General features: G+C 41.5%; 5 protein-coding genes across 12 annotated transcripts in view; 2 read left to right on the top strand and 3 right to left on the bottom strand.

Annotated features, from left to right (window-relative positions):
- The window catches only part of LOC133423800 (ankyrin repeat and BTB/POZ domain-containing protein 3-A), a 265,489-nt gene extending 237,739 nt beyond the window's left edge, over positions 1–27,750 (bottom strand). For all 3 annotated transcript variants that reach the window (XM_061714081.1, XM_061714082.1, XM_061714083.1), the window contains exon 1: positions 26,805–27,750. In XM_061714081.1, the coding sequence (XP_061570065.1) occupies positions 26,805–27,702 (898 nt within the window). In that variant the 5' untranslated portion in view covers positions 27,703–27,750. The remainder of the gene's footprint in view (positions 1–26,804) is intronic.
- A 7,357-nt stretch (positions 27,751–35,107) lies between these two features.
- LOC133424493 (cryptochrome-1-like) lies at positions 35,108–50,901 on the top strand. 2 transcript variants are annotated; one of them, XM_061715150.1, is made up of 14 exons: positions 35,108–35,555; positions 44,429–44,537; positions 44,635–44,777; positions 45,723–45,907; positions 45,993–46,081; positions 46,220–46,360; positions 46,883–47,194; positions 47,779–47,930; positions 48,088–48,290; positions 48,519–48,617; positions 49,714–49,812; positions 49,903–49,977; positions 50,074–50,177; positions 50,310–50,901. In XM_061715150.1, the coding sequence occupies exons 1-13, from the start codon at positions 35,398–35,400 to the stop codon at positions 50,172–50,174; spliced, it is 1,866 nt and encodes a 621-aa protein (XP_061571134.1). In that variant the 5' UTR covers positions 35,108–35,397; the 3' UTR covers positions 50,175–50,177; positions 50,310–50,901. The 2 variants fall into 2 exon arrangements, with proteins under 2 accessions (XP_061571134.1, XP_061571133.1); XM_061715149.1 differs by having other exon boundaries at positions 50,275–50,901.
- Positions 50,902–52,765: 1,864 nt separating this feature from the next.
- LOC133424495 (transcription termination factor 2, mitochondrial-like) lies at positions 52,766–56,039 on the bottom strand. Its single transcript, XM_061715152.1, has 2 exons — positions 55,993–56,039; positions 52,766–54,531 (listed from the first exon to the last, which is right to left on the bottom strand). The coding sequence occupies exon 2, from the start codon at positions 54,519–54,521 to the stop codon at positions 53,382–53,384; it is 1,140 nt and encodes a 379-aa protein (XP_061571136.1). The 5' UTR covers positions 54,522–54,531; positions 55,993–56,039; the 3' UTR covers positions 52,766–53,381.
- Positions 56,040–59,381: 3,342 nt separating this feature from the next.
- tnnt2c (troponin T2c, cardiac) lies at positions 59,382–61,151 on the top strand. The gene has a single exon (XM_061714702.1). It carries the CDS (start codon positions 59,445–59,447, stop codon positions 60,207–60,209), a length of 765 nt encoding a protein of 254 aa, XP_061570686.1. The 5' UTR covers positions 59,382–59,444; the 3' UTR covers positions 60,210–61,151.
- Positions 61,152–77,333: 16,182 nt separating this feature from the next.
- On the bottom strand, positions 77,334–110,496 carry syt10 (synaptotagmin X). Of its 5 annotated transcripts, XM_061714809.1 has the most exons (8): positions 110,213–110,496; positions 109,023–109,419; positions 103,518–104,079; positions 85,586–85,706; positions 85,139–85,310; positions 84,492–84,621; positions 83,558–83,638; positions 77,334–78,393 (listed from the first exon to the last, which is right to left on the bottom strand). In XM_061714809.1, exons 1-7 carry the CDS (start codon positions 110,412–110,414, stop codon positions 83,567–83,569), a joined length of 1,656 nt encoding a protein of 551 aa, XP_061570793.1. In that variant the 5' UTR covers positions 110,415–110,496; the 3' UTR covers positions 77,334–78,393; positions 83,558–83,566. The 5 variants fall into 5 exon arrangements, with proteins under 5 accessions (XP_061570793.1, XP_061570791.1, XP_061570794.1 ...); XM_061714807.1 differs by lacking the exon at positions 77,334–78,393 and having other exon boundaries at positions 83,472–83,638; XM_061714810.1 differs by lacking the exon at positions 77,334–78,393 and having other exon boundaries at positions 83,472–83,638; positions 110,228–110,496.
- Positions 110,497–134,665: the final 24,169 nt, after the last annotated feature.

Below are 134,665 nucleotides of genomic sequence, written 5' to 3'. Positions count from 1 at the left end.
ACAGGTCTAATTTAGCTTCAATTTGTCTCAAAGACAAGTCACATTGAAAAATAATCTCAGAATGGATGAAAATGAAGGAAACTTGCAGAACATCTTATTCATATTTGGTTTTAACAAAAAAGGTGATCAAAGCTTTTTTTAAGCAACTTCCTGACAGTCATTGCCATTTTCTTTGGGAAGGAGCTCCTGTTTATTTCCCTGCAGCCGACTTTCTGAATGCACGTTGAAGTGTTTGCGTGTCTGTTTTGTGTTCGGCAGCAATGAATAGTGTCGGCGACAAAATGCCTGACAGAGCAGCATCTTTACAGAAAATGGCTCATGCACAGAACACGGACAATGACAGCAAGCAGGAGGAGCAGACGCTCGGGACGGCGGGACAATGAAGGCAGGACATGTCTTCAGGTACTTCTGCTGCCTCAGTGACTGACTGTCAGGCTCCAAATCCTCCACACAGAAACAAACTGGTGGCAAACATAAGCTGCTCAAGTTGGTCAGCGAAGTGAAGCGACGACGAGAAAACTGAAACACATTTATTCTAAGCAGCAGTTATCTTCTTTTGTCCTGAAAGTAAACTCTTAAACTCTTCTGAAAAAGTAAAAGTAAACTCTTCTGAAAGAGTTGACTTTGTTGGATTGCATCACTTCTGTGTCAGCTCTCTGCAAACACGGGAATTATTTAGGATTGTTGGTTCGCCATCTCATGTTTGCCCTAATTAAAATGTAAGAACCAGCAGGTTCATGTCTGTTTGCTCTTCAAAATGAGGAAAATCAGTATTCTTTCTTCATTTTTTAAATATTTCTTTAAATACTGAATATAAGTCTTTATATTTATACAATTTTACACCACGGGAAATCAGTTTAATTATAATTATTTAGTTGTATAGCTATATATATTATATAGCTACAGTTAGCTTCTACCTAAACCTTTAGTTTCAAGATTTTTTGGAGAAAAAAATGTTTTTTTCCTTTTTTCTTCTTTTAATTTAGGTTTATTTATTCATCTATATCCATTTAAATTTGTTTTTTTTTTGTTTTTTTTTTTACAATTTTTAGATTCTACTGTATAATAAATCCAAATATTTGTAATTGTAGTTTTTTCCCTTTTTTCTACGTTTTCTGTATTTTTCATACATTTTGATGTTTGAGTAGATAATTCTCTCTCAATGTTGTAGTTTATTAATTTATTAAGTTTATTAAGCTCCAACCATCAACAATTGGACTATTTTACAAAACTTTAATAAAACTACTTGAAGGTCAACTTAAAGGAGCTGTATGTAAGAGCAATAATAAAACGAATCATAAAATGACCCCGATATGTCAACAGACATTTAAAAATCATGTTCATTTCAAATACTTATGTCACTGACAACAGCACTCAAGCCAGGATATTCCAGTTTAAAAAGAGGAGTTGCAGCCCTCAACTGAGGTTTATGTTGTCATTTTTTGTTTTGGCCTGAAGCTCCACCCTCCACCTATCTCCCAATCACCAAGTCAGTATTGTTTCTGAAGCTCCACCCTCCACCTATCTCCCAATCACCAAGTCAGTATTGTTTCTGAAGCTCCACCCTCCACCTATCTCCCAATCACCAAGTCAGTATTGTTTCTGAAGCTCCACCCTCCACCTATCTCCCAATCACCAAGTCAGTATTGTTTCTGAAGCTCCACCCTCCACCTATCTCCCAATCACCAAGTCAGTATTGTTTCAGCATCCGGGTTGCCAGCTCGGCTCTAATTATCGCAGCCATGGCAGCCTACGTTCCTGCTGCATTCTGCAGCCTACCTGGCAACCTCTGGTCGGGGGAGGAGGGGGAGGGTACACGCCGCTCAACAATATTTTGAAAGTGACTGCAGTACCAGTTTTGGCCATTTCTTACAGACGGCTCCTTTAAGTCTCATATGATGCCTCGTGTTCAGGGTAGCTCTATACCCTTTTCCACCAAACCGGTTCCAGGGCTTGTTCTGGGCCAGTGCTGAATTTGGAACTGGGCTTTCTGTTTCCACTGGCAAAGAACTGGCTTCGGGCCAGTAAAACCGGTTCCAAGGTAGCACCAACCCTTTGCTGGGCTCAAGGAAAGAACCGCTTAGGTAAGCAGAGGGGGGTGGAGTTGTTAAGACCAACAGCAATAGCAAGACTGGGAGACGGCGGCATTTTCAAATAAGCGACCTGTCTTTTAGTGATGTGGTCCACGGAGGGACAAGTCCGTTGTTGTTGCTTCAACTTTTGCGCCAACTCAGTGAAGTGATGCAATGACGTGGCTCCCCTTCGCACCCGAGCTACGAAAAAGCAAACCGGTTCTCAGCTGGTTCACAAGTTGAAAGAGTTGTGAACCAGCACCGGCACTGGCCCAGAACCAGCCCTGGAACCGGTTTGGTGGAAAAGGGTTATCAGTGAGTTGAGCGGGCACACCGCATACAAAGGATGGACGGATGACTTGCTGTGGTGAACCCTGAAGGGAGCAGCCAAAATCAAAAGAAGAAGAAGTATGGGCTTTAAGTAAAATAAAAGAAGAAATAAAATTCCGGCAGGCAATTCATCTCCCTGCAGGCTAAATCTCCGTTATCCCACACCTATCGCTCCTCTAACCTCCAAAATGAGGTTTCTAAACACATAAATATATCACTGCTGTGTCACACTAAACCACGGTCCTTCGTGAGGAGAACTGGTGGCAGACCACTCTGTCAGCTTCACTCGCTTCCTCCCCCGAGGAAACACGGATCCGTACGTTGAGAGCGATGGCAGCATTAGAGCAGCCCAGGTTAAAGCCCCTGGAAGAGACCTGACCAGGGGCGGGGGTACGAGTGCTGGTGGGGCTCTGAGAAATGAAGGCATGATTGATGTTTCTGTGCAATTTCACAGCCCTCGACTTCCAGCAGAGACAGGAAGAGAAAATAAATCAACTTCATTGAAAATAAAAAAAAAAAACTCAGAAGAGGAAGTTATCTGAAGTCGGTCAGAGAGATGTTGAGGATGTACTGACAGCGACGATCGTGAAAACCTAACAGTTTTACAACTGTGTTGGGCAGAAAAATATCACAGCAAGAAATTCCACTCCATGTGGCTCTCATGAGACGTTACCACATGTCCTTAAAGGGGACCTATTATCAAAAACACGGTTTTTCTTGCTTTAACATGTATAAAGTGGTCTAACCTCACCCAACACAGAGAAGGAGGAAAGCAGCCAAATTCCGCCCGGAGGATCCTTCCAGTGTCATGTGACTTCTACGAGCCTGTCGTTACGTAACGACAGGCGCAGATTTCCATAGGTTGGCCTCCGCTGCTGAAACCACGCCCACAACTAACTCCGCCGGCCGGAGCTTCCGCCATTGTTCCGAAGCGGTGGCTGTTTGAACCTTTTTATATATATATATATATATATATATATATATATATATATATATATATATATATATATATATTAGGGCTGTCCAAGTTAGTGCGTTAACGACGCGTTAACTTAACGTTCTCTTAACGCCGACAATTTTTTAACGCACACGATTAAAGAAAAAAAAAAGGTGCATATCATTTCAGGCGCTTGACGGCACCCGTAGTTCGAGGAAAAGTCTGGTGAACTGAAAATGGAAAATGAAAAGCGACTTTTGAACAGCAAGTTCACTTTCAAAAAGATGCCAGATGGTTCGCTGGACAAGACTGAAGTTATTTACATGTACCATCGATTTGAAATGAATTACCACCGAAGTACGTTGAGTCTCAAATACCAGAGAGCGCAGCGCTGCTCTCCCCCCCCCCCCCCCCCCTCATCAAAATCAGACAACGCTGGATAGCAGCTTGCAAAAAAGGACGAGTCAAATCAAATCAAACTGCATTTGTTAAGCGCTTTTCTTACAAAATAAGAAATGCAACGCAAAGCGCTTTACATAAAACATAAAACTCAACAATGCCCCCCCCCCCCCCGCCGCCGCACACACACACACACGCGCGCGCACAGACGGGCGCACTGCGATTCGCACTGAGGATTCAGGTGAGGAAATGGCTGAGTTACTCCCGTTCCGTTACATGTGCACTTTATTTGTTTGTAATTCAGTTTTTGTATCCCCCTGTTTTTAACCCACTTAGGAGAAGGGGATATTTTTTGAGCCTTTTATTTTCCTCCATATGAGAGACATAATTACAGGGAAAATTTAACTGACCAATGCACTTCTTGTACAATGTTTGTGATGCATATGGTTCCTTGTTTTACACTGAGCTGCTTAAAACAGGAATCTTAAGTTAGTCTTTCCAAGTGTAAAGTTGGGGACTACATTGTGTTTGTATTTATGAAGGAATGTTACATTCAGGTCAAAAGATTTTTTTGTGGAAATTGAATAAACATTGCCATAAAGCAGCATATTTGCCCTTTCTCAGGTTGTTAACAGTATTAAAAACATTAAAAAAAATACCTTGAGGTAATTTAGAACAGCACAAAATGTGTGAATAAATATGAAATAAATATGCGATTAATCGCAGTTAATTACAGAAATCATGGATTAATTAAGATTAAAAATTTTAATCGTTGGCCAGCACTAATATATATATATATATATATATATATATAATATATATATATATATATATATATATATATATATATATATATATAAGGTTTGAACAACGAGGGACAGTAAAAATTAGGTTTTGCATCGACACTTACCCTCATAAAAGGATCAGTACCAACAGTACAGACCCGGCAACTGCACACGAGTCAGCGGAAAGTGACGTTAATTTTTTATGTTATTTATATTTGTCTACAAGTATGATCTTTGCATGGGCTAAGTATTTAGCTTAGCTCCAGTGTTACTCCGTGTTACGGAGCTCTATTAGTAATACATTTTTCTTCTGTTTATGGTTTCAGATCTTCCAAGCACCTGAAGCTGTTCAGCGACACCTTCAGAAGACACGGTCCTTCCTTGAGCCAGCAATAGTGCATAAATGTTATTTATATACAACTTATGTTGTTTTTTTTTTTAACAATAAAGTTGCCATTTGTGAAAATTCAGTGATGAGGAATTGGAGTAAATAACTGTGGTGTACCTGCTTAGAATTCAATTAAATCTTCCTGTGTGAATTAGTGTGAAGACGAGGTGAATAAAGGCTGATTTATGGTTCCGCGTTACAACAACGCAGAGCCTACGGTGTAGGGTACGCGTCGATTTAACGCAGAACCGTAATTCAGGCTTAAGATCCCAGTGAGTCGTTTACACCGTGTAACTGCATGAGAGCGTCCGTCTATCGCGTTGAGCTGCGTGACATCGGACGCTCTCTGTCCACACTGAAACCGTTAAACTCGCGGCCAGTTAGGACAGTCCAATAGAAAAAAAATAAAGCAATGGAATTGATTTTGTCAATGAAGTTCGATCGCATCGCATGGGACACACTTTGTGTATGACGCAGCCGCTGCTCTTCTGGCCGGAGCAAGGCTTTGTTCCCTCCCCTCCTACACGTCATTCAATCAGCCAATCAGCGCAGGGCTTCATTATCATAGCCTCCCCTCAGAATCCATCATAGAGGAGGAGGTTAGAAGCGGTAAAACTAGTGACATGGCCCACAGGCTGAATTTCTGATTTATGTAGAAAAAACAAGCTTTTGATTGTTTTTAAAACATTCAAGGCCTGTTTAAAATATACATTAAATGTCATAATAGGTCCCCTTTAATGTGACCTTGTGGTCACATGTTTAGTGTAAAGTCCTCCTCTGGCAACAAACTGCTGACGAAAGGCCTCAGATGTGCAGAAGCCTCATTCAAATTAATTGCGCTAAAAATATTTTAGCTGATAAGACCAAAACAGATGACTCAACGTGGACTGCGAGGGTATAAATGAAGCACAGAAACATCAACCACAGGTTCGGTTTCCGTTGCCTTTAGCTGCAGTATTAAATACATTTACATCCACATGTGAAATGACTGAAAAAGAGCTCTCATGAGGCAGTTGTCACCTGACATTTACGCCTGTCACACATACTTTTGTTGTTTGGTCTCAGTTTCACCGTTAACAGCAACACAATGATATCTTACTCTGACTTCTACGCTAGACGTGTTTTCTTCACATAGATGAGATCAAACAGTGATAAAGACCAAAGAAAATCACAAAAACACCTTCCTGAAGAACATGTATGAGCAAAGTTCATCTACTGTGTCAAAGCATAGTCTGATGAATTTTATATTAATTCCCAGAGGAAATGTATATCGTTGCAGGATTAACTATTAGGGAAAAAAACCTACCACTATGGAAAAAGAAAAGAATAAAGGAAAATCTACAAATTAATTAAAAAATATGATTTAAAAAAAAGAAAAAGAATGAATAGTCATTATCAGAATGTTTGAGGCTGTTGTGACTTGTTCTGGTTCATTTTATTTCATGCGCGGATGCCTCGTCTTTGCAGATACGGACAGAAGGAAACCCGCTCTTATATCACCACCTGCTGCACATCAACTTCTCCCGTTTCCTGCACACCCAGCCCAGCGACTCATTTACCCTCCACTCTCTCCCCACACTGAGCCCAATCGTCTTAGCCATGTCGGCTCAGTTGGCCCGTCCTTCTGATCCCTGCCCCTATCGGCTTGGTGCAAGCTGATTTAGGTCTTTTAAACTGTTGAAATGTCTCCAGTTGGTAGAAAGTTGATGAGACGTCTCCATATTAGGAGTCCAACCATGAAAAACCTGCTAATGACATCTTCCAGCGTTGTTCGGTCCTTCATCGTTCTTGATCTTAAAGAATTCCCCTGCCTTTCTTCAAGGGGAGCATAACTATTTGGTTGCTTTCGACTTTAATTTAGTGTTTGAGCTTGATTACAGTTCACTAAAAGAGACATTTTATGCATTTTTTTTCAAAACTTGACACAATATGTTGATGTCTTGATGAGATCTCAGTTAATTTTGGTCGTGATGCTACCGAGGTCGATACAACAGCTCTATCTCCAGTCATGACTTGACCTCTCTGTTCATAGCGGCTGGCTTTAGCGGGTGGAGTCTTTTTCTAAATCTCAGTTTTGGCTGTGACGTAAAGCAAACACAGCTTGATGAGAAACTGGGTGGAGAAAAAGAAGAAGCAGCTGGATAATTCACCTCTGAATGACATAGTTTCACATTTAGTCAGCTCCAGACATAGTGACAAGTAGGGATGGGTGGTATGGACTAAAAAATGTATCACGGTAATTTCTGGCATTTATCCCGATAAAAATGACGATAAAAAAAAACAATTCAACTCCACCTTTGTAACTATAAATCTATCACCACATTCAGTCTTTGGAGCCAAAACACTGCTCTAAAAGATACTTAATGCTACTAAACTACACCAATTAAATTGAATTGATAAAAACCAATTAAATGAGTTACACCTGTACTGCAAAACTGTAATGACTCTGATCCGCCATGTTTGTTACACAAACACGTATCAACGGGAATTTATCTTTCTTTCTTTCTTTCTTTCTTTCTTTCTTTCTTTCTTTCTTTCTTTCTTTCTTTCTTTCTTTCTTTCTTTCTTTCTTTCTTTCTTTCTTTCTTTCTTTCTTTCTTTCTTTCTTTCTTTCTTTCTTTACGTACGTTGTGCATGGATTTAACGCAGAACCATAAATCAGCTTTACACAAAAACGTCATCAACGGGAATTTATCGTTTTTACCACAAGATGACAAATTCTTACCGTGGGGAATTTTTTTGACGGTATATAGTGAACGGTAAAATATCGCCCATTCCTAGTGACAAGGTAGTTTCCTGGCCGAGAATCAATTTGGTCGACACCCAAATATATACTCTTTAGCACAAAAATTAACTCTAAGTCCCCTTTAAAGGTTGAGAAAAGGGTTCCAACATTCTTGCACCAACGCTCACTTCCCACAGGTGCAGAAATACAAACATGAACACAGGTATGGGTTTCGGTTATTGGCAGGAACACGACAGCCGTCAAAGTTCGCTTTGTCTCTACTTGTCTTTTCCATCGCTGGAAGGAGCCGGAGGATGACAGAACAGGTTCAACCAGACAGGTGAAACAGTAGAGCGTAAAAAAATCAAATCGGATCATCAAAATTTGCTCTTCAGCTGTGCAAAAGCTTCAGAAACTATTAGAGGATTTGCATAAAGAAGGAAACCAAACCTGTCAATGAACATAAGTTATGGGTAAGTTGTGGTACTGTAGACACACAAATACACGTTCCTCCTGTTAATTGCTTGGTTTGGCTTTTAACTTTAAAACATCCCTGCCATGCTTTCACCACCTCCCACCTCTCATTCATACACTTAAACTGTACGCTGTGATTATCGGCGTACGCCTAAAAGGTCATCCAGCAACATTATCTCATGACACAACATGTAGAAAAAAAAAGAAATGTAATTCCTCAATGGCACCGAGGTATAATTTTGAAGCTTGTGAGTAACCTTATGTTTTATCAACTGTCATCATTAGTTTTTACTATGAAAAAAGAAAGACCTTATTATTTAAAAAGGCCAAATTTAGAAACATTTCTCCAATTCTGCTAGTTTTATTATTTAAACTGAAAAAAATTACTTTTGTGCTTAAAAATACAACACATCCATCATTATGAAAACTGAAAATTAGAGAGATTGGGCTGAGAAGGCGTCAAATGTTTAATTACATATCTCCAGCGCAAGCAATAGGTGTAAAGTTTGGTAAGAAACTGGAGCGTGCAGCGACTGAGAGCAGAAACTCCCCTTATAGCTTCTCTGGTGATCATTATGAAAAGCCTCTTGTCAGTGGGGGGAAGCGTCCCCGCCAACACAACAGCCAAATTTCTACATCTTCCCACGAGCCGAGTTGTGAGCAACCTCTAGTTTGAACGCTGGTGTAGTAGGATGGCGTGTCACTGTCACAGTTTCACAATGAGCAGTGGCTGAGAAACGGCTTACGTAACCGTGGGCTTGAAAAACAACAAAAGTGGTGTTCCTTTGTTACTGCTGGCTGTGTGAGTTGGCGGTAAAAGTCCCGGTGGAGTGGTAGAGTAGTAGCGGAGGAGGGCAGGATGCGTGCAAGAGTGGGTCGTTATCGCCAAAGGCATTCCCCTGAACTCCATTACCCACAATGCCACTTTCACCGATACCCCAGGCTTTTTTTTTTTGTCATTGTGGCACCAGATGTTTCCCCCCCAGAGGAAGAAGCCAAGGTTCCCATCAGCACCTGGGAACAGCCGCGAGAGTGACTCCACAGTCACGGCTGATTAATTAAATGTCATAATGACATGTCGGATCTGTCGGGATGAAACACACGGACATCCTGTGGCTCAGAGGGTGGACGTCCAACATGTCCAGGAGCCTCTGCAGCGACCACAGCGCAAATTCTTAACTAAACTCTCCTGACGTTTATCTTTCCGAGACAAAGTGTAGCATTAAAGAAGACTTTTAAAGACCCTTTTTTAGCAAGCTGATGCAATTTCTTCAGGTCTAAATGAAATGCACCATTCTTTTCTCAAATTACAATAACAAACATGGAGTACAAAAGCTCCCTTTTCAGTCATGTCTTCAAAGCCATCGTCATAGCAGCTGGTGTACTGGTTGGGGCTTCTTGCTTGGCTTCACTAGAGGGTAGGGCTGTTCGATTAATCGATTTTAAATCGTAATCGCGATTATGTAATCAGAACGATGTTAAAACGGGAAAATCGAAAAATCGATTTTTCACTTTTTTTTTAATTTTTTTTTTTTTTTTTTTTTTTTTTTTACCTTGTCTGCACACATATTAATGATTGATACCATATTAATGATTGATGGAAATACCTCTCAATACCTGCGACAAGTGCCCCATAGTTTTTTCAACTTATTTTACAGAGTTTTGCACTTTATTCATTCATTTTTGGTTTAATAAGAGCAAAGTTTGCACTTAAAGCCCAATGGGGCAAATGTTCAATAAAAAAAAAAACATATTTTAAATCATTTCTTTGCCTTTTGTCAATTCACAAAATAATCGTAATCGAAAATCGGATTTTGAGAGAAAATAATCGAGATTTTATTTTTGGGCAAAATCGAACAGCCCTACTAGAGAGGTGTGGCTCTTTTGAAACCACTCTCGAGTGGAGCCTGAAAACTTAGGTGGACCCAAATATATGCCCCAAAACAAACAAAAAAAGCTTTCATTATATGTCTCCATTTACGTAAATCATCGTCCTGTTGTCAATGTAAAAGGCAGAATAAGTCAGAAACGGGTTTAAAATGAGGAGGCTGTGAATTAGCAGTCTTTCTATTTAATTATGTTAATAGTTTTTGGACACAGGAGGCATATACGGTTATATTGGGCTCTACTCAGCTGTAATGGCATTTCTCAGTATTGTCAGCGCTTTTATAAACTAAATAAATCATTGATTTGAAGGTGCAGAAAAAAAATAATTACTTGCAGTCAAACACAAAACAAAAATTGGCTTGATTTCTAACATCTACATGAGTAGAATCCTGCTTTTAAAAGGACACGAGCAATAACAATTGAATAAATAAGATGTCATAGGAACCATACATTCAATTTTACCAAGTGAAGCAGTATTTCCTGATTTATTTATTCATTTATTTTTATGCCCGAATTCTTCCAGCAATGTCAATTATTCAGATTAAACCGGAAAACAATTATTGACAATAAATCTCCAGAATGGAACCGGACATGAGCTGCAGACAGAAAGCTTTTAAAGTTAAACATCCTGCATGACATTAAATGAGGGCAGCAGGAGATGGAGATGAGGAAAACCTAATTGTGACGCACCTTACTTGTAAAGCACTTAGAATCAGTCCCTTGGAAAAATAACATAATTCTCAAGCAATTTCTCTTCATTGATTTATAATCTCATCAATAACGAGGGTATTCAAGACTGACTTTCATCCCTGAAGGAGATTATATCGTACAATCATCAGTTTCAGCAACATTTCACATCAGTTTAATCAATTTCTTCTCTCAATTTATAAACGACAATGTAAGCTCATTGGGACTTAAAATGTAAACTTCCATCCAAAAGTCTGAGTTTACCTGCGCTACATGGCATAAATCAATCAATCAATCAATCAATCAATCAATCAATCAATAGTTCTGCAGCACTTTTAAAAACATCCAGGGGTTGACCGAAGTTCTTCACAATTAAAGACAAATAAAAACATGGACTACAAAAAGAATCATAAACTGCATAAAAACTGAGAAAAAAAAAGATATTCCACTAAAAAAGCCAATTAAAAAGAAAAAAAAAAGAGTAAAAAGAAATGCCTTATGTGCCAAATGCTAATCTGAGCAGGCGGGTGTTTAGTTTGGATTTGAGTTGAGGCAGGTCAGTGAGGGAGCGTAACTCAGGGGGCAGCGTGTCCCCGAGTTTGGGAACTGAACCAAACCGAACAGATTCTGGTTGAATAAGAATCAGAAATACTTTGTGAATCTGCTGGAATCTATCCCAGCTCATTACAGGCGAGAGGCAGGGGTCCACCCTGGACAGGTCGCCAGGCCATCGCAGGGCCACATCTATAGAGAGACAACATGCACGCTCACACTCACACCTACGGGCAATTTAGAATAATCAATTAACCTAACATCCATGTTGTTGGACTGGAGTACCCGGAGGGAACATGCAAACTCCACACAGAAAGAGTCCTGCTCTGGGAGTGGAACCAAATATACATCATCATACATATATATATCAAAATAAAAGAAAAATAGTAGAGTTGTATGATAGTTTGCATGTGTGTCTATCAGAGGTGGAAAAAGTACTGAAAAATTGTAATTGAGTAAAAGTATCTTTACTTTGCTTAAATTCTACTCAAAGTAAAAGTAAAAGTACTCATCTAAAAATGTACTCGAGTAAAAGTACAAAAGTACTTAATTTAATATGTAATTTGAGTAAAAGTTACTTTTAGTTATTTAATGCAAAAAAAGGACGAGTAACGAATCAAATCCAGCACAAGTTGTTTTAATCAATGATGCTCTGGGGCCTCCCATCATGCCCCGGGGCAATGACGCGAGTATTAATATAATATGTATTAATATAATATATTAATTAATGTATATTATTACATGTATAGTATTACATATATTATTAATGTATTAATATAATATAATTACATAATATATATATAAACATCCATGGAGTGCACGGACACGGCTGTGACGTCAGCCGTGACGTCACGTCCAGAAAGAGACTTTTCTTTGACTTTTCTGGCCGTTAGAAAACATTTTTGACGGATATAAAGTCCACGACTTAAAAATATAGAATACAAAGATTAGTAATTGCCGGTGATTACAGCTGGAGGTGTCCTGTGAACAGTTTTAGAGGCTTCTCTTATTGCAGTCTGGGAAAAAAGCTTTCTGGGCCCCATGGGATTTTTTGTTGCAGTACCGCGGCTGGCCACTGGGATAAATCGGCATGCCTGCACCGTAAATTTTGTACTCAGTAACGTGAGGGGGTTTAAATGTAGCAAAGTAAAATACTTGGGTCAAAATGTACTCGAGTAAAAGTAAAAATTACATATTTCAAAAACTACTTAGAAAATTACAAATTACTCATAAAAAGTACTCAATTACAGTAACGTGAGTAAATGTAATTCGTTACTTTCCACCCCTGGTGTCTATGTTCATATATTGTACACTATGATATATACTAACTGTTATGTCATGTTACCGTATAGACAAGTGGGTGTTGGGTAAACTGCATTTGTGCAGTATTACACAACAAATGTTATATTATAGGTAATCAGTGGTGGAGGGGTGGCGGTCGTTCCGAGGGAGGGGCTGTAAAGTCTGATGGCCACAGGCAGGGATGACTTCCTGTGGCACTATGTGGTGCATCTTGGGGGAATCAGTCTATTGCTGAAAGGGCTCCTATGTTCAACTAGCGCAGTGTTTCTCAATCCTGGTCCTCGTGGGCCCCTGTCCTGCATGTTTTAGATGCTACCCTGCTTCAGCACACCGTGATAAAAGTACCTGTGTCATCAACAGAGCTGTGCAGACCTTGGTGACAAGCTAATGAGGACCTTTAATTAGAAACAGGTGTGTTGGTGCAGGGAAACATCTAAAACATGCAGGACAGGGGCCCATGAGGATCAGGATTGAGAAACACTGAACTAGCGTGTCGCGGACAGTGTTGGGAATACCGGTGTTAAAAATAGCTGCGTCACTAACGGCGTTATTTTTTTCCCAGTAATTTATAATCTAACTAATTACTATTTCAAACGTTACAACGCTGTTACCGTTACTGACAGTGAAACGTGGCGCGTTGCTATACACTGACATGACATCTAATTGCTGTTATCCGACCTGACTCACTCTGAGTGAGTCAGGTCACGTGAGTCTGTCAGGGTTTGACACTTCCCCCCAGTTTTTGAGTTTCAGTTCTGTCCCTCCTGTTTCCAATCTGCCCTGATTGTCTGCACCTGTGTCTCGTTATCCCCTGTGTATATCTGGTCTTGTCTGCACCTGTGTCTCGTTATCCCCTGTGTATATCTGGTCTTGTCATTCTCCTTCTCCCTGTCCGTCCGTACTGTTTCCTCCCTCCGTGTTCCCATGTGTCTCCAGTTTTTGAAGCCTAGTTTTGAGTTTTGATCCTGCTCTGCAGCGTTTTTGTTTCGTTAAATAAATCCTGCTTTTTGCCAACTCCTGCCTCCTGCCTCCTGCTCTCCTGCGTTTGGGTCCTCATCTAACCACCCGTGACAGAGTCAGGTTGAGGTGAGTCTGGTGAGTCACGTTTGAAATCGTAATTAGTTAGATTACCCATTACTGGGAAAGAAAAACGATGTTAGTAACGCCGCTATTTTTAACGCTGTTATTCCGAACACTGGTCCTGAAGTGGGTTGGAGATACCGACCAAGATGTGCTGTATCTCGGCCGACATCCTCCTCTCTGACACCACCGTGAGAACATTTCTAAAGCACCTCTGGTCGTATTCTAAAGCACTTTAAAGTTGATTCTCAAGAATCATACATTTCAAATGCAGGTCACTTTTTAAAGAAGAAATAAAAGTTACGTCGTGTCTTCAACCGGCTGTAATCCTGTCCGTCTGTAAGCTTGAGGAAACGTCTTTGACTCATTTAAGTCCACTTGACTTACAAGCACCAGAAGAGTATTACACAAGCCACTGCAGCCGCAGACATATGGTGATATGGTTCTTGTTAGGCCTGCAGAGCTCCACCACCGTCATCTATGAGGTGTTTTTGTATGAACTCATCCAAAACTGGTAGATTTCAGCTCTTAATCTCTGTTTGATCCTTTAAAACCAACTCATAGCAGCTCATTGACGCATAAATTCCACCCGCAAATAAAGGTAAACAAAGAGGTTACTGGCCTGGGATTTGTTTGAATATCTGTGAAGTCAAAGTTGAAAATGTGTTAAAAGATACAGCTGTGACCTGCGATTTCAGGCCTTTTTTAAAAAAATGCAGACAAGAAACATTTTTTTCTTGCAAAGCTTTTAATCATTCTCGCAAGAACATGAGGGACAGACAAGTAGAAGCCAAGTAATCATGTTAAACTTGCTGTAATCTTTGCTTATCAAGTCTGTTGCAGGCTGAAATATCAGGATTCACATTGAACATGTGACCAATCAAATACGAGGCCTGAAGCAAGGCAAAGGGAATCAGCCGCCAACGTACCATGACTATATTTGAGAATAAAGAAGGGCGATACAGATGCAGTATTTTCATTAATTTTGAAGCAGTCAGCAGAGAGGCTGGTGTCAATAACTGTTGTACTGTTGCAAAGTAGAAACGCTCATTTTTTTTCTCTCGCTGTAATTTATTTCTACTCAAGCATAAACAACTCCATGAGTGTGTAGTTAGTGTGTGAAATAATAACGAAGGGAGGATGATAAGCTCAGGGGGAGGCGGGGATTGACGCCTGCTGCTTTGAAAAACAACTTGGATGCTGCAGAAACAATGTAAATCATCTGCCAAAATGCATAATTCAATAGCGCCGGGGTCCATGAATCACAAGAGCGATGTGATTACATCCTTCATCACATAATTGTTTTCAAACAGCTTATTTGATCAAACATAAAATCCAAAAGGGCAGATGATCTTCTTCTTTTTTTTTCACTGAGATGACTTACTGCTTTGATGAGCCCCCACAGGAAGTTTGTGTGATGTTATATGTATTGACACTGCCAGGAAGAAAGCTTTCTCGTAGCATCGGAAAAAATGCACACAGATCAAAGTAATTCTACTTATGCAACAGCAGAAAGTCCCAGTAATGCAGAAATTGACACAATGAAAAAAATGTAACAGGCTGGGACATTTTTTTAGACCAAAATCCTCATCCCTTGTGCAAGAATGACATCACTGTTACAGTAATACCAGATATTTCCCAATCGGTCAGTTAGCTTGACTCATGGAAAAAGATTTAACACCTGCTCACCTCGGAAGACTTCATATTGGCTGCTGATTTTTTAATTCTCAAAGTCCTCCACAAAATGATTGTGTAAAATCTGTGACACTAAGATGGTTTTATGAAGCAGATTGTCGTGCAAAGCATCAAAAGTCTTCCGAGCAAAAGGTGTGATCAAAGGCATCATCGCAGAACTCAGACATCCACCACACGCCAACCGTGACACGACGACATCATGTCATGACGGAAACCTACCAGAGCGGAAAACAAAGTGCAACTGACGAGATGCAATGTGGTTTTGGTTTAATCTCACTTCCAAACTGTCTGATTTAAACTTCACAGCTCTGCAGACTATGTGATAGACAGCAGCTCAATAACTTCCCTCTTTTGATTGAATCATCCAGTTTATCTGCACTTGATCTTTAGTTGTAGTGCCTTACACTAACCAATAAAAAAGTGTAATGAGCATCACAGTATGTTTAACATGTAAGTATGTATTCCAGTCATTGTATTTTAATTTTTTTTCGTATTATTATCAAATTTTCTAATTTTGGACCAGCATACCAGTCACAGCAGTCTCTTAGTACAGATATAACCCCACAACAAGTGCTAAAAAACTCAAATGACAGCGAGACTTGCACTGTCAAGCAAACGACCGCACATCTAACTAAATTACATAGACATTTGTGGGCTTATATCATTTTACCTGAGATACGTGAAAATTCACTCCCTGTACAGTTGTCATGGATGCAAATGTTGGCAATTTAACTTAGGAGTCAACGGAGAGCCAACTCCTCGTGGTCAGTCGAAAAAAATTGCGATTTTCTTCACTTCCTGGTTTGTTTGAGACCAGCAAGCTGGATGTAGGCCCTTGATTTAACTGTAATTCACATCAATTTAACATCTTCCAAGTGCAGAAGAAGTGAAAATCAGACCATTCTGTCAAATCAAAAGTGAAAGTCAGCGTTTTTCACTAACCAACCCCCGTCTGAGTAAGAAAGAGAAACCATGTTTCTTCTGTAATTTGGCTGAATTTAACAGTAGACAGTTAACCCCAGAAACCCCTCAGATGTATTAACAGAAGTAACTGTGTTGAAAAGTAAACTTCCAAAGCTCCTAATTAAAGTTGATGGTTTTTGTTCTGTTCATCGCTTCAGATGATCCCTGAAGGATAAAAGAGCTAGATTTAACTTTTTGTAGTGTTGACAGAAAACATCAGATAAAGCAGCATCTTCTGACGACTTTTGTCATAAGGTGTCTCAACATCAAAGAACCGTTATGCATCTCCGGATTTCAAAGATTCATTTCACAATAGGACACTTTGCATTGCACTATTGTTTTACAGCAGACCGAGGTGCGACTGCCATCACACACAGATGACTAATTCCAACAGACTGAATGTTGTGCAGATCTCACCCTCATATCAAGGGCCAAAGGCCAACAGATGGGGCTGATTACACACACCAGTAAATCTTTCAACCTTAAAAGTGAGAAAATGTTTCACATACAGGTATGTGTGACCTGATGTTTATGGATTTTTTCCTCATGACTACAAACACAGTAAGACAAAATCCATGTAGTCTGTAAGTGGTCAACACTTGCCTTATTACAGCTGTGATTCAAGCTTTACTCAAAAATATATTGCATAAAAAACCCACAACACAAGTAGACTGTAAATCTATAGAACTTAAGTTTCTTATCATTTGGCAATTTAGCTTTCTTTATAAATACTACAAAATCAGCAAGAAAGATTACGATAAGCTTTTTCCATGAAAAGAAAAAATTGACTGATCTATCTTATCACTGTCCTGCAGATTGGTGTTTCTTATCTAAATGGAGAAGAAAGAGCCTGTGCTTTCTAACTAAATATCCATTAAACAGCAGTTATGACTATGAAACTTTATGCTGACTCACTGCCTGTGCATGAAAAACTGTACAATAGAAAACAAGATAACGCACATATACACACACAATAGGCCTATAGCCTACTGGCCAACAGAAAGATCGAAGCAGCTAACACAGGTGTTAGATGACATCTACCAGAGGAAAAAAGTAGCACTGCTTACTAAAAACAGCTAATAACTATCACATCTAGAACAACTACAGTAACTAACATGGCTAACTAACATGGCTGATAGCTAACAGTTAGGAAGAAAGCAAATTAACGCAACTAACACACTAACACACTAACTAGCTGATTGCTAACAGGGGAGCAAAGTAACAAAGTTATCTAAAACAGCTGGTAGCTAATACAGCTAACAGGGTCGTTAACTAGCACAGCTAGCGAATGCCCCTTTTCCATAGTATAGTTTTCAACTCGACTCGCCTTGATCTCAGTGGTTTTCTATTACAGTTCAGTAGCCTACCACCTCATTGTGGGTTGCATTGCGTAGCTAAGTAGCACAGCTGATAGCTAACAGAGCAAGGAAGAGAGCAAAGTAGCATAGCTAACTAAAACAGCTGCAAGCTAATGCATATATGGGGCAGCTAACACCGCTGTTAGCTAGCATGGCTAGCAAGGCCGCTGTAGAATGATGAGTTGCATCACATTCTGCTTGCATTTTGGGAAGGCATCACAAATCTGGAAGGACTCACTTTGCATCGCTATGTTTATTTGTACAGCGAGACAATGACAGAGCACACATCTTGTTATTTAAACATTTACTTGCTTGCTATCCAGCACGCTTTAACACATGCATGATTAGTTGCTGCATTAGTGCTGCAATTCAAAATCAGCTTCATAAAATGATTGTCATAAACATGTGCAATTAGATGTCATTCTGATTATTATTAAAATTGGGAATTAAATCAGTCACTGTCAGCCGGTCTTACATAACTGCTAAATTGCCACAACTCTTTATGTGGCTCAGACCCAATTACCAATATTAATGGATTTCTTTTAACCTTTGAGTTCCTACAAATAGGTAGAATTAATTTCCAACTGGTTGCTTGTTAGTATGCAGCTCATTCTAGTCAAGGATCTTTGGATCCTCGTTTGACTCATTCCTGTTCTCTCAAATAGTTTTTACAATGGCATTCTATTATTTGTCCTTTCAAGTGGTACATATTTGACTTTCATTGCCCTTTTCTCCTGAAATTAATTCTGAACTCTTGACTGTATGCCACGTTGTGTGTTTAATGAAGTCTTCTCGACAAGTGCCAACAAGTAAATAAATGAATATAAGGAAAAGTCATGGAATAAAATCAATAACAAAAAATCATGGCAAAGACATAGTAGTACCACAAAGTATCGAGTAGACATTTTATCTCGCCTACACAGACAGATTAAATCAACCATGCCAATGTGGACTTTCAAGCAATAGGTATTAAGCGTGAATGAGAGGAATTATCATCTTTGTTCTCCCCAGCTTCCTTGTGTTTCCCGTTGCTAATTCTTAATCTTAATGACCACCAGATAAATGTTAATTAAACAGGGCTGCGTGGTAATTTTATCTCTGAAGGCCCTGCGCCAAAGCCGTCTCAGCACCACGTCTTCCAGCTGACACACCAGTCTGGCTCGTCCTCCTGCACTTGACTCCCTCTCCACATTATACATTCATCCCTCACGCGATTCTCATATTTTCTCCTGCTGGTCTAGTGCATTCCCCTACTTTCTGAAAGTGGAAGTGGAGCCACGCTCCAATGACACGGAAGTAATGAAACCACAACATTCAGGGCTAGTCTCGGTTGAGTTATACATGTGTTTGGGGTCCCTTCCAGTGAAATCATCCAGTAGCATATGAAATTAAAATCAATATTTTTATGGTGGGGGGGGGGCGAGAAACGGATGCAGCTCATAAAACCCCATCTTGGCCTCAAAATAACTTCACAATCACTGATCATTGTTGAAACTAGTGGCAGGGGTGTCAGTAGAGCCTTTGGCTTGATGAAATTACCATGACATCGAAATTCATCTGAACCAGCTTGCTGGGCCGAGTGTGCTCGCAACTCCAGCAGAAAGACAACAATCTGTCAGCTCATCTGCGAGTCCCCGGGAAAATAATAACAGAATGGACAACAAGAGGCGTTTGCCAGACTCGTGCAGTTATGAGCCGGGCTTATTAAAAATCACAGTGGAAAACAAATATGCAAACAGAGAGCCCACCCTCAGCAGAAAGCACAATAAAATATGGTGTGAAAGACAGAGAGAGCAGGAAGCGGGAGGCCAGACGCCACGCTGCTAATTTAATGGGCTGACTATGCCCATCTACGTGGCTCCATTATGTTGTGTCATCTGACCCGCGGAGGTTAAAAAAGCTCCTTGATGAAGGTCATGACAAATGACAAACATAATCAGATACATCAGGTCACTCACAACGCCACATTTAGACACCACCACGGTAGGTTTGGAAGCTGACGATCAAGCTGTTCGCTTCATATGTCTCCCATGAAGCTTTTACAATGGGCCACTTTCTATGTAATATTTCAAAAGCTCATAAATAAAATCACAGTTTAATGCTTTGCTGTAAATTTACCACTGCAAAAAGTGGATCCTCTTTACAACCAAATGGTAGTTGCCAGGCCCTTCTTGTAAAATATTGTATCTCAGATAAACAGCAACAACAAACTAAGGACACCATGTGAATCAAAAGAACCGCCTTTAGCGACAATAAGTTGAAGGAATCGTCTCGTGCATGATGCTATCAGTCTCTCACTTCACTGTGGAGGAGTTTGGGGCCATTTTTCATCACATTGTTTACTCACCGTACTGAGGTTCTCACAACCACATTTCGATCATGCTTTGAGCTTTGGACAAATGGCCTAATTTTTGACTCTGGTATAGTTTTGGTTGTAGAAGACTTATGGAAGTCCATGCCCTGGTCCTGAGGCAGCAAAATAGCCCAGGTATCAGACTTCCATCACTGTGCTTGCTATGTTTGGGTATCACCAGTCATGGCATTTTTCACTATGGCCAAAAAACATTGTTCCAAAAGTCTTTGCAACTTTGCAAACCAAAACTGTGCCACTGTCTTCTTTTTAGACAGACCAGGATTTCTCCAGGCAACCCTTCCAAACACACCAAACATTTTTAGGCTTTTTCTAATTATAGACTCATAAGCTTCAACTTACATGTAGATTGTTTTTTGTTTTTTTCAAAATTTCTGAGCATTGCACGGTCTACTTTGGAGAATGCTTGCTAGGACATCCTCTCCATGGAAGATTGGCATCTTGTATTTAATGTTTTACACTGGTGAATGATCTGTCCGTCTGCAGAACGATGGTCTTGGGGATGGTTCATAACCCTATCCATTTGATTGGCAGCCACATAAATGTAAGAGCACTGCTGATGTCTTTCTTCCTTGTCATTATGTGATTGCCTAATTGCACATACTTAAAACCTGTGTACGTCTGTGTGCATGTATAATGACCTTCAATTGAAATCATCTTTCGTTTTAAGTACCAGAACACCTTAACAATGTGTAACTGCGACAGGCAGGAAAGAAAACATGAACGTTTTGAGCCAAATGTGTAAAAATCTCAGACCTGTCTGTCGTAGGTTATGCTGCAGTAACTTTTACAGCATCAGCAGTTCCAACAGTTGTCAGCAACGGACGGCAGGTGTTGAAGAGCAGCTGGACGGACGTGGAGGAGCAGGTGCACATTGATGAGGGTCAGAGTGACAGGCAGGAGGAGGAGGGCAGACGAGTGGCTAAGGAGAAGCTTCATGATGATAAAGATGCCTGACCATATAACAAGCGGTGAGGTAATAGCCTTAGATCCCATACTTATAAAACGCTTCCGTCATCATTACTATTAAACAATTTCAAAATCCATTTCTATATGTTTACATGTTCATCTTTAAAATTTGGAGTTGAAAAACTTACAGCATTACGAAGGGACTTTTGTGATTTTTAGCTCAGAGGTTCCCTCTTCAGGCACGGAGGTTAAGTCACTTTAAAACACTTTCAAAGCTTTCCTTTCGTTTTCTTGTCGCTCTCCCGTTTACGCTTCCATCTTCACTTTATTGAGTCTCTTATGAGTGATTTATGTGTCTGAGTCAAACTGGCGATGTCGTAACTTCCAACATACCGGTAGCCTGGCGTGCAAATCCTTAGAAATGTAACTGCACCTCAGATTGAAGCATACAACCACGAATGTGACTGGCCTGTTTGGTAGCACTGCATGTCTTTCTTCGTAGTCCCTGCTTCTTGTTCGTCGTTTTCAATCCCGACAGAAAGATAGCTTGCTGTAATGTCAGTAAAAACTACTGTTTCTCAACTATCATTAACTCCAACTCACGTAGAACATGCTTTTACAGTGCCACCTAGAGGTTGATGGCATAGTTACAGAGTGACAACGGTATCGTGTCTGCAGGTTACGCCTCTGCCACGATGTCCACTGTAGCTCTGTGAGCCGGCTCCCTTGTGGCTGATGTGTGACATGACGCCGTGAAGCGATACGCAGCTGACACGCATGACAATCGGGACAGGAGTCCAAAGTTACTTTGGAGAGCTGGTTGACACTTCCTGAAGTAAAACCATACGCCTTCAAATGAATCCAAACTGTTCATTTAAAGTCACAAATTATATCCATGCTCCATGTGTTAGACACTAAAATGAAACACCTACATTTTGCTCAGGTGCAGCTTCACTTTGAGAACTTCTCTTTCATTTCTTGGCTGCAACGACCGTGCACAGACATCTGAGAGCTTCCCAACAAGCGTGTGGGAGCAGTGGTTATAATTTCTATTTTGCAAAACTGATGTAGAAGCTACTGTTTGTTGTGAAAAATACAGAGACTTAAAAGATGCATTTGCTCTCAGGCTTTACTTTTTCAGCAAGTCTCAGCTCAGTCCTTCGGCTCCCCGGTTTGTTTTGGTTCTATATGCCACTTTTCCGGCGGTATTCATAAGAAGGACAAAAACAGTATTTTACATACTGTAATCTGCTGAGCAACAAACAGCAGACAAACACAGCTGACAACAAGCAGCTAAGAATAGCTGAGTTCATAGCTTCTGAAAAAGTCAGATATTTCCCTCAGAGGACCAATTCAGAGAGCATAAATGTGTTTCTTTAACAAGTACCCAGACATACAACTCAGGAGGTTTAATAATATCATTCCATAGCTGGAGGACTCTTCCCGTGTTCATATAGTGGACATTTGGGAGGTTTGGAGTTACACTGATTAAAAACTCCTCAAGCAACTTTAAAAGGTTGTGACAAACAAACATCTATGGTCGTTTGAGCCCACCAGCAGACACATGCACTATTTATGAATTGGTGCAGGCAGCAGTGGCGAGAAGATCACGATGCTGAGGCCAAATGGAGGTTGCCATAGTGAAGTAAAAGCCAATGGCTCATTGCTTGTAGGCAAATGCAGACACTAGTGGAAGACGATGTCTCAGTTACAAAAACAATTTAAAAAAGCTTTCCATTGCAATTTGCTTAGTACGTTCTGTACCGGTGGAAATGCCTGTGTATAGGAAGAGTATCAAACCCAGGAAAGATGCAGCGATGTCACTGATTGTGTTCTAAAGCCTGTAGATTAACATATGGCTGTTGCGATCAGGACTTTTGCAGGAATATGCAATGCTTTAGGACACTGAGTGAGATCCCGTAGCGCACATCTTAATCCACTAAAAGGGAAAGCCACGCATAACCATGCACATCTTCACGTTTCAATCCTTATTCAAACAGGTTTGTTAAAAAAAAAATATCCCCAGTTCAGTTCCTCATAAAGACCCAAAGGACTACAGAAAACAAAATATATAAATAATAAAAAATAAACTGTATATTGGTGGATGTTGAGATATGAGATGTTAAAGATGAAGCCAGTGTGGAAGCAGCTTACGGCCGTATCAAGTTATGGCGGCATAAACAGCTCCGTCCACTTCTTAGACTGCCCTCACACAAGTTTGAGACAGATTTTTTGGCCAGAAAAACTTTTGATCAGATGTGAATCGGTGAGCAATCTGCCCCATGACATGTGCCAGTTACTCAGAGATACATCAGAAAGGGCTGATGAACCCTTCGAAGCAAGAGAAGCTGCAAATATTCAGTGAGGAGACAACAATGAAGACAAAGCAGCACCATTGGTACAAAATGATCACACATAGAGCCCGCACCTCCTCGCCTGTTCCACCTGTAGGCTTATTTTTATCACCCCAAATGTATGAGTGAGGACAGTGAGGAAACCCCTCCTGCAAGCTCACTGTGCAGTACGGAGGAGTGCACAGATGTGAAAACAGGAGACACCACCACACTCCCGGCTGTTTATGGACGTGCATCTGCCCTGCTGCTCGTCTCCATCTCTCTTTCATCAATTCCTCCGCCCACTTCAGTTAACTGCATCGTAGGTGTGACAGTCTCAGCAACAGCCTCGGGACAGATATGAGTAAGAATGCAAAGAAAAGGCAGTACAAAAGGAGAGTTGTCATTATCTGCAGCCGTTTGAGGCGTATCTCAATGCTCAGGATATTCAGGACAGTGGAGAGCTGCGCGTGTCACTCGACACAAAGGCTGCCAAGTAAAAAGGTTTCACTTTCATGCTGCTCATTAGTCAAAGCAAAGAGGTAGTCAGGTGTGGTCAGTGGGAGCGCAGAATAATGTGGATTGGATCATTATATGCCGCACGACATTTGTTCCTCAGGTGGAATTGCAGGCATGACACCACGTTTCTGAAACAAAGAACATCCACCCGGCTCCCTGCACCACCTTCAGCTAATTGGTCTCATTCCTTTCACTAAAACTACAAAAAAAAAAAAAGGGAATTACAGACATCTGGGTACATGCTGGGCTCATCCGTCATGGTTATTATTCAGCTGCAGGTTTGAGAACAGAATTATAATGGATCTTCTGTTCGGGAGGCCAGACGTGTAGCACGGCCAAGTAAAGAATGTGTCCTCCTGAAATGTTTAGTTTAAATGATCGCTTTGGGAAAGAGGAGAGAAGTACTTTGTAAACCATTGTGTCTTTCTCTTTTTTTTTAAATTCCATCCTTGCTGTCACGGAGTGGTGCTGTTTTGTGTGCGAATGCAAATCGCAGCCTCCTCTGCACCATCAGGAAAGGGATGCGTCCACGCGGAAGAGGGAGCGGAGGGGGATGCTCGCTGGCTCTGCATCCCGCCACTTCTCACATTTATTTTCAATACAAAGACAATGGTGTCACTGTAACATGAGGAGACGGAGGAATGAGAGTCAACTCTGGATCAGTCAACTGAGAGTCAACTCTGGATCAGTCAACTGATGGGAAAGTAGGCCTGATAAGTCGAGATGTGGTCTTTTTACTCTCTACCTCTCTTTCCAGAGTGAATCCAAGGTGGTCGTTATGCGTTGTTTCCCCATGTGAGGTCCAACTGGTTTATTTTCTAAAGTCAGGCATATTCTACTGAAACTATATGGAACCGTCTCAACTGGCCCAAGTCTTAGCCCAAACCTGTTTCTACTGTGTTTGGCCCCTTCTGAGATCTATGACCACCAGAGGGGACCCAAGCCAAGCCGTTTCAAGCCCACTGTGCACCCAAATCACACACTTTCAATCCAGATTGGGTCCACACAAGCATGCTGGAGTCATTTCATTCCTTAAGTCTACAAAAATGATCAATCAATAGTGCAAAATCCAAAAATACACTGGTTTCGCCGCTCAGTCATCCAGATCATTCCCAAAGGCCTCAATCAAAGCAACTGGACCTCTCAAAGACGGCTCTCTCTCTCTCTCTCTTTCTCTCCAAGCAGAGGGAATCCACAAAACCTTTCATCTTCAAGAAACATCTTCAACAACCAAGAAAAGGAAAACCTGAAAATGTTTGATATCTGTTGTAGGAAAAATCCAGAATCGTCGATGCTCTGACTGACCGGCTGTTTTACATTTCTACGCTTTGCAAGATGCATACTTAAGATTCATGAGTCAAGATATCGCCATTCCTTCGTAATATTCCCAGAAACACTTGATGTGTTTGCCTGAAGAATGTGAAAATAAAGCAACTAAGCAACTATAGCTTGGTTTCCTGGAAACTAGAACCCCTTGTAAGAGTTGTGAGAAGGAATGGAAGCATCACAAACTGCTAAAAGCTTTGTTGTTTCTACTTCAATGTGTTGTGGATATAAAATGGGGGGAGAAGTCTGCGTACGTACAGAGTGAATGGAAAAACAAAGAAAACATGAACTATCTTGGGTTCATGGTGTCTTCAATCACAGTTTCCTTATATTTATTTCATTTTCATGCTACACGGCTGCAACTTTGCCTGATTTAAGGTTGTTTATCATGCAGGCGCCATGTAACCAAGGCTTAGAGTTTATATCAAGTATCTTGGAAAATCCTGCGTCCATGAGCCTGGGCTTCAGATCCCATCATGATCACTACGAGAGCAATTTCCAATCCATTTTTCCTCAGATTGCCCTGAGAACAAGCCTTTCCTCGCTGCTGTTGCGAGGGAATCATCGGCAAGACAGATCTGCAGGAGAAGCTTCCTGGAGAAAACCATCAAGCAGCAGAAAGAGTTACAACGTGATTGCTTTTTCTTTCGCTTTTTGTTCAATATCGCGTTTCCTTTTTTGGCCCTCTGTGACAGAACAGCATTTTAAGTCCCCTTCTGCTTTATGCTTTCAGCCAACTCATTCAGGGCTTTGGATGAGAGGGCCAGCCCACACTGACAGCTTACACCTTCTGGAGTGACACCGCAGCATTATCCAGGAGGCCGGAACACAATACAAACACAAAAATCCTGCTTTTTTTAACACAAAAATAAAAAAAATCATCGCCTCACACACCAACTCAAGCTGTCAAAAACACTCATTTACATTCGCGCCTGTAACAACAGTGTGAGAACACAATAGCTCACGGCAGCAGAAGACGGAGTGTGTTTGATCTTTCTCAGCCATAACTACCTTATATGACTGTTGTGGCTCCAGGGCTCTGGAGATACCTTGAGGTTTAAGATGAAGGTAATAGATACTCAAGAAACTGTAGATTGAGATAATTATCTAGTTCACAGTCATCACTTTTCCAGTCTGTAAGGCTGCACTGCAGGTATGGGGCATGTTCACTCAAATACGGCTCCACAATGGAAGTACATTGAAGGACACATATTATAACCTTTGATGTCATTTTCAAAAGTTGAAAAATGTTCCTGAGGAGTTATAAGCATATTTGTTCATAATATTACAAATACATTCCACAAAACCTCCCTTTTTAATATAAAAATGATTGATGCATTTACTCCATTCCACCCCCGTGACTGAGCTTGTGCCTCTTTAAAGATGACATTACAGCTTTGTCCAAGCAGAGGTTTAAGGAATGCAGAAGGGGAATGAAGATGTGAAGATGAATGAAGAAAACGGGATGGAGAAGTGACAACATCCTTCAAAGAGCTAAATAAATGTTCTCAGGAACAAAAAAGTGTTAGTTTTTATGACACTGATTTGCCATGTTTAAAGCATCCACTGGAGATGAGAGCTCATTCATTTATTTTAACTACCCATCATTTTCACTCACTGAAACTGGGAGCTGACAAAAATCTCTCATCATCACCAAGGAGACGAAAAGTGTCCCATCCTTTACATGTATTTTCTTGAGCTTGTCGTCTTACCGCTTGAATTCTTGCCACAGATGAGGTGCTGGTGCGGCTGCAGGAGCCCCCAGATCTCCGAGTCGTTGTTGATCGCCTGCTCCACGGTCTCCAGCGTGAACTTGGGCACGCCGTCGTCCCGCTCCAGCAGCGCGCTGCGCAGCACGCGGCCGAACACCTCCCGCGCCAGGCTCTCCATGCAGGCGGTCAGGTAGATGGCGGCGTGCTCGTGCACCCGGACGGCCACCCGGCTGTCCGCCATCCACCTGAAGAACTTGCCCACGGAGAACACGAGCCCGCAGCGCGCCGACTTGCCGCGGCTGCTGAACTTGTCGCCGGTGCTCATGTTGTAGAGGGAGAGCGCGCCGAGCGCCGCCGCGATGCAGTTGACGGACACGGTCCAGGACAGCACCAGGCGCACGGCGCTCTGCACCTCGTGCTTGGAGCAGCGGCCGTAGCGCAGGCTGAGCCGCTGCGCCTCCCGGGCCACCCGCACCAGCGCGCGGCTGAGCAGCGCGGACAGCCTCGCCAGCACCTCCGGAGGAGGCGGAGGAGGAGGGTTGCTGCCAGTGCCCCCCACATTCAGCTCCCCGTCCTTCCTCAGGGCGCCCTCCACCTCGCCGAGGCTCCACGGCGCGTCCTCCAGCTCGGGCAGCTTGGCGCACTGGCCCGCGCACTGATCCAGGCTCTCCGCGTCCTCCGCCAGGACGGTGTTGACCGTATCCAAACTGTTGTGTCTGCTGTGCATGGACTCCGTCAGATGCCAGCAGTTGCCCCCATGCGCGAAGGAGGACTGGTGCGCGTCGGAGCAGCACAGCGACACGCTAGACGAGCGGACCGAGTCCGCGGCTCCACCATAACCGGAGTCGAGCGTTAGATCCTCCAGCGTCCTCGCGGCGGTGTTACCCTTGCCTGCCATAACTGCACCGCATACTGTTGGGTATGCTTTTGGTCCCCCTCAGTTTAAATGGCACAAACTCCGTCCCCGACGCCTCGCGCTACAGGTGAGCGTGTGGAAGTGTGTGGGTGTCCTCGCTGTTTCTCCTGCCTGCAACTTCAGCAGCGCATCCAAAGAGCGCACGGATCCTCCGGATCACTGCAGCCAGCCAGCGCGGCGCAGCGGCGCAACGCGGCGCGGGCAGGGCTCCGGCGGGGGGGAGGGGCCCCGGGAGCCGCGGGGGCCCCGGACAGCCAATCACAGCACCCCGTGGGCCGTGACTGACAGGAACTACCTGGCGTGGGGGGAAACATGACTGCACGTTAGGAGGTATGCAGAGATGCAGAGATGCAGAGGCAGATGCTGGGCCGCTCAGTCATGTGTTGGTGTGATGCCAGTTTCTGCTGCTTTTGCCAAAAAAATGCTACCTAATGGTTTTCTACCTTTGTAGAGCTACAATTTTACTGTGTTTTACTCCCTAGCCCAGTGGTTCTCAAATGGGGGTACGCGTACCCCAGGGGGTACGTGAGATTTTAAAATATACATATATTTAAAAAGTAGCATCCATGCAAAAATCCTTTAAAAATAATTATTTCATAAATAATTGAGGAAAATATAAGTCTAAATTCATAAAATGAATGTTATCTTCAGGAGTAGGCTATTCAACTTATTATCCTAAAACCGCAGAGTATCCCCCACACCAGGATGGTTCCACCTAACCTGTCAAATGCCACCTGGCTTCACCTGTCAATCACTTGGACCAACGATGGAGTCGTGGTTGAAGCATAGCAGCAATATTTTTATGTTTAATAAATCAGTTACTGATGGCACATACTCTGTTTTAGGTCTTTTTTTTACAACCAAAAGTGCTTTGCGCTGGTTAGGGGGTACTTGGCTGAAAACATATTTCACAGGGGGTACATCACTGAAAAAAGGTTGAGGACCACTGCCCTAGCCAACTTCCTTTCCCCCAAGTGGTCCTTGTCGCTTGCCAGGCCGTTATTGTAAATAAGAATGTTCTTAATGACCTGCCTGGTTAAATAAAGCAATAGAATTGTTTTTTTTTTCTCTCTTTATCGTATAATGTTCACAAAGTGTAATGCAATTCATGTCATGGGTAGTGTATTTTGAAGGATCAAATACTCAACATCCCATATTATCAATTTTACATCATGCAAGAAATCATGGACGTGCCAATCAAACTTTGAAAATCGACTGCGCGTGAACCACAAAATAGCATGCAGGTAGCATGGATTAGCAGAACATTGGCACTGAGAGGGGAAGCAGGACTCAGAACATATGATGGGAAACAACAGAAAATATATTTTTTTTAATCAATTTGAAACTGAGGGTACCACTTTATAAAAGTAACCACTGCGGGGGGCAAGCTCGGCCAAAACATGGACTGTAAAATTACTGGACATTTGCAGGGTTTCAGATGTGGTTTCAGGGTCAAAATTAGAAATGGCCGCTGTGTTTGGATTACAACATGAAAATGTTCCATGATGAGGAAGTGATGATGGCTAACCATTGGCTAAGCCAACTGCCAATCAAACATACATACTCCATATTATAAATAAATGTTTCACTTTATATAAATTCACCTGTTCACATGTTACAGAAAAAAAAGCCTTACTCCTCTTCCCCCACAGTGGTCTTGGATGTGATGGGGAGACCAATCAGTTTTTTTTAACCAGCCTGAAAATATGTGCAAAGCTGGTCATTTAAACATGGAGGTCAGTGGAGATTGACTCGCGGTTGGAGCAGCCCCCTAGTGGTCAGTTAATGAACTGCAGTTGGTGTTGCTTCCAGGTTGGCAGAGACCGTTTCTACCCACATGCTTTCTCATCGGCTGATGTCAGGCTCCCACTCTCATCCCTTCTCTCTTCTCTCAGCCCCACCTCTTCCACACCGCAGATTTGCATCTGTCTCATTTTAATCAAATTTTTTATCATGTTTTATCTTATCTTTTTTAATCATATTAAACTGTATATTGTACCTCTTCATTTGTTTTTACATGCTTAACTGTGAAAAGGTGAGTTGACACATAATGTATGACAATAACGACTCTTGATCCTTGGCTTGGAGCCAGCAGAGTGTTGGCGTCTGGGTCGTCCTCATGATCACCATTTACCTCAGAAGTTGAAAGTCAGAATCAGTCACATGGAGTTGAGCTCGTTCCAGCTACGAAACGTGGAAATTAACCTTTGCAAAGGTTAATCGCCATGGCTACCCATCGTTAGCAGTAATTTACTCATTCATTGATAACAAACTACCTTCAGATACCAAAACAACAGACTTGCTGATAAAAAGAAATGTATATATTTGTATATATTGGTGTATATTTGTGCATGCCTGGCTTCATGTGAAAAATTAATCAGTGTACGAGAGGGATTATGGTGACTAGAAATGATTTTCTTCTATTATCCATGTTTATACATGTTTTTTTTCTGAAAATTAGGAACCTACAGTATATTGTAATTAATTGTTTTTTTTTTCTTTCACGTTTCTGAGTTATAAAGTCACAAAATTATTTTCTGAGCAAAGCCAAGATGTATGAGTGTTTCTTTCCTGGGTTAATGATGGGTGGCTGGATCTCCCCCACTCCCCCACCACTTGTTAGTTATTTTCTACTGAAATAGCCCCCCCCCCCCCCCAAAAAAAAAAAAAAAAAACACAATGCATCTGCACAGGTCCCTCAAAAAGCTAGAAACAGCCCTTTATACCTGAGAAGCAGTGGAGAAAAACAACTTTTCTTTTAGTTAACCAAAGAAACTGCAGATCCAACCTTGTAAGTGAAAACATGCAGCGTTTATTCAACACTAAATCTGTATAAATCTGTAAACAAAAAATGAAAATCTCTGAGTAAGAGCATAATCATCTTTTTGGATAAAAGTTTTCTCTCCATCTGTACAGTGTGTACTGCTGCTACTCAAAGCAAATTCCCCTACTGGGGGATGAATAAAGCACAAAACTAATCTAATCTAATCTAATTGTAAAACCCTGTCTGTTTCTAGACCGTCTTTTTCAGTTGCGCTGTCAATCTAAAACGGGGGGCGGGCCTTAGCTGAGATCTAGTAGCTCATTGGCTACTGAATGATTCGGGCCTTGACAGAGATAAGTTGATATCATTGATAAATTTATATATGATGAATAAAGAAGGGCCAGGCATAAACAACGTAGCTGGGCTTGCTGGTTCTCCATGACAAGTGATGTTGACGCAAGTAAAAGGCACATCTGAGAAATACGGTTCAAAAACGGCGATGGTCTTCGGGCTGATGGACAGAAAAGAAAAGTAGAACCCTGAAAGAAGATTTGTTTTATTGATTCACAGATTTTGGATTTTGATTTTCATATTTTGAGTTTTGATTATATATACATTTGGTGTTGATTCAACGCCATAGATGCAGCCTAGTCTTAATCCGACCGTACAGATGTAAAGTCCTCTGTAACCACAAGGCGCCTCTCAAGCTTCAAGGTCAACCTCAACATATGGTATTTTTATTCATTTTTGACCTCAACTTCCACTAATACACCATCATGTTATCTCAGCTTGCCTCAGCAGATGGGAAGGAGCTGAAAAAGAAGTCGTTTTTTCTTACTAATTTCTTAACATAACTTTGGGCCATGCAGCTGTTTCCTCTCAGTTTATGATGTAAATGATTTACAGTTCGAGTGTATTATTACCCCCTGAGCTTTGTTTGACATTAGAGACCCCTCCAGCGTCTGCAGACCTGCAGTCCCGTCTCGTGGTTTAACATCACAGCTATGCTGCTGAGAGTGATTCTTCCTCGTGATGCAACGTTTTGGTCCAAACAAAGAGCGAGTGAGCTGAATCCTGAGGACGTGCGGAGAGGAACAGTTGGTGGAATGATGATTCATCCGTTCTGCTGGGGCTTCTCCTTGTGCGTCTGAGCTGGACCAACCATCTGTCCGCACTGCCATGCCAGAGGCCCTCTCCTGCTTTCTTTACATGACACTGCATTACGCCAGAACCAAAAGTGGATCTTTCAGAAGGGGTGGGGAGGGTGGGGATTTATGTAACACTAGTGATTGACAGGGAAAAATATACAACTGTTACACTTGTGTCTTAAAGTAACTATGATAAACAATAACGCTGGCACAAGGTGCTCAAAGAGTTTCATTTCATTTGCATCGACATTTTCTATGAAATATAATTCTGCAGACTAAATATTGAATCATTAATCTGTCAGGACTAAAGCATGCTTCGTACATGATGAGTTATGTAGTTTTTGTGGGTTCTTTTTTAAGAAAAAAATGTCAGAAGTGGCTCATCCTCCGGTCTGGAACATGAACCAGCATCTTCTCCAGTAGTCGGCCACGCACGCGCTCTTGATGCAATGCAGCACGCATCTTGCTGACTCGCTCAGGTGAGAGCGGTGGAGGTGGGCAGCTGTCAGCTGCATCTCTGCATGCGCCGCGGCGCTCCACAGCCTGCCCTCGCTTATTAAACCTTGGTTGCCTGGTAACAGTGAAATTATCATGAATTTCCCAGCAAGATGATAGATTGTTAGCATTTTACCAGCTTGATGAATGTATCCTGTAAACCTCAGTTATGTAAACATTTGTCATTTTTATTACTTTTATTATTATTATTATTATTATTATTATTATTATTATTATTATTATTATTATTATTATTATATACTTTTTTGCCATTTTTTTAGGTGTATGGTTTTAGCTTTTTCCATGCTCAAACTACATACACAGACTCTCTCTCTCCTTCTATCTCTCTCGCCCGCCCACACACTCACACACACACACGCACACACACACACACACACGCACACGTACATATATACTGATGGGTCTATTCATTATGAAACCCATTATTTGGACTTAATAATGGAATTCATTGTACTTTGTACACCATTTATCAGACTCAATGAATCAGTGTCTGAATTCTCTATTATAAATTATTATTATTATTAATATTGTTATTATTGTTGTTATTACTATTATTATACTGTATCTGTACATGTATAGTATCAATATGATGGCAAAGTGCTCGAGGCCTCAGAGACGTGGTGTTTTGCTGACCTTCAGTGGAGAAAACTAGTACTGCGTATATTTAAAAAAAGAAAAAGAAAGGCTGCATGTCATATCTTGCATAATTACAATCTTTTTTTATATAAGACTGTTATGACGCAGTTCTCCGCTTGGAAAATTAAAAAAATCAAAAACATACATAAAACAAGTAATATCCACACGTACCCATACAAATCGGTTATGAAAACGCTATCTGGAGCCCAATTATTCAGAAAGGAGAAAACATATGTGTATTTGACTGAACTTTAAAAGAACGATGAAAAAACTGGTGAAAATAAAAGCGCTATAAAGGTACTAGATAATATAAAGTTTAATAGAGTAGAAACAGCAGAGATGCAAATCACAAGCAAGGCATTTCATACCGTGTGTGATGGAACTGGAGTAAGCCTGGGAACACAACAACACGCCTACGCACGTCCACGCCGCAAACATGTGCTCGCTCATGCTGGACTTCATGTGCTGATCCGGGTCCTTCACTTACACACCAGCGCAGAGACGTCACGTACTATACGTACGGATGTGTACACACACACACACACACACACACACACACACACACACACACACACACACACACACACACACACACACACAAACATTATATATATATGTATATATATATATATATATATATATATATATATATATATATATATATATATATATATATATATATATATATATATATATATATATATATATATATATATATATATATATATATATATATATGTGTGTGTATGTACAGACTAAAAGTTCCCCATGTTTTGAATGAGAAGGCGCATGAGACTTCATGTGCTGATCCGGGTCCTTTACTTACAAACCACCGCAGAGACGTCACGTATTATTCGTACGGATATACAAACACACACACACACACACACACACACACACACACACACACACACACACACACACACACACACACACACACACACACACATACATATGTATGTGTGTATATGTGTACATATATATATAATATATATAAATATATATATATATATGTATATGTGTATGTATATATATATATATAAACATATATATGTATGTATATGTGTATATATGTATATATATAAACATATATATGTATTTATATATACCATATACTTATATATATGTACACATATACATATGTATGTGTGTATATGTGTACATATATGTATATATATATATATATATATATATATATATATATATATATATATATACACATACATATATGTACACATATACACACATACATATGTATATGTGTACATATATATAAGTATATGGTATATGTATATGGTATATATATACATATATGTTTATATATATATATATATATATATATATATATATATATATATATATATATATATATATATATATATATATATATATATATATATATATATATATGTATATATATATGTATATATACACATATGTGTGTAGGGTACATATGTATATATATTCCCTCTTTCTTGGTTTTACCTCAAAACTTTCCTCAAAACTATACCAACAGTAAGCCATAACAATTACTTCAAATAACAATAAAGTAACTTGTAGTTATCCTATACAAAGCCAAGCTCTGTTAGGTTACATATCTGCCAAAACTTTGCAAACTAACCTACTAACTGTCACCTGTTCCCCTCCCTGCGAGTGTTTCTGCACAACAAACCCACCACGGGTGAATCTACGGCGCACACGAGACCGGGCTGGCTGACCTCGTAAGTGCAGCGAGAGAGAGCACGCTGCAAAAACGTGACCCCGCCAAGCTGCGTGCGCACCCGCCTACGGACCAATCACAGCGAGGCGCACCCGCCCCCGGACCAATCACAGCGAGGCTCGTCCGCCCCCTGACCAATCACAGCGAGGCTCCCGCCGCTGCCGTCCCCAGTTGGTGTAGTGACGGCAGTAGGTGCGGCTCAGAGGTGGGACACTTCATCCAGTCTTCACGACGAGGAACACCTTCTGTTACAGCTCATCTCCGAGGAGGCGATATTGAAGCAAAACCAGCAGCTTTCAACACCCAAATATCCGTTCAGCGGACTTTAGGACGACGATTTCGACTCATTTCGTTTTTACATAACTGGGTTTCGCAGCAGGGAGCAGCACGGTGTCTGGTGGTCGTGAGAAAAACCAATTGCCTCAATTTACAGGCTTGTTAATTAATGATAATTGTATTGCTAAATATTACATACGCCCTGTGTTGTTGGTACGTTTAAATTTATACATTTATATATGAATTTTACTTTGCTCAGAAAAACAAGTTATACAACGAGACGAGCGCTCCTCAGCCAGCAGGGTCCTAAAGCCCGTCGGATTCCTCGTGCCCAAATGGTTCAGCAACCAACTATTTTTACATTTTTCGACACAATGGAAAAGGTTTTATTAGAGCAAGGTTAATTTTAAAATTGGAATTAAACGCTGAATACAAAGACTTCCTTTTTTGGATTCACCGTGGTCTTGTTTTCGTCTTTTGCTTGGACATCATTTTATGTAACAGAACTTTCACTGTCTGGAGTCTGGACTGACATTCTTTTGAGCACTGAAAGGACGTTTTGTGCCACGCCCCCCCGCCCAAAACAAAAAGGAATAACGAGCTCGTCCAGTTGAGTAATGGTCATTAATACCATCCACTGGTTCAGGAAGGGCTTGCGGCTCCACGACAACCCGTCGCTGAAGGAGGCGCTGCAGGGAGCGGACAGCGTCCGCTGCGTGTACATCCTTGACCCCTGGTTCGCCGGCTCCTCCAACGTGGGCATCAACAGGTGGAGGTGAGGATGACAGCAAATAACTCGGCAATAGGGGTGGGGATCGATTCAAATGTCAAGATTCGATTCAGAATCGATTATCAAGATTTGATTTGATTCGATTCGATTCCGATATTGATTTGGGTTAGTGTTATTAAAACTGTTTTTTGAGCTGTTGCATGAATTATATGACTGTAGTTATGCAAACTATTACTACTAGTATTATATTGAGATTAAACAGCAAGTATTGGCAGCTAATGATGCTGTAAGGACCAATCAGCTCCCAGAATGCTGATAGAACTGCTTTCAGAAACATCATGTGGGTCAGAATTACCAAACAGATCCAGGGAGGAAACAGAGACGGATGAAATCGGTTTTATTTTTTAGCATATTCCGTTTTTATTTGTTCCATTTTCGGTCTATTTTGGTTTTTAATTTTTGAGAGTTTGGTTTTTAGCATTTTTTGCAAATGTAACCCCAAAACAGTATATAAAGTAAAGAAATATAGACAATGTATGCAATTATAACCTAACACTTTAATGTTTTCATACCTTTAAACATATTTAAAGGTAAAAACATGGCACCAATTATTCTCGTGTCCAAGAAAACATTCCTTTTTTGGGGATAAACAAAAAAATAACCAAAAGTTGTAATGTAATGATGAAAAAAAAAAACATAAATAAATTTAAAAAAAAAAATCGATCTTTAGACATATGAATCAATTTTTAGGAATTAATATGAGAATCGATTTAGAATTGGGAAATCGATTTTTTTCAACACAGGCCTACTCAGCAATAGGGGTGGGACGATACGGGTAACTCACCATCAATACTGTGGCAATATGTGGCCCACAATAACGATAATATCACGATACACAATATCTACGATATTCGATATATTGTAAGAAATTTCATTAATGATATATCACGATATATGTGATATATGTAATACCCATAAAAAGGAAAACGTCTGTAGTTATGCATTTATTCAATGCCAAAACTTCATACAATGTACAAAGAAAGTGCATTTGTATAGTGCCTCACTGGCTCCTAGCCTTGTAAACGTAAACACTGTACAGCTGGACAAATTAAAGTGCATGAACATTAATAACATGTTTTATATAAACCAGGACAGGTCACTGCTTTGTTTCTAATACTGAAAAGTCAGTAAGCAACTTAATTTTGCATAGAGCCTCACTGCCTCCTAGTCTTTGTAAATGTAAACACTGTACAGCTGGACAAATTGAAGTGCATGAACAATAATGCGGTGACAACCGCGTAAATCCATTATGTGTGTTGTAATAAAATATTGATATTTGCCGTCAGTTTATCGAGTATTTATTGCGACAGAGAGCGCAACAATATATTGCAATATCGATTTTTTTTTTTTCCCCCCACCACTACTCTTCAATCTTGTCAAGTTTGTATTTGTCCTTCATGCTGGCAATGTGAGTGGTAGACTTTTACAAAAACAACAACAGCATAATCGCTGGTATAGATGCTCAAGAAATAAAAAAAAAACTTTATTTTGAAGCTTAATATTGCACTGGTAATAAAATTATTTCAATTATGTGACAAAAATCTGTGATATCTAATGATATAGGAGACACAAATTAGGTGCTATAAATATGCAAATACACAGAAGAGATTTAAAATGAACATTGAGAGATTAAAAACTAAAACAAAGGGGGTAAGACTAAGAACAAATACAACCATTGAGAAAAACGGCTTAGGATATAGTTAGTTAGGAGACTAAATGGCAACGATTTAGGAGACACAAATTAGTTGCTATAAATATCCAAATACACAGAAGAGATTTAAACTGAATATTGAGAGATTAAAGAGATTAGGACTAAACACAACCATTGAGAAAAACAGCTTTTCCGTTATGAGACTAAATGGCTGGATTTAGATTCAGAAAGAGACTCAAAAGACCACAAAATACACAATGATTCATCAAACAAATGAGGATATTTCCAAATTACAGAGTTGAAGTTGTACAATAACCACAGCATGATCTGCATTTGTATTTGTCATGTGAGGTTGGGCTGTAACTAGGGACTATCCTGATGGCTGATTATGATGTACCAATGATAGACTATTGAAACATTAGTCGACTAATCGGATTATGAATCTCATAATTATGAAATGGCTTATTTGTCCTCAGCTCTGTTGTTTAAATCATGTACTTATTCAAAATAATGTGTGGCTATCTCTGTATGTACTTCAGTTCTTTTGATTTGTAAGACTCAGTTTCATATTTGATTTTATGTAGACTTTGTTTTATTGTAATTGCAAGGCTAAAATTTAACAGACTTGCCCCAAAGACAAAACAAAACAGTTTTAAAGGGTCTGCAGTCACACAAAGATGGAAGTTTCAAAATATGATTTCCTGTCATATTTTAAAGGAGTGTAATAGTCTATCACACAGCTGACAGGTTTTTACTTAATTTTATTTTTAAAGCAGGTAGACTGTTGAACTCGCTCCTTCTTTACCGTAAGATTAGTTTGGACAAGCAAAGAACATCTTAGAGTAATATACCTACAAAGAAAGAGTTGCTGTATTCATATATATTGATAAAGTTAAAGAACATGGTATACATTCAGTATGAGTGTTAAATCCATAACCAATTATCAACTGTCAATGTAAGATCATTGACTCATAATGTAAATTGGTTTGCACTCCCCGTTCACACCCATATATGTACATTAACCTATAATTTTCATGATGTAATCAATATTTAACAAGTTATTGGTAATATAGTAAACATCAATTGAAGTTAAACTACACTATGACTGCCGACTGCACTTACAGGTCATAGTTGTCGTCCTAACTTCCCCACATGACTGTTATTAGAGTTAAGAGTAGGTTTCACTAATTGCTTTTCTTTACATTTTCTTCCTGCTTGTCGTAAAGACGGAAGTATTTGTAAAGATTGTGTAAGCATTTGTTATGATTGTGAAACAAACGCGTCTCTGGGCTGTTGTAATCTTGTTTTTAAAAGTTTTGTTCGGAACTTTGTGTCACAGACATGATTCAAGGTCTGTAGCCATTGTCTAGCTCTTTTCTTTTAAACAAATCTTTCCAATGTCTCTGTCGTTGTTGGGGAGAAAAAAAGGTTGCGGTGGAAAACATGATGTCATGATCAGCATGTCCCAGAGTCTGTTTCCGCAGCACGTTTTCTCAGTCCCACTTGGTTCTGTTCCCACAATAAGTTACATTCACAGTTAACGAGTCTTTCAGACTCGTCAGTGATGCTTGGCAACATGTTGGCAAGCCTTTTCTGATGGGCAATAGCTATTAAAAAAGATAAATATCTGGAGTATTGGGGGGGATCCATATAATCAGCTGTGTTTTGCACATGTTTAGCTGGTTAAAATGTGGATTTGAGACACAAATATGGCCAAATCCTCCCAAAAGAAGCCAGTTCCCAACAGAAAAGCTTGCGTGACCTTATGATGAACATATCCAGTGCGATTGGACGAAACTAAATTCAGATGTCGGGGTGTCATTTCATAATTAGTGCAGGTCAAGGGTCAATAGGACATTAGTCTGCAGGGATTGTCTGGCATGCAGCTGAGCCATAGTAAATACTGAATTAACAAGATTGTTTTAATCGCTCTGCGTTGTTTCAGGTCGTCAATCTGACTTGTTTGGATGATGAATATGCTGGTAGCATGTGAGAGGATTTCACATAGGTTCCTTTATTCAACCCGTATGTCCACATTCCTTTCTTGAGCCCAAGCATGACCAGGAGTTAATGTTCACGCATGATAGCCTGCCCAGGAACAGGTCCGTAGACGTGCATGAAGGTTTCCTGCCTCATGTGATCAAGACATATGTGAAGACCGTTGGGGTTAGTTGACTGTTCATCTGTTGACCACTGGCTTTGCCTTGCTTCTGGTTAGGTAAGGCTCCAGTGTAATGCGTCAGATTTCCCCAGTCGACGCGCTTCGCGACCTCTGTGTCCCGCTTAATCTGTGACCCAGACATCCATTCGGCGTGACGTGAGCTCGAATGCTTGTTGAAAGTGCCTTTTCGCGGAAGCTGCAGCATCGAGTTTGGCAGAGTTTTCTGTGTGGTCCTTTCCCATCTTTGGGGAAATGAAGGAAGTAGCGGCACAGGAGAGCTAACGCAGTAAACCCATGCTTTTATTTGTTATGTACATATCAGACTTGTACATTAGTTGAGGACTGGAAGTACTTGAGTTTTCAGGCAGGATTTATTGTCTCAGGTTTGACTCTACGACTCCCGTTTTTACACTACGAACAGAACTGGGACCATAATCTGTGCCAGGCATCTTGTAGAGGTTGACAAGCTTAAACTATTTGTAGAGCTGTGCAATGTATTGCAAATCGCTCAACATGGACGATATAAATATCACAACAAATGGTATTTAATGCCTTGATTGTCAGTAATATACTGTATTTGGACAGTTACATGGACACCTACTGGGCCAATTAATTTAAACTTTATAATTTCTCCTTATGTGTTGATCTTTACTAAAATTCTCCCCCAATACTGCAGAAAATGTTTAAAGGATGCATAAACATCTTCCACTATGTGACTAGTTGGGTCTGTGCCGTATTAAGCAGCTAATATTTGTTTTATTAATAAAAACCTTGTTGCTCTATCACAAATAATGCACATAATGTTTTGTTCAGTGTTTAAAGTAAGCTGTTCAGACTCTGGGATGTATGTTGTAGGGATGTGTTTGGATACTTGTTTAATCCTGAGTCAGATTATCACTTTCATTTCAAGTGAGGCAGCATATCAACACTTATTGTACTGAAGTCAAATAAACCTTAGCCCATAAATGCATTTTCCATCTGTACCTGTGAATTTGTAGAAGGACAGCGAGCTCGTAGAGCCGCTACTGTTGCTCTACTTCACTGTGCATCCAAACATGCTGACGAGGGAAGGCCTAGCATGGCTCCCAGTTGCGTAGTTAGATTTATTCTCATCTGACAGATTTGCAAAGGAGTGGGTACTCCTGGTTCTGGGTAAAAGTCCATGCCAGATTATATCACAGCGCCTCTCTCCCTCCCTCCCTGCCGCTGCGTGCTCTGGTGCTCCAGAAGTAGGTCAGAGAGCTGGGAGTAAAACGTTCTGTCCTTCCCACCGCGCTGACCTAATTCTGCTCTCCCGCCAGTGGAAGAAACCCCACCCTAGTCAGACACGCCATGTTGAGCTCTGATCCAGACAAAGCTGCGTCTCGTATCCATTTTCATATCATGATTCTTACATGTGATAGTTAAAGGTGCTCGATTTTTAACGTCACGTGCCGTGAGGATGTGATTAGTCTGATTGGGCTCAATAATAGTCATTTGAAGACGGTAGAAAGGAGGTGTGAGTGTGTAGTGTCGGAGGACAGAGCGGTGATATAATGAGAAACGGGCACAGATGGGTTGCTTCGTGCAGAGCGGTACAGGTTTGACAAGCTTAAACTAAACGCTTTTCTCGTGTAGTCAGATAGTCCACGTCCAGCTTTGGCATTTCCCCCTGAGCTCAGGTCCAGGTTCCTGGACTGGCAGGACAAACCTGGATAGAAACAGGAGAATATGACCTATTGGTCAGCTGAAAAGTGTCTAGTTGGAGTAGAATGCTTCCAGATGTGAAAGAGAGGGGTACAAATGAATAAATTATCTACTTAACAGGAATTCACAAGCTGTGTGACGCCCAAAGATGTCTAAATTAATGACGTGAGGTAAAAAGAAGACAAAAAACTTGGTTAAAAATGGTAGCCTGGTGAAATGTAACATTACTATTGACTTAATAAAGATTTCTCACCAGTGGAAATTGTTTCCAGTACACTCCCAGCACCCACTCGGTTGTCATATCAATAACAGGCAAGGATTAAGCCTGAGCGACACAGGAAGCTTCCACCTACTTTCCGTATCCATAGCAACGCTGCAAAAGGCACCACATCATTGCTGCTCTGTTTGTACTTGTAGGTGTGAGTGAGCTGATGTTTACAGTTGGCAGTTCCTACATTAAAAGTGTTATAAACACAGACAGAGCAGAAATTATACACTATGAAAACAATGCCACACAATGATACGCTCGCTGTAAAGGAATAAGATGTTCCTGTTGATCATATTTGATCCCGGCTTATTTATTTTATGCCCGTTGACGTCACTCGAGGGGATGATTAAACTCGTTTTGAGGAAGGCTGCTTGACTCATCTACCGTCTGGATGATTCAGTCACAATGTTTTTTACTAAAATTATGGTTTTTCATTGTTAGTTCAGGCAGATGGGATACCGGCGACGACAGCAGCTCAACAATTTTTGTAACAAACAGAAACTTGTCATAGGAGACGGACTCAACCAGAGTCTGCATGAATATCTGTTGCCCTACATTCAATTTTACTTGTTTATTCATGCAAAGTGGAAGTGAGAAGGGGCTGTTTTTATGAGGGATTACTCTATCCGACTTACAAAAAAGGAAAACTTGTGAACCAGAGAAAAATTATTCCATTTCACATTGTGGTTGTTTTGGTTTCAGGCACCCAAACGCTCTTGAAACAATTTGATCGAGGCAGTTTAATGTCATTATAAATAATTGTTATCTGACGTGAGCCTACACACGCCAAGGGATATTTTTAGTACCGGTATTTTACATAACAGCACATGTGCTTGCTTCCAGCAAATACAGTTTCAACTTCAATTAATTCATATTTGTTAGCAGAGCATGGCCTTTTTCTACCCTTTTCTACCAGAGACTTAGTTGGATTATATTTAATTATTACAGCTGCAGGTGGATGGAAGCAGTGTGGACAAATATGCACTTAGAATCAGCTGCCTTCAAGGGACTAACGGGTCACAAGCCAGTGTTCTCACGGTGCCGGTCCCAAACTCGGGTAAATGGGAAGAGTCTTCTCAAGGTGGCCATCTGATGTAAAGCCTGCTCTAAATCAAATATGCTGAGGACATATTAGTTAAAGTGTGCGTGTGAGACTTTTCAGCAGCCGCAAAACAACACGTTTACGTTTTACTGTAGTTTCAGGGTTAGACAAGACGGACGCTGCAAACTAAAGGACCTAAAGGAAGAAAAATTGTCTCTTTGTGACTTTATTGTGAAAACCTTCACATACGAAGTGTATGATGAGTTAGGGCTGGGCGATATGGACCAAAAGTCATATCTCGATATTTTCTAGCTGAATGGCGATACTCGATATATATCGATATTTTTTTCTGTGACATAATTGGGGTTTCCCCCAAAGCATTATAGCATAACATCTCTGTTAGCTTCATTTTTTCTGAGGCAAACCCTTAAAAAAACAGTCAGTTTTAATACAAAGCCTCGTGCCAAATGTCACATTGGTACCTTTTATTAACAGAGGGCTGCACAATATCAAAATATATAAAACAAATGAAATAAAAATAAACTGCCTGCATATATAGAATAAAAATGCTTCTTGAATAAAATAAAACAAATATCCCTTTCCTGCATAACAATTAAATTAAAATACACTGTGCAATTAATACAATGTAGACAGTAACAGGCAGACTTTTCCACTGAGGTTGACAGTTGTGTAAATAACAAAACATTTGTGCAAATCTCAAATAAAATATTCAAGTCAATTTGTCACAAAATAAGCTATATCAAAATCATTAAAAAAAAATATATATATATATATATTTTTTTAAAATCGATATAAACAATATTGTCTTGTACCATATCGTGTTTGAAAATATATTGATATATATTAAAATCTCGATATATCGCCCAGCCCTAGTTGGAGGTGACACAGTGATGGCACTAGCTCTAAAGCATAAACTTATTGTAACTGTTCTTGGTTTTCAGCCACAGATGACCACACAGCAACTGGTAGTATATTACTCCAGTTGGCAGCTCCTGGTCTGTAGTTTACATGGCTCTTTACTGGTTGAAGTGTGTTCTGTTACATTGTTCTTCTATAACAGAAACCGGCTGCCCTTTGTTCTGTGCTATTGTTACCCAACCGTGACACATTAGTGACACATTTACCAACACGGTTCTTTTCACCGTCATCATGTCGTTATCTGTCCTCATACCCCACCGGCCTACTGACATTATCTATCTGAATCGCTGACATGTTTTAGACCCTGAGGATGTTTATTACAACACATATTGCCCTATGTTGTCTTTACAGGATGTTTACATAACCATTAATCGACGTGAAACTTAATTAAGTTCCTCTGGTGGGTTGGACCAAAATCATATTATTTCTCATTTGTCACATTACTGTCAGGTCATCGCAGTCACAAGAGCTTGAATGACTTTCAGGTGGAGCCCCATTTTGGGGCTATTGAGACAGTAAACCTTTTGGATTGTCCTAGGGCTGTGCGATTAATCGATTTTAAATCTAAATTGGATTTATTAATCACAATTGATGTTAAAAAAAGGAAAATCGGAAAATCGTTTTTCCTTTTTTGCAGCTGGCTGCATTACAGACAGAGACCGTCATCTTTGTTTGGTCAAGAAAATTATAAATGTCGTCACTTTACTTAACTCAAAGAGGATTTACAGTATCTTTCAATTGCACTTCATTCCCAATAGGGAAATTTATTTGCTATTTTCCTTTAAAAATAAATATAAAATATTTGAAACAATTTATTCCATTGTCTTTTGTAGTTTTACCAAAAAAATCGAAATCGGAAATTGGGTTTTCAGAGAAAAAAATCGGGATTTTATTTTTGTCCAAAATCGCCCAGCCCTAGATTGTCCTCAGCACATTGTGAATCATTTACTATCAGTCCCATGGTGTAAAAGTATGGGTTTGTTTTCTTATGTATTTATCTTTTGCACAAAACAACATTTTCTGTCTCCAGATATTTGGTTAGAACATCTGAGGAGTTTCTGATGCTGTGAGAGTTTATTCAGTGTTTGCTCCTCTGTCCTGCCTGATCCAGGTTCCTCCTGCAGAGTCTTGAGGACTTGGATTCCAGTCTCCGCAAGCTCAACTCTCGTCTGTTTGTGATCCGAGGTCAACCCACTGATGTCTTTCCCAGACTTTTCAAGGTGACATACTCATCAGATTTGGCCACTTGTTTCAGGAATTCAGCACAAGATCGAAACATTCTGTTTCATAACATCTTTTTTTGTTTATTTCTTGAAGGAATGGAACATTACTCGTCTGTCTTATGAATATGACTCTGAGCCCTTCGGGAAGGAGCGGGACGCTGCCATCAAGAAGCTGGCCTCTGAGGCCGGAGTGGAGGTGACGGTTCGCGTCTCACACACACTCTATGACCTGGACAAGTGAGTTGACATTTCTGCTTTTGCAAACAGCCAGTTGTGGCACCTTCAGTTCACCACAATGATGCTTGAGTTCATTTTAGAATAGGGCTGTTCGATTAATCGATTTTAAATCGTAATCGCGATTATGTAATTAGAACGATGTTAAAATGTGAAAATCGTAAAATCGATTTTTCACTTTTAATCGATTTTTCACTTTAAACATTTTTTTTTTTTTTTTTTTTTTTTTTTTTTTTTTAAACCTTGTCTGCACACATATTAATGATTGATACAAATACCTCTCAATACCTGCGACAAGTGCCCCATGGGAGAGGCTCTTTAGTGTAGGAGGGGGCGTTGGAACATGCCACCGGGCATCCCTCAAGCCAGATGCGGTAGACCGGCTCATGTTCCTTGCAAAAAACTTGCAAATGTGAATAGCAAATGTAATGACTGACATTACACACCTCTACCTCCTTCATGGGTTGCATTATTATTTAGCATGCAAAGACCCAGTTTAGTTTAATTAGAAAATGTCTTGTTTTATTTAATTGGAAATATAACTTACTGTATGTTTGCAAGTGCTGATTTGCTGATTTTTTTTTTTCCAGAGATAAAACTTTATATTCTATTTTTTTTAACTTTTTTTCAACTTATTTTACAGAGTTTTGCACTTTATTCATTCATTTTTGGTTTAATAAGAGCAAAGTTTGCACTTAAAGCCCAATGGGGCAAATGTTCAATAAAAAACAGCATATTTGAAATCATTTCTTTGCCTTTTGTCAATTCACAAAATAATCGTAATCGAAAATCGGATTTTGAGAGAAAAAAATCGAGATTTTATTTTTGGGCAAAATCGAACAGCCCTATTTTAGAAGTTAAGATGTGACACCATGTGGAGACCTCAGCTGTGTGGAACACTTTAAAGTGAGTTGGCCAATCCCAATCTTGTCCTCTTTCCACAATCAGGATCATAGAGTTGAATGGAGGTCAGTCGCCCCTCACCTACAAGCGGTTCCAGACTCTCATCAGCCGTATGGACCCAGTGGAGTTGCCTGCGGAGTCCATTACAGCTGAAATCATGGGGAAATGCGCCACACCGCTGTCTGAGGACCATGACGACAAGTTCGGGGTTCCCACCCTGGAAGAACTTGGTGAGCTCCGTTACCAAAGCAGCTCAAATGAAAACATGACGGGAGTTGTGGGAACTAAATGTGGTTTTTAATGTGATTCCTGCAGGATTTGACACCGAGGGTTTGTCCTCGGCCGTGTGGCCAGGAGGAGAGTCGGAGGCTCTCACCCGACTGGAGAGGCATTTGGAGAGGAAGGTCAGTCAGATCGGATAAAAATAGACTGCGAAGTGTTTATTTAACAAAGAAGATATTGTGTTCTATAGTTAGTTATACAAAGAAAGATTGTATGTGTGTTTCTTTTCTGTATCTGATCATGTGACTTGTTGCCATCAGGCGTGGGTGGCCAACTTTGAGCGTCCCAGAATGAACGCCAACTCGCTACTCGCCAGCCCGACGGGCCTCAGCCCGTACCTGCGCTTCGGCTGCCTCTCCTGCCGCCTCTTCTACTTCAAACTCACCGACCTCTACAAGAAGGTACGTTTGTGTCAGAATGTAGTGATACTTATGGAAATGTATAATTGGTAAACTGCTTAAATAAGTACACATTCACACAAACAAGTTATTTTTAGTTCAGTGTTTGTAGACTTTTTAAGATTCCTTAATACAATTTTATCTCCGAAGGGCAGCTTGTATGATAAGTTTAGAAAGAAAAACAGTTCAACCTTCCACTTTCACAAGCTGAGTCTAAAAGTTGGTCTTCTTATTTTGTTGTTGCATGATAATAGCAAGTTTATCGTCTACTGTAGAAGTGTTTACATCTTAGAAATGCATAATATTATTGAGGAAGTTTCCATTCCTTCCTTATAACGCTGATACAGTTTTAAAGCGTAATAATTATTCTTCTTGATTTGGGGGAAAGTAAGCAACCACATTTTCTTTTAAGTATAAAAGAGAACTCCTCAAAAATAACCGTAACCCATGGCAACTTTCAACAGATACCGTTTAGGACACTTCATCCAAAGTCTTCATCCACATATGTCATTTGTCACGGTGCAGGTGAAGAAGAACAGCTCCCCTCCCCTCTCGCTCTACGGTCAGCTGCTGTGGCGAGAGTTCTTCTACACGGCGGCCACCAACAACCCCTGCTTCGACAAGATGGAGAGCAACCCCATCTGTGTCCAGATCCCCTGGGACCGCAACGCCGAGGCGCTGGCCAAGTGGGCCGAGGGCCGGACCGGCTTCCCGTGGATAGACGCCATCATGACCCAGCTGAGGCAGGAAGGCTGGATTCACCACCTGGCCAGACACGCCGTGGCCTGCTACCTCACACGGGGAGACCTGTGGATCAGCTGGGAGGAGGGCATGAAGGTACAAAACTTAAGACGCTAGAACAGGGGTCGGCAACCCAAAATGTTGAAAGAGACATATTGGACCAAAAACACAAAAAACAAATATTGTCTGGAGCCGCAAAAAATGAAAAGTCCTGTATAAGCCTTAGAATGAACGCAAAAATGTAGAAATGTCGAGAAAAAAGTCAAAATTTTCGAGAAAAAAGTCAAAATGTTGAGCAAAAAGTCAAAATGTCAAGATTAATGTTGAAATACAATCTCGAGAAAAAAGTCGAAATGTTGAGAAAAAAGTTGAAATGTCGAGATTAAAAAGGAAAGGAAAAGGGAAGAAAAAAGAGGAAAAAAAGAAGAAGAAAAAAATAAAAAAAAAGAGGAAAAAGAAGGAAAAAAAAAGGTCAAACATTTTTGAAAAAGGTCCAGGAGCCACAAGGGCAGTGCTAAAGAGCTTGAGCCGCAGGTTGCCGACCCCTGCGCTAGAACAAGTATAGAAGCCAGTCCAGTTATTTAAGGATTTAGGTCTGTTAGGTTTGTGTATTTTCTTTCTATTTTTAACCATTAAGTGGCATAATCACATGATGTGACTGAGAGGTTTCTTTGTTCCAGGTGTTCGAGGAGCTGTTGCTGGACGCAGACTGGAGCGTGAACGCCGGCAGCTGGATGTGGCTCTCCTGCAGCTCTTTTTTCCAGCAGTTCTTCCACTGCTACTGCCCCGTGGGCTTCGGCCGACGCACCGACCCCAATGGAGATTACATACGGTACGATCACGTTTTTAACTGGAAAAAGTCTGAAAAGTTGTAATAGATTGTATATTCTATTATATATCACAGATTGACCCAGAATGACAACAATGTCATTGTTATCTTACTCCACCACAGCAGATGTTATATTTCTTTTCTTTCTTTGGTTCTCCAGGCGCTACCTGCCCGTTCTGAGAGGATTTCCAGCCAAGTATATTTATGACCCCTGGAACGCTCCGGAGGCCGTGCAGAAGGCAGCTAAATGTATTATCGGCGTGCATTATCCCAAGCCCATGGTGAACCACGCGGAGGCGAGCCGCATCAACATCGAGCGAATGAAGCAGATCTACCAGCAGCTCTCCTGTTACAGAGGCCTCGGTAAAGACCTTAACACAAATGGACACGTGAAAAACGATCAGCAGAGAAAAGTTTTCCTTTGTCCCCACATACTGCTAGTTGTAAGAGCTAATCACATGACCACATAAACCACAGCTGGTGTTTATTAGAACCTCAGACGTTTGTCATGCTCAGGGAATTAAAATGCCTACTATGGAACATGACGAAATAACTGGAAAATCAACTCATGTACATGTTCTTTATCCACAGGGCTTTTGGCCTCAGTTCCATCCAACTCCAACGGTAACGGGAACACCGAGACATCCAGGGATGGGATGGGATTCCCCAGCGAGGCTCCAGCTCCACCTGGTGGGTGCTACGAGAACTTCTGCTCCCACGGTTCAGGCCTCCGGAGCAGATAGAGCACTTCAACACTACACTCTTACTCCACTTTATTTGATTTATTTTCTTTTGATCATATTTAAATTAAACATAAAGAAAAATGTGGCAAAATATTGTTCATTTTAGAACAGATTGGCTCACATTACATTCATACATGCAGTGAAATTAGTTTTTGTCATTCATTCACATTTAGTTGCTGTTTATTAATTATAATAGCCACAATTACTGCTTTTTCTTCAAGTTCTTAAATAACACATGATGGTTTATGGCTGCTTCATTTGAGTCATCCATCTGTAAATTCACATTTTTATTTAGTGATGCACCGAAATGAAAATTTGTGACCGAAACCGAAAATAATAATAAACACTTGGCCGAATACCGAACAATACAGAACATGGTTCTTCAGCAGTTTTTCATTTATTTTGCCAATTTTTTCACCATTGCATAAATCAAATAAATTTGATTTAGGCATGCTTTTCAAAGAAAAAAATCTTTTACAAAATTACAAGGTAGAAAATATTTATTGAACATAAAAAAATGAAAATGTTTTAATTTCCCAGCATTATGTTGTTTTGGTTCCACCTCCTGGTGAATGTTAGGTAAAATTCTAATGGGGTTAGTTTTTGGTTGGCCAACGATTTATTACGGGAGCGGCCGGTCTATTAGATAAAATTCTTATGGGGTTAGTTTTTGGTTGGCCAACGATTTATGTAATGTGCAACGTTACGGGACGGGGCTGCCAGTCTATTTCCTTATTTTACAACGCCGTTATTAATTGTTCGTTTTTTTCCCCCACTTATTCCACCGAACACCGAAAGTGTTATTTTGCCATTTTTGGCCGAACAATTTCGGTTACCGAACAATCGGTGCATCACTATTTTTATTAGATGTGGCTGTCAAAGTGAACATTCAGAAGCTTTTATTTTGAAGGCACAAATGAGAACCTAAAGAGAGCAGAATGTAGTTGGGAGAAAGCCAACCATATGTCTGTCAGACGAGCACCAACCATGTTTCTGTCAGCGGATAAGTGTTTTTAACAACTGTTTGTTTATTTTCTGATCAGCCCGTCAGATGCCGGTTCACAGTCAGGCAGACTGGCAGAATGGTGTCATGATCTACCTGCAGAACGACCCACAGACCAGCGTCAGCACACACCAGCAGAGTAAGGACTGACTCTTGTCCTCTTAACTCCTTTTGCTGTCCTCTGGGAGCTTATTCTCACCTTTTTTCTTTTTTTTTGGTTCTTCCCCAGGTTACACAACCAGCAGCAATATGTTGTGTTACACTCAGGCCGCCCAGCAGCTCACAGCCTCTGCAGCTCTGAAAGGTGCGTAAAAGAGATCAATCTAAAGCAAAGCGCTGTCTTACCAGTCGGGAAAACTAAACTTTAGGGCCACTTTTTAACGTGTTGTTATTTTTCCAGGACCTGAAACCCATCCAGCCATTCAGACCGGAGGCAAACGTCACTGTGAAGACTTTGGGACCAGCAGAGGATCGAAGATGCAACGACAAAGCAATCACTAAACGGTTAGTAGCAAACACACAATAAAACCTGTCCTTGTTGCAAAATCCTCCTTTAAAGTTCTTAAGTAATTATAGTGTTTCTTTTTAATTCCTTTTCTAGAAGTCGGTTCAACATGTCGTGTTGTCGCCTCACAGGGGTTCCTGCAGACTCGCCGGTCGTCGGTCACCTCACAGCCAAAACAAAAGACACTAAGACTGAAAGTTTTGCTGCAGCATCACAGAGTTGCACGAAGACACCTTCAGGATCCCAAACCCTTCCTTCGATCCATTCTCACAGTAAACGGCCTGCAGGTTTTCCTGAGGACACTCGCTCCGTGCCGACAGGACCGGAGAGGCTCTCGCACTGCTGTACCAGTCGTCCCTCTGTACATAATCCATATGCAGCTCTAATACAACTTGTACATTTTTGGATATTGTATGTGTTTTCTCTCTTTTTGTGTAGACCCATGAATATATTTTTGATATGAGAACTCGTTACGGGCGGATGATTTTTGAAAAAAAAAACAAAATTAAAAAAAAAAAGAAAAAAAGAAGCATCCGTCCATAATTTTTAAAGAAATGGTGAGAAATCTTCACTGCTCTTGTGACAACGTGTCCTGTCTTTCTCTCGAGTTGTTATATTTGAGCCGTCCGGTGTACATAGAAAGGTTTCTAATGTTTCACTTCTCATTTCCTTGCTCCATTACGTAAGGACTCGTTCTGTACCAGTATAGAGGTTTATAACGCTAACCATAGAGAAAGACGAGGGGAGCACAGAGCATCACAGTGCCCCCCCACCCCCACAATAAATACATGTACCACCAAAGAGAACTGCTTGTGTCTTGTTCTCTCTTGTTCATTTTTCATTAAAAACTGGTCAAAATAAAGGGTTTGGTTTGTTCTTTGGAGACTTAAACAGTCAAGATACCTTTTTAATATGAAGGAAAAGAAGACGACAGATTTTCATGCAATTAAAAAAGATAAGACAAGAATCAGATGCTGTTAATCACTTCAACTGGTCTTTGTGGGAGTTTCCTGGACATTCAGGCAGAGGTGTCAAGTAACGAAGTATAAATACTTAGTTACCTTACTTAAGTAGAAATTTTGGTTATCTATACTTCACTGGAGTAATTATTTTTCAGACGACTTTTTACTTTTACTCCTTAAATTTTCATGCAATTATCTGTACTTTTTACTCCTTACATTTTAAAAACAGCCTCGTTACTCTATTTCATTTCAGCCTTTAAAAAAAAACTATCCAATTAAATTGCTCCATCCGGATAGAGTGAATTTGGTTATGGTTGTTTCAGATGTTCTTGTCCAGTTTTGTTCTTACATCCGTTCCCTCAGATTCCTGCAACTAAACTTGGATGTACATTCCAATAAAGGTTAGAATAAATGATAACATGCCTCTGAAGTTTGACTTTTTGCACCATTACAATACTTATAGGCAACTAGTCATCATATCTCCTGCTCTCTGAAACACGTGTTAATGCTCAATAGTTCACATATATGGTTCTTTAATATATTTGCATTATACTAAGATGCATTCATTTTCAATGGCTTTTGTCCTTAATGGATTTTTTCCCCCTTACATTACTTTTACTTTTATACTTTAAGTAGTTTTGAAACCAGTACTTTTATACTTTTACTTGAGTAAAAAACTTGAGTTGATACTTCAACTTCTACAGGAGTATTTTTAAACTCTAGTATCTATACTTCTGCATTCAGGATCAAATCAAGTGTCAAAACAATGCCAAAAGGGAAAACATAAGTCATGGTCCTCGGGTCACATCGTCCTGCATGTTTGAGATGTTTCCTGCACCAACACACCTGATTGTAATTAATCAATTAACGGTCATCACCAGCTGGTCATCAGGTCTGGACAGCTCTGTTGATGAACCAGCTCCTGGTATCACGGTGAGCTGAAGCAGGGAAACATCTGAAACACGCAGGACGGTGTGTCCCGAGGACCAGGGTTGGGGAAACACCCTTAGAGGACTTGCTGCTGAAACCATTTAGGATATTTTGGAGTTCCTGAGTGAAAACATTCAAGACGGCTGCCAACCTTTTCCAGATGTCCCAGAAAATGTAGTGCGAGGCTGAGTACACGCATGTCAGACGCTGCAGGCCTCGCTGAGCGTGTTTGAAATGTCTGGGACAGAACGGTTAGTTATCGGGAGAAGACCTTCCCTGTTCCTCAGCATCGGCAGAAGAGTCATGATGTCTGGACTTGGACCACAGACGGTCTTCTAGAAGAATCTGCAACTCCACCAGCACCTGAACCTGAGCATCTCCTCCATGTTGTCATACAGGAAACAGCTTCTCCTCAACGTTACTGCTGCTAAAACTGGATCTTCAAGCCAGTGGCACACGAGGTAACTGCTTATCGCCCACATTATTTATTAATTTCTCCGTTTTTGGCTCCACTTTTGGTAAATAATGGAATGCCATAAGGTTGCATTTACTTGACGCCAACATCCACCACACAGTCAGATGATATTTAAGCTTTTAGAAAAAAAGGGTGCTAACTTTTCACATTTAAACATTGAATAAGTTCACAACAGTTTGTCCTGAAACTGACAATTTAAACCATTGAGTTTGAACTCCAAACATTTATTGCTCACCTGCATTGTACAGTTTCAACAGTCATTTTTGTTAGTTACAAGTTAAATGTGAAAGAATATTCATAAGCAGCAAATGGCACTCAGCAGTGTTTTCCTTAAAATACTTGCATTACATCAGTATTTGGCAGAACCGTATACTCTGGACATATGTCCCTGGATACAGTCACCTAAACACTAAGTAAGGTTTGAAAACCGTTAGTTTCTCTTTTTTTTGTGCAGAGGCATCCTCAGATGTCTGAGAATGTTGTATAGAAGGATTATAACGAAGGCCACAAGCGTAACTGAGGTTGTGCAGTGATGCTCTGCTCCTCAAACCACCTCCTTTTGTTTGTGTTTTGCACAAAGCTAAAGTTGTGACTAACTTCACCGTTTCATAGCATTTTGCACCTTATCGAAAGACAGGAGACAAATTAAGGATAAGACCAGCATGAAATGTCTCTATGGCGGTATCAGCTTTGATGCACCGACTTCCTGAGACCCTACTGGTGACACTGGTTTAGAGCTCCATGTGGTGCAAGATTGTGATCAGGACAGTTTCTGTTCCATCACCATGAACCTCAGGTTTCTCCGGTAGCTTGTCGGCCGCCTGAGGCTCCAGCGGTCACTCCTCGGCAGATCTGAGTGGCGCCACAGGGTTGAAGATCGGCCTCTGCTGCCTGAGGTTCAGCCTGGCTTGGCTCATCTCAAAGTCCTTCTTAGTTCCCACGATGACGTCCAGGCTGCCGGAGCGCACGTCGTAGCCGTAGGAGGCCAGCTTCTGGATGCGGTAGAGCACGATCTGTGTGGTGAGCTCCATCACGTTGGGAGACTCCTTCACCTGCTCCACGCTGGCGCCCGCGTCCATCAGCCCCTGGAAGCGCCCCGCCAGCGTCGGCAGGGAGTAGTACAGAATGGCCGGGCAGCGGATCAGCACCTGCTTGAGCTCGGCTCTGGAGCAGGCGAGCACGGCCTCGGTGTAGTTCAGCGCCTGCTGCATGGCCTCGGGCCTCAGCTCTGCGATGGAGGCGCGCAGGCTGCACACCAGGCTGAGCAGCTCCTCGGTGCTGAAGCCCTGCTCCCGCAGGAACGCCAGGCTGTCCCTCCAAGCCTCGGCCGGACGCAGCAGGATGTACGGGTTCTGGCTGAGCAGCTTCTGCAGCCAGACGCGCAGGTTCCCCTCGTCGCCGCCCAGGTCCAGGTAGGTCTCCCGCAGCGTGTGGATCACCTCCTGGTTGAGCTCCACGGGCCGGCTGAAGCTCTGCGGGGCGCTGGCCATCAGCTTGCTGATGATCCTCCTGCTGAGGCGAAGGCTCTGGAGGTAGAGGATGTTGGCCCGCTGGTTGTTGTGGTGGGTGACCGTGAAGAAGGAGGCCGGGAACTTCTCGATGATTCCCAGCAGCGCACGCTTGCTGGAGCACACGGACTCCCAGAGGTCCAGCTGGGCGGCCACGTCCTCCGGCCGACACAGGACGGCCTCGGGGTGGTCCTCGAGGATGCGGGCGATGATCGACCCGTCCGCACCCATGTCCCTCAGCATGTCGGCGGTCTCGGACACGTAGGCGGAGCTCTCGGACAAAACCCAGCTCTTGAACTTGCGCACCTTCCTGATGTCCACGGAGAGTTCGTACAGGGAGTCGACCGTGCGCTGGTTTTCCAGCCTTTTGTTGGGAGACGGCACCGTACAGGCGGAGGCGGAGGGAGGAAGGAGCATCCTCATCCTCTGGCAGGACGTGCACAGTGAGGCGGCGGTGACGCGAAGCATCGTAGCGGATCTGTGTGAAGAAAACACAGCGATGACAACTGCTTTCCCAGGAGATGAGAGGAGTCCTGATTTAATGCTAGACACTGACAGGAAATGGCACTCAGTGTTTTCGGTCTGCTACCAGCAATCTGTTATCAAGGAAATTGCATGTTTAGTTCCCAGTTGGCCACTTAAAACATGAAATTGAATTATTAAGTGAAGGAAAAATATCTACCGTAATTCCAAGTTTAGTCAAAACAATGATTGTTAGAAGTGAAAAAGGCCTACATCTTTTACCATTTTTAAAAAAAATAACAAACTAATTTCCTGAGGGCTCAAATAAATATGACATGTTTTGGTCGAAATGCATGAGTCACAGCACCTTCGTTTTTAACTATGTCTGCACAGACATGTGTTCAAAACACCCGGATACATCAGTAGTGTCATAATCTGCAGTTCCTCAACTAACCACAAAGGGCAGACTCCCAAAGTCAAATGTACACATTGTACCACCTGGTCTACAAAAGTAAATGGCATTTATGTTAACTTTAACCTCTTATATTAATATCAGGTAAAGTGTATATGAAGACACAAGTTTATGGATTATTACCAAAGTGTATTTTGTTGTTGAATGACAGCTCCAGTGCAGGTATAATGGTATAATCAGCTAGCTGTCATCACTGAGTTACCAAATTCACTGAATTTGACATCTGAGATGTGAATTAAGAGCTATGAGAGCATAATCACTTTTATTTTAAAAGATAATGTGGCTCATTGTTCTGTTACCCAGTTCTGCGAGGTGACTGCTTCTGGGTTGGCCTCGAAAGGATCTTTGAATGACGCTTTTCCAAACTTCAGCTGCAGGCAAAGTAACACGGTTTTATTTTCCTTATTTTATTTATACAGCAGTCCAAATTGGTACAAATATTTCAGATTACTGGTTTAAGTTTTTGCTGCTTTTTAATTTCCAGTTGAACCAAAACCATCTGGTATTTCTTGTGACAGAAATAGCTCACAAAGCTGCCAATTTGATACAATGACATTTTTCTTCTCTTCTGTCCCTCTGCTTCATCTTGTGACCCGTGTGAGAGGGCCATTTCCCAGCCTGGGAATAACTTTCTCATGACACAGGAAAAAAAGTCAAAAGTTTCAAATAAAGAACCACTGAGCTATTTGATGAAATGTCTAAAAATAGATTTCACTTCCAAACAACGCGTCAACAGTGCATGTATTAATATTGTTGTTTGTGAATGAACTGCATCAACCATCAAATAAGTTTGGTTAATAAAGGTAAAAACAAAAAGGCTGAACATCCATGAGTCCTGGCTGCTGCCTTGTACATGTGATGTCACACGTGTTATGTTATGTAGGTATTATATAGCAACAACTACACCAGGTGACAACAGTACAACAAGACACAAAGACAGCAGTTAGTAAACATAAATACAATCCTTCCTTACGTAAAATATACAACAAAGATGGATTATTTTACCAGTTTGTCAGCGCAGCTGTAGGACTCCGAGGCCACGCCCACTGCGATTCTTTCATAACAACACATAAACGGGTGGGCGGAGCCAGTGAGACACACGTGACCCCCTGCAACCAATAGCGCTGCTCTCCGTAGCCCCGCCCACTCAGGAGACAGAGGTCTGTGATTGGTGGAGTTACTCTCTGTGGGTGGAGTGACAGACTGATGGACCAATCAGAAGCGTTAGTCGTCTTCCGCATAATATATTTTATTTTTTCCACTCCTTTTTTTTATATTTTTGAAGAATTTAAAACAGAATTCAAGTTGTTGTGTTACTAAAAAGTCATAAAAAATATGAAAACTTGAAACTAATGTGGGCCAAACAGAGAGTGTGTTTCAAGTATATAAAACAAAATGAGAAAAGAAACAATTTAGCCAGTTTATATTGGTGGGAACATATGGGGGAGATATGTATCCAGACACAAGTCAGCAAGGTGTATTTTGTTTGAACTTCATCATAATACTGAGAAATTGAGTTTGTTGTTTTCAAATCTACTGTTATGCAACTTTTGACAAAAGTTGCATAACAGTGCATCTATCTGTTGTGACGTACGCTAAACAAAAAATGTTTCCAGAATAACTGAAAATGGATAATAATTTGGTGTGACAACAGTATCAAAAAAGCATCAACCATCACTTCAGCCTTGCACATATTTTCTTTTCCATCTCCTTTGGACGATTTGTGTCTGGGGCCGTTAACAACTTAAGATGGTACTTAAGCTAAGACAAGTTTATCCATGAAACACATGTCATACAAACAGCAAATTCAATGTGCTTTGGAAAATTGATAAACATTTTTGAAAGACTTAAGAAACAGAGACATATTTTTTGTCTGCAACTGTTTTGACCAACCACAAGTATTTCCATTCTGTCTCTTTCTATCTGTTCTAGACACCCAGTAGTGGATATAGTAAAAGTCTACCTCTTTATGAACGGAAGACACGTCCTCAGAGGAAAAAGCAAAGTACAACTGTGCATCACTGGCATATGAGTGATGGGAAATACTATGCGTTTTACCACTTTGTAATGACTCAAAACTGCTGGTGGAAACATGAAAGTTGCTGTCCCTTTTTAATATGATGAATACCAGTTAAAACATTACGTTTTAATCCATCTTCTTCTGGTTCTGAACCTTAATCCTGAATGGCAGTTTAGAGTTTTTGAGTTTTGAGTGGCAGCTGACTTTGGCATGTTGTCATTAGAAGCAACGTTGGCTATAAATGCACTAAAACACTGTTCCTGAACAATATGGCTGCACATTTGTGGAGTCTGAAGTACAAAGAAATCAAAAAATGTGGGAAAATTCAGTTTTTTCTTTAAAATCCTGCTCTGGTTTTGTATTGGATTGTTTGAAGGTGTTGAGTCTTTTCAAAGCTTCAATCCAAACAACTCTAATGATCAGGTATGGATGGATTCCACTTTATTAATCTTTGGCTGCTTTAAACCAAATTAGAGTGCCCTTTAAATGCTTTGGGGACCTGGATATTTGTATTAAAAACAATGTCTCTTGTAGCATAGATCTACATGGAGATGTATTGTTTCAATGTTGCAAGAGTTGTTGAATGCAGTCCTTCCTATAAAACGCCCTGCTCACCTGAAGTGAGTCCTTTATAATCTTGTTGCATAACTGTAGTTCCCACTATCGGCCACACGATGTCACTGTGACCCCAGTTCTGTCCAGGAAAGCATCACGTCATCCTGGTTCAAACTAGGCCTTTTTTTTTTTTTTTTTTTTAGCCAAAGTAACAATGGTACATACATCTTTATAACTATTTCGAAGAAAAAAAAAACAATAAAAAGATCACTACATTCAGTGACCGTAGTGTACCAATTATCACTAAAATAAAATCACAAGTCAAAGATTTTTTCCCCTTTTTTTAACCCCTCCAAACATAAAAATAAATGGATATAAAATTATAGCAGGATAAGAATTAATTACGCAAAAAAAGAATAGAAAATAAATAAATAAAAAGAAAAGAAATAAAAAAAAATAAAACAGCTCACTAAACTATTACTCTAAACACCATAATGCAAATACACACCCACACATAAATAAAATTGCAAAAAGGAAAGAAAAAGTATATGAAAACACCTAAATGAGTGCCAAGCACTAACAGGCACCTATAAGTGGGTAACACTTTTAAGTTTGAAACATGAGATATGAAATATTGCCATCTTTGATACAACCTTTCAGTACTTCCACGACTAGAGCACCTGATTTATTTTCAAGTTTAAACTAGGCCTTTTCTAAAACTACTTTATTCTGTATGATGGTTAAATACTGGAAAATTGTCTTCACTTCCTCAAAACTACATTCTTTTATGGCTCTTTTTCTCAGTCCGTCAGTAGAATTGAGTTCAAGCCCAGCAGAGCAGAGATGATACTGTGTTAATCCGCAGAAGGTGCTACTATATATAGCCCTCGTCATCCGCCGCCTGCTTTTTGTTGATAGCCACAGTTGTCCCTTGCCAGCAGCAACCAGGAGTGCCTTGATTATACTGGAACCACCTGCCGTCCTCATGTTGCACACAGGCATGTTTTAGAAGAGCACAACCCGCTCGGGGGATGAATCAGGCGTGGGGGGATTCTCATCCTCCCAGGTCATAATGGCCCTATCGTCTCTCCAGTCAGAAGCCCTGAAGGTTTATCGCAGCACGGCTCTGGAGATGACAACGTGTCGTCTGGCGTGTACTTTTACTGCATCGGGAGCTCCGTGCCCCGGAGGCTCAGGCATCGAGTTAATTGGGATTCCCAGATGATGCAGAGCACCTGTCGTCTGCTTTCTGGAGACTTGGGAACATAAATGCTTGACATATTCAAATGTGGGTGCATGGAAGCAATTAGGCTTTAATCCACTGTGGGCTGTGAGCATACAGACTCCAAGATCTCGTACTTTCCTCGTCTAGGCCTAGGAAGAAGGCTCATCTTGAGCATCTTCATTGCTTGTCTTTTTAAAAATAGATCAAACTTGTTGATAAAACAGAATGAAGACGGTAAAAATGCCCTGATATTTGCACTTTTCTAACAAAGTTAAAAGGCATTTACCATTTAAACAGGCCCAGCGACTTGAAACAACACCGGCGTGTTGCATCTGTTGCACTGCTGAAATAGTCTCTCATTTTGTCCTTACAAAGGAATGAGGAGCCCTGCAGGGTCACCGTGGGCAACAGGGGGGTCTGTAGGGGATAATGTGGGCGTTTTTGTGGCTGACAAGACATGGCGAAGGAGAAAATAGATTGTTCCATCTGTCTTAAAATGACCCACACCCTGGAGACTGTCACCGTATGGTCACGTGACCAAGGCAAGCCCTTAAAACCCCCGAACCGGCCCACCCAAGACTTCACTCATCTCATTCTCGTGTGTGGGACAGCAACTGGTCTTCTCTCTCCTCCCGGGCAAGCCTTAAAGGTACCATCATGGCAGACACTGAGGAAGTTGTGGAGGAATACGAGGAAGAAGAAGTTGAGGAGGAATATGAGGAAGAAGTTGAGGAGGAGGAAGAGGACAAAGGGTCCAAACCCCAGCACAAGACGGCGTACGTGCCCAACATGGCTCCCCCAAAGCTCCCTGGTGGCGACAAGGTGGATTTTGATGACCTGCACCGCAAGAGGCTGGAGAAGGACTACGGTGACCTCCAGGGCCTCATAGCGCAGCACTTTTCCAGCCGTCAGAAGGAAGAGGAGGACCTAGTCGCCCTGCGTAACCGCATCGAAGGCCGCCGGGCCGACAGGGCCGAGCAACAGCGCATCCGGGCGGACAAGGAGCGCGAGCGGCAGGCGCGGCTGGCCGAGGAGAAGGCCAAGCGCGAGGAGGAGGCAGCCAAGAGGGCCGAGGAGGAGGCCAAGAAGAAGAAGACCTTCTCCAACAAGTCGTTCGGGGGTTACATGCAAAAGGCGGACCAGAAGCAGGGCAAGAAGCTGACGGCGCGGGAGGAGAAGAAGAAGGCCCTGTTGGAGCGCAAGAAGCCCCTCAACATCGACCACCTGAACCAGGACAAGCTGGCGGAGAAGGCGCAGGACCTCTGGCAGTCGCTCCACCTGCTGCACGCCGAGAAGTTCGATTTGGCCGAGAAGCTCAAGATCCAGAAGTACGACATCCACGTGCTCCGAAACCGAGTCAGCGACCATCAGAAGTTCTCCAAGTCCCGCGGAGGCAGAGGCAAGACCGGCTCCAGGAAGTGAAGGCCGGGATCCGTGTAAACCGGAGATCCACGCCCCTCGCGCCCGGACTGTTTGCTGTCAGTTTTCAACTAGAGAAGTCGTGAAATCCATCCCAGGAACTGTGTGCAGACTGAGAGGAGCCTCTCTGAAGTCTCAGGGGACCCAAGTGTACCGACAGAAACAACTCGGTGCAGGAGTCACAGCAGTAACTGTTTTGTGTGCCATTTTTGCTCTTTGCTAATATTTTCACTTGTGAAACACATCCTGAACAACATGCATGTTCAGAAACCTTTTTCCCAACGAGATATTCATTTCCTTTCTATTCTCAATAAATGTTTGTTTCCAGGTAACAAAACCTGTGTAATTGACGGATACTTCCAGGTGTCTCAGAAAGCCCGTGTTTGTTATATTTATGTAATCTTGACTGCTCTGCCCCCTGCACTAAAACCTCCTGTAACTTGCCCCTGAGCGGGGGTTGTTGGCAGGGTCACGTCAGCACCCCTTAAGCCAAACAGGTGCTGCACAGCTGATTCTTCTTTCTTTCACAAGGCTAATTTAGGCTCCATCAGGGCCAGGGGGACTTATTGATTTATTTTGGGAAACAAGAAGAGAGTCAAACATAAAGAGGGGTATAAACTTAAATGTTTTTAGGAAAAGCGTTCATGATAAAACTTTTTTTTTAATGTCTGAAACAACTGTGACGCTTTGCTTGTCTGAATAATCTAAATGGGCTATTATATAATCTGAAGTGACTCATGAAGCATACGAGGCGATGTTAAGAGAATTTATAATTGTGTCTACCCAACAACAAGACAAATATATAATCATTCATTGTAGCTCACAAAACAAAGCAACATTTGCTATTTCACCTTGTAATTTTTGCTTTTATACATCAAATCATGGACTGAAGATAAGAATCCCAAAAGTTTATTTAAAACAAACTTTACATCAAAGTGTTTTTTTGTTTTTTTTTTTTAATAAGAAGTCCTGTCCCACCCTTCGTCAGCTGTATCAGAACTTTGTTCTGAAGTTGTTTTTGGTCGCATTTGAACTTTTATTTTTTTTTTACTGTTAAAAAAAAAACAATTTTAAACGAAAAAATTATTAAAATGAAAATAACTTTTTAATGATTAAAAATTCAAGCAGATTAAACATAAATTCCTAAACTCGAAAAAACAAAAACAAAACACTGGATTTTAGTGAACATGAATATCAGTTTTTTCCAGTTAAATCAGCCGTGTGGTCTATTATTAGATACTCAATATGTTTTTGCATAAATGTTCCTTTTAAAAAGCCTATTATAGTCGAGTAGAGGAGAAGCACAGATTTCTTTCTCTCATTTGTCGTTTTTATTGATTTATTTTTACAAATCTGGACTTTGAATGCCGACTATGAAATGACGTGTTGAGTAATAACAGACTTTTTCCACTAGATGGCGCCAGAAAACTAGTCGGTACACAAGTTTGGACGTAACGTCTACAGAAATGTTGATACATGTTCAACACTTTTATGAAAATAAACCTTACAAACCATCACCAGAAGCTCGTTTCAGCTATCTAATTAAGCTAATCAAATAGTCTTTTTTTTATTTTAAAGAAAACTTTATTTCTTGTAACTAAATTGCCATAAAAATTATTTGGGAACAAACAATCCATCTTTATGGATAGTTTGTAGTTCAGCCAACTTTAAGTATGTTCAGATTTTTCTTAATTCAGAGAATGAAAACATCACCTTTACCATCTCTGACTGTTTTAATGTCGGGAAATGAATAAATAATTAAATAAATACTTCAATAAATAAAAGAAAACATGTCAGTGTAAGGTGCAGGGAATTTTTTTGTGACCCCCTGCAGACTGTGATTGTCATCCCGGCTTGCTCTGCCGATGCCTAACCGCTGTTTTCGCTTCTCGTGGCTGTGAAAAGCCATTAAAGTCTGCCAGACGCAGCGGTATGCCCCCTTTGGTTGCCACGGAAACGGGGAGAGGCTGTCTTCACGGAGGGGTCTCTATACCCCTCTTCAGCTTCAGAATGCCCTCTGATATTCAGCAGGAACATAGGGGGTGAGGGGGTCATGATGCTGATGTTGAGTGAAAAACCACAGATCGACCTCCTTCCATCGTCTCACCGGAGAACAAAATGTCCCTGGAACTTGTTGCAGTCGTTGCCGTGGTGGTGATGCAGTTTATTAACTCCTGGTTACTCTCCGTGTGTGACATAAGGGTTGGACTTCATGCACGTGGAGCTGAAACGTGTCCATGCCTATAGCAAAGGGTGTGTGTGTGTGTGTGTGTGTGTGTGTGTGTGTGTGTGTGTGTGTTCACCAGAGCAGCAGCAGGGTCATCAGCAGGGCTCTTGTTTGCTCATTAGTCCTCCGCAGAGAAGCGCCTCTAATGTACGTGCTGCGTGATGGACAGCTCACACCCGACCAGACCCAGACCGTCTGCTCTGCTGTACTTTCATTAAAATGACGACAGGCGTCTCACAGGTGACTTGTGCTGGCGTTTCGTTGTTTGTTGTCGATGCACACGATCAATGTTTGTCCTCGTTCCACCCCAGAAAAATAATCACTTGAATTGCTCGGGCTGTCGTGTTCACTTGGTGTGGGCACAACTTTGATTTTTATGATCTAAAAATGGCTTTTTATTCTTCTGAGACAAATAAGACGTCATTGTTGTATCACCACGGGTCTTGATGTCAGCGTATGGTGTTTTATTTTTAAAACTGACCAGATTCTAGATGCTGCTCTCCCGCCTGCATGACAACACTTTGGTCCTCTGACTAACAAGTGCCTGAGTTTGGCGCTTTACGGGCCGGCAGGACCCAGTGGTTCACCTAGAGCAGGGGTCGGCAACCCGTGGCTCTTTAGCTAGTGGCTCCTGGAGCTTTTTTTAAAAATGTTTTACCTTTTTTTTTTCTCTTTTCTTCCTTTTTTTCTTCTTCTTTTTTTCCTTTTTTTTTCTTTTTTCTTCCTTTCCCCCCTCCTTTTAAATCTCGACATTTCAACTTTTTTCTCGAAATTTTGACTTTTTTCTTGACATTTCGACTTTTTTCTCAACATTTTGACTTTTTTCTGTAAATTTTTGACTTTTTTCTCGACATTTCGACTTTTTTCTTGACATTTCGACTTTTTTCTCGAGATTGTACTTCAACATTAATCTTGACATTTCGACTTTTTTCTCGAAGTGCATAATGAAAAAAAAATCTTCCCCCAGTTATAACTAATATAGCTACATGCAGCATGTGTTGCCTTCATTCTAAGGCTTATACTAGACTTTGCGGCTCCAGACATATTGGTTTTTTGTGTTTTTGGTCCAATACGGCTCTTTCAACATTTCTGGTTGCCGACCCCTGACCTAGAGTGTTGTAAAAGTGTCTTACCCTTCAAAGCTGTAACACAGCCTGAGCTGAATATTATATAATAGTTCATTTGTGCTGCTTTAAATAAATCCATTAGTTATAAAATGATTTACTGAGACGTAAGATTGACGTTAAAATGGTGTGTCCCTGTAAAATATCATAAAAATATGGATTTCTGTGAAATATCCCACCTGGTTTAGCCTTTATATTAGAAAATCAGCTGAAAAGGTTGATGTATGATCCAATATTATTACTAATTAGATGCATAATTGAATGTTTGTAACCATGATAAGGTCCACAAAGCCTTTTACCTGTGAAGAAAGTTATAAAACTCAAGGTATGCTAGGCTGCTCTGTTACACTGCTATCGATCCTCAGGGTTAACAGTTTCTTTAGAGTGAGCAGACTGAGGTGTGTTTCTATAAATACACACAATCACACGGAACACCAGCGGGGAAATAATCTTGGAGGAACGCTCGGGCTCCAGGTCTCGGGTGTTTCGGCCTGTGGATAAATTAGCCCACCCTGGAGACGGCGCCAGGCGGGCTTAGCTCCAACCTCCTCCAAATTGAGGTGGGAGTTGGTAGCAGCTAGAGGTATAAAGGAGATTTAACCCATCCGACACGGCATTAATCTCCGTACTTCTTCAGCATCCTGCAAGTTTTCAAACCCTGATCCCTCCGGCCGTATAAAGACGTCATGCCGCCGTGCATCTTATCAGGCTCTTATTGGCCCGACGTAAGGGTGAGTTCACAGCAGCAGTGATCATGTAATGTACTTTATGGTGCTTGGATGAGAATAATAACCGTGGAGCCGTAATTGCTGCGCTACTCATGACAGACCACCTAAGTGGAGACGTGGCCGTCGAGTGGTTTGATGTGAAGATGGCACTCGTGTTCGGATCAGAGATCAGATTTAATTGATTTTTTTTCTTTGCTTCCTTCTTTCCCTTAATGTCTCTTTTTTTAGTCACCAAAAGCTGTTAAGTTCAATAAAGAATATATCAAGCTGAACTAATAAAGACAACCCACTTGGGTAGAGAAACATGAGGATGTATTATTCATAAACTAATGTATATATTGGCTTGAAATTCTGTTTGCCCTCTGGCTTATTCTGGCAAATCAAACCCATAGATCACACTCAGGAAAACCCATGTACTGTACATGTATCAGAACTCCAAATGGTCACTTTTAGAGATGCAACAGTTATGCAGAGTTATCTACTGATTCACAGGCTGGTTTATGATTCCTGGACCGCAGATGTCGGCCTTCTGCCGTCGGCGTGAGCTGCCAGCTGACTCGAGGACACGTGAAATGGAGCAAACTCGTCCTTTTATGCAGGTGACAAGCACCGTCAGTTCCAGAGCCTCTGCGCGTGCCGTCGCTAAATGTGTCATTCAACTGGAAAAGAGAAAGTGAGCTGCACTTTTTTTTCCAAAACCTTGACAGCTAAGAAATACTTGCACATGCTGTGCAGCCAAAAATCTGATTTTCCGGTTCCAGATCCCGTCATCGATAAAGATGTTCAAGCTGCCTGGTTAGGGTTAGGAAAAGTCCAGCTACCACTTCAAACAACATACACTTTATGTGGCTTTTTCTTTTCTTTTTTTTCAACCTGCAGACTTTACGTTTTAATCCCGAGACGACAGAATAATAAATCACAATCTCACTTTTTGAGAATTTACTAAAGACCATGAAACTCTTTGCATCAATTCCCTACTCCTGTCATCCCTGCTGCTTCTGTTTGAAGCAAAATAAGAGCTCAAAAGAGGACAGACTTTAAGAAGAGGATACCTTTGATATCACCTCACATCTCGTGGGGATCCTGACCTCAAGGTCGGGAATCACATCCTTTTAATTTTCTTACTTTATTGAGATGCTAACACTCGAAGAACAGCAAGTGTAGAGACTGGACCCAAAATGACTGTAGTTAAATATTAAACAAAGATAGACTGAAGACTTTTGATAACTGCAGTTTAATCAAATCGGAAAGTTTTTGAACCCTTGAAACTGGTTAACAAACATCTTTGAGTTTAACAGAAAAGAGTGGGACATTCACATTAACTGGACTTACAGTTCGCAGGGTTGTGAATGAGTCATTTCACACGTGTGCGTGTGTGTGTGTGTGTGTGTGTGTGTGTGTGTGTGTGTGTGTGTGTGTGTGTGTGTGTGTGTGTGTGTGTGTGTGTGTGTGTGTGTGTGTGTGTGTGTGTGTGTGTGTGTGTGTGTGTGTGTGTGTGTGTGTGTGTGTGTGTGTCGTTGTGGGGATTCACTATAAATATAAACCCATCCAGTTCCCTACTCGCGGGCGTCCACTGACACATTGTGAGGAAGCTTGCTGAAAGAATGACTCACCTCTGGTGTGGAGGAGCTGTTCATTCATAAAAAACACACAAAAAAACCTATTCAACACAGACGTCATACATCTGCTGGCTTGTTCTTAACTTATTCCTCCAACTGAATTAGAATTGTTCATAATTAGGAAATGCTGAAGCACAACATGGTAAGTACAGTTAATATTTTTCCAGATTTACATTTATGTATTTTCTTTATTAGCTGTAAAACTTCAGGCCTAATCTTTTACAAAGTTTTCTTTGCTTTGCATCTCATCGATTGACTGATTACTCCAAATTCTGGTGCATCAAATGCGAGTTTGGAAAAAAACAAACAACTAACTGCAATGCTATAAACGGCCACTAGGGGCGGCCTCCAAGATCCATTTATTTTGTACTGACCCGCTAGATAAAAGGTCAAACTTTATTGCAGAAATAAACATATTTACAACTTACATCGACTATTGTATGGGAGGTGAATATTCTATTTAAGTTATTGAGTGAAATTATACAAAGGAACTTTTTACGATTCTGGAAATGATATGTATCAAACTTAAGGGTGGGCAAAAATATCGATATGGCAATATATTGCGATACTTTGCCGGTTGATTCGATATTCAAATTTGAATATCATTTTTGTATTTATTTATTTTTTGTGAGCGCACGGTTAGGCTGCTCCTCGACCCTTGTGCCATTCAAGACCTGGAAGGGTCTCGGCTGCGACTGCAGTCTGACTGGTGATGCTGTCGTCATTTCCTGGGCGAATCCCCAGCCAGGCCGAGGCCTTGCTGGCTGCAGATGTCCGCAGGACCTCAGCTGTCCTCGTACACTGCAAAATCTCGAAATCTTACCAGGAATATTTTTCTTATTTCTAGTTAAAATGTCTCATTTTTAGTCAAAAAATCTCATTACACTTAAAACAAGACTCATCACTGGAAAAAACAACAATTTTCACCTGTTTCAAGTAGATTTTCACTTAAAATAAGTAGAAAAATCTGCCAGTTGAACAAGATTTTTTTGCTTGTAATGAGAAGACACTACAGAAACTTTTTCTGGTTATGTTTTATTTGACAATTTTCACCTGTTTCAAGTAAATTTTCACTTGAAATAAGTAGAAAAATCACAAACAATGGGACAAGATTTATCTTCTCATTACAAGCAAAAAAATCTTGTTCAACTGGCAGATTTTTCTACTTATTTTAAGTGAAAATCTACTTGAAACAGGTGAAAATTGTTGTTTTTTTCCAGTGATGAGTCTTGTTTTAAGTGTAATTAGATTTTTTTTTTTACTAAAAATGAGACATTTTAACTAGAAATAAGGGAAATATTCTTGTTAAGATTTTGAGTTTTTGCAGTGCATTGACCGGTCCATCCTTGTTCCACATGCTGTCTTGGTAGTGTCGCATAAAATATTTAAATATTCAGTTTGAATGAGTGGAATGTAACATTGATTAGGATAATCGGTTAACATGACCTCAGATAAAATAGGTAGCGTGTGGTAACTGCCAATTTTTACCCATTTTTGGATTAACCGGAGCAGAAAGGAGTTATTCCTGCCAATGCGCCGTCCCTCATGCTTTAAAAAACTAGCTTTAAGTCTACTCTTCAGTAATCAACAAGTTACTTTATGTGTTTTCCTTCATACAGTCTTTGTTTGTTTCATGAGTTTCAAGTTACAAGCGTTTTAATCCTCCAGCTCGCCGCCCAGATGGCTTAAAGTGTATTTGTCCGTTTGCACTAATTGGTTTTGCGTGTGTAGCTACTCAGTGGGCGATTCGTGACATCTCTATTTTTATTCATGATATTTTCCTGGCAAATGTTTCACCCGTCCATCTCAGCCCACCTGTTTCATTTGGACATTGGATTTTCCTGGGGCTATGAATCAGCGCTGACGCTGGATGAGCCATACCTGTGATGGAATGAGCAGCGTTCAGGGAATGGTTGCATTTACATTCAAGATCACGTCCTCCGCCGGGCTCTGGAGCGGCTGATTCATGGCTCCTCCACCTCCACCGCCATGTAAATCAGCAAAGCAGCTGGAGTGTCCTGGTGTCACCGAGCATTCTTCTCCTAACCTGCAATTACTGCATGTTCCCTTCGCTGTCGGCGCTGATGATAGTGCTGCCGCTCACACCTGTTGCAGCCCAACCGAAGCCTCTTGTTTTTGCATCTCTGGAGCGGCTCACCACGTCTTTATTTGTCTTTATTAATTTTGAAAAAAGGGCTTAGAGGAGGTCTGAGTCAGAGGGACAGCAGGGACGCTCTCACTGGAGAATAAAGCCCACTGGGTTTAATTTCTCATCATCTCAACAAAAGCAATGGTGATATTAGTCACTTTCATAAAGAATAAAGCCCATGTTTGATTAGTTATTGGCATGAATAAGTAATCACAGAACGTCCCTTTCCAAATATTCACGTTTTCTGTTCAAAACAAGTTTAAGTGCATTCTTTTCAACTTGAAGAGTCAGTAAAGACAACTTCTGCGGCTCCTTCTTCAGCCTTGGCCACCTGATTAAACCAAAACTGTTGAGAGCATCAAAATAATAGCCTTGGCCCAGCTAAATGTACAGACTGGTAGTCTGCCCCGAAAAGATTAACACTGACCTTAAAGATGTTTTTGTCTACTCGAATCGTAAGGATGAATCATCGTTTATGCCTTAAAATCATGATGCTTCATTTGTTTCATTGTCATTCGGCATTGAGACACCTCGTGTATGTTTTGACCTTTTTGCATGCAACCGTTTAATTAAATCTACTGATATATGGATAATTTCTCAAGTCTTATCCTTGGTAACTTAGACACTCAGTTTCAGTCCAGTTATTCACCTAGTTGGAAAGGACATATTAAAGAGCATTTAATGGGTTTTTCCACAACACAACTCTTTATTTCACTCGTTGCTCCACCTCTGGAGAATATAATTGTTGCTAAAAGCAAAATATTTGTGGATCAAGGTTGAATTAGAGCGATCTAGAAGGGTTTAAAACTCCTGTGGCCATCAGCTTTTTACCACCTCGTGTCTCTTATATCGATTATATCTTCACTGATATGTCTTTTTTTTCTTTTCTTTTGTAAGATTCCCACAAAACCAATAAAAATAGCCGGTGTGGTTCATGGACAGCAACGCTCGAATTATTTATTTTCTCTAAATGAGAAACGATCCTGATGAAGGCGTTTGCATAGGTTTTCTATTCATTTCATATTCTGCTTTTACGTGCTGAAGTGGCCGTATTAGACGGATTTCCAGCTATCTTATTTCAGTCTGTTGTACGTTTAGAGTAGCTCTTCATGCAGCATAACCCTAAAGGGAAATCAGACAAACACTGATAATCACAAGCAGAAACACTTCTGGAAAACGAGAGGAGGCTCTTATGTAGGACGGAGACAGACAGCTCACAAATCCAGTTTCTTGTGGAGGTTTTAGACAGGCTCTGTTAAAACATACTCAGTTTTTTTAAACATTCTGTCACCTGTAAGATGATAATTCATTGGTATCACTTTGGTTGTAAATCCCACTGCTGTACATCTGCTTTCCCCTCCAGAATTCAATCCAACACCATTAAACAATGGTTTCAAGCACTATATAAGTAAGTAAGTAAAATATATTTATAAAGCACCTTTCACAGTCAACGGAATGTCACAAGTTGCTTCACAAAAAACAAAACATTAATAACATGAATAAAACACCAATAAAAGTAGAAATACGATAAAAACAAGACAATACAGATAAAAGACTCCTAGAATAAAAGTACATAAAATCATCATTATGGTCATAAAACAACCCTCTCACTACTAATGTTTAAAAGCTTGGAGAAACAGGTGGGTTTTAAGTTTGCTCTTAAAAGAGAACGTAGAGACGGTGGGACGGCCTGGAAGGAACGATCTCCCCGCGGGTTAAAGCGTACCCAGTAAACATGCTAATGTTGATATTTTCATTATTTGTGGACCATCTGGTGTCACGAAATGCAAGAAATCTCCAAGAGGACCTTTTATTGTGATTAACACAGTAAGATTATTATTATTATAATGTGAGTTTTCACCTATTTAAAGAGTTGCAATGTGTTTTTAACAATGTTCATCCCGGTTTCATGAACTTTACTGTGTTAAACTTTAATTTGAGTAAACAGACACGTAGGCATTTGATCTTTGTTGGTGTTGCGGTTCCTTTGGTTGATTTTTGAGAGATTTTGTGAGAAACTGGGAGACATTCATCCCTGCCACCGACGGTTTAGTTTAAAGCAGAGCAGCAATAATCTACAAATGCTTCTGCTCATTAAACTTTTGAACTCTTAAACTGCCAATATAAATAGGGATGCTTCATCCAATCCCCTGCTAGTTTTCTAAAATGCTCTTTATTTAAGGATCTGCTCTTTTCCAAACGGTTTCTACAGATTTGCCAGATGCTTCGGTGCTCAATGGCCAAACAGATCAGCGCCTCTTTAGCCAGAGCTTGTATTTAACCACAAAGGCCTCCAGCTGGTGACAGATCTGCTCTTAATACGGCCAATTTAACACTTCCACTCATTCATTACGGAGGTTAAACTTTAGTTTTCTGTACTTCTGACTACAGTTCAGATTGGGAAGGCTGTTTCATATGATCTTTAGTTTTACTTTGGGGTTCTCAAAGTTGTTTTGATTCCATGTCAAAGAGTGTTTAACAGATCCTTGTCGCATCATATCAGCCTCTGTGATTGGTGAAAATATAGTAACACTTTAAGGTTTCAAAAGTCCCACTGCTGGTCTAAATGCGACTCTACATCATGTTTTTTCAGGAGCTTGACGTTTCTGTCAAGACGAATCAGCTGAAGGTGGAAGAGTGATGAAAGAGAATTCTTTTGCTTTTACCCACGAGGTAAAACATCTATTTGTAGCCTCTTACATCAATACATCTCCCGCTGTGTTGCCCCCCATCGAATAGTTCATAAAGCACATTTCACAACCTTTCATCCCTTCTCTGCTGGTAATGGTGATGGCTGGTTGGAGCGCGATAGCAACCCCAGATGCTTCGTTTGGTTCTCTTGATGTTTTATGTACTTGAACAGGTTGTATTAAAAGTAATATATATTTTTAAAAAACAACTGCACATCTTGCAGGTTCAGCAGTTTAAGTTGCCAGAATTCAGTTCAACAGGTTTAAGAGCGATGGTCAACTGTAAACCAGTTAAAGAGACTGAAATAACTTCAAACCAGTGTTGATTTCCAACGTTCCCATTTGCTGTCAGAGCTACGATCAAGTATTGAAGGATTCAGTTAACAAATCGTCTGAATGACTGTTTTTAATGAACTGATTCTAGTGATTTGTTATACTGAACATAAAGTGCTGCTGTGAACAGTTTCTCTCCCGTGGCAGCAACAAACTGGCATTTACACATCTGATGTCCATTATGAACCAACCAGAACCCTCAGGTCGTCAGGGCCACGCCTACTTTCTGTACCCAGAGTTAGAACCAATCACGGTGAGGCAGCGTGCCCCTCACCTGTGGAACAAACTCCCAGAATGCATCAGGGCTACTGAAACTCTCAGTTGCTTTAAATCAAGGTTGAAAACCTTTTTATTTACCGCTGTATTTCAGTAATCTACCATAATGCACTGCAACCTTTATATCTTGCTTTTTAACTTTTTTCTGTACTGGCACTTTTAAATTTGATTTTCAAAACTATTTTAAATCCTTTAAATTCTGTTGTTTACCTTGTTGCATTATTTTTGGTGTAAACTTTAAATCATGCTTTTTATTTATGTTTTAATGTCTTTGTGAATCATCCTGGTATTGAATTGTGCTATATAAATAAACTTGCCTTGCCTCTACAATTGTTAGCATCAGCACCGAGCCAACCCATCAGAAAAGAACTGCACTTCTTTGCATCAGACATCAGGGGGCATGTTGCTTATTTCATACAGATTGATGGAGGGCCAGTGGACATGAGGTGTGTTTATGTAATAATTGCATGTTCTGTGTCTGTGGAAAAGACACAGAGACAACTTCTGTTGTAATAGACGCTGTATAATGAAGGATAGCTTTACTATAAAAAAATACAGTGGTATAATTCTGAGCCACACAATGAAGTTGTGGAAAAGAATAGTGGCAGGTACTGAAAATGTTTATGATGTGTGAGCAGAATGGTTTCATGCCCAGAAACAGCACAACTGATGCAGTGCTGCAGAAAAGTTTCACTGCGTCGATAGTGTCGACAGAGTGGCAGAAAAGCGAGTTAGAGTGGTACAGGACATGAGTGACAGAAGGGTTTCAGGTGGAAGTAGGACTGCATCAATGTTACCTTCCTGTTTGCCATAACCATGGATGTGTTGACAGCTCTGACAGGACGCTCTATGGATTATGATGTTTGGAAGAAAGCCTGAAGGGGTGCAACAATTTCAGAAAAGAGAAAAGGAATGAAGGCAAGTCTGATTCTCTTTTCATCTGTGTAACTGAAAAGGAAGCAGGCAGAATGATAAGCATCGGGTAGAAGCGATGAAGATACAGGAGGTTAATTACCTGGACTCAACCGTCCACGGTGATTGGGAGTGTGGAAACTGCAAGCAAGGTGGACCACGTGCAGAATTGTGTCCGTGGTTATCTGTGATAGAAGAATAGCAGCAACAGGAAATATAAAGGTTCACGAGATGGTAGTGATAGCAGTCTTTCTATGCGGCTTGAAGATGGCAGCACTGGCCCAAAAGACAGAAAGCAGAGCTGCAGGGGGGAAGCCGACGATGTTAAGGTGAGAACATCAGAGGACGAGCCAGGATTGGTCGACTTGGAGACCAATAAATAAAGATTAGATTGAGATGGTTCGGGCACATTAAGAGGGCGGATAATGAAAACATTGCTAGAAGGATGCAGGAGATGAATCTGTCTGTCAGGAAAAGAGGGGAACAGCAAAGAGAAGATTTCAGAAAGAGGATATGCAGTTGTTGGTGTGACAGACGAGGATGGAAACGGTGCTGCCCCTGAAGGGAAAAGTGATAAGGTTTTATAGTTTCTGCTCCAACTCGTAACCCTCCGTCGGATGGGGGAATAATGAAAACATTCCACTGGATGTTCCAGGGGTTTACGTTGATTTCACGGTGCAGAACTCCCACCGTAAATCTGATATGTGAATTAAATAATTCAGCCTCCACCAGGTGACTTCTTTTAATGGAGGCACTGAACACCATAAAAACCGTCATTAGGCAGCAATGGGTGGTGACATTACGCAACCGTCGGTCCACTTACCCCTTTAACTGTAATTGTTCTTATAATAGAGGCAGCTTCCTCGACATCAGCGATAATGAGTTGATCCCTCGACCCTCTGCATCCAATGCACCATGAAAAGCTACACTTAGAATAGAGCAGACCTGTCTGAGCGCAGCCGTATCTTTAGCTGTGTTCCTCATTTAGCGGGGTAATATCTGTCTGCATTTATCAACGTCACCTCAGCTGCAAGAACAGGAGTTTGCATGCAGCACGCTGCATCGTTTTACTTAAATCATACTGTCATGACAATGGTGGGAAGTATTTGCTGAATGAGCTCAAAGATAATTATTTTACACAGTCTATATTGATATTTTCTGAATGGGATGGATATTTACCCCCAAATAATGAGCGACCCAGCAGGTGCAGTGCTGATGTGAGTCTATGTCTTGGTAAAGCGTTGCAGTTAAATATCCAGCACAAATAACTATTCAGCAGCGCTTTAATTACATGCATCATCACATGGAGCTATTAGGCCTTGGAAACTAAAGCCACAACTCCACTCTAAATATGGGCTTAGCATACGAAGAGTGGGCAGCTTTCATTGCCAAGGAAACTAATGTAATACCCCCCTTTTGTCTGTTCGTCCATCACTGCGGATCAAAAGGAAGTTGTGCTGTGTGTCAGGCTGCACGACGGATCAAAATGTTCCCTTTATATTTTATCATCAAACGGCTGCGGGAGACAGAAGGAGCCACGTGACCAGCGTTTTAATTTTGTTTTAAAGGTCTTTAAAGCACACACCTTGTGTCGCTGAGTGAAGTGGTTATCTAACATTTATCATTTGCTGGATGTCAGCAGCGGTTCAAGGACGCAGCGTGAGGCAGGATGATGACAGATGACTAAAGACACACACAATACATGCACACACAAAAGTTGTCAACACAGGAAGCAGGACGGGGAAACAAAAAAAGCTTCCTTAAGATTTAAAAGCAGTGCAACAAAAATTCAACAAGTCATTTGAAGGAGTGGTGGAGAGCAGAACTGAGACATAGGAGCTGATGGATGAAGGGGGAGGAGCTTAGGATGGTGTGACCGCATCTCATTAACTCATGTGTACATCTATATGTTCTCATGGATGTACGGTGGTTTCAGTTTACCTCAGAGTTCAGGGTGTAGACTCCCTCGTTTGTATTGTGCAGGGTGACACCACCTCGGCAGGGGAAATGCATCCTGGGGCTGCAAAAACGGTCCGATAATCTACACCAGATCTTTTGGTATCACCTTCTGCTGGTAAGAACTGACAAGACTCATTGGGAGCTTGTCGTGCCAAAAAGTGATTGTCTGCCAGAATCTGATTTCTCCCCTGAAAATGGGTCTTTTTACCTGCCAAAAATTGATTGAAGGCCAAATACAGTTAATGAAAGGTTGTTTCTACCTAAATATGATTTGATCTCATTCTTGAGCTTCATAATATAAACACTAGAGCTCACAGGATTGCTTTTAAGTATTTTAAAGGACCATTACAACACAAAATAGGCATTTTCACCTGCCAAAAATTGATTGAAGGCCAAATACAGTTAAGGAAAAGATGTTTCTGCCTAAATATGACTTGATCTCATTCTTGAGCTTCATAATCTGACGATTTAGCGCTATCGCTCAACGGGCTGCTGTGTGCGCTCCCGTGGCCAGAAATCAGAAGAAATCAGATTCTGGCAGGCAATCACTTTTTGGCACAACACAGAGTGACACCACCTCGGCAGGGGAAATGCATCCTGGGGCTGCAAAAACGGTCAGATAATCTACACCAGATCTTTTGGTATCACCTTCTGCTGGTAAGAACTGACAAGACTTATTGGGAGCTTTGCAATAATTTAGAAATCATTTTCAGACTTACCTGGAGCTTCAGAGTCAGATTAATATCACGCAGCAATCGTTTCTAGATCATAACACCATGTTTTTGCAGAGGAAACAACAGCCAACTCCTCCACAAACCACTTTTCACCTTCTCCCCAGACAGCATTTGAAGGAGAGCAAGGGTTACTTCTACTGTTTAACTAAATACGTTATGTAATCGTGTAAAGTGACTTGCTTCTATGTGAATTTTTTTATAAAAAGTTAATGAACTGAAGAGCTTTGTTTGGTTTTAATAAGAAAACCCATTTTTCTTCAGTGATTGTGCCACTGTAAATGTAGACAACCGTCCTTGCTCTCCACTTTCAGTCTCCTTAGTACTATCACTATCAGTGTAACTGTCTTTATCTGTATTTATCAGATGATTTTCACTTGAGTTAATTTGCCACCGTTTTGACATCAGTTGTGCACCAATCAATAAATGTGGCTTGCTGTTGTGACCGGCGTTCTCCTGAAGCCAGTCTCTTGTTTTCTTCTGACTCTCAGAAGGGAGTCGCGTAGCTTTGGGCCAGCCATCAATTTTTCTCTCAAGTTGAAACACCTTACTGTGACATATCAATAAACCAGCATTGTGTGCCGCAGTATAACCGTCGCAGGCATTCTGTGCTCTCATGACTTTATTTTACCGTGATTTGTCGAATGAGTTTCTCTCCCGTCTGGAACACAACAACCTGCTGACCAAGCTGGAAAGGTCAGATTTAAGGCATTTATTGTGAAAGGGTTTATCAGTTAACACTTTAAAAATGGTTTGACTTGTGTCTTTTAGATCATTCTTTCAGAAATGTGACCACTTCTTTGGATTTGTAATATCAGATTAAGTTAATTTTCGTTTTAATTTAAGTTGTAGGATAGTTTTGGTTATTATTTATAATGTTTATAGAAATAAAGTACATATAATTTTTAAACAATCAAGTCGTGAAAGTACATTCATCAAACAAACCACCTGTTACCACCGACGACTTTTATTGGAATAATTTTGGATTATTTTGGTTTTGGAGCATAAAAGGCCGTGACCAGTAGTCGCCGGGTTGCCCCTGACTGACTTAGGGAGCTTTCAAACGGACCTGTGGCCCGTTTGTTTTGTTCCGATTCAGGGGCTAAATCGATACAGTTGTTTCGTTTTTCATTTGTGTTCACAAGGCAACCGTCTGTAGCGGTTCAAAGCTGTTAACAAATGCCATGCGTGAACTAACTGTTCTCTAATTGGTCAGAAATGAACGCGGAAGGATTTTCCTGTTCCGTACCCCAGGAAAAACAACAATGGTTATAAAGCCCGTTTCACATAGAGGGCGTAGGCCGGCTTTCCCATTCATGTGTATGTGCTACCGCGGTGCAAGAGCGGACCGCTCTGCCGCTGAGCTCGGCGGCGGGCGAAAGATCGCCTGCCGCGGCATTTGCACCGCGCCTGCCTGCCCGAATTGAACATTTTAAAATTTGCTGTGACGACATCTCGGCACGTCCAATAGGAGAGAAGGGAGAAAAGAAAGAAGGGAGAAGAGAGAAAGTTGTGTCCAATAGAGAGAAGTGGGGTGGAGGCTCTGCGCCGACTCTTCTCCTTGCGCCACAGTAGCACACATGAATGGAGTTGTGTCGGTTGCTGTGTCGATTATGTTCTCACTCCAAACGCACCGCTCCAGGTCTGGAATGGAATCTGTCCGAGACCACCTCTCCTAGGAGATCTCGGATCGCTTGTTTTGTGCCGCGATTGCTGTGTTCACATGTACCAAACGAACCGATCTTTAGGGGGAAACGCTCCGTTTTGGAACAACTGCTCCAAACGGGACAGGTGTGAAAGCACCCTCAGACTCGTGGTCATTAGCGTGTAGTCCAATTAGTCAACCTGAAAACATCCCGAAATGGTCCAAGGCATAGGTCGGTTTAGAGGACCTGCCCGCTCCCAGAGATAAAAATCAATCAACTAGAGACTAGAGACTAGACTATTGCTGCCGGCTAGCAGCCTTTCTAAACATTGATCCAAAACTGGAACCAGTCGAAACATCTCTTAGTAAAGTTAACAGCCCAAAAGAACAGATTTATTCACAGCTCAGTAGTGAAGTAGCTAACGTGACAGCTGGCTGTTTGATGCCATGGACTGTCAGTCAGAAAACCACGCCCCCTAATGATGCATACATTTGTGACTTTATATAATTTAACCAGGCTGTAAATATTGCTTTTATTTTAGCTTTGAATGTAGACATTTTAACATGGGCGTCAGGGGCTCACTTGGTCACTCTAGTGGCCATTCAAGGAACTGCACCTCAAAGGGGAAAACCGGATGATTCCCCTTTTTTAATATTAGTACAAATAAATAAAATCACTATATGCAGTATCATCCAAAAAAAGAGACGGACATGCTGCAGTTCTTCATTTTTTTTATTTATGTTGTTAAAATACATATGAAACAGTTACAATAAATTATATCCCAAATGTTTACTTTAAATAATTACAAAAGTTATCACAAACTGTACACATCATGACAGTAGTAGCAGTTGTTCTTGCTTGATACAGATTCAACCAATAGGCAAACGATTACGGTTTCAAGCTCTAGACTCCTACACATGGAATAACTTTATAAGGTAGAGCTGGCTTCACCGGCTTTCCTGTGCCAGTAATTGTTCACCACTATTACAGAACGTGTATAAATGTCACCCGACTACAAGTCTGAGCATTTTCAAAGTGTCACCAAACAATAGAAATACATTGTGATGTCTCTGTTTCAATGAGTTCACAACAACATCTTAGGTTTTACTCTTCATTATTTACAAAAACAATTCCATTGACGAGAACCACCGCATTTTCCAAGAAATACGGGGCGCTGTGCGAATGGTCCATGAAAACATAATGCACCAACAGTTTCTCACTATATTTTATTGAAAAGAGTAGAAACAAACTATTCGTTTTGTTGTTTTTTTGATTTCAGCAACACTTTAATTTCGGTTTATAAAAATATTCCTGATGTGGACAAAAACCCCAGATGGAAAGTGTCTCTACTAACTTGGTTATAGTATAAAGTATTTCGGGATTTCATTGTTTACTAGGTAATATCTTTAAATATCTTTAAAAAGAACAAACAATACCCTTTTTTAGGGTTAACTTGAGGGCTAAGTGAAATGTCCAATGTATTTTGGTAAAAACTGCTCCAGGGATTCGGTATAAGGTATTTCTTTTCAAACATATTTGTTCATAGGAGCCAGATTTGGAGCGAAACACTCAAATCCACCGTCTCTTTCCTTATATTGAACGGCTTTTGAGATCTGATCCAAACACGTGCCCTACGCACTTTCACAGCACAGCAAATACAGTACGATTTATAGTTTGGTGGAGACGGAGGCTCTGTCGGAAACCATCCCCTGCTCACTATCTGACCCAGCCCAGGGGTCTCCGATCGCTTTGCAGAGACGGGTACGTCGGGAACTTCGTAGCGAGTCCATCAGCTGATTTGGACATACGAGGTAATATTGTGGGCACTGTTCATTGCTGCCATACAGATGAAACTGTATCTTCTCAAATGAAATAAAAAGCACACTGATGTTGTCTGTGTTATATGTTGCTTTTTTGACTTCGCTGACTTTTTTCCCCAATTTTTGACATAAAATTGGTTTAAAAAAAAAAAGATTTATGATTTATGTCTCTTTTTTCAGTGTAGGGAAAAAGTCATGGAATGACATGACATAAATGTTTTCACTTTTATTTTGACAATCAATCACAAAAAGAGGCAGATAAACTTCGCTCAATTCAACTTCAGTGTGTAATTGTGAGGTTAGATATGTAAGTAATTTAACCAAACACGTATTTTGAATACAATAAACCAACCTCATCATGCTAGAGTTAAGTGAGTACATACTTGCACGTGTGGGTCATTTATTGCAGATTTTGGTCTTTCTTCCCTGCTAGAGCGCCATCCACAAGGCCATGTATGCTTGATTAGGGACCATCAGTTGTACGCCACTTTTCATGATGCCTTTTGAAATATGTGTTTTACATACAAATTCACAATTTTCTCTACGTATTCAGTGGACTGGCGGGGAGTTCGTTTCAGACACAAACAAGCTCTTATAATAACTGCTTGAAGTTAATTTTCTACTTTGATCTGGCTCTGTGATGTCACATCTTCGGTTTTGAGTTGCTAAGTGAAGTACATATTTATACAAAGTACCACGGTTGTTTTACGTGTACGGTTTTTAATTCGTCACTTCAATCATTTATTTATATCCTTTCAATTGCCCTTTTTATTTTTTTATTCAGCGTGGACCCAGAAATTTCCATAGGCGTAGGACAAGGGGGTCAACTAACGCTGAATGATCCTCATGTCCTCAGGCAGAAGTACTTTAAAAACATGATTCCTTTGCGGAAACTGCAGGAAACCCTCGGGAACACTTCTGAAAACCTTTACAAGACCATCCTCAAATGCAAATTAAAGCGGTACCATTCAAGGAAAAATAAATAAATGTATAAACCCCCATCTCCGGACCAGTTTATCTGGGACTGAGATCCATGGAAGTGGAAAACCATCCTGTGGTGATGAATTAAAATGTAAAGCCACTCCTCTGATTTAAAAGGCCAAATTTTAACCTCTACTTTGTCCCCACATTTTATGTACTGCACAACATCACTGTTGCAACACTGTCTCACAAAACGGACTGTCAAGTAATCCCAGGAGATGTTACAGATGATGAAATGTTGCTCTCTGTGGTGGTCATTCTGAGTAGCTGTTAGCCATGGCTCATCCCCAAGAGTTCATCCCCCATTATCCAGCCTGAGAAGGTCATGGCTACTGTCTACAGGGTTAAAACACTAATGGCGCTTTTACACTAGTACCTACTCAGCGCGACTCAACTCGCCACGGCCCCGTTTTACGCTTTTACACTACGGGTCGAGTGGGCGGAGGCGTGCCGAGTGTGGCGAGTGGCGAGGGTGTGGCGAGTCAAGTCGCGTAGTAGCTAGGTACCAGTAAAAAAGCGCCATAAGTTCTTCACACTACCCCAATGTAAAAACTACAAAATATCCCTTTAACACATGCCTAAGCTGTTTTTATCTCTGTTTTTGCAAGACATAGTCTATCATGTGCAAAATCAGCCATCGGTGCTTTGGATTTGTGCTTTGACTCTGCAGAGAACCACCTACAATAGAGAGGTGAGGTCAAACAGAGTGGGGGGTCCATTTAAAATACTTCAGGAGGAGATCCTTGTCACATACAGAGTGGAGTTTTAAAGCTAATTTGCATGCACTGCAAGGAATCAAGGATATGAGCCACAAATACCCCTTTTACACCAAGCTGGTTCCAGGGTTAGTGCTGGTGCTAGAGCCGGTTCGCGGTTGGTTCTAAGTAAGAACCGGTTGAGAACGGTTTGCTTTTACACAAGCTGGTGCTGGCCAGCAGCTGGCCAGAGAGCCACGTCATCACGTTACTGTATACGTCTGTGTATGTCACCATTTCCCGGTACAACTAGCGCCAAATTCTCTCCTCCACGGACCACTGCTGCTTCTGTTTTACATCCATTATTAAATAAATGGATGTAATAATAAAAGAGTCTGCTAACTTAACCGCCGTCTTCAACGCTCTGTTGTTTAAAAATGGCGCTCTTCTGTGTTTACTCTGCTTTGGTTGTTCAGTAACACCGCCCCCAGCCCTTGACGTAAGCACGTAGCCCCCGACGTAACGTGGTTCTTTCCTCCAGACCAGCAAAGAGTTGGTTCTTGTCTAGCACCAGTTTTGAGAGCCAGGAGCCGGTGCTTAGGCTGTGTAAAACCAAAGAACTGGTGCTAAGTCTGGCTCTAGCCCAGAACCAGCCCTGGAACCAGCTTGGTGTAAAAGGGGTAAAAGAGACTTTAGCAGAAGCTGAGCTCTAAGAAGTTAGCATGAGTTGACGGGAGACGCTGGTGGGAGCATCTACCGGCCAACTGTCCTGTGTTGTGTTGTGTGTCTGATACAGTAACCTTGGTGTTTCTCTGAATTGTTCTCTGGTTCAGTCATTTGTGACTGCATTACTCCCAGTGTTGCAGAGTTGCATGGGACAACAGTACGTTTACATGCACTAACAGAAAGTCGAATTGTTGCCTTAATCCGACCGATTTAGAATTTTATGCATCTTACCTGCAACATCATCAGCCTCAGTATCTACGAAATCTACAGAGCGGCTGCATCATTATCGTCCATATTTTGGCATGATGTTGTCCTCCTTCGCGCTTGTTTACTAATTGTACCGCAAGAACGCCAAACCCAAAAGCGTGTGGCGCCACCTAGCATTTTGGAGTTGAACGCACCTCCCTCAATAATCGATTGTCTTCTTGTGCATGTATACTTGGATTTCTCTGAAACTCCAGTTAAATCCTTAGAAAGATTGTTGCCAATAGCTGGATTTAGATGTGCATGTAACCGCACTCAGTGTTGCATTCTAGCAGGTGAAAATGTGGGCGGGGCCAGGTTAAAATATTTATACATCCTCTGATTGAGGGATTCAGAAAAAGATCATACCCACTTCATACACAAAACAGAGTTCTGATCGACATATATTGTCATCTTGAAGGATTTCTTTGTATTGTTTTGAGGGAAGTCGTTGCTTATTTAAGCAAGACGATGCCAAATAACATGAAAATTATACCACACCAAAGAAGTCTCTTTGCTACTTAAAGTGCCTCCAGTCCAGAGGAAAAACATTTGCTACATTATCAAACAAAAAGAAGGGACAATATTTTACGCAGCTGAAAAAATATCTTACTTTAAAACTCCACAATTTCCCAGTGTGCTGTTTAAAAGATGAAGTCATCAGACGGTGGTACATTTTGAAAAGTGTTGCTGATGTCAAAAATACAACAAGTGTGTATTTTAAACAATTAATTTTCTCAGTTTCAGCATTGGCTGTGTTAAGTTTGCTGTCTATCAAATATAGAATTGAAAGGATTCGCTCATCAATGCATTCAGTTTTCATTTCACTTTTGTTCAGTGACCCTTTTTTTATCAAACCGAGTTGTGTATATGTGCATTTATTTACACAAAGTTCAAAATTTCAAAACACTCAGACACACTCGTTACTCACATGTTCACTCAATAATTTCTTTTTAAAGTGGTGACAGACATGCTACAAGTAAAAATATCTCTTTTGCTTTTTAAGGACGGAGCGGGGGGGGGACTCATCAATTACTGCATGTGCAAGTAAGATAACAGTACATAGCCTTTCTCTATTTGCTATGTTGGTTTCCTTATTAGGTTATTACTCACATAAAAAGAAAAGCTGAGTTAATGTTGTATGTTAGATCCGCTGAATTTCATTATATTATATGGCTTAATGTAAACATGTACACAAAAATAATATTTGTCTGTGTGTGAGTAATACTTCTTGATGAACTATAAATCCCTGAATTTATAGATGTTGAGAACATGTTCAATGATGGGGTTTTTATCTCAGTGTTTATGGTAATATTTCATCAGTCTTTGTATAATTCTACTGGACATTAGTTTGTTGTTTGTATTTCTCAACCTCCTTAGTTAGCATTGGTATTCAGTCAAGCTGTCAATATTCAAAGCCACTCTATGGTGTTGTTATGACAAGAAAGCCACTAACAATATTGTGCTAATGAGTGGGGATGGTGCATCATCTCCTGTAATACCACTTTGTCCCACTAGAGGTGCTCTTTTTGTGTCTTTTTTTTCTATTATGCCGCCCCCAAATCGCCAGAAGTAGCATTTCTACGTAGTATGTCTTTAACGCTTTAACATTTTTATTTAAAATCCGATTCCAAATTTCAGATATCAATGTTAGTAATGGCATTAAAACCCCACAACAAATATCATAATTGATATTGTTTGAATGTAACACGAGGGACATTCAATGTTATAAGAATGACAGGAAAGTAAGTACATTTTTTTTCAAACCTTTTTTTTTTTTGTTTGAAATTATAAGCCGGAGGCTTTTTTGTGAGTACGAAAATAAATGTCATATTTGTGTTAGGTTCAGCCAGGCTCTTTGACTTTGAGTAATTTTAAAAAGACTATGTTGATATTCATTTGCTACATGTTTCTGCTGTTTTTAACGGCTAACATGAGAGCAGACCGATGACTAGACTATTTTCTTCATCCGTCACAGTTATAACTGACAGATGTTCTGGCTTTAACTCAGCGCTTGTTGATGCCCACTTACCTCTAGACTTCATCTGAAAGGTGGATGGTGACTTGTTGGCTTTATTTACTTGGAAATACTCTGACCAGCGTAGCCCTTTAATTTTGTGCCACAATGAAGTCTAATGGCAACATACTAAAGAGCTCTAGGGCCAAAAAGATCTTGATCACAATGTTTAAAAAGTTGCAAGTGATTCGTGAAGGACTGCTCAAAGTGAGGCCTACCATTCGTGTGGTCTGTGTAAATGTTTGGCAAATAAGACCCTCCGAGACGTTTGAAGTGAATGAGCGAGTGCTGTGCATAGCCAGCTCTGTAGAGCACTTGAAGAACTTGCATTCAAATGATTAAGTGACATTTCAGTATAAACACAGAAGAAGGAAATCAGAGACACAACATGCTCTTGAGATCAGAAGGCGACACAACTGGTCAGCGACTTTGAACAGACGTCTGGTTTCTTACAGCGGTGATGACATGACTCCACCTGCGATCGTCAGGGCGTCTTTGGAGGTTTGGGTGAAGGACACGAAACTTGACTCTCAAAGCTAGCAGCTCTTCCAGGCCACTGCAAGGTAAAATATCACATTACAAATGTTTAGTTTTGGTAACTTGGTAGTTAGTTCTCGGGTAATGAAGACGCACTGGGATCATAAACAAATACAGTTGGAAAGGGACAGTTTATTGTGTGAAGTACTCATGTAGAGTCAGAGTCTTCAAACGAAAAACTGACAAAACCAGTAAATCTGCTACATAACATATGGAATACAGTCATCATGAGATGGTTGTTTACCAATAACACCTTCAGTGTGTCAATAAACCAGTTCATTTTTTCTTAATTTGCTGATTTTGCACTGAATTTAATTCATTTTTTCAGTTTTTTGTTTAGTCTAAGTATGTAAAACACTTGGCCTGGTTTATCAATGATGCAAAACATCATGCTTTGCTTTACCCCTTAAAGGCCAGTCAATAAGATGCTTGAAATTTTTAATTTTCATTGGAGAACATTAAAAGACCTTTTAAAGGAGTTACTTTGTAACTGTAGTTACTTTTTTCCATATATACAATATGTATTTTTTTTTTTTAACCTAAAATGTATACACATTATATTAATAGTTAATTCATCCTTACATTTGACCGATACACATTACTTTTTCAGTATCTATAGACTTTGCTTCTTAGGGTTTTCTCTCTTTTTTTCATTTATTTAAGGTATTTAAAATAAATAAAAAAATCTTTTTAACTCAGCAGTGTATCAACTTTGTTGGAGCTGCATCATTTTTATCCCTTATTTTCACTTTCGACTAGTATTCTGGTCAGTGTCACGCTCAGGAGCTTTTATAAAATCTCTGAACATGTGGGCACTTTCGTCAAAGGTAAAAAAACAGAGACTGGAGCAAAAGGAAAGGGCGTTTGTGTACCTCTCCCAGAGCGTGCCAGTGTGTGATGGGCTTCCGCGGATAAGCCAACATCTCGTTCCAGTGATCTCGTCCGAGGCCCACAGCATCTGGGCCGGCTTGGCACACACCTATCACCTCGTTATGTCCAACCCTGTTATGAGTGAGACAAATGAGCACACAACCGCACTGACAGAGTCATGCTTCTGCTACAGCTGCAACTAAAGAAAAGGAATATAAAACCGACAAATTCTGTTTTTGGAAGAGATTATGGGTTTGTCACGATCATAACTCAGTAACTTAATAAAATAATTCTAATCAGTTATGATTATCTCTGTTAGTGAATCACAGACTTAAAGGTGCAGGTCAGTTTTGATTTACTTGACCAATAAACCTTTCTGGATATTTCCATTTTACTTCAGAGCTCTGTTGACTTCAGCTTTTGATGTAAAAAGTAGATTGAAATATTTTCATGAGAGTTTTGGTGTATTTTCATAATATATACAGTATGAGAAAAAAAAGGATCTGAGGTTAAATGTAAATACAACATTTTTTCTGTCCTGTTTATCAAAATTTGTTCTCTGCATCAATTTTAAATTAGTAGTGATACTAGTGATAGTTATGCAATAGAAAATAGTTTATAAACTGTTTAATGTGAGTGTATAACGTACCGATCGTAATCCATCACCATGATGGACAGACTGACTTGTTCCACGTTCTCTGGGGGAATGTCAAAGATGATGGCTTCGTTGTAGACGGGATTGAGCGTGCTTTTCTTGGTTGTTGTTTTTCGCTTCTTCAGCCTCCGTCCATCACACACCAGGTAAACCTTCACGTATGGATCTGGGAGACAGATTTTTTTGGTTTGGATTGAGGCAGCCAAAAAGCAAAGAGACAAATTCCCAAAGAGAGTTTTTCAGGATTTCTTGAAGTTGCCGTCAACCTTCAGGTGGGTCAAAATCCTTCAGCATTTTTAATTTGTTTGCAAAGACTCACAAAGACATTGCTGCCATCTCTGTCTTGCCCCATTTCTGTTTAAAATGATCTGCTTTCTGCTTCAGCTACGTCTAATTTAATTCAGCATGCTTTTGATGTCAGTCTTATCTGGGTTGGGTTACCTGAAGAGCCTGTGATGTCCATGGCTTTGAGGTTTCTGCATTTGATGACTGTTAGGGTCATTCTCCCCGCTGTGGGGAGGTAGCACAACGAGTACATGATCTCTCCCAAGTCAATACTCTCCTGGGCGAAAAGAAGAAACAACAAAACACTTTTAGCCCATTTAAAAAAAAGGACACATTTTGTGAACTAAAACATCAACACAAAAGAGCAACCATTAATCTTTCAATACAGGGTTGACGTTTAAATTGTACTTTCTTAATTTGTCAGACAATTTTCGGCTCTCTTAATAGTTTTAAAGAATGGTTTGGTTTTCAGTCATGCTATTGACAGTTTTAAACAGTTTTGATTCAAAAGGAAACCTCTCAGCAACGCCCACATGTTTTTCTTTGAAATGTGTGCTTACTTTGCTTTTGTCACAAATTGAGAAGTGTAGGTCTCAGGCAGGAGACGCTTGAGGGAGGAGTTTGCAAATCAAAAGGGTTTCAACACAAAAATAGTCATGGCAGGCAGGAAATTCATTAAAAAAAAACCCTCATAAACAAAACATAGGAGACAATTCTTGCAATCAGGAAAATGAACTGACAGGACAAAATCCAGGGTTGGACAAAAAATGAACTAGCACAGATCGGCGAAGATGAGAAGCACATGAGACAAACTCACGGGGGTTGATGAGACACAGGTGCAGACAATCGGGCACGATTGGCAAGACACATTAACTAGGCGTACGATGTAGACTGTAAATACAGTGGACGAAGTATCAGTCACATGACCCACAGGCTTCTGAAGAGCCTGTTTTGAAGCCTTTTCTTCCTCATACTGTGAGCCACGATGTTGCCCGGGTCGGAGACCGACGGGATCAGTATTCTAACCAAAGTTAGCTATTGCTATCAGCTCCTTCAACTGAACCCTGCTGAAATAGCTGCCGGCTAAAGTTTGCAATGCAATATCCCATCCCAGATGTTGTTTCATTGGCTAAGTCAAAAATGATTGCTGTGTTAAGCTGAATTTCCATAAACTGATGATTACTTTGGTAAGCTTCGTAGCATGTCGATTGGCTAGCCACTGGCTGAGTAAACTGTCAAAAAAAAGGCTATGCCTCATATAAGAAATTCATTTATTTCTAAACTTAGCACAAAAAATAAGAAAATGTGTTTATTTCTTCGTTGTAACAATGCTTCTCGGCAATAATTTGTATACTGTTGGAAAGCCTGTTTACTTCCCATTTAAATGGTGCCAAATTTGTAAGGAACATGCATCTGTGGGATGAGGAGCAGAGCTGAGTATATGGCAAATTTTCTCTGCCAATGCCAAAATGACAAATGCCAAACAACTTTGGCTTGTTTGATGGGTTGGATGAAGTTTGAAGAAACAACACATATTGGCAATTTAACATTTTATCCATTTAACAAACCATGTGGCATGTGGAAGAATTATAGCCACAACAGCCTGGCATCTCATTCTCATGCTGGTCTTACACTGCTGTGGGATGGCATCTCATTCTTCAACCAGTATTTTTCCAAGTCAGCCAACGTGGTTGTGTTGGTCACGCCTTTCCATCCTCTCCAATCCCAAATTGTGGAGCTAGTCTCTGATAAACCCGCTCTGTGGGGCCGCCCATTGTCATCTTGGTGGATAGAGTTTGGTCCCAGACTGTGGAGATATGGGAATGCCACTGGTTGCAGATTCTCATCTCGATATATTTCTGCCTCCAGATTGCCTCCAATGATGACAAGCATCATCCTTCCAGTGAGGAAGATGCCGCCCCACACCATCCTACAGCCTCCACCCGAAAATGCTACACTATCGGTGAAGCAATCGACATAGTGTTCTCCGTGTTTTCACTACACTGTGATCCTACGATCCAACTGCCGTAGGTAGAATCTAGGCTCATCGCTGAACATAACATGTTCATGATCCAGTGCACATGTTGCAGACACCAGCGCAAATGGGCCTGACGGTGAAGGGCAGTCAGGGCAGACCTCTCAGAGCAGCCTTAGGAGAAGGTTTGGCAAATTTTTCATGGTCGCAACGCACATGCTCAGTTCTGCTGCTCATACCACAAATGGATGCCAACAAATGTGGCTCCATTTAAAAGGGGGAGAAACAAGCTTTCCAATGGTATAAGATTTACTACCAAGGATCGTTGTTTCAACAAAGAAATAATCTACTAAACATAAATGTACTTACTATTTGTGCTACACTTATATATAACTTAATCTGATGTGGTACAAAAAAATGTACCTTCCTCAGTGTTGTCAGGGATGTGAAATCAAATGATTGAGACCAAAACGGTTGTTTGAACTAGGCTGTAAATATATTTTGGTCTAGATTTACGTATATTTTGACACTGGAATCAATAGAGATTGACGCGATTTTGCAGCCAGCCTCTAGTGGTCAATCGAGTAACTGGAACGAATCTGGGTTCCACATCAGCGTCAACCCCGAAGTTAGATGGCGCTTGGTCCAAGTTAACAACAATAACAACAAAAAACAGGACCATATCTTGCAATACCCTTTTTTCCGTATTAGAGGTTCACTTTGTCTTCCACCAGAGCCTGGTATCGGCATGTAGAATGGCTTTAAGATTAGTGAGGAAATATTACCATAGCTAGCATCCTAGGCTAACACCGATTATTTCAAACACTTTTGTACAATAAAATGCAGGACAAAGGGCTTAACAGTAAAAACAAACCGCAAACAGACCCCATCTTTCCCCGCCAACCCTACTCCCTATAAATGATAAAACATAATCAAACATTAAAGCTGCAAGCAGCGATGAACGGGCCCTCGCACTCACGGCCACCGCCCCCCAAAAGCATATCAAAAATGACACCACCCACGACTTCCTATGTCAAACCATTCAAAAGTTATAGCAGAAAAAAGGGACAACCAATCAGAAGAAGGGGCGGGGCTAATTCAGGCCAATGAAGGTTAAGGACTCCATACAGAATGTGATGACACCACCCACGACTCTCTATGTCAAACCATTCAAAAGTTATAGCAGAAAATCGGGACAACCAATCAGAAGAAGGGGCGGGGCTAATTTTCGCCAATTATGGTCAAGGACTCAATACCGAGTCCCATGATACCACCCACGACTCTTTATGTCAAACCTTTCAAAAGTTATGGCAGAGAAAAGTATTCTAGTGGGCGCTGTTGAGCCGTTAGGCCACGCCCATTAATGCAAACCATGAAAAATCTAATTTATCGCCAGGCCTGGCTTGCCCATAGGAAAAACAACACCAACCGCTGCTGAGTTTGTGTGCAGTTTCCCATTGAAACAATATCTCACACTACTGAGGTTAGATGAAAAACATTAATTAGATGAAGTTGGTAATTAAAGGAGCATGAGGCAGGATTGAGGCAGGATTTATGAAAAAAATGTGTATACGTTTTAAGTTTTCTAGTAATAATGTCAGATGAAGCGTTCCAAACCAAAAAGAATGAGCCCTCTAGCGTATCTGTCCTTTGCCTTGAACAGGCTGTGTGCTGCAAAATGTGCTGCAATTGTGCCCGGAATTTCCCGCGCTGCCCTGTGGATGTGACGTCACATGACGCTGCATGCACGTTCTCCCCGTTCTCCCGTGCCGGCTTCGCTGTTGGCTGCAGTACCCCCAACGGCCGTCGTGGTGAAGGGTGGCGCTAGAGAGTCTCATTTCTTAAAAGGAGCCTCAAGCTCCTTTAAAGATTACAATATTTAGATATCACTCATCACACCAGTAAACAGGAGAAACCACAATGGTCAATTCTCGCCAAATTGAGTAAATTCCAATTGTCCCTGAACGCACCAGTGGATGAAAGATGCAGTGGATGAAGAAATAATCATCAGTTTCCGAATTCCGACGGTGTATATTTTTATTTGCACCTTTTGCTATAAAAAAAAAAAAAAAAACAGTCGATGAAAAATGGATAGGAATAGGAAGCCAAGAGGACTTATAATATTACAAAGTTCACTCTCACTCTCAAATAAATAAATAAATAAATATATATAAATAAATACAACAACACACCCCTCTCCCCTTCAAATAAATTCAAATGAACAATCAAACTTGTTTCTTTATACAATTAATTAATTTATACATTTATCAATATTCCATACCATGTCTTTGTAAAAGAGCATAATACAAAGTCTTTCAGCATAAAAGTACGTATTTTTAATGTGTGACAGTGTCCTGTTTCATAACTAAATCTCTGCCAGCCTCTCCAAGATGGCCGTCGGTACCTTATCCAAGATGGCGGCCGCGCTGAACGTCAGCTCCAATGCCCCGCCCCCCGCGGGAGATGCGGGCGCATAACAAGCCCCCGCCTCCCCCCCCCCCACCACCCCCCACCCCCCACCCCACCCCTCCCTCCGTCCCCCGCGGGAGCACCCCTCCTTTCTCTACTCAACTCCTCTGGCTGTCACCCGCTGCAGGCAGTCAGTCAGAGTTAAGAATCCAGTGAATTTAACATAAATATTAATAGAAAATCAACGGTCCCACTCAGGCTTATGAAATTCACAAGATATTTTCTCATTATAGTAAACAACATATCTATGAAGTCGGATGTCAATTTTGACATTTTGTGACAAAGACATAGCTTTTTATGTTATTAGTTCATTTTTTTAATTTTTAGAGTGACGGAGTTCTCAGAAAATAATATGTTCCAGTGTATGATTTTTTAGTCCTGTTGTAAGCTATCTGAAACTGCCATTTAATTTTCCTTACACAAAATCTCTGATTTTTTATTAATATTTTACCAGAAATACAGAGTGACATAAAAATGCCAATTCCTTTCAAATTACGGCCACGATACGCGACACGGTCAACAAGGGACCTACTGCCAATCAAATGTGTCAATTGCTTTAAGATTGGATAAACCAAACAGCAACTAAAGCACATAATTTGATGAAAAATGTATACCTGACCAAAAGGTGGCGCTATGGAGTTCATCCAAGATTGTCATATCCACTTGTTCAGAATGGAAGCCCGATTAAATGTATTGAATTTGGGTTCATTCTGACCAATTATGTTTAAGTTACAACAACTTTTATGTTCATGGCGAGATCCCGAAATTTGACAACCTCTGACAGCGACGCCCTTTGACACAAACTTACAGTTTTCTCTGTCACTCATCGTCAATGCCTTACCTATTATCTCACCAACTTTGAGATCAAGAAACTGATCTCGTTTGGAGCACAGATGCAAACTAGAAGACATGACAATTCCTGGTGCCAACAGGTGGCGCTACAACCGATCCTGAATATTCCACCATAGATGTCTTCAGGCTCAACCTACAATCATGCACATACGTTTTCGACCACATCAAATCATGTATTGCTGAATTACAGCCAATTGATGTTTGATGGCGAAGCTTAAAAATGACCTCAAACTTCGCCGGATCACTACGGTCACGCCCTCTGGCAGAAACTTAAAAGCTTCGCAATTTAGCGTCGGCCATGTGTCTAGATTGTACAAACCAAGTTGTGAGCCAATTCGATAAAATCTCTAGGAGGAGTTCGTTAAAGTACGAGGTCTAGAAATGATCAGAATTCATGAAAAATGACATTTTCTGTTCAAAATGCCGGACTTCCTGTGTAACTTAGACCATGGGTCCAAAAGACTTTTTTGTAGCTCTTTGTCTAATATAATACTCACATAAAGGTCATTGCTGTAAGTCAAACCATATTGTGGGGCTCGTCAAAAAACATAAAATAGGTGGCGCTATAGAGCCCATTCTTGTGGACCCATGCCTGTCGCCCATAAAATACGTAATTTTACGCGACTCTGGAAGCGTGTGCAAAATTTGGTGAGTTTTCGAGCATTTTAAGGCCTCCAAAAAGGCAATTTATTTACGGCGAGAATAATAATAATAATAATAATAATTAAAGCTGCAAGCAGCGATGAACGGGCCCTCGCACTCACGGCCACCGCCCCCCATAAGCATATCAGAAATGACACCACCCACGACTTCCTATGTCAAACCATTCAAAAGTTATAGCAGAAAAAAGGGACAACCAATCAGAAGAAGGGGCGGGGCTAATTCAGGCCAATGAAGGTCAAGGACTCCATACAGAATCTGATGACACCACCCACGACTCTCTATGTCAAACCATTCAAAAGTTATAGCAGAAAATCGGGACAACCAATCAGAAGAAGGGGCGGGGCTAATTTTCGCCAATTATGGTCAAGGACTCAATACCGAGTCCCATGACACCACCCACGACTCTTTATGTCAAACCTTTCAAAAGTTATGGCAGAGAAAAGTATTCTAGTGGGCGCTGTTGAGCCGTTAGGCCACGCCCATTAATGCAAACCATGAAATATCAAATGTATCGACAGGCCTGGCTTTTCTTTAAGTTGCGACATGATACAGGTGTGTACCGATTTTCGTTCATGTACGTCAAACCGTATTATGGGGCTTGAGGCGCAAAGTTTTTTCTGTCTGAACCAATCAGATGAAGGGTGGGCGCGCTTTTTGCCGTCTAGCGTCGCCACGGTAACGCTTTTGAAAGAGAAAAGTAATGCGTGGTGTCGGAGGATGGAGACGCACGTTTTGATGTATAACACACCTGGGTGCACGTTACGGTTCGGGCCGTATTAATGACCAAAGAAATGGCATAAATTGCGCCAAAATTACACGATTAATTCAAAATGTTCAAAATGGCCGACTTCCTGTTCGGTTTCGGCCATGCCGCCAAGAGACTTTCCTTTAAGTTCCGACATGATACAGGTGTGTACCGATAAAGGAAGATAAAGGAAGCTCTGAAAACCTTAACAAACCATGGTTTACTATAGAACTTAGGAAATCCGCTTTAAAGAAAAACAAACTTTATAAAAGGCATTTACAAAGTCCTAGTCCTTTAAATTGTGCTACATACAAAAATTATAGGAATAAATACAACCACCTTATTAGAAATAAATAAATGATCTATGGATAATATTGAAAGAATCACTCAACAAGAAAAAAAATCATCTATTCCAGCCCAGTCTACATTTCAGGATGGTGCATAAGATAACAGAGCATACACAAATTGCTAATAAATTCAATGATTTCTTTATAAATGTGGTTCCACGTCTTGCAAAACATATTGAAAATGTTCATGGTTCTTCTTCTAACTATAAATGAAGGTTATCCCTCTTTAAAGGGGACCTATTATGAAAAACATAGGAACATACAATGACATAGTTATGCTGATTCTTTAATATTTGTCTTTAAATTTGTCTCAAATCTTAAAGCGACACTACGTAACTTTTCCACTTTCATATCATATTTCCAGAGTCATTGTGATGGAACATCAACTTCCAACAGGTTTAATTACACCTCTGTCATGGTCTGAGGGGTCTGTATCTCCTTCACTGGCACTATGTAACTTTGAGGAGCATGGTAGGAACCCTGCCACACTAAAAGACTACAAATCGTTACGACTTTGACTGCTTTACGGCATACGTCACTTCCCCCTCCTTCCCGATTCGCAGTCGAGACGAAAATGGGCGGGGCTTGGAGCGCAGAGCAGAGCTCCGCAGAAGCTCTTATGCTCTTATGCTGTGTTGTGGCTGCAGCAACTCCACACAACAGACGTGGGGAAAAGATCAATAATGGTTTAACTTTTCAACGGTTTCCTGCTCGGAGGCAGAACCACGCAGGCCAAGTATCTGATATAACAAAGTAAAAGAGTGAAAGAGTCGTCGGCTCGCTTTGGATCGCGGCTGTAACGTCCAAACACCTTCCACACAGCCTGATGTAAAGCCTGAATTATGGTTCTGCGTTAAATCGACGCAGACCTACTACGGGTACGTGGCGACGCGCAACGTACGGTGCGCGTCGCCGCGTACCTTACGCCGTAGGCTCTGCGTCGATTTAACGCAGAACCATAAATCAGCCTTAAACCACAAACAAACACTCACAGACCGGGGTCGGATCAAAACACGGGTTTTATTCCCCACTTCGCCAGCTAAACGCATTTGCTGGCCAGCTCTCTGCGGTGCAATTAACCCCAATCTTCAGATAAAACTAGTTTGTTGAGGAAAAAATATTAACTCTATATGTTGCTGCAGAGGAAAAAAATAATCTCACGAGGAAAACAAAAATATTGCTCAAGCCTCGGAGCCTCTTCACCATAATATAGCAGTCAAAAAAAAAAGAAAAGAGAAGTGAGAGGGATACAAAACATGTACTGTATGTTGTACTATTATACAAATTTATTGAAACACATGGCTCTTCAGAAGGGATTTCATATGGATCCAGACCGTTAATAATCATTATTTTCTCCATATACTGCTCCCTGGCTTCCTTGTTTAAGGTATCCCGGTAAATTCCAGTTCCTTTTCAGCAGTTTAACATCTTTTTTTTTGCGTTCAGTCTGTTCACTTGGTGAAACAGAAAAGCATCCCGTCTTCTATCAAAACAAATGCAGCGACGGGACAGGAGTTTTCCGGCAGTACGCGCTGGTGCTCATGGGAAACGTAGTGTTCTTTCTGGTAAAACACTACCGCTTTTGTCCAAAAGATGCCGCCAAACTCAGAAAAGCTGAAAGTTACGTTGTGCTGCTTTAACTGTCTGCTGTTTCTCATCATTTGGGCCGACCACCCGTCATGTGGGGTAACCAACGAATGGCAATTATGTAACAAATTCAAAATTTAATGTCTATCAGTTTTGGTTCAAATATAAATCATTGGTATAGTATGCATAAATGGCTTTATGAGGGTGACACTTCCATTATAGATAAAATGTATTTCAAAATGGTTTTCAAAAAGTAAAGGACATACTATCTTTCTTGAAAAGTTAATTTAATTACTGATACTTATTAAAATATAAATTTTGTTAAGGAAATCTATTAATTTTGAGATAAATAACTCAAAGGCCTTATACATCATTGAGCCACAACTGTGATTCAGGCTTAAAGCTCCCCTGCTACACGTCATTCAGGCAGCCAATCAGCACAGAGCCTCATTAACATAGCCCCCCCTCCCCTCAGAATCCCTCATAGAGAAGGTTAGAAATGGTAAAAATAAAGACATGGCCCAGAGGCTGAATTTCTCATTTATGTAGAAAAAACATTCAAAAGCTTGTTTTTAAGACATTCAATACCTGTTTAAAATATACATTAAATGCCATAATAGGTCACCTTTAAATAATGTTTAAGCAAATGAGGCAATTCTCGCCAAATACAGTAAATTCCAGTTGTCCCTGAACGCACCAGGAGGATAATCGGTCAAATTTAGAATTCCGACCGGTCCCTGAATGCACCTCCTCCGCGGCGCTGCGCGGTCCCGACAAGATCTCGGCTGAAAGCCGATAATAATATAATACAATTGCAAAGCTGCTGTGAAATAAGGTGTAATACATGCACTGTAATTATTTTCTGTATAAAAATTGAATTTAAAAAGACGGATTTGACTCAAAATCAGTGTGGTTTTATTTAAGTGGTCTCTGTGTCGGTAGAGATATGAAAAAAGCGAGCTGCATGTCGGCAGTTTTACTGGGGGGATGATTTGGACCGTTTTTATTTCAGGGGGGGATGCCATCCCCCCCTCATCCCCCCCTCATCCCCCCTCAACTCCAGTACTGATTAATAAAGTGTCTTATAAATCAATAATTTTAAAATCTCAATCCTTATTTTCATTTAAAGGCCAGGGCTTATAGGCTACATATTTACACTGTGTAGCCTGAAAATGAACTGCAACTTACGTGCGGACGCATCTTTGCTGATATTTGGCCGTGTCTTCCTCCAGCGCCTTTTTTTTCTCTCTCCCTCTCGGTGCCGCCTTTTCTCTTTTTCTTTTTTACCCGGCTGGGTGTGCATTATTTGCCTCTGGACTCGTCTCCCGGTCCACTCGCGCACACGCACACGCACACGCGGCGACGGCGCGCTGTCTGTTCGGTGATACTGTTGGGGCGGGTGTTAATTTGAAACAAACCAACTATCTTGCCCAACTCACAAGCTACTGGCCTGAGTGGCCTCTGATTGGCCTGGCCTGACTCTCTAACTTAGAAAAAAAGTCAAATAGCCGGCGCTGCGGCGCACCAGCCGCCTGTGTAAAAAAAAAAAAAAAAAAAAAAAAAAAGAGAGAGACGCAGGCGGCATCCTAGACCGGCGCATCGGGAATACTCCCGGTTCTCCCTAAGGCCAGTCCGGGCCTGGTTAGAGTATTAGTTGCCGCAAAACTAACGGCGTCTCAACACTGATGCACAGGGAGATGCGCGCGCATAAGCGCCCCGCCCCCCCGTCCCCCTGCGCGAGCCGCGCGGGAGCGCGCCCCCTCCCCTTTCTCTTCCCCAACTCAGAGCTGCAAGTTTGCGCGTTCACGTGTGTGACAGTCTGAGACAGGGTGGCAATGATTCATTCGACATAAATATTCATTTAAAATCACGTATTTGAAGGACTTTATTGAAATTCACACAATATTTTCACATTACAGTAAACAACATATCTATGAAGTCGGATGTCAATTTTGACATTTTGTGACAAAGACATAGCTTTTTATGTTATTAGTTAATTTTTTTAATTTTTACAGTGACGGAGTTCTTCAAAAACTATATGTTCCAGTGTATGATTTTTTAGTCCTGTTGTAAGCTATCTGAAACTGCCATTTAATTTTCCTTACACAAAATCTCAGATTTTTAATTAATATTTTACCAGAAATGCACAGTGACATAAAAATGCCAATTCCTTTCAAATTACGGCCACGATACGCGACACGGTCAACAAGGGACCTACTGACAATCATATGTGTCGATTGGATTAAGATTGGATGAACGAAACAGCCATTACAGCACATAATTTGATGAAAAATGTATACCTGACCAAAAGGTGGCGCTATGGAGTTCATCCAAGATTGTCATATCCTCTTGTTCAGAATGGAAGCCTGATTACATGAATTGATTTTGGGTTGATTCTGACCAATTATGTTTAAGTTACAACAACTTTTATGTTCATGGCGAGACACAGAAATTTGACAACCTCTGACAGCGACGCCCTTTGATAAGAACTTACAGTTTTCTCTGTCAGTCATCGTCAATGTCTTACCTATTATCTGACCAAATTTGAGATCAATAAACTGATCTCGCTTGGAGCACAGATGCATACTACAAGACATGACAATTCCTGGTGCCAACAGGTGGCGCTACAACCGATCCTGAATATTCCACCATAGATGTCTTCAGGCTCAACCTACAATCATGCACATACGTTTTCAACCACATCAAATCATGTATTGCTGAATTACAGCCAATTGATGTTTGATGGCGAGGCTTAAAAATGACCTCAAACTTCGGTGGATCACTACGGTCAAGCCCTCTGGCAGAAACTTAAAAGCTTCGCAATTTAGCGTCGGCCATGTGTCTAGATTGTACAAACCAAGTTGTGAGCCAATCTGATAAAATCTCTAGGAGGAGTTCGTTAAAGTACGAGGCCTGGAAATGACCATAATTCATGAAAAATGACATTTTCTGTTCAAAATGACGGACTTCCTGTGTAACTTAGAGCATGGGTCCAAGAGACTTTTTTGTAGAGCTTTGTCTGATATAATAGACACATAAAGGACATTGCTGTAAGTCAAACCATATTATGGGGCTCTTCAAAAACATAAAATAGGTGGCGCTATAGAGCCTAATCCTTTTTGACCCATGCCTGTCGCCCATAAAATACGTAATTTTACGCGACTCTGGAAGCGTGTGCAAAATTTGGTGAGTTTCTGAGCATTTTAAGGCCTCCAAAAAGGCAATTTATTTACGGCGAGAATAATAATAATAATAATAATAATAATAATAATTAAAGCTGCAAGCAGCGATGAACGGGCCCTCGCACTCACGGCCACCGCCCCCCATAAGCATATCAGAAATGACACCACCCACGACTTCCTATGTCAAACCATTGAAAAGTTATAGCAGAAAAAAGGGACAACCAATCAGAAGAAGGGGCGGGGCTAATTCTGGCCAATGAAGGTCAAGGACTCCATACAGAATCTGATGACACCACCCACGACTCTCTATGTCAAAACATTCAAATGTTATAGCAGGAAATAGGTACAACCAATCAGAAGAAGGGGCGGGGCTAATCTTCGCCAATTATGGTCAAGGACTCAATACCGAGTCCCATGACACCACCCACGACTCTTTATGTCAAACCTTTCAAAAGTTATGGCAAAGAAAAGTATTCTAGTGGGCGCTGTTGAGCCGTTAGGCCACGCCCATTAATGCAAACCATGAAATATCAAATGTATCGACAGGCCTGGCTTTTCTTTAAGTTGCGACATGATACAGGTGTGTACCGATTTTTGTTCATGTACGTCAAACCGTATTATGGGGCTTGAGGCACAAAGTTTTTTCTGTCTGAACCAATCAGATGAACGGTGGGCGCGCTTTTTGCCGTCTAGCGTCGCCACGGTAATGCTTTTGAAAGAGAAAAGTAATGCGTGGTGTCGGAGGATGGAGACGCACGTTTTGATGTATAACACACCTGGGTGCACGTTACGGTTCGGGCCGTATTAATGACCGAAGAAATGGCATAAATTGCGCCAAAATTACACGATTAATTCAAAATGTTCAAAATGGCTGACTTCCTGTTCGGTTTCGGCCATGGCGCCAAGAGACTTTCCTTTAAGTTGCGACATGATACAGGTGTGTACCGATTTTCGTGCATGTACGTCAAACCGTATTGTGGGACTTGAGGCACGAAGTTTTATCTGTATGGACCAATCAGATGAACTGGGGGCGCGCTTTTTGGCGTCTATCATCGCCACGGTAACGCTTTTGACTGAGAAAAGTTATGCACGTTATTGCAGGATGGAGACGCACATTTTGATGTATAACACACCTGGGTGCACGTTACGGTTCGGGCGAAGAAGCGGCTGAAGGGATGGCATAAATTGCGCCAAAATTACATGATTAATTCAAACTGGCCGACTTCCTGTTGGGTTTCGGCCATGGCGCCAGGAGACTTTTTTTTTAAGTTGTGCTATGATACAGGTGTGTACCGATAAAGGACGATAAAGGAAGCTCTGAAAACCTTAACAAACCATGGTTTACTATAGAACTTAGGAAATCTGCTTTAAAGAAAAACAAGCTTCATAAAAGGCATTTACAAAGTCCTAGTCCTTTAAATTGTGCTACATACAAAAATTATAGGAATAAATACAACCACCTTATTAGAAATAAATAAATGATCTATGGATAATATTGAAAGAATCACTCAACAAGAAAAAAAATCATCTATTCCAGCCCAGTCTACATTTCAGGATGGCGCATAAGATAACAGAGCATACACAAATTGCTAATAAATTCCATGATTTCTTTATAAATGTGGTTCCACGTCTTGCAAAAAATATTGAAAATGTTCATGGTTCTCCTTCTAACTATAAATGAAGGTTATCCCTCTTTAAAGAAGACCTATTATGAAAAACATAGGAACATACAATGACATAGTTATGCTGATTCTTTAATATTTGTCTTTAAATTTGTCTCAAATCAAACTGTCTGCTGTTTCTCATCATTTGGGCCGACCACCCGTCATGTGGGGTAACCAACGAATCGCAATTTTGTACCAAATTCAAAATTTAATGTCTATCAGTTTTGGTATAATATAAATCTAAAATAAATATAAATCATTGGTATAGTATGCATAAATGGCTTTATGAGGGTGACACTTCCATTATAGATAAAATGTATTTCAAAATGGTTTTCAAAAAGTAAAGGACATATGAGTCTATCTTTCTTGAAAAGTTAATTTAATTACTGATACTTATTAAAATATAAATTTTGTTAAGGAAATCTATTAATTTTGAGATAAATAACTCAAAGGCCTAATACATTATTGACACACAACTGTGATTCAGGCTTAAAGCTCCCCTGCTACACGTCATTCAGGCAGCCAATCAGCACAGAGCCTCATTAACATAGCCCCCCCTCCCCTCAGAATCCCTCATAGAGAAGGTTAGAATCGGTAAAAATAAAGACATGGCCCAGAGGCTGAATTTCTCATTTATGTAGAAAAAACATTCAAAAGCTTGTTCTTAAGACATTCAATGCCTGTTTAAAATATACATTAAATGCCATAATAGGTCACCTTTAAATAATTTTTAAGCAAATGAAGCAATTCTCGCCAAATACAGTAAATTCCAGTTGTCCCTGAACGCACCAGTAGGATAATCTGTAATTTTAGAATTCCGACCGGTCCCTGAATGCACCTCCTCCGCGGCGCTGCGCGGTGCCGACCAGATCTCGGCTGAAAGGCGATAATAATATAATAAAATTGCAAAGCTGCTGTGCAATAAGGTGTAATACATGCACTGTAATTATTTTCTGTATAAAAATTGAATGTAAAAAGACGGGTTTGACTCAAAATCAGTGTGGTTTTATTTAAGTGGTCTCTGTCTCGGTACAGATGAACAAAGCGAGCTGCGCATGTCTGTAAGCAGACATGCGCCGCCGAAATACATCGGTGAAAACTATTCCACAGGATTATTACACCATAGATGTCTTAAGACTACTCTACAATTATGCACACAACAAAAAATACTTACAGATTCGGGACCATGGAGTCGGGCTCGTGAAAACACGAGGATTCATGTCGTGTGAGTGACGTCACCACGCAACAACGTCCCCCCGCTCCCCCCGCTCCCCCCCTCCTCCCTCGGCCTCCGCTCCGCTGCAGGCTGCAGGAGCTGGCCGGCACACAGAGCCAGTTTGCTTTAAATCCAATGGATTTAAATAAATATTGATTAAAAATCCCGCGTTGTACGCACAAAATATATTTTCACATCACAGTAAACAATATTTTTACGAAGTTTACGAAGTTAATTGGACATGGCATGACAAAGATATGATTTAATTGTATATGAATACATTTTTGGAAAAAGAGAGTTACAAAGTTCTTCAAAAGCGATATGTACCAGCGTATGATTTTTTAATCCTGTTGTAAGCTATCTGAAACTGCCATTTTATTGTCTTAAGACCAAGCCTATGATTTTAAATTATTATTTTACCAAAAAATTCAGAGTGACGTAAAATGGCAGTTCCCTTCAAGTTATGACCACGATACTCAACACAGTTAATAAGGACGCTTATGACAATAATATGTGTCGATTTCATTGTGATTGGGTGAATGAAACAGCAATGACAGCACATAATTTGATGAAAAATGTATACCTGACCAAAAGGTGGCGCTATGGAGTTCATCCAAGATTGTCATATCCACAATGGAAGCCTGATTACATGTATTGATTTTGGATTAATTCTGACCAATTATGTTTAAGTTACAACAACTTTTATGTTCATGGCAAGACACCGAAATTTTACTACCTCTAACGACCACGCCCTTCGATAAGAACTTACAGTTTTCTCTGTCAGTCATCGTCAATGTCTTACCTATTATCTCACCAACTTTGAGATCATTAATCTCATCTCGCTTGGAGCACAGATGCATACTAGAAGACATGACAATTCCTGGTGCCAACAGGTGGCGCTACAACCGATCCTGAATATTCCACCACATATGTCTTCAGGCTCAGCCTACAATCATGCACATACGTTTTCGGCCACATAAAATAATGTATTGCTGAATTACAGCCAATTGATGTTTCATGGCGAGGCTTAAAAATGACCTCAAACTTCGCCGAATGACTACGGTCAAGCCCTCTGGTGAAAACTTAAAAGCTTCGCAATTTAGCGTCGGCCATGTGTCTAGATTGTACAAACCAAGTTGTGAGCCAATTCGATAAAATCTCTAGGAGGAGTTCGTTAAAGTACGAGGCCTAGAAATGATCAGAATTCATGAAAAATGACATTTTCTGTTCAAAATGCCGGACTTCCTGTGTAACTTAGACCATGGGTCCAAGAGACTTTTTTGTAGCCCTTTGTCTAATATAATACACACATAAAGGTCATTGCTGTAAGTCAAACCATATTGTGGGGCTCGTCAAAAAACATAAAATAGGTGGCGCTATAGAGCCCATTCTTGTGGACCCATGCCTGTCGCCCATAAAATACGTAATTTTACGCGACTCTGGAAGCATGTGCAAAATTTGGTGAGTTTTTGAGCATTTTAAGGCCTCCAAAAAGGCAATTTATTTACGGCGAGAATAATAATAATAATAATAATAATAATAAACATCACAGATACAATAGGGTCCTCGCACTTTCAGTGCTCGGGCCCTAATAAACATCACAGATACAATAGGGTCCTCGCACTTTCAGTGCTCGGGCCCTAATAACAAGAAATAATTAAAGCTGCAAAATTTGGTGACTTTTGGGGCACGTTTAGGGGGGCAGAAAATCCCTCATTTCGTCAGAAAAATTAAAATAAAAATGAGGAAAAAAAAAAATTCCTACAGATACAATAGGCCCTCCGCACTGTCAGTGCTCGGGCCCTAACAACATGGAAAACATGGCTGGCTACAGAAGGACCAGTGAGGGAACATTATCACAATATCACAGAGAGCCGTCTGCATCGGGAGGCGGCTGCTACACCCGGGGGCCAGGGAGGCACAACCCCTCTCTAGGCGGACAGAGTGCCAAACACCACTGCTGTAGGACGGAAGTTTGGACTCTGCCATCACTCTGGGAAGAGCGGACGTGGTGCCATCACTATAGCAACCAGAGTCAACAGCCCTCCCAAAGCAGAGGACTTCCACTGAGGAAGGACATTAGTTAAAAGCCAGAATAAAAAAGGTGTAAAATTGTGAAGTGATATAGTTTACGCCTAGCCACTAAAAACTTGCAAAATAATACAAGACTACCTGTCTAACTTGATTTGATTTTATTCTTTGTAGTTGCTGTATTTACATTAGGAAACAAATCTCCAGCAATATAAATCTCTCATTTCCCAGTACATTACAACTCTACTGTAACATCTACCTCGTCTGGCCCGTCTTACCCATTTAATTTGCCAACAGTCTCTCCGGTGAAATCCGTCTGGTATCCCTCCAATTTATAGCTATTTCCACTCTTTCTGAATCAATGATGACAGGGTGGGGGAACCAGACAAAAACACCTTTAAAGGCAGGGTAAGTGATTTCTGAATGGACCCAAACACTCACTGGCTGCAGCATATTTTGCCCTGTATTGGGGGGCAGCCTGACTCCATTCTGTTTTCAAAGAATTGTCTGTCTCTAATTGTGTCAATAGTGTATAAAAGTAGCTAAAGCTACCCTCAAATCTAACACAGAGGATGGAAAATGACTGAAAAGACTGTGACATCTGAGGGTTTAAAAAGAAGATATTTGTGGGGTGAATTTTGCAGCAATTCAGAGGAAAAAACACGATTTGATATTAAAAAGGAATCCTCAATAACTGTCCTTCTGTGCTTCAGCTAATATCACTTATCACTTTAAACCAAATGCCAATACCCATAGAGAGAAAGTCCAATATTGTATGTTTTTTGTTGTTGCTAGATTAGTATGAAGTGTCTCTAAAACAATGTTTATCACATCACTACATTCATTACTGAGTCAGAGAAGACTGTTGTAAGTGTTAATATGGGAGTAAATGCGTACGGGGCTAAATTGCCAATTCTTGTTTGAAAAGAGCTCTTATGAGGATACCCCATCTGCGGCACTTTACAGCTACAAATACTGTTTGTTTAGCTACATGAGAATCCTGGTGGCAATTGCATATGGTGCATCTGTTTATGGGTAATTTTCTTTCTGTAGCTATATTTATGTGAGCAGAATGCCCAGCAGTTTCTGAAAAGCGTGCGTGGGTGTTTTGCTGATTAAATGCTTTTCCCAAAACGCTTGAATTATGCAGTCTGTTCCACCTGCCACTTATGTGAAGCAGTGCTGATGAATTTGAGCTCTCAAACGTGAATCAATGCAGTATTTTCTCACAAGACCTTTACGAAAACTGCATCAAATCCCATTCAGGGCTTTGTTCCCAACACAAACTGCAAGTAAGGCTGCTGCAACGTTTCCTTCACTCGAACAATATCTGAGGAAATCGTTGTGAAAAACTCACCGTGGTTGCTGCGTGAATGTCCTTCCAGACTACCGCCTCCCTCGAAAGGTCAGAGAGTTCAAAGAGGTTGTCCACCACCACCTCGCCAATCATATCGTGGCTAGTGAATCGGTCGAAGTCGTAGACGCTGAAGTGCAGCTTGCGATTGCAAATCTCATCGTATGCCACGGGAAAGCAGAAGGTCTCGTCAAACGTGGGGTTCAGATTCTTGCGGTGGACACGTGTCTGGAACTTCTTCTTCCTCTCGGGTAGCAGGTAGATCTTCACATACGGGTCAGAGGTGCCTGTGAAGTCTTTGGCGGGCAAGTCCATGGCTTTGAGGATCTTCACCACCAACGCCTGCTCCTCGTAGTCGTACTGCAGAGAGAAGCTGAGCTTCCCGCACGTCTCGACGGGCTCTTTGGCCTCGTCCTCTGAGTCCACAGATTTCTGCTTGTAGAGTTCGGGTTTTATTCTTCCGATGCTCACTGTGGAGGACTGGCGGAGAGGCACGGTGTCCATGTTGAAGTCCACGCTGCTGACATTCATCTGACGGGGCAGGTGGCGCCGGAATGAATTGTGCCTGTTGAAAAGGTTAGAGGACATGTGGTAAATATCTTTATGTACGAGTGGCTTTGTTATGTCCAGCAACAGTCTGTTGACAGGGGGGGGGGGATCATGACTAAGGTTTATAATGGCTGGAGCTCCCACTTTGGGACAATTTCTTCTATTACTGATGACCCCCGAAGAGCAGAGATATCAATGTTCCTAACGTGCCGAGACAAATATTGTTCCTTTTATCTGTGTAAAGCCTTTATCACTAAATCAAAGCCCAAAGAACCCTCTGGTATATGTACTGATGGACTGAAAATGGATTTAATCTCACGAGCCGTGCCGGGAAATATCCACTGATGAGTGAGTCTGATAAATCGATTTATGTCTTTGTTGGTTTTTGCTTTGAGAACATCTTGTTTGATTATTTCAGCTCCTATACCTGCTACAGGTACCTGAGTGCAACAAATTTCCATCAGGGTGGCATCTTCTAACAAAATTGTATTTGAATCGGCAATCTTGTAACCTAGCAACTGGTCCATCTTCTTTACTGAGAATAAGGCAATCACAGCAGTGAAACAAATATTATGGCACAGGAACCACCTCATCCAGCTTTTCCAGGAGGACACCAAGGAGCTCCAAAACCCAGCTGTGAAATATAATCTCTCCCGCATGTCCTCGAATCTGCTTTGAGGCCGTTTCCCTAGTTGGCCACCCGTGAAACACCCTGCCCTATGGCCCTGTGGCCCCTCTCACTGTGGAGTTCATAGTGGCTCTAGTCCGTGTTTCTCCTGGAAACCTCAGCTTCACACACTATCTCTAAGAAACAGTCCTGCCGCCCTGCTGACAAAACTCATTTCAGCCTCTTACATTTGCTTCTTGCACAGCTTACGCTCACAGGTGAAGGCAGGAACATGTCTTTCTCTCTTCACCACAGCAGACCACTACAGAGTCCACACAACCGCAGACGCCACAAATATCTGTCTGTCAATCTTTATTCCCCTACCCATGAGCACGCTGCGATACTTATACTCCACCACATGGGTTTGGCATCCCGTGGGCTCACCACCTTCAGGATCAAGGCTATCAAATATGGACCAAGCAGATGAAGGGGGGGGGGGGGGGGGGCGCTTTTTGGCGTCTATCATCGCCATGGTAACGCTTTTGACTGAGAAAAGTAATGCCCATTGTCGCATGATCAAGAGGAACATTTTGATGTATAACACACCTGGGTGCACGTTACGGTTTGGGCGAAGAAACGGCCGAAGGAATGGCATAAATTTTGCCAAAATTACACGATTAATTGGCCGACTTCCTGTTCGTTTCGGCCATGGCGCCAAGCGACTTTTCTTTAAGTTGCGACATGATACAGGTGTGTACCGATTTCCATGCATGTACGTCAAACTGTATTGTAGGGCTTGAGGCACAAAGTTTTCCGGGGGGCGCTTTTGAGCCATTAAGCCACGCCCATTAATGCAAACCATTAAATATCAAATTTTTCGCCAGGCCTGGGCCGCTCGGTGGTGCAGTGGGTTAAGCAGCGGCTCATATACTGAGGCTACAGTCCTCCTGCAGCGGTCGCAGGTTCGAATCCCGGCCTGCGCACCTTTGCTGCATGTCATCCCCGATCTCTCTCTCTACCCCCTTCATATCTGCAACTTGAATAAAGGGCCACTAGAGCCCAAAAAAATCTTTAAAATTTTTTTTTTCGCCAGGCCTGGCTTGCGTGCAAAATTTGGTGACTTTTGGGGCACGTTTAGAGGGGCAAAAAGGCCCTCATTTCGTCGGAAACATAAAAAACTGAAAAAAAAGGAGAAGAAAAGAGAAATTCCTACAGATACAATAGGGCCTTCGCACTGTCAGTGCTCGGGCCCTAACTATGTATCTGAACTGTGAGATGATCAGCACCAACGACTTGCTGCACTTGTTTCTGATTGTTTGGTCAGGTTTTATGCGTCTTTGGATTTGAGCAACAACAATCAAAGGAGAGGACACATCGGACCCTGTCCTCGCCCCCAGAATCCCAAAACACAAAATGAGGAGTGGGTGTGAGCTGAGCAGCTGTAGGCAGAGCGGGTCGAGCACACACTCATCACAGCCCCGTGCTCACGGGATCACAGGGTGGAGGAACGCTCATCGTGCTTCTCTGCTATCAAACACTAATCTCAGCACTGGGATACAGAAATGATCCTTCTGCAAACAACGATACCGTGACCACAGTATGTTTTACTTTTGTGGCTTTTTCTTTCATTTCTGTAACATTTTAAATATGACGCATAAAGGAAAAAAATATCGACTACCAACTCAAAAACGCTGGGGGAAAAAAAACTAACCAAACAATCCTGTGAGTTTGTTTAAAGCTATCTAAGTCTGAAAATGTGTCATATACTTTGCGGTTCAGATGTTCAGGTTAATGTTGGGTCAACAAACCAGAACAGAGCAGAATGATTCAGCCCCCCCATCCTTATCTACGCCTATAATCTCCACCCACAACTTCGAAATATGCTGCATTCACCGTACCTCCAAAGTGAAAAGTACGATTATCTTTTTGCTTTTTGTGCTCTGCCAGTAATATCATACTCTCATCGGCTGTTACAATAAAGGTCTCTGTTTTCCACATCAGTGAGGAAGTTTGACTCATTGGGAGTTTTAACACCGTGTCGGTATGTCGGCATATTGGAAAATATGGGAAAATGAATCACTTGGGCCTCATATAAACCAGATGGATCCATAAACCAGGACCACCATGGAAACAGGACTTTGGGACCTATATGTGCAGCTTTTAATCCTCATAAAGTTCTCTTTTCCCATTTTGTATTGAAAGTATAATCAGTACACAGCACTGGCTAACACCATTTAAAAACACAACATTGGAAGCATTGGTGAAGGTATAATTAAGTATATTAGCCTAAAAGATTGGAGTGATATTGAAGCCCAGGGCTTACGGTGTCAATATATGACAGAGGATTTACAACATCATTTTTAGTGCAGTGTTTTTCCAGTTCATGGTATTTCAAGGCGTGACTCTTGAAGAGATGGTAATTATGTTATCTATACTTTATATGCATTTGAACAAAGCTGAAGGATGGCTCTCAAAAGAGGCAGACCAAGTGGAAGTAGGAGGTGGAGTGAATTGGAGTTGCTCTCTGCACCTCCTAAAACTGTGACTATAAATAGAGATGTAAAAGACTTGGTTTCAGGGGAAACAGTTGTGTTGCATCTCTGTGGTTTTTGATTGAAGCCTGTCAAAGACATAAAACCTCAGGAAAACAAGTCAACTTGTGAAATAAGGATAAACTGTGCTTTGAACCAAGCCGGCTCTGAGGACTCCTTGATGGTTCTGGGGATTGATCAAGTCATACAAAATTACATTCTTTATTCTAATTTTTTTTACTTGCTATAATTTGCATGCAGATTGGAAGGCTGAAGAAATGTAACAGCAAGCCAGTAGTTAATAAATCCTTGTAGTCGTTGTAATTCCTCCATTGCATACAGACTCATTACATCATGGGCTTCATTTCTCTGTTTTGGTTTAGTGTTTAGAAACTAACTTTAAGCACTTTTGTTTCAATGACTTTATGTGACAAAAGAAGGAAAAGAGCAGGACTAACAGATCCCAGGGGGGTCCCGTGGGGTCGGCTTGGGCCAGGTCAGGCGAGCCCTACTGGCATAGGGCTGCGAGTCACGGGCTGAGTGACTGCTGGCCCCAGTGGACGTCCGCCTGGAAGGATCCTGAAATGATCTGCCATCGCTCCTGGCTCTTTCAGACAATCCACGCACCAGAGATGTGGAACGTCTTAATTCAAAATGTTTCAAATGTTGTTGTTTTTCTTGGCGAGCAGCTTCGAAGAGGATTCTTTTCACAATGAGGTTGTCTTTTTCCTTGACAGAAGGATGTTTATCACTGAGGTGAAGTAGAAGTGTAAAAAGACATAATAGATCCTGGTGGAGAAGAACGTTTTTGGTCACATGGAAGCAGTTGAAACCACATAAATAATTTCAAAAGCCATATATTTATTTGTTTTTTATTTTTGTTATAGACTGTTCATTTGCTAAAAACAACAATTAAATCTGTTTTTTGATATTTCACTAACTGAAGAAATTATCAGTAATGAAAATACTCTTTGTTTAATTGGTAATAATGCCTCATAAAAATAATATGACGATCATCATTTTGTTCAACCATTAGTCGCTAATGATGTTCTCTTCTGTGTTGCAACTTTACTTTATCCATAAGAAGTTGGTTATTTCTTTGGGAGAGGGGAAACTGTTGCAAAAGTGCCAAAGTGGGAGGGATAATTAGCAAAGTAGGCGTTCTTATCTTTAACTTGGCCTTTCAGCCTCACTGGTGGGTGCATAATTCACCAAGACATCGACAGCAATATAATTTAATTAACGAGTCTAAGGACAGGCCAAAGCAAGTGCCAATAACAGCTTCCTCAAAGAAAGTGATCGCAGCTGCCTGGTGCGTGTCACGCCAGCGTAACCAACCCTTCCACCATGACAGCTCGCACCCGGCAGCGAGACTAATTATGGACGTTGTAGTTTAAACACAGTACTGGAAAACAAAGAGAAGGGAGCGCTGGTTGTAAATAACTGGGGTTTCTTCCCGCCGTTACCATAGCAGCTTGACTCGCACGAACAAGTGATTGTGGGGTTCAAACTGCAGCGGGGAGACGTGGCACTTACCCAGACACAGACATTGTTTTATGTGCAACAGCATTTCAAGGTCAAGCGGCCAGACACTGATGATTTACGTGACACGTGCCAAACCTCGAGGACAGCGGCCGCGCTGTCAAGAGCTGTCAGGATATTTCCTGCACTGTGGGGAGCATCCGCTCTGTGTTTCTCGCTGCAGCAAGGGGGTCTAAGACAAACTAAACTGGGATTTAACACGCTGCTATCTGTGGGTTTTCACTGTGTGTGCAGACGGGGAGGGGGCTGGGAAGGAACATTGGCTGGAGCGAAGGGTACCTGGAGGAGGAGGTTGGCTCGGTGGTCTGCCGTTGGATTTTCGTGGGCGGTTGGGTGATCTTCTCCCTCAGGGCCGTCTGCACCTCCGCGGGGATGTCTGGCGACGTCTGGCTGATCTTCATGGCGGCCTCCAGGAGCTTCACGGAGCTCCGTCCGTTCACCTTCACCTCGGGCGGAAACTTCTTCTTTTCCACCTCCGCCACTTTGCACTCGCTGACCGGAGGGGAGCCGGGCTGAGGCGCCTCGAAACCCACGTGGAGGCCATTTTCGGAGTGGGCCGACAGAGCCTTGCTCCTCCAAATGGGCCAACACAGCTTCCAAAAGACAAAGAGAGAGACTACCAACAGGGCAAGGCCACAGAAACCCACGACCACAGCAAGGAGACTAATAGAGATGTCTACAGTTAACCCATCGAGGAGGACACGGGAAAGATGAGACGAGCAGGTGGGGGGTGAGGGGTGGGGGGGACAAAACATGACAGACAAACATGCAGGGGAGAAGGAGAAAAAAGGAGAGAAAGCAAGCTGTAAGAAAGAGGGGGCAGCATATGCACCAGTTTGATAAGCAGGAGAATATAAAGTCAAAGAAAATCACAGTTAAAGACACAGCTTTGAAGAAAAAGTCACACAAAGAGGAAATTAACAAATGTTGCTTTCCATCTTCAGCTGAAATCCTATTTTAGCTCACACATGCAGTTTATAGACACAGGTTTATCAGTCTGGCACTGAAAATACCCCGATTACAAAGTGGGAAATGAAGGAAAAAAAGAAAAGGGGGATTTAAACGCTCCAGCTAGACGCTGCTCTCCCTGTGTTTCACCTGTTGCTACTTCATGGCTGAGGACGGAGCTGCTGCAGGATGCGTAAAGGCTGATTTATGGTTCCGCGTTACACCAACGCAGAGCCTACGCCGTAGGGTACGCGGCGACGCGCACCGTATGTTGTGCGTCGCCGCGTACCCTACGCCGTAAGCTCTGCGTCGATTTAACACAGAACCATAATTCAGGCGTAACAGGTAGATCAAGGCTCTCGGGAAAATGACAAGTGATGCAGTAAAGTTAATGCCAGTAAGAGTTTTAGCATTTTCCAAGTAGTTTCAACATGCAACAAAAAAACTGCGTCGGAAATTACGGGAACAAATACATTTTAGGCAAGAAAAAAAAAAAAAAGAATAAGCTGTGTTTCATTTACCTCCGTGTCCTTTACCTTGTATGTTGCTCTCCAGCGGGAATATATCCGCACATTTCTCCCGGTCCACATGTCCCGCTAGACAAAGTTCCGTAACGATCTGGAGAGCCCTTTGGCACAAGGTGATGCTGTCCTCCGTGCGGACGCTCATGTCTCTGCTGTTAAGCCATTGCGCGCCGGAGGATCCGGGGGGGCGTCGGTTCATCTGGGCAGCTTTTACGCACTGCTGCTGCGCAGCAGAGCGGCCGGTCCGCGCGCTGCGTCCTCATCCATGTCCGACTGTCACTGGCACAGTCCACACCACAGTTCCCGCTGCGGGAACAACGCTCGGGACCGATCCCTCCCAGCTGCCCAATGGCGAAGCGCCCCTGCTCCCGTTGGCTGGGGTTTGGTAACGGGATTACTTTTTCTAGTAATAACTGGAGTGCTCCCCCCCGTGAGCGACAGGCGACCTGTCTGTCCGCGTCCCCGCCTCCCGTCTGCTGCCGTCTCAGCTCCAGTTCCAGTTCTCCCAGTCACCATAGTCCATGGAGACCAGATACCAGTACCACTCAAGGTGACCGACTTATAAGTTTTTTAAAAGATCCATGTCTGTAGATTATATTTTGGTATGATAACCCTTCCTACGACGGAGTATTAGGGCCAAACTAAGGAAAAAAAAGAAGGAAATTTCGAAAATAAAGTCATAATAATATGAGAATAAAGTCGTAATATTAAATAGGCCTATATTATAAATATATAAATATAACTTCACAAGATGCTCAATATTCAACATTTTAACACACTCTTCCTGTTAGAGTTCTCATAAGTTAACACTTTATTCTTGTAATATTACGACTTTATTCTTGTAATATTACGACTTTATTCTCGTAATATTACGACTTTATTCTCGTAATATTACGACTTTATTCTCGTAATATTACGACTTTATTCTCGTAATATGACGACTTTATTCTCGTAATATGACGACTTTATTCTCGTAATATGACGACTTTATTCTCGTAATATGACGACTTTATTCTCGTAATATGACGACTTTATTCTCATATTACTTTATTCTCGTAATGTTACGACTTTATTCTCGTAATATTACGACTTTATTCTATTACGACTTTATTCTTGCAACATTATGACTTTATTCTCGTAATTTCCTTTTTTTCTTTGTCTAAGTTTGGCCCTAATACTCCGTCGTACCTTCCTGAGTGGCAGCTGTATCATAGTTATCAGCTCATGAAGTTACCCACCCCCTTCAGAAAATTACATTTTAGATGCTTGTTTATAAAACTAAGCTGGTTCCTTATGTCATTGTGGTGTCCTTTATGTCCTGTATTTGCATGATAAAGACCAGTTTGTGACATCAGCCTAGTGGCGGTTATAGTTTCATAGGAGCCTAATGATGCTCTTCTAGTTTAAGGCTCACAATGACCGGTAACAACAATATAGTAGGGGTATATTATACATTTCCTGAATCCTTATGGTCCTGTGAGTATTCCAGTTTTTATATTTTCTGTCTCTGTTGTTCCTAGATGACACAGGGCTAAAAGATAGTATATCATTTAGGCTAAAATTGTGTAAAAAAAATTGTTTATAGTTTAAAGAGCTGCAGTGACCTCTATGTTGGTCAGAAAGATTCACATCTTAGCTTGAATGAATGCTTAAAAGGTCCCTTTTAAAATTATACTAAAGACAATATTGTGAAACATTGACAGATATCCTGTAGATGAGTCTAAACCAGGATATTCACCAGCTAAAATGTAATTTTCTGAAGGTGCTAGGTGACTTCATGAGCTGATAACTATGATACAGCTTAAGGGTTATCATACCAAAATATCATCTACAGACATGGATCTTTTCAAAAATCATAAGTAAGTTTTGTCACCTTGAGTGGTAGTGACCAGTGAGATTTTGGGCTCTGGCCCATGGACTAACCAGTTTTTATTTTTATTTTTACCCAGTGACCCTGAAAACAGACCATCTCAGAGGTGGATGGAGAGATCTGTGTTCATCACGCCCATCTGTGCAACAGGCAGGACCACATTTCAGGGCAGACAATGAACACCATGTTCAAAACAGACTGAGTTCATGCGGTTGCAAAGATGTGCTTGATTATGCTGCAGGCTTTAACAGGTGTTTGTCAAACACAAAAGAGGAATGAGGACTTCACTGTATGTGCATATGTGAACAAAGCATCCACATTATGAGCGTATGACTCAAACTATGTCTCAATACGGATTTATTTCTCATTATACTTCATCTTCATAATCATTTTGCAAGGAATACTTTGTGGACTTCAAGAGGTAGTGACCATTCATTCATGTCGCAAACACTTTAATCTAAAGCACCTTGGAACAAGAGAAAATGTGGAATTCAGCTTCTCACCCAAGGACAGTTTAACATTATAATGCATTCTATTTGTAAGGCACTCTTCATCCAAGAATCTCAGAGTGCCACAGAGCCAGTACATAGTTGAAACTAACAATAATAAGTCATACAACTCAACTCAAAACACCTTCCTGAATAAAAAGGTTTTTAGGCGAGTCTTAAAAGAGTCCAGTGTCTGTGCCGCCCTTAGATGGTCAGGGAGACTGTTCCATAAGCGGGCGCTACTCAACAAAAGGCCCGGTTGCCCCTGGTGCTGAGCTTGGTGTTGGGGACCCGGAGGAGCGAGCAGTTTGTAGCGGTTTGGAGAGTAATGAGTTCTTGTAGGTACAGAGGTGCATCTGTTAGGAAATGAGGTTGGAGTCAGGAGTTCCAAAAAAGCAGTGATTTATTGTACCTAAACAAAAGCGCTGCTTAGCAAGATGGCAAAAACCCAGAACAAGAATCAAAAAGTACAAACCCTGACATGGAAACACGGAGGGAGGAAACAGTACGGACCAGCAGGGAGCAAGGGAAAGACAAGACCAGGGCTGTGTCCGAAATCCCATACTTCCACCCTAATGAGTAGCAAAAACAGTGTGAGATTTTTTAGTGTGTCCGAAACATTAGTACGTACTCAATAGTAGGCGCTATCGATACTCATTCTGGAGAAATTTATTGTATGGATTGATGGACACTAGCTAAGAAGAAATTTCCCACAATGCAATGCAGCGATTGTTTGGTTGCTAAGTGCTGCGCAGATACGTATATGTCATAAGTATAATAATATTATTATATAATATTAATGTTATAATATGTGTATATAATAATATTATATAATGTCATCTTGTTTCGGCCAGGATAAACGGGAAAGAGCGGAGCGCTGCTGCTACTGCTGCTGTGACAGGAGTTGTTACCATGGTAACAACTCCCCCTCCCAACGGCAGGAAGTGCCGTGTGGCTCTGAGTAGTACGCCCGAATTAATGCATACTACTGATATTTACCCAAAAGTTTGCCGAACTAAAGTATTTAGTACTTTTTGAGTATATACTGTTTAGTATGGCATTTCGGACGCACCGCAGATATACACAAGGGTTAACGAGACACAGGTGCAGACAATCGGGGCCGATGGGAAACAGGAAAGTCAAACCAGAACTCAAACACAAAGACACGGGTTTCAGAATAAAACAGGAAACTACCAAAACCTTAACAGCATGTCCATTTATGCATTTATGGGGGGGAGTAGGACTTTTTATTCAATCCGTGTTAACACCAGACACCTGCGACTTTCTTTACTAAAAACCCAATAAAACTTTGTATTGAGTCAGTAGCAGTTCAGCAGCTGTTATGAACTTCCAAAACCGCATCTGTGTCCTTGTTAAGTCATGGCATTTTAACACCATCAAAACTGTAAATGAGGCATATCAAATAACAGCATTATGAGTCATTATCATGCGCTGATGTTGCTGAAAGCGTTCAGAAGTCCTGCGGGCTTTCAAAAGGAGAAAACATGGCAACACATGAAATAACTTATTTATAGTTATTTCCACGGCAGGAGCTTTATGCTCATCCAGTGTATTTTAGGGTGTTTGTTTTCACTATCTGATAATTCATGGCAGTGAGGGAGAGAAAGTGGAGATTGCACTGGAAAGGAGTGAAGGATAAGAGAGTTTGAGCTACAGGTGTGTCAGATTGTTTGAACCACAGTGGTGTAAATGTCCTGTAAGGATGACATCAGTAAAAGCTAATTTTTTACAATCCAAGCGGAGCCGCTGAGTGACTAAAAAGACCAATGATGTTCCCATGCATGTGAGATGATATTGTAGAAATAGTGGAAACTTAGTCAGCTTTTGATGTTAGACAGTACAGGATTTATGGAACCTACATTCAGCAGTGATGCAGCATGATTGTGACTCTGTGGGTAGTTATCAGACCACAGTGGTGCTCTGTTACACACACGCATGCAGGCACAAAGTCTTTGAAGCCTTTGAGAGTGTGTAGCTGTCAGGGAGGCTCCCCGGTAATCAGTCTTCTCAGGTCGTAGCTGGAACTGCTCATTTATCTATCATTCGTTGATATCCACTTATCTGGGCTCGGGTCACCGGTGCAGCAGCCGAGGTCGAGAGGCCGCCTCCTCGCCCAACTCGTCCAGCTCTCCTGGGAGAACACCGAGGTGTTTCCAGGTCATCCCTGCACATATTTATTGACCTATAGTTTCTGCCAGAGGACAGCAGATCAAACGAGTGGTGAGATAACTGGGTTGAGTCTTTGATGATGTTTCAAGCTCTTGTCAAGGACGTGTGGTGTGGAAATGTCTTCCACTCCTGGCAGCTGGCAACCAGTAATTTTCTCTGCTGCCTTCACACACTCTGCGGTGCTTTTTTTGTCCACTGCTGGACAGCTCACCATACTGAGATGCAGGAGGTGTAGGCGGACTCGTCCTCCAGCCAGCCGTAGTTCGCCAAGCCTCAGCCTGGCAAGGTGGCTCTGGCAGCAAAGCCGACCGCAGGAGTGATGGGACTGCAACCACCACGCCGACCCATCCAGGTTGGTCTTAGAATGGTGTCAGGAGTGAAGGCGGCTCAGTTAAGCTGGGCATACACTGTGCAATATTTTAAATCGTTTGAGACTGCAACATCTCACACTGCACGACTAGATCGCTGAGTTCAAAAGTTCACAGCCCACGATTTATGGTCTCACACTGTACGACCCGTCTGCTCACAATATACGATCATAATCCTCACGTCGGACTTCTGAGTACTGGAACTCGAGGCCGGTTTTGGGGCAGGGGTGGCCTGTGTCCACCCAAACGTGCGTCCTGCCCACCCAATCAAAGGTTATGGGGATCCTTTACTTTTTTATATATATAAAAAAAATCCCAAAATATCTGTACCGTTTCTGATTGGGTGGGCACTGCGCATCATTTTTAGACACAACAATGAACGCTTACTGCAACAGATAAGAGAAGTGTTCAGAACAGCGCACAGAGCGCACACTAAAGGCTGATTTATGGTTCTGCGTTACACCAACGCAGAGCCTACGGCATAGGTTACGCGGCGTCGCGCCCCGTACGGTGCGGGTCGCCGCGTACCCTACGCCGTATGCGTATGGTTGGGCAGACGTGGGAAATGCAGTCTTTTTTTTTCTGCTATTAAAACATGATTTGTAATGTGAATTTGCAACACTTTAAACTACAAATAATAGTTTTTGACGTGACATCAGAGATTGCGCATGCTCTCTGCGAAAGGATGAGGCAAATCGGGTCGTAGCACGACCAGGATTTCAAACACGTTTGATTTTCTTGCGAGCACACGATTTGTGATCAGGAGCTCGTTGTGAGGTGTTAATCTCTCGTCGTTACCCCACGTATACTGCACGAAGCACGACCAACGATTGGGTCGAAATCTGAACGATCCAAAAAAATAGTCGCACGACTGGAAAATCGGCTCAAAACGAGCCGCTAATCGCACAGTGTATGCCCGGCTTTAGCGGCTCAGCTGGGGGCAGCGGAGGCCACCAGCTGCCTGGTTTCTTTCAAGCAAATACAGTCGCAGCCAGAGCATGTCTGTCATGGCCCAGGCTTTCTGATAGGTTTTGGTTTTCTTTACTTGAGTTTTTTCCTGATTTATCTGGTTTAGTCTATTTTTTTTATTTAATTGACTCACTTGCTGTTTTATTTTGAAAGTCTGTTTCTTTTGATGTGTTGAGCTCTTGTTTAACTTCCCTCATTCGAATCTCCTCTGATTGTTCCCACCGGTGTCTAGCCTGCAACCGTGAGCATCTATTAGGTGGATTTCCATGACACTTTTTCACATAACAAAAGCGAAACTCTGTATTTGCATCAAAGGAACGTCTGCGGGGATCTGGTTTTTCTATTTATATGCATAACTCTCCTAGCTCTCTCTCGGATCTCCGTAACTCCTTATCTCCTCATGCGAGACTCCCTTTCATAAAAGCATTCGAAGGTTTTTGCAATTTTCGATGGTTTTTTATTCATTCTGTGTTTCCATTGTAGGTTTTTCTCTGCAATATTTAGGTTTCAGGTTTAAAATTCAATGTTTCAATGTTTTTTCAATATTTAGGTTTTGCACAGTTCTAGTGGTGATAGAAACACGACTATTGTCTTGTTTTTTCCCCAACTACCTCATCTGTTTACCATTCTTTTATGTTTCCACGGTCCTGTTGCCTGGGTCGGTTTCCCTTCCGGTCTTTCTACCTTGGCAGTGCTCCGTTTTTTGAAATGAAGGACTTTTGTTGAACTCCTGCGTCTGGACCTCTTTCCTCATCTGGGTCCTCCACACAGCATCGTATGATTCTGTCCCAAGTCGGAGCTTCTGCTTCTGGCTGTGTGCACTTGAAATCCTCTGATGGGGTCTTGATCAGAATCGAGAATTCAAGAATGTTGTTTTTCCAACTTAATAATTGATGGTTTATCTATGAAGTCGGAGCTGATGGGAAAATGTCCTCTGTGGTGGCGATGTGTGGGCTCTGACGTTGTGGTGTATGCGTCTCCTCCAATAACAGAAAGACGAAGCGTCTCCAAGGCTCGTTGTCCTCAGCTAAATCTACTAAATATGAACTGCAAAGTACACAAGTCCAACTTTCGCATACATGGTATTGGGAAATGGTGTCAAACACATTTCTGGAAGAGTGCATGATTACTGATTGGGGCTGATCATTACTTGTCTCATAAAAATCCCTATTTCTTTGAAATTAAGTGGTTGGGTGCCTAAGGACATTACTATTACCAAGAGAAGCAGCTCCCATCATTCACGCCACAGGGTCACTTGCTGGTGACCCCGCCCTTGAAGTTTTCGCTCATTTGTATTCAGCAAACCCGAGCACCCCTCAAGCCTTTTTTCCTTATTACGAGTTCTTCTTTAGATAATTTTCATAATTTTCTCCCCACTGTCCATGTAAGCCTTGTTTTTTTTTTTTTTTTACTCTTTTTTTTTTTTATTCAGGCAACAAAAAAGACGTCATTAGCGTGCATACATAATCCATTTTTCCCAGTACTTGTCACATTTCTGCAGTTCAAGTCTCAATCCAAAAGTGAGTCTCTCCATACAATAAATACCATCCACAATATTAAGCCACTGTTCTTTTGTTGGAGGGTCATCCTGCAACCAAGTACGAGTTATCACTTTCCTGCTGCTTGCCAGAAGTATCTTCAACAAATGACTATCTTCGAAAGGGACAATTTCTGGCATCTTTCCTATATTGTGATGAATGAGCAATCTAACTCCACTCCCAACATTTCAGACACCACAGTTGCCACCTTCTGCCAATATGGCTGTATCTTTGGACAAGCCCAAAAAATATGGTAATTTTTTTTTCATAGAGGTTCTGCATTGCCTCCAACAAAATCCCCGTCTCTGAGTGTGTGTTTGTAGTGCTGTTATTCTGGGGGTGATGAAGTATCTCACACTGTTCTACCAGTCGAACTCTCTCAGGGCTCTTGAGTTTGCAGTCGTCGCCTGTATCTCACTCACATATCCCTATCCAGTCTTCCTCTGATATTTGTGCTCCTGACTCTTCCTCCCGTTTTTGTTTGATATATACTGTAGAATGGTTTTGGGCCATTTGTAAGCCACATGTAAGCCTTAGTTTGAAACTCAATATCCTATTTCTTGCACAGCAAAGACAAACACTTCACATATTTATCGGCAGAGGTGTCGGTCTGACACCAGTCACAGTCTGTTTTCTCCTCCAAGGTTCCTCCGCCCCTTCTAGTGCACACTCATAACAGGTGAAAGTAGGTTACCACCCAAAGTCAAGCCTATTTTTAAAAACTTTTAGTGATTCTTGTCTCCAAGCTCTAGCACAACCTGATGTCAGCGCTGCTAGAGTCAGCTCACCTTCAGTGAAGCAATGCCAAAGAGAGAGAGCGAGAGAGAAGAAGATTCTGAAAAATGTTCAAGAAAGCAGCAGGACAACATTTTCCTTAACTCAACTCAAGGTCACCTTAATGAACTGTTATGATCGAGCCATCACCGCTGCTCAGCCGAAGACCTTTCTTACTATTCAAAACTATCTTTAATTTCTCTCTAACCATCAATGAGACTATTGGATCATAATTTGGAGTGCTGCACTCAGCGTTGTTTGGCCGAGAAGCCACAACCAGATGTTTGGCAGACCATCAGGCGCAGAAATGAACCGGCAGAAAAACAAACATTCAGTCAGCTTCGAGGAAACAATAAAACAGCAGGTGGCAAATATGAAGCATGCACAGCTGTGAAAACGAAAAATAAGGTTGTGCATATGAAGTCAATAAAGTATTTACACGCTCACAAGTTTTGATGGCTGGCAGATCTGGCATATAAAATGCAACACAATGTCAACACAATGCCAAAGAGGAAAGACATCAGCAATGTTATCTTGGTGCCAATCAATCTGGGAAGGCTTACGACACCATTTCCAAACTACTTGCTTCATTTGTTCTATTCCAAGAAAGATTATCGACAAGTAAAAGATGATTGTAATGTGTGTATAATGTTTCTGTATAGTCATCTTAACAGTTTTAATGGGGCACAAATGGGGACACGCAACATGATCAGGATCCCAAACATAACAATAAATCTCTAATGGTTGAAAAAGAAGGGACTCAAGATGTTCAATCATCTAAATCCAAACTTTAATCCAGATTAAAATGCTGAAAGAGGGGCCTTGAAGTTAGGGTAAGTCATTTCTGTAGATAACTGAGCAAAACATCATCAAAACACAAGGTGTTTTGAGAATAGACCTTGTTAATTTCCCTTAACAAAGAACTGGTGTTTAACGTGCATTGGGAAGTGTAAATGCAAGGGTTGTCATGGCCTCCTCGGTTCCTGAAGCAGAGTTGAGGGGAGGGAAAAGGAGTCACCGAGTGGTACTATGTAACTTGATGGCGCCGCTGTCTGTTTGGTTGGCCTCGTCGGAAGCGCTGGGTGTAGGAGACGTCCATGGCCTTTCCCAAATCGTGTAGCACAAATCCAGTCCAGCCTTCCACTCCGACCGCACAAACTTCTCTCTAACGATCCTCGGTATAATAATGACTAGAGTTTCCTTTCTTGCAAAGCCGCGGCCTGTCGTCTTAGTAACTGGCTGCATATTACGGCTCCTGTGATATGCTGATTCATGCCGTCCTCGGCTTTGAGAATGACGAGCTCTCATCTTGTTATCAATAAATCCCTCCGACTCGACACTCAACACCCGGCCTGGTGTCAGTTAATGCAGAAAGGACAGCCGTTACTTGATGTAATACCTCATTAAGATCTGAAATCTTTCTCGATATGTCATGATATATGAAACCTCGTTTTTTACACAGGAACCATTATGAGTCTTCCAGGCAGTGCAGCGCTGCTACGGCATGTAAATGGTGCTCTTTGGAAGCTTCCTGTGGCATTTGGCTGACTAGAATCCTTACAAAGCATCGTAACGACCCCTTGTCAATTATTTCATGCATTCGGTACAACTGATGCTTCTCAGGCTCTCAGAAATTCTTTTCCCCCCAAAGCCATTTATTCCAAAGCACAATTCTTCTGACGAGGGACATAAAACCAAAGGGCCCCGTCTCCTTGACAACATTTTCAGTTTAGTGTCAGTGAGATTGCTTTTGTCGCTGCTGTTTGTGTGAAGCAGCGTCTGCGTCTGTGTCTGCCAGCTACACTAGAAAAACCAACAACACTTAAAAAAAACACTTCACCAGCAGTCGCTTGTTATTGATGGGAGGGAGTGCTGGATGATGACGTGTTATAATGTGTGATTATATTAATATTAACTCGTAAACACGAACGTAATCACTGCCCAAATCATTTTTTTTGTCTGTTTCTCTGCAGGTTTTCTTATTAAAGAGTCCAAATACAAAGAAAGGAGAGAAAATAAGGACTCATAGGAAGGAGAAGTTTAGGTTTTTTAAATAATAATTTCCTGCTCTTGACTTGGTCAAAACAATCATTTGGACAAATTAAGAGTTAATTCTCTGTTAATTCTCCATAGTTGGAGTTAAGTCATCACGTCTAAATATTTTACTATGACAGGTCATTTTTCTCTCCTCTGAACACCCTATGACTGAAATTTATGTTTTATAATTGGCATCTTGTACTTGTTTTTGTTTTTCTTCACAGTATTTTCTCACAGGAAATCTGCAGTGTAATCTCTCAGACAAAACGTCGCTGCTGCAGTCTGAAATGCCCCTTTTCTTACTTTACTTCATGACATCACCATGGAAAACATTTGCATAATCTGTGCAAACCACATACTTTGTTATACCCCCCAAAAAGACAGACATACCAGAGATATGTCACGCCTCAGCTGCAGGGGATTATGGGGATGAGAGCTGCAGGGAAGCAGACACTTAAATGCTGAGTCATTCCAACACTTGATACATATCAAATAACCAGAATAAACAGCATTCACAAACTTGAAATGATCTTAGCGGTTCTTGGACGTTTCTGTATGTATGACTTCCTGGTCCTGTTCTTGTTCGGTCACGGGGGGGTGCTGAGTGAGGGTTGGTGGGACTGGACACGTATGTGTATATATTTGTATGTATGTGGAAACGCATGCATGAACAGAAACAAGTACATGTGTATATATACAGTATATATATGCTTTAATGTGTGTAGAAATATCTCTGAGTACGAATGTTTGTAACTGAATAAGTTTGTACACGGGTGTATATGAATTCACATTGTAAATAATGTATGCTGTTACGTATAGATGAAAAAGGGGCTCAGGGTAAATAACTAGTGATAAATACTCGGGTATACCGCAATTTATAAAATTCTTACTATTAATTTGTGCAACTTTAAACTAAACTACTACGTTTTTTCTTTTCTTTCATATTTAATAACGAAGGTCCAACTGAAAATTAAAGCTGCAAGCAGCAATGAACGGGCCCTCGCACTCACGGCCACCGCCCCCCATAAGCATATCAGAAATGACACCACCCACGACTTCCTATGTCAAACCATTGAAAAGCTATAGCAGAAAAAAGGGACAATCAATCAGAAGAAGGGGCGGGGCTAATTCAGGCCAATGAAGGTCAAGGACTCCATACAGAATCTGATGACACCACCCACGACTCTCTATGTCAAACCATTCAAAAGTTATGGCAGAAAATCGGGACAACCAATCAGAAGAAGGGGCGGGGCTAATTCAGGCCAATTATGGTCAAGGACTCAATACCGAGTCCCATGACACCACCCACGGCTCTTTATGTCAAACCATTCAAAAGTTATGGCAGAGAAAAGTATTCTAGGGGGCGCTGTTGAGCCATTTTGCCACGCCCATTAATGCAAACCATGAAATATCAAATTTATCTCCAGGCCTGGCTTGCATGCAAAATTTGGTGACTTTTGGAGAACTATCAAATATGGACCAATCAGACGAAGGGGACGCGCGCTTTTTCGCGTCTAGCGTCGCCACGGTAACACTTTTGAAAGAGAAAAGTAATGTGCGTCGTCGCAGGACAGAGGACATTTTGATGTAAAAAAAAACACAAAAATTGCTGACAAAAATTTTTGTCATGCAGCCAGGCTCAAACTCTCGAACTCTGGCACCAAAGACCGCAATAATGAGGCTGAGCTATGTCTCAGCTATACCTTTTGCTTTGACTTACTGGCTTAGGAGAGACCAACATAGCGATAAAATGTCTGGAACTTTTTTTGCCTAATTTTTAAAATATTTGTAAGGTATAAGTAAAACACTACTATTTTTATTACTTTTTCTGTAACCATTCTACCGAGGTTCTAACCGGGCTGAGCACGGGTCTATTTCTGACGTCACCATATTACAGGCAGCTGATTGGTCGGGGGGCGGGGCCGTCATCACCCTACTCGCCACTGATTGGTCAGGGGGCGGGGCCGTCATCACCCTACTCGCCACTGATCGGTCAGGGGGCGGGGCCGTCAGTTCAAGGGGTAGGAGTTCATAGGTTTTTTACTTCTTCAAACTCCTTTTTCGAGCATATTGCTATTATATTTATTAATTCTCGTCTACTTTGTTTACGATGGTACAATTATTATTAGGACCCGAGCACTTACAGTGCGAAGGCCCTATTGTATCTGTAGGAATTCTTTCTTCTTTATTTTTCCGACGAAAGGAGGGCCTTTTTGCCCCCCTAAACGTGCCCCAAAAGTCACTAAATTTTGCACGCAAGTCAGGCCTGGCGAAAAATTTGATATTTAATGTGTTGCATTAATGGGCGTGGCAAAATGGCTCAACAGCGCCCCCTAGAAAACTTTGTGCCTCAAGCCCCACAATACGGTTTGACGTACATGCACCAAAATCGGTACACACCTGTATCATGTCGCAACTTAAAGAAAAGTCTCTTGGAGCCATGGCCGAAACCCAACAGGAAGTCGACCCTTTTGAATTAAACGTGTCATTTTGGCGAAATTTATGCCATTTCTTCAGCCGCTTCTTCGCCCGAACCGTAACGTGCACCCAGGTGTGTTATACATCAAAATGTGCGTCTCCATCCTGCGACGACTCGCATTACTTTTCTCAGTCAAAAGTGTTACCGTGGCGACGATAGACGCCAAAAAGCGCGCCCACCCTTCATCTGATTGGTCGATATCTGATATTCTGATATTCTTTATCCATAACCATGCCATAACTTTTGAATGGTTTGACATAAAGAGTGAACGCACAAGGGTGCGAGGGCCCGTTCATCGCTGCTTGCAGCTTTAATTTGGTCATTATTATTGTCCTTTTTTAATGTTATTGATTTATTGTTCTGCTGTTTTATTTTTTTGTGCTTATGTTCAAAATAAAAGATATCAAAATGTATAAGCCCACCCCTGCCTTACTCTGATTGGCTCGGTACATTGTGTACCAGTGGAAACAGCTGCGTATAAGAGGGGTACTGCTTATATGTAATGCTTATGTTTATTTTCTATATGTCATTTTCATCTAGTTGGTGTACTAGATGTATGACTCTGTTGTGACACAGTGCAGCAACAGACGTGATCGCTGATCCACCTGTTCATGGTGAAACCTCCATCTCACATGAATGCTTACGTAAGCCACTCTTTCATTGTCTCGATTTGTTTGTTTTAAACAGGCCACCGGGATAATAAAACCCGTTCTCTGAGTGAAACAGGAGAGAGTTATGATGCCACGGCTAAATCCAGTCGGTAATGGAGCACAAAATAAATGATCTTCTCACCAAACTACTTAACATTTGCAAGGAGAATAAGATCAACATTCATAAACGGACAAATAAAATCACAAACTCATCAGAAAAGACTGAGAGCATGAACATGTGCTTTTCCGTTACCACGGAACTGTGCAAATTGTAAATATGTAATATCCAAATGGAAACTCATTAATTTCCAGAGCAAACGAACAACGGAGATCCCAAAACAGGCCGTGATCGAATCAGGTTCGACTCTAACCACCATGCATCGTGGGCTGTAATCCAGGCTTTTCCATGACAAGCCTGTTGAACTAAGTTGCTGAGTGAAACCAGCTGACTGACCATTCGGAGCAAACTGCGCTTCTGCATTCGCTAATATCTGCATTCGCTAACTTCAGTAGGCTTACATTCAAACTCAAATTCAAAAATACTTCATTAATCCTCGAAGGGAAATGAATTGTTGCGGTAGTTATGATTTAAGTCTCTTCAGAGGTTCATTGTAGAGGTTTATTGCTGAGCCAGGAAGGCTCTCCTGTAGCCGTCTGTGTGTTATGAAGAGGTTCTCAGGGTTTTCTATGATGTTCTTCAAGTATCCTCAAGTATTTTCAGTATCCTTCAAGTATCCTCCTCCTCAGCGTCAGTGTAAGAGACACCAGCAGGATCAGCAGAGCGATCAGTAAAGTTGGTGACGTCATCGGACAGGGAGTGGATACGCTTCACTATGGAAAAACTGCTTCAGAAAGTCCTTTCTAACGTTCTCCATAACATCCATCCATCCATTTTCTATACCCACTTTATCCTTTGCAGGGTCACGGGCATCTGCTGGAGCCTTTCCCAGCTCATCACAAGTGAGAGGCAGGTTCACCCTGGACAGGTCACCAGTCCATTACAGGGCCACATAGATACAAAGAACCAGACACACTCACACCTACGGGCAATTTAGAATCATCAATTAACCTACTTTTTGGACTGTGGGAGGAATCCGGAGAACCCGGAGGGAACCCACCCAAGCACAGGGAGAACATGCAAACTCCACACAGAAAGATCCTGCCGGGCCAGGGAGTCGAACCCGGAACCTTCTTGCTGTGAGGCAACAGTGCTAACCACTAAGCCACCGTGCTGCCCTTCTCCATAACACTTTACAATAATTCTACCTTATGTGACAGACAATTGCCCATCCATCCATCCAACCATCCATCCATCCATCCATCATCTATCCACTCGTTCATCCATCCGTCATCCATCCATCCTTCCATCATCCATCCATCCATCCATCCATCCACTCGTTCATCCTTCCATCATCCATCCACTCGTTCATCCTTCCATCATCCATCCATCCATCACCCATCCATCCATCCATCCTTCCATCATCCATCCATCCATCCATCATCCATCCATCCACTCGTTCATCCTTCCATCCATCCATCCATCCTTCCATCATCCATCCATCCATCCACTCGTTCATCCTTCCATCCATCATCCATCCATCCATCATCCATCCATCCATCCATCATCCATCCACTCGTTCATCCTTCCATCATCCATCCATCCACTCGTTCATCCTTCCTTCCATCATCCATCCATCCATCCACTCATTCATCCTTCCATCCATCATCCATCCATCATCCATCCATCCATCCATCCATCCACTCGTTCATCCTTCCATCATCCATCCATCCTTCCATCATCCATCCATCCATCCATCATCCATCAATCCACTCGTTCATCCATCCATCCATCATCCATCCATCCACTCGTTCATCCATCCATCCATCATCCATCCATCCATCCTTCCATCATCCATCCACTCGTTCATCCATCCATCCATCCATCCATCCTTCCATCATCCATCCACTCGTTCATCCATCCATCCATCCATCCATCCATCCATCCATCCATCCATCCATCCATCCATCCATCAGGAACCAGAGAAGAGCCTAAACAGTCTTCATACAGGATGGTGTTCCCCCTAAACAACACATTTGTTGGCTGCTGAAGTATTTCCTGATCTTTTGGTTGTGTGTTGTTGTGTTGGACTGAAGGAGGACGGAGTCTGAGAATGTCAAATGTCACAGTAAATGTCAGCGAAGTGGCCTCCAACACAGCGGTGTCCATCGTCCTGAGAGGGTACAAACTGTTCAGTCTCTGTTCCTCACACGGGCGTATAAACGCCGGGTCCAGCCGAGCGCTGAGGCGTCGTATCAAACAGACTGAGCATGGTTTCCTTGTTTCGGCGGGAGATTATTTTTGGCAAGCTAACTTCCACCAAATTGGGCAAAAAAGCTGTTCGTCACCCCCTCTTGCATAAGCAGCCGACGGAGCAGCCTCGTGGCGACAGACGTGCTTTTATAACCAGCTCTGTTACATTGGCTGACATTAAAAGAGACGCCGAGTGAGAAATGATTTCATCATTAACATTCATGAGCGGGAGCCCGGGTGGCTTCCAGGATGCTGCGCTGCTGCCTTAAACAAGACGCACACGGCACAACACTGAAATTACAGCCGTAATTGATTATTTTGAAGACGGCAAGAACATCATCAGAAAGCCAAGTGCATCAACGCAACAGGACGAGGACTGACAGTCCTCTGTGGATGCCGAGCACTGATTGTTGGGAGAGGAAATTGTCGAGGAAAAACACCAAACACTTAGCTTGCTCGGTGGTTATCTCTCGGGGATAAACACTGCTCGGCAGTCATTTCTCCCCGCTTGTCGTTCTGCGACGGCCACAGAGATGTCGCCGAGCGAGGCTGGATCAGTTTGTTACTAAACAGCTTAATGAGGCCCGGGCTGATCCTGGAGGACACCCCAGAAAACACTGTTTTCTGTTAATTATTCTCACAACACTTGTTGACTGCGAGGGCCATTTGGCAGATTTAAAAGTGCCGGCGACATGGCAGGGATTATCGTCTTATGTTTACACTCCCTAGAGAGTGTTGCCTCAGTGCGCAGGGTTTTTTCTGAAATGAGAAGGCAGTAAGCTGGTTAAGTATTAAAAAAAGACAAAGACTTTTGATAGCTCTCTGTGAGGACAGTGAGGGTGTGAAAAAGAAGATGTTTTAACCACGTAAACTGAAAATGACACGTTGCAGAGCTGCTGACTGATCTGAAGTTTCAGTTATATCTTTGTCGATATATAAGAACTCATGTAAATCTTAAACACGTACAGAAATATGATTGACTTTGAGTAATTATTGTCTCTCAAACAGTGAACGATGCACGGCGGTTCTATCTCTTTGCAGACTGAACCCAACATGTTTCCTGACTTCTTTTAGGACAGCTTCATTTATTTTTGCATGTCAGACCTTCATGCATTTGAGAAATAGCTCACACAGGAGTAAATTGGATTTAGTAAAGAGGCAAAATAAAGGAGTAATCATGTAATTTTAAACGGGTGATGTCAGCATGTCATTCCAGTAATGATTTGGCTCAAAAGGAGGATTCATGTAAGGCTTTGAAGAAGTAAGATAAGCAGAAGATCGCTAATTTGTCAACACATGAATGAGAAAATAATTGAAATATTTAAAAATAACACGCCTCGAAGAAAGATCGGAGGGGATTTGCATATTTCACAGTAGTTTACAGAGTCATTAACCGCTTTAAAGAGTCGGAGGAATTGTAGATGGTGGCTGGTGGATGGTGGAGGAATTTAAGATTTATCGTCATGCAGTGGATGATTATGTCTTGTATGATGAATCAGTGCTGCAGGATTTTCTGTTTTTTGGAGGAAAATAGGCACCGTGTGCTACTGTAATCAGCAACAAGTCCAAAAACCAGACTTTTAGATGGTATGGGGTTGCACTGGTGTCTTTCACGAAAGTCATTTCCACTTCTGTGTTGGCAGCAGAAAAGTACAATGACATTTTGGAGCAATATATGCTGCAGTCAAGACAACGTGTTTTCAACAAGACAATGGAAAACTATAGTCTGTAACAAATTAAAAAGGCAAACCTTGAGGAAGAGGAGGATGTGGACACTGGACTGAGCTGCCTACAGACGTGACGGTCAGCGATGGACAGCGTGGAGACGTTTTGATACGTAAAATGTTACTCTGCAGGAAAAAAATTGGCAAAATATCAACTGAAATGATTCACATTCTCAAAGCTCTGTTCCGAACTGCTGGTTTTTGGTGGTGGAGTCAGCTGACCAAGTCCGGTCCAGCGTCTCTCCTGCACGATGTGCCTCTGAGGTCAGCCATGCAACGACCTACGATGGAGGTACAGTAAACGTAAACATGATGTGACACCTGATAGCGTGTTGGAAAACTGACTTTATTATCCTTTATTAGATTATACTTTTATTGTGATGGGCTGAGCAAACTCAATGAAATCTCGGTCTTTATTCCCTAAATTGCTGCTCGAAGACTGATTCAAACAGAAATCCCCAATCATGACACAGAAGAAAAGAAAATCAATCAAAATTCAAATCAAAAGAAAGAATGATCTTCAGATAACCCGTTTGAAAGGGGAAAAAAAAGTGTTTTACTCCTCTCCGGGAGATTTAATCACTGATTTCCTAATGGATCCGTGGTTTAATTAGGCAATTTAAAGGTTAACTGCCGGGTCTGCATCCACATCAGCAGCGGTCAGGTATCGTTCACCCCGTTCTCCGTCTGCAGCTCCACCTGAGCCGCTGGAAAACCACGCTTCAGCGGCGTCTACTTTTTATATAAATAACAAGCCTTTCCCAGGATGCATTTCCCTCTTGTCAGCTTTCACACAATACTCATTTGTCATCGCAATTCTCATATTTGCTCTCCCATGCACATCTCGCTTACCCACAGTGCAATTAAAGACTTTTTACTGGAACAATAAATCTGAGGAGATGAGCTGCTTTTTATTTTTTATTTAGATATAACCCACATTCTCCCCTCAGCTTTATATCAAATAGCAATATTTCACCAGTGTTCTTGTATATTTGTGTCTCTTTTATATCTTTTTGTGTCTTCTCTGTAGTGTATATGCATTAAAAGCAAAACCAGAACAATAATTAATCAAATAATTGACAGATACTGATTACACTGGTGAAGGATTGTAGATTGATTTCAGATCAGAATTATTGTGCAGAACTGAAATTAAAAACATTATTGCTGTGGATTTTAATCCTTCACTTCAAACGGAAGTCACTTTCACACTGGAAATCCCCTCTTTATTCCGCCCCCCCTCTCCAGCTGTGCATTCCCAATGATCCTCTGAAGACGGATTATTCGGAGTGTGCTTCCAAAAATCTTTACAGCGCTCCACAGCCTGAGGGTGATGCCTTTCTCATCTTTTCAGTCCACGGCCATCAAGACGCCCCTAATGCGCCACCTTCTGTGCTTTCTTCAAGCAGCCCTGAATAAAGCCCAGCAGGATCCGTCTCAGCAGATGATGGATCCTGCGGGTTTTTAAACAATGCAACACGGTTCACCGACTGCTGAGTGCCAGAGTTGAGTGACAAAGTTCATAATGCAGCCATTAAAGTCGGCATCTGTAACTCCAATCCTTGTGCCGTTGAGTTTTTAGCTTGCCTGTCAACTGGACTTTGTCGCTACTATAGGCAACACTCTGGAAGTGTTTTGGCCAGATCTGTGGGTCTCCTCTCACCATCCCCTTCATGTACTGGCTTGAGCGGCCCTCTGTGTGAACTTTGCAACTAATGTTGCACTCCTGCTTTAGCATCATTTGTTACTATCTCTCAACTTCACAAATAGGCAGAACAAAGATATATATGTAGTTTATACTGGGAGGCCAGAGTAAAAACTAGAGGCTAGAACTGTAACAGGGCGACTTCTCTCAGTCTTTTCAGTCATTGTCTCTCGGTTTACAGTGAAGGACACGGTAGGATCCATTGACTCTCACGACAAGGTGGGAGTAGACGGGGCCGGTTTTTGCTATGGGCAATATGGGCGACTGCCCAGGGCGCAATCCAGGTGGGGGCGCACGAGCGCTCTCAAAACAAAAAAAGAGTTGGCGCAGAGTCGGCGCAGCCTCCACCACCATCTCTCCTAATGGACACAACTTTCTCTCTTCTCCCTTCTCTATTATTGGACGAGCCGAGATGTCGTCACAGCGCGGCACGGTGAAATTAAAAAATAATTTCAATTCGGGCAGGCAGGAGCGGCGCAAACGCAAAAGGGGCTGCCCCTTTCACATAGAGGGCCCATTCATTGTGTATGTGCTACCGCGGCGTGCGGACCGCTCTGCCGCCGAGCTCGGCGGCGCGAAAGAGGGCGCCTGCCGCGGCGTTTGCGCGGCGCCTGCCTGCCCGAATTGAACATTTTTTAATATCACCGTGCCGCGCTGTGACGACATCTCGGCTCGTCCAATAGGAGAGAAGGTGGTGGAGGGAGAAAAAAAAACTGGCGGGTTGTAGATCAGAGACGATCAAGATGGAGGAAAAATAATTTTGGCTATGAGTCTGTGAGGAGGTGTGGGATACAAGACTGCACTCAGAATTGGTCTGACCCTTCCAGTGACAGTAGCGGAAGCAGAAAATAGTTTTCTCAAGCTGAAGCTTATTAAAACATACTCTAGGTCCACTATGTCACAGGAGCATCTCTCTGGACTTGCCATCATCAGCATCAATCATAGAGTTGCACAACAGATTTCGTATGATGATGTAACTGATGATTTTGCTGCAAAGAAGGCTAGAAAAGTTAAGTTCTAGATTGCGCTTTACTACTTTACACCTGTTGTGAAAGGGTGAAAGTGCCAGGTTAAAAAATCTGCTACAGTCTGAGCACTCAATTCAGATTATGTGAATAAGCCTAATTGTATTTTTTTATTTATTAATTTTATGTTATTCAAGGGTTAGTGTAATTTTTTTTAATACACACTGTATTTCATTTATTTGTCTTGGGGGAGGGGTTGGGGGTGCGTTTGATGGACAGTTTTCCCAGGGCACAAAAGTAGCCAGGACCGCCTCTGGGAGTAGAGGACTGTTTTCACTGTTTGCCAACCACCAATAAATAAAAGAAGAGGAAGAAAAACAAAAGAAGAACAACCTAGAAAGAACGGAGATGGTTGCTGCATGAAAAGGGGACTTGTGAGTTTTGTTTGATTCATGTCAGAATTTTAAGCTAGTTCACAGTTCCGGTAATTATATAATTTAATTGCATTTATATATTCTGATTTTACCAAGAAGGTTTACATGCATCTAGATTTCATGAAATACAGGAGTGTTAATGTTTCTGACCAAGACTGTAAGGAATATCTGCTATCTTTGTGTTATCGCATGTTGAACATGTGACATTGGGATGATAGCAATGAAAGTGTGAGCATGTTAGCATTTAGCTTTAGCCACCACAAAGCACCTCACGCAGCTTCTCGCAGTTTTGCATCTTTAAAGTGGGAAATGGAAAGTTGTTTTTTTTTTCTTTTCTTAACGCGATTCAAGAAGAAAGAAAGGTCTGCAAATAGTCCAAGACTACCAGAAGTTGGAAACTAGCGCGAAAGCTTTCAGTACCATCGCTCCTGATGAACTACAGCAATAAGAAGTCAATCTTCCCCTTCCTTTCATCTCTTTCGCACTGACGTGCACTCACACACTCGGGTAAGCGGTGACTGATCACGCTGAGAGCGCCTCACTGGGATGTTCGGAACAATTACCTCTGCCTCGCTGCCACTCAGGACCCCTCAGGTGAAGTCATTATCTCAACCAGAGGCTGCTCACTACAGTCGCAATTAATTCACATTAACAATGAGGCTCGGGCCACCAGGACCATCCACATGCATGTGACCAATTACACTCATTACCGGACAAGGCAAGGTCTGGAAATTGGGACTTTAAAAAAAAAAAAAAAGCACTTCTGGTAGGCAGCTTTACAAAAGAAATCTAATGGTTGAAATTTTGATGGAAAATTCCAAGCCAGGGTACATCGTAATCAAATTCAGGGTAATGTTATACTATTTTGCCATTAAATAGCTCTCGTATGCTCTTAATCTTCCTCCCATCTTGTACCTTTTAGCGTTTACATATTACTCTTAGCATGAAGATGAAACCAAAAGTTTCTCTTTCTTTTTATTTTCTCAGTTTGTGTTTCTTCTGTTGTCAGGGCAGCAGACGACGGATTTAAGTGAAAGCACAACAGATTCTCAGCTGTGATTAATGAGCCGTCATTATCGGGGAGAAAAGATACATGGAAGCATTTTAAAGTTTTATGTTAATGATTTCTGAACTTTCTTGATTCATGAGTAAATTGCTGAATATATCACTGCAAGTTTGACTTTGGAGCTGTGGATAGGCAGATGTCATGGATGCGGTCCTGTCTCTTGTCAGACTGAAGGGGACGGCAGCCAGACCATGAGGAGAATAATTATCAGCATTTTCAAAGTGGTTAAAAGTCACAAGTTCATATTAAATTAGGCACACTTAACTCTAGGAACTGCTCAAAAAGTACTGAACATGCACACACTAATTGTGTACCTATCAGTGAGTATTCACTTAGATTAACAAATCCACGCAGGAAATGGACTTAATCAAGTGGAACATTTTCTGCATTTTCTGGGGCAGTGGATCGGTTTTAAATACAGCGAGAGGAAGAGTATAACACAGCTGCCTCACCACCATGTGGGAGGCTCATTTTGTTTGTTTTAGATTATTTCAAATGCATGTTTAATTGGAAGTAACGGTAACAGTTTCAGGGATAATCCACTGAAAAAGAGCAATGACATCAGGTGTTTCAGCAAAAACGGCCAAAATTATTTTGTTTTTGATGATGATGAAGGTGACAAAAACATTTTCAAATAATAAAAAATATTTCCCTAATATGAAAGTGGACTTCTTATAACCGTTCCTGCTATTTTGTCTTATCACGGGTGCTTTTACATTAGCTTGGTAGGCTGGGGGTTTCTTGCCTGTTATACTGGAGTTCAGTTGGTAAACAATTTGTGATGCTTTTTTTTTTATGACAGTCCTGGAACACATCTGATCTGCAAAGGAAAAAAAGAATAAGAGTAATTACTCAGTATTTATAGATCCAGTTTCATATCTCATTTGATGTTACACACTAAATGCAAAAACATATCACTGCTGTAATATGTTTGCTCTGAAAGCATCCAGTGAAGAAAGAAATTTTCCATGTGGGGCTCAACGAGAACGGGACGATTACGCGAGGAAAGATGCAGTCTTCCTCTGCGTTTCATGTTTTTTGGTGCTTTATAGTACATTAACACAAGTAATCATGATAATAAATTTGCTGCCTGCCATCATTTCTCTGTGATTAAAGGTGCTGCAGCAGAGAAGCATCAGTGAGGGCCTCGCAGAAGATTGCAGGTTGGTCGAGTCCTGGGTTCGTAACAATTTCCCAAGCTCTGATTGCATGTAAAACAAGAAGGAGGCAACTTTCCCTCCCATCCGTTTTCATTCTGATTGGGTTTAAATACAAGACATTTGCTAAGTTTACCTCGTTGCATGTTGACATTTACCATCAAATTAGTCAAAAGTGAAGTGAAACCACAAGCATTGTGACTGAGTACTATTTCCAAACTAATATGCTTGCTTTCCTCTCCGACACACAGAGAAGGTGCTTTGCATCTCGTTTTCAGATAAATGAATCAACGGGGAGGATGCATTCACTCCTACCAGGAGATGCTGGAATAGGCTCCATGTAATTAATGACATTTGATTTCCATGCTGATTCCTTTTATCAAATCTCCCGTTGCTCCTCCTCCCTTGGCACTCTCTGAATATTAATCTTGAGAAAACAAGATCCTCATTTAAATACTGTGTAACAAGAGTTATTCATTTACTGTGTCATTTTATAAAAGTTGCTTGTGCCTTGTTGTTGGGGTGAAGCTATGTGTCTGATTATTTCCACTCCTCCGTGCAGACAATGCTCGAACGCAGACATCCACAATGCACCGGCGTTGGTCTTTTGATTGAGCTGTTGCCATGGCTACCCGGATGTTCAATATACACCGTCGAGACGCGAGAGACTCTCCCCTCTTCTCGCAGAGCTGTAGTTAAACACAATTTAGAGAAAACAACATGGCATCAATCTCCTTCTGGCTCCGTCCAGCGAGGTTGTGGATATTGTGGTGATGTGGGGAGCCTGGGTGGCTAAAAGCTCAACAATCCTCTCACTTTGATCCTAAGATAAGTGGCCACAATAACTAGCACTTATCTTAGCCAGCCATGTTGTCTTTTCCAACACCCAACTGCGATATTAGTGGGTGCAGGGCTGTTGCATCAATATTGCCTGATTTGTCTGTACGAATGAGGAAGGGAGCAGCCCGATCAGGTAATACAGTAATTGATAAGCACCTTTAAATCGACCAGGAAGGGGGACAGTGTCACACCATAGCAGTGGCGAGTCAGACAGAAAGCAGCTAGTTTCAGGCTTAATGTCAAAAAATGTCAAAAACTTGAGAGAATAAAGGATTTCTTCAGAAAATCACAGCTGCTTCTTCAGTTGTTCAGTGCACCATTGTGTCCTGACAAGCTGTAAACAGATCCTGTGAAAGGAGAGGAGGGCACACAAAACGAGGAACACAAAATCCCTGATGAAGTCACTTTATTAGCATCCTGAGGTACATTTAACAGAAATCAACAGCAGACACCCAAACAAACAGCAGGAGAGCAGCGCACGCTCCTTCTCTGCGTCTACTCTGACAACATCCGACAAATACAGGATGACCTGTTCTTAAACCCTCGCCCACTCGCCAAGGGAGCTGTGAATGAAACTGCCTTTGAAAGACTCCTCTGTTTACCTCTGCAGCCTCTTTCGAGTCCATCCAAGGTTTTTAAGGGGGTATGGAGGAACAACACTGGCCTTGTGATTTAAGAAGTTTCAAAACAAAGGCAGGGGAAAGATGCATGGCAGGCGTTACGTAAGAGAGGACAGGAGCGCAGTTATATAACACGTGTTGTGCAAATACACCTGCTGAGCCATTGATGGGATGGATGTCCGCTCGTTCTTCAAGTTGAGTCCTGGTAGAGTAATTGATTTCAGCAGGTGATGAGATTTCACTCCAGATGCATTCAGAGGAATCAGAA

This window comes from Cololabis saira, chromosome 23 (assembly GCF_033807715.1).
Source record: "Cololabis saira isolate AMF1-May2022 chromosome 23, fColSai1.1, whole genome shotgun sequence".
NCBI classification, from domain to species: Eukaryota; Metazoa; Chordata; class Actinopteri; order Beloniformes; family Belonidae; genus Cololabis; species Cololabis saira.
The sequence above is the reverse complement of the archived record's forward strand: the minus strand, read 5'-3'. Positions and strand labels throughout refer to the sequence as shown.

Bases quoted from the DNA above. Each gene is read 5' to 3' on its own strand.
- LOC133424493 (XM_061715150.1), top strand. From the start codon at position 35,398: ATGGTCATTAATACCATCCACTGGTTCAGGAAGGGCTTGCGGCTCCAC. The intron at 48,291-48,518 runs GTAAAGACCTTA...CTTTATCCACAG, and splicing joins CTCCTGTTACAGAGGCCTCG to GGCTTTTGGCCTCAGTTCCA. The intron at 48,618-49,713 runs GTGGGTGCTACG...TTTTCTGATCAG, and splicing joins CGAGGCTCCAGCTCCACCTG to CCCGTCAGATGCCGGTTCAC.
- LOC133424495 (XM_061715152.1), bottom strand. From the start codon at position 54,521: ATGCTTCGCGTCACCGCCGCCTCACTGTGCACGTCCTGCCAGAGGATG.
- tnnt2c (XM_061714702.1), top strand. From the start codon at position 59,445: ATGGCAGACACTGAGGAAGTTGTGGAGGAATACGAGGAAGAAGAAGTT.
- syt10 (XM_061714809.1), bottom strand. From the start codon at position 110,414: ATGAACCGACGCCCCCCCGGATCCTCCGGCGCGCAATGGCTTAACAGC. The intron at 85,311-85,585 runs GTAACCCAACCC...TCTGTCTCCCAG, and splicing joins GGACATCACAGGCTCTTCAG to ATCCATACGTGAAGGTTTAC. The intron at 83,639-84,491 runs GTACACAAACGC...TTTACCTTGCAG, and splicing joins ACTGGCACGCTCTGGGAGAG to TGGCCTGGAAGAGCTGCTAG.